Source organism: Schistocerca piceifrons, chromosome 6 (genome assembly GCF_021461385.2).
Source record: "Schistocerca piceifrons isolate TAMUIC-IGC-003096 chromosome 6, iqSchPice1.1, whole genome shotgun sequence".
NCBI classification, from domain to species: Eukaryota; Metazoa; Arthropoda; class Insecta; order Orthoptera; family Acrididae; genus Schistocerca; species Schistocerca piceifrons.
Genome location: NC_060143.1, coordinates 96,897,450 through 97,007,756, shown reverse-complemented (window position 1 = coordinate 97,007,756; position 110,307 = coordinate 96,897,450). Strand labels below are relative to the sequence as shown.

Below are 110,307 nucleotides of genomic sequence, written 5' to 3'. Positions count from 1 at the left end.
GCAACTGGGATGGAAAATTATGGAATGAATAATGTTCAATGCGAGGTATGTTTGCAAGGTCAGTGGGCTAGATAGCCATTTAAATTGAGTCAGAGCAGATCTACCGAAGTCTTGCAACTCATGCATTCAGATCTCTGTGGACCTATGGAGAATGAATCCTCGGATTCCAAAACCATTAAGAGGAAAGTGGGATGCAAAATCTCAAAAATATATTTTTGTTGGCTACTGTGAGGATTCAAAAGGCTACAGATTTTATAATCCTGTGAATAAGAAGATAATAAGTAGTAGAGATGTAGTATTTTTGGAGGATAATAGACCTAAAATAAAGGAAAGTAGTCATAATGATACAGTAATGCAACCAAGCATAATGTGTGATAATGCTGAAACAGAGATGGAAACTGAAACAGAGGAAGAGGAAGATGAGGATAAGGAGGATGTGCTACCCGAGAATCAAATTGAGGAAGAAGATTCAAGTCAGTTTAAGGCAGTGTTCATGTATAGCAAAACCAAAAGAATATCCAGATTATGAAATTATGCTGCCCAAACAATCAACAATGAACCAATCACAACTGATGCAGCTTTAGCAAGTTCAAATGCTCAAGATTGGAAAAAGGCTATTGAAAAGGAGCTGCAATCTTTTGTGGATAATGATACATATGAATGGGTTGACATGCCTGAAAATAAAAAGCCACTAAGAACAAGATGGGTGTTTAGTATTAAAAATCCTGAGAGTGCAATACCAAAATTCAAAGCTAGATTTGTAGTTAAAGGATATTCCCAGAAAGAAGGAGTAGATTACAATGAAACTTTCTGACCAGTGGTAAAGTATTCATCATTAAGACTTATTAATTCATCAAATGGATGTGAAAACAGCCTACCTGAATGGAAGACTGGAAAAGGAAATATATGTGATTCCATCTGATGAAGGTAAGTGACCTTATCAAGGGAAAAGGAGAATTTGGGGCATGAAGAAAGGCATATTTGGATTAAAGCAAAGTGGCCATTGCTGCAATAAATGTTTGCATAAAAGTTTGATAAAACTAGACATGTTACAGTCAAAGGCAGATCCCAGTATATATCTATAAAGAAGCAATGAAGAAATTGCAATCATGGCCATATGGGTAGATGATTTTTTTATTTTAACCAATAGTGAAAGCCAGATGGACTTTTTTAAAGAACAGTTACGGTCAGAATTTAATATGCATGATTTAGGGGAAATTAATCAATACTTAGGCATGAAGATTCTAAAAAGTGCCAACAGAGAAGAATTATCGATTGATCAATCTCTGTACACAAGGAAGATCAGTATGGAAAATTGCAAACCTATTTCTACTCCTATGGAAAACAATGCAAAACTGCTAATAACTGATGGTGACAAAAATGTAAGGAAAGTGTACCCTATTTGGAAGCTGTAGGAAGTCTACTGTACTTAGCACAGACTTCCAGACCAGACACTGCATTTGCCACAAATGCAGTAAGCAAGTTTTGCAGTGAACCGAGAGAAAAGCACTGGATAGCAGTCAAGAGAATATTCAGATATCTAAATGGAACTGCTGATTATAAATTAAAATATTCTACAACTGGAAATGTAAATTTGGAAGGATACAGGATGCAGACTGAGGAAATGAGTTGGAAAGCACACACTCCATCACTGGAAGCTGTTTTAGACTAATGGGAGGATTGATATCATGGTCTTGTAAGAGACAAAGAACTGTTGCTTTGAGTACTGTAGAAGCTGAATATATGACCTTGTCCTCCAATATCCAAGAAGCTCTTTGGATCCATACACTGATGAGTGAAATAGAATCTCCTCCAACATTAAAGCCAACTGCGGTATTTTGTGACAATATGGGAGCTATTAAACTTGCAAAAAATAATGTCACCAGTGTAAGATCCAAACATATTGACATAAGGCAACACTTTATAAGACATCATGTGGAATGGGGTAATATAATCCTCAGTTATCTATGCACAGAAGAAATGTTATCTGATCTCCTAACCAAGCCTCTCAGTAAGGGAAAATTTCAGTAGCTGGTGAAACATTATGGTTTAACTTGGGATGTATAGTGCTGAGTATCTGAAAAATATTTGTTCAACGAGGAGTGTTGGGGATATGTGAACAAACATTTTCCAGCGTGCATAGGGCGCACAAGATATGATGTGCAGAGTGCATTAGACTCTGTGGAATATACATGTTCTGTGTTTGTTGATGGGGCAACGTAATATAATTTGGTAGTCAAATGTATTAATATGTGTTGTGCAAATAAAGCATACGTTTATTTTGCCCCTTAAATAGTTGTTACCTGTCATTTAGCTGCATTAATCTGCATAAACTACAATAGGTATCCGTGTTTATACGCGCACTGGACGAGACGTTAGGTAGGGAATTGTTAAGGAATTTAATAATATATGTGGATGATATCCTTATAATCTTTGCTACATGGGAAGAATATTGTATAACCTTAAGGAAGACCCTGAAAGAATTTGAAGAAAAAGGTATTACGGTAAAATTGTCTAAATCGCATCTTGCAAGGCAAAAGCTTAAGTTTTTAGGGCATATCGTAGGCGTGCAGGGAATTAGACCAGATCCCTAATGTATAAAGGCTATTAAGGAATGTCCATCCCCTAGAAACATAAGATTTATTGGAATGGCCGGGTATTATAGACGATATATACGAAGTCAAGAGCTGAACGACCCAAGACTTCTGCATTTATTACAGAAGGGAATACTATGGAGTTGGGACCAAGAGGCAAATAGTGCATCTGAAAACGTAAAATGGGCACTGGCAGAATCACCAATATTACACTATCCAGTTATGGGTGAACCATTTAAGATTTCTACATACGCTTCCGACTATAGTATAGCAGCGGTGCTTTATCAAGGAGAGTGGGAACTAGAAAGCACAAGTCATAGATCTACAGCTTTTGTTAGCTGGAGTTTCAGCAAACATGAGTTAAACTATACAGCAACGGAAAAAGAACTATTGGCCGTAGTATGGAGTATACAAAAATTCCAAACACTAGTACGGGGGTCCGAAATATATGTATATACGGATCACCAAGCTCTATCCTTTTTAATGAATAGTCGATTATTACACAGAAGATTAATGCGGTGGATGTTGTTCCTACAGGAATACAACATTAAAATCCAGTATATAAAGGGTTCTGAGAATATTGTACCTGGCACTTTGTCTAGGTTACCTGTAGGTATGAAATAATTAAAGCTAATGGAAGGACCCGGCAATTAATTTTTTGACATTAGAATATCCACATAACAGGGTACAAGATATGGTTCGGAAGCTAACTGAAAATATCCAGCACGATACCTACTTTACAGAAATATATGCTATGTATAACAAAAATTCCTTACCTTTTAATCAAACTGGGAAATGGAAGATCGTAGGGTATAGTTTATTTTGGAGAAACCATATAACATCACAATGTTGGTGTTTATGCATCCCAAAGTTGATGGAGGATGAGCTTGTGTGGTATGTTCATACGGGATATGGACACTTTGGAATAAAGAAATCTATAGCTCATATGTATAAGTTTTATTATTTTAAGAAGCTAGGACATAATATAGCAGCTTTAATTAGGACTTGTGAAATCTGTCATAAGGTGAAAGAGAGTAACACTCGTGTTAAGTATAAAATGTATCCAATCACTCCTAAAGCATTATACAATCTAACAGCAGCAGATTTCTTTGGACCAGTTCCAAAAGGAAAAGGAGTGGCTTACATTTTTGTCGTCGTAGAGTGTTGGTCGAAGTATGTTAAGTTGTACCCTATTAAGAAAGTGAATACACCAACTGTGATTCACTGTATGCAACAATATTTTCTAGAGGTAGGAAAACCAATGCGGTTTCTCTCCGACAATGGTCCTCAGTTTATTAGTAACGAGTTTAAAGAATTTCTAGTTTGGGAAAATATTCATCAAATATTAATCTCCAACTATAATCAATCTCCTAACCCGTGTGAAAGGGTTATGAAAGAAATTGGGAAATTATGCTGCAACTATTGCCATAAAAAACATACATTGTGGGCCACAAAAGTTAGAGACTTTGAGCTGATTTTAAATGAATTATCACATTTATCAATGGGATTAACACCTATAGAGGTAATAGGTAAACCCTTTGTGGAGAACCCCTTATGAAATGCTTCACTTGGCCAGCACAACCTGCTGTTGATCACCTACATACTCAAACGATAGTTTCTTAGAACCTGGTTGACAAGGCACAACAACAAGTACGTAGGCATAATGAAAAATCAATCGAACTTCAATGCAAGGTAGATGACCTGGTGCTAGTAAAGCAACATCTTTTGAGCTCGGCACAAAAGAACGAAACACATAAATTTTTCCAGAAATATGAGGGACCTTACTGAGTATAGACAATAATACATCACAAAACTGTATTTTTGGTGGATCTGTCAATGGGATCAGAGAACGGAAAATACAATGTTAAAGACATAAAGTTGTATATCTCCCAGGGACATTAACATTCTGTGTTAACAGCCAGAGTGACGACTGTCGGATCCCTTGTTGTTTTCGGTGTTTCTTCTGTACTATTTTTCCTGCACCAAATTCCCTCCAAATCTTAAACTATTCTGTAAATCTTAAACTATCCTATAATTTCAGTATGTAGGAAGCCAGATATGACTACAAGATTGAGACCAATTTAAGAGAATCACGGATGAACAGTGATCTCTAGACATGAAGTGAAACAAACAGAATGTAATATTAGTGGGAAGTATAATATGATGGTACTATTTAAACCGAGTGATGTCAAGACGACATAAACAGAATACAGGATTTTACGTGTGTATAAAAGTGCCCCCCATGAACCATGGACCTTGCCGTTGGTCGGGAGGCTTGCGTGCCTCAGCGATACAGATAGCCGTGTCGTAGGTGCAACCACAACGGAGGGGTATCTGTTGAGAGGCCAGACAAACGTGTGGTTCCTGAAGAGGGGCAGCAGCCTTTTCAGTAGTTGCAAGGGCAACAGTCTGGATGATTGACTGATCTGGCCTTGTAACAATAACCAAAACGGCCTGGCTGTTCTGGTACTGCGAACGGCTGAAAGCAAGGGGAAACTACGGCCGTAATTTTTCCCGAGGGCGTGCAGCTTTACTGTATGATTAAATGATGATGGCATCCTCTTGGGTAAAATATTCCGGAAGTAAAATAGTCCCCCATTCGGATCTCCGGGTGGGGACTACTCAAGAGGATGTCGTTATCAGAAAGAAAACTGGTGTTCTACGGATCGGAGTATTGGAGGGCAGTGTGGAGGGTAAAAATCGTAGATGGAGACCAAGAGATGAATACACTAAGCAGATTCAGAAGGATGTAGGTTGCAGTAGATACTGGGAGATGAAGAAGCTTGCACAGGATAGAGTAGCATGGAGAACTGCATCAAACCAGTCTTAGGACTGAAGACCATAACAACAACAAATTGAATGACTAAACAACTATGTTATTGTAGTATATACTTTTCTATTTTTTATAGAACATTTTATACCTTTTATGAGATGGAATGTACATGGTGTTTATACATGAATATCAGGGTTTTAACGCTTTATAATAGTTATTATATTAAACTTACAGTTACAAATGATATGTCAAATGAAAGAGCAACTCAAACAGTTTTACCAAGAACCTTATAAATGTTCAATGTGAGCACCATTTGTCACATGGCACACATCAAGTCTACAGCCAAGTTCTTCCCAAACGTCGATAAGTGTGTCTTCAGTGATTGTAGCAACATCTGCTTCAATCCAGTTTCTTAATTCAGGGAGGTCTGCTGGTAGCAGAGGTACGTACACACGACCCTTGATGAAGCCCCAAGGAAAAAATCGCATGGCGTTAGGCCAGGTGAACGTGGAGGCCATGCAAAGCGAGCTCTGTCATTGGGCCCCTTGCGGCGTATCCAGCGCTTGGGTACAGTGAAGTTCAACCACTGCCTAGTGGATTGCGGTGGAAACATTGCTCGCTGCACATGTGCACTGGTGCCAAACACAACTGTTTGAGTTGCTCTTTCATTTTACATATCATTTATAACTGTTAAGTTTAATGTAATAAATATTATAAAGCGTTAAAATTCCGATATTCATTTATAAACACTCTGTATAAGGGAGGATTTACATTAGTTTTGGAAGGGGTGGGTAGTGTAAGTACAATCATGACTAACACTAAACACACACCACACCTTTCATACAATCCTCATAAACAAGTGTGACTGGTTCTTCACCATTTGGCGTTCCATAGGGGTTGCTAAGATTTTTGTTCGGATACTTAAAAGGTCAAGGTGAGAATGTCCGTTCTGTAGGAGACATTTAACTTCACACTTCCTCCGGCTTCTCACTCAAGTACCAGCGAAGTAGGGATCCTGGGGAAGGGTGGGATGGGTTTCCTGTATTTGGGGACATCTTCTTTCTCTTCTTTGATCTTAGCATCCATTTCTACTCTTTCCTTTCATACTTCTCATCTGAGTACCTACCTATCTTTCCCTCTTTCCATATTCATTTACATCTATCGCAGAAGTCTCTCTCTTTTTCCGTGGTTACAAAGAACCTACAACTTATTTCACATAAGTAGGCCAAAGAATCAGGCTGCACAAACACACATAGATATACACGCAAAGAGAAACTTACACACAAACATGAAAATTATGGATTAGAAAACTGAAGCGATGTCCAAACCGCCGAGGTGTGTACGGGAATAAAGACATATGTACATCAGAGTAGATGCATATATAACATTGTTGATATGTGACAGTTCTGCATTGTTATTCTTTTTCTTTTTTTTCATATATATTTACATGCATATAAAGACAGGACAATAACAACCAATGCACGTGCCTACAGAAGCAGGAGCAGGAGAAATAGGGCAATAAGTATAAAACAGGGATAAGTTAATTGGAGTAAGTCGTGCTAGTCTTTTGAGAAAAGGCATATTATCTACTGGGAGTTGGTAAATACAGGTAGACACAGCATCTACTATGTGTAGGCAAGATATCTGTTTATATAATAGGAGTGAGGAGTGAAAGAGGACTTTAGGGTCTTAGATGGACTTTTGGAAAGTGGAGTTGAGTGTAAAGTAGATTTGTAATTTTGCCAGAGAATATTTAAGAATAGGATACATAAGGATGTATGCTAGGGCAATGAACCAGGAGGCCTACTCAAGAAGGATACGGAGGGTGCACTTGACATTTATTGGATGAAAAAAGGACGGATAAGCAGACCTATGAAAGGCTCACCTATACTGCGCGGACAGGGGCACCATAAGGGGGACTGACTTGTACCATAGAAGGATAGGAATAAGAAAGGGGCGTACCTACCAAAACAGAAGGAGAAAAGGTACTCCTAGGATCAACCCACATAAGATATATGTACTGTTCCTAAAGGGAAAAAGGGCAGTATCATGACAAAAGTAACACGTTTAATGGGATGAGCCTGGTAGGTTTCAATTCTATGCAGCACTAGCATTTTTACGTTTTAGATTTATAAGTGTCAGAAGAAGGGAACACTTATTTTACCCAGAGTTCCTCCAGATTATAATAAGTAATGAATAAGTACATACTTAGGAAAAGTAGTACGGGAAATAAGAACAAAGCAGTAGAGTATTCATGAGATATGTACACCTGGAATTTATGATTGGAAAAAGGCAGAAAACAAAAATTTAGTACACATAAAAAAGGGGAATAAGTAATGAGAATAGGCATATTCATTGTTATTGATAGAAAAGATATATTGTTGAAAGACGAAGCGTTATCCTGTGTGGCCTTACTGTACATGATAATTATGTATAAAATATCGCGTGTTCGAGCTAAGGGGGGGGATATATAGTGCCGCGAGAATTTCAGTGTAAGTTCTAGAGACACCACTCTGCTTTCCACCGTCTCGAACACACAATATTTTAAGTACGAGGGTGAGAGAGTGAAGATGTGTCTACCTCGCCGCCGGTTTCTGCGTGTGTAGGATGGACCTGTATTGGGAGAATACTGCAATAGTGACGGGTTGATCGGCGCGAACAAGTGTTTGCTGCTCGCACCATAGACGCTGTATGTCCAGTACAAGAAGCAAGCACGCTTTATTCCTTGATGGTGTAACGACCGTATTTATTGTGAACAAATGAATTATGTATTGAACTAAAGACACTTACATTTGATTTTCTGGTGTTGGACTTGCTAGAAGCAAGAACTGGTTTTATAGTGGTTATTAAATCAGACATATTGTAATTGTATCTGTTAGTATCTAATGGTCCAAGGCAGTGTTGACTTGCAAGAGTTGAACGATTATGTGGAAGTTTTTTTATTGTGGAGATGAAAATATAACAGGGTTGAACAAAAAGTATCCTGAGAGTGCTGAATCATATCAAGAGTAGAAAAGAAGTCTACTTTGAAATTCCTTTAACTAGCTATAGTCATGGGGGAAGAAGAGTTTGTGAAGATTGACACAGCCGTCTGACCTGAGAAAAAGATCAGCTGCACACAATACATAAGTCAGCTGCGAGAGATGTGTGAGTCTTGCACCCCAGTACCAGACTGTCTCATGCCATAAGAAACCGTTAGAAGCTTCATCCATTGAAGCAATAATAATAAGTAAGTCAAAAATGAATTCTGTTTGTCTTCTTTTAACTGGAAAAAAGATGCACAGTGAATGAAACATAGGGATAAGATGTAACAGAAGAAAAATCTCAAAGCAACACAGAGAACATGTCATGAGTCAGACAAGTGATAGGCCATTACCACACTACACAATAGTTTGAAAAGCATGGAAGAGCATGATATGGACAGATTTTATAGCAAGCCCAAAATTTTTTCAGAGTTACAACAATCTTTATGAAGTAGTACAGTTTATTAACAGAAGTCACAGGTTGTGTGTTGCTGTTTAATATATATTATTCTACATTTACATCTGTATTCTACAAACCATCTTTAAGTGCATGGCAGAGGGTACACTGCATTCTGTCAGTTCTTGAGCTTTCTTCCCAATCCTTTCACATATGGAACATAGGGCAAATGATTATTTGAACACCTCTGAACATGTTATAATTATTCTAATCTTATCCTCACGATCCCTATGAGAGTGATACAGAGAGGATTACAGTATATTCTTAGAATCATTATTTAAAGCTTCTTGAAACTTTGTTAGTAGACTTTCTCAGGATAATTTAAGTATATTTTGAAGCATCTGCCCATTCAGTTTCTTCAGTATCTCTCTGACACACTATCACAGATCAAACAAACCTGTGACCATTTGTGTTGCTCTTCTCTGTATATGTTCAATATCCTCTGTTAGTTCTATTTGGTATGGTTCCCACACACTTGAGCAATATTCTAGAATTGGTCATATGAGTGATTAGTTATCAATCTCCTTTGTAGACTACTTGCACTTGCCCAGTATTCTACCAATAAACCGAAGTCTACCATCTGCTTTACCAACAACTAAACCTAAGTGATCATTCAATTTCACAACCCTACAAAGTGTTACACTCAGGTATTTGCATGAGTTGGCTGATACCAACAGTGATTTATTAATATTATAATCATAGGGTACTACTTTTTTTGTGAATTGCACAATTTTATATTTTTGAACATTTAAAACAAGTTGAAAATCTTTGTATCACTTTGAAATTGTATCAAGATCTGGTCGAACCTTCGTGCAGATTCTTTTTAGAAAATAAGCTTAAATGTCGTATTGAGTCAAATACTTTTCGGAAATCAAGGAGTACTGCATCTGTCTGCCGGCCCTGATATAAAGCTTTCAGTACGTCATGTGAGAAAAGTGCAAGCTGGATTTCACACAATTGATGATTTTAGAATCCGTGCTGGTTGGCATCAAGATACCTTATTATGTTTGAGTTCAGAATAAGTTCTAAGGTTCTACAACAAATTGGCGTCTAGGATATCGGATGGCAGTTTCTTGGACCACTTCTACTACCCCTCTTGTATATACAGGTGTGATCTATGCTTTTTTCCAAGAACTGGGCTTCGTTTTTTGCTCAAGGGTTGTACGATAGATTATTGTTACAAGCGGGGATAACTAAGATAAAAATTCAGAATAGAGTGTGACAGGGACTCCATCAGGCCCTGGAACTTTGTTCAATTTTAACAATTTCAGCTGTTTCTCAACAACACTGACACTAATACTTACTTCACTCATCTTTTCTGTGGTTGTTGTTGTGGTCTTCAGTCACAAGGATTAAGGTACAAGGATTAAATTATTCCATACAAATCATTTTAAGTGGCAGACTGGGAGCACACTAAACAAATTATTTTTGAGCAAAGTAAAGCAATGCTTTCAATGAAATGATCAGTTGTTTACAATTTGAACTAATGCTACTTGTTGTTTCAAGGCAACAAGATTTCCTGGAAATTACGTATCTGACTGAGAAAAATAATCTGAAACATTGTTTGAAACATTTAAGGCAACCTTATTCATTTCTCTGGAATATTTTGTTAGCCTCAATGCATTTTTTCTGAGGAATGTTAGGGCTATTTCTTACTGTAAACCAAATTTCCCGAACAAATGAGAGGGAAGGAAAATCAAGGTGAACTGTATCCCACGTGTATTAGTGCAATTATGCTTTGCACAGTAGCGTGTATATTATTTAGTTCAAAGAACAATAACAGGTATTCCTGAATGGAGCAATAAGTAACATATTGGAAAGGCAACCACTCAACTATAGTGGGTCAGTGCATGAAGCACAGAAATACATAACAGAAAACTGCATTCAGACTAGTTTTCAAGCACTAGTTCTTTTTCCATCAAAAATACACAGACACCCAAGCATGCATTTCTGTGGCCACGGCAAGACTCAGAAGATGAAAAGTTCAGTATCACAAGAAAAATGAACTTCAAAACAAACTGACAAAGGGGAATTACCATTCTCATTGGGTAGGGTTAATGTGTTAAGAAATATAAAATCCTATTGCATAGAACGGAGTGTGTTACACCAAGAAAGAAGCATCAGGTAAAGTTTATTTCACTGCTTATTGAGGTGGTCTACATGATTACAAAATAACAATTTCTGCACAACATATAATTCATTAGCAGATAAGATCTTGTCCACTCTCAAAATACTGCTTGTGGTGAGAAACTAATCCACAGTGTAGTATGAAGTTCGGGTTTGATTGGAAGATGACTATCCTGGTTGTAAGTATGTACCGTCCTGTAAATGTAATTATGAATTAAAGGTTGTAATATACTTATCTATAATGTACCATGAGGTCTACGTTTGTGCTATATGTAACACTTTTCTTTTCTAGTACAGGTATCCAACTATAAGATTAACTCAGAAATGCTGTATTACATAACTAACAAATAATCGATGAATATTTTTATACGTGTCATTCGTCCATCAGCTACGAAAAACGTAAAATTGCGAGGGGGCGAAGTCTATATAACTCTTACCCATTTGTGCATTGACTTATAATGATGCACTACATTACAGGTCGTAAACTGTATTACATCAATATTGACTGATGACCTCAGATGTTAATTCTCATAGTGCTCCGAGCCATTTGAACCATTACATTAATATTTATGTAATGACTTTAAACATGACGTCACACTATTAGTACCTCTTAAAACATGTAGAAGAGAGAGTTGAATGTCTGTCCTACCGATACTATTTCGTAGAAAATAGTAGAAAGGATAACGTCGAAAATAGCAATATAGCGTTATTAGCTACTGGTGAAACGATAAGTCACGTACATAACAATGCCACAATACAAGATATGAAGGGAAAAGTATAGAGCATTGGGGAATAGCAAACAGGCATATGTACATTTCCCCCCGTTGCTTTGTTGGGAACATTTCACGATAGTCAACAAGAACGTCCACGGTGATAGACTGTTAAACATATGGCACAAATGCCTTCCTCTTCAAAAATATAAGGCTTGCATTGTCACTCCTTTAAGCACACACACCCACACATTTGTTTATTTACAAGTGACCAACTAGTTGTGGATCAAAGATATTAATGTACTTGCTATCAGAGAATTTATGCATCACACAACTTCATGTGTAGTATCTGTATTGTTATAGCACATCGAAAAGTGATTGTGGAAGATGTCAAGAATGTGACCAACGAAGTGTTGTTAATGTTATGAGCTTGGTAGAAAGAATGATAACTAAGTTTGGTGCTAGTTGTGCCTATGGTCTAGGTGTGCTGTATCTTTTCAATATAATTGTCGTTGGGGATACCCAGTTGCTTATTAATGTAAAAAATCAGGTGAGTGTGTCTAAAAATACGCACCAAAATAGTAACGTTAAAATATGTCGCTATGGAAAAAATGTCAGATGAAACGAGGTAGGTTTATGTGATGAAACAACTTGTTAGATTTATGTAAAGTTTTGTTTGGTATCGTTACCGGTCAGATTTTTCTCCTCGACATAAGCCTAAGTAAATGTCAAGATTGTTGTCTGCTCTGTGTGTGTAGATTGAGAACAGCCGTATTGAAAACGCATTCTAAATAACCCCCCCCCCCCTTTTTTTTTTTTTTTTTTTTTTTACAGAGATGTAATATCTCGTAAACTTTTCGCCTTGCAAGAATTTGATCATGTGCAAATTTAAGTGAAATATTTTTGTATACAGTAGTTACGAGCTGGCTTCCCAGAGTTTAATTGGGTAGACTGCCTCGTGCATGAGGAGTACATGTAGTGTAATCTGTTAATTAAAAGCGCACGTGGATGACACACTTAGGAATGTCCCATCTGTACAGTGTGCACAGAAAGATTTCTGGGATTCGTAAATGCCAGAAATTCCCCTGAAACGGATGAATTTTTATCTACGAATACTAATAATCTAAGTTTACTGTGTCAACTGAACTGCATTCGTATTCTGGCCTTCTGTGTGACTGTTACAGAAAATTGCCCAAAAATCTTACAATCCTTGTATAAGAGTTTTTTTAAAAAATGTTTTCACTTATTTGTAATTATTAACTGTTGGACCTATAGCTTTATTTTGGGTTACTGGACTTTAACAAGTACATGTGTATTATTGTAGCTGCCAGACACAAAGTAAAGCATGGGTATCTGATGGATTAACGGAGGTGTTCGATACTCTTCATCTCACAAACTGTCACCTTTTGACCTAAACAGACCTCAGGCTATGCTACAGATCAATCTGTCTCTACAGTTAAGATTTCGTGTAAACATTTGTATCGTGCTTAAAACAGTGTTAGCAGGTGAGAACTACATTATGTGAAGATTTGGATTGGTAGCAGCCTAGCACAAAATGTCCATTTAAGTTTCTCATTATCTTTAAGTTGTAAAAACGGTTTTAAAATTCCTAATTATTTCTTTTTTAGGGTGGTGACGTTTTGCAGGAAACAATTTCAGCAAATGTATCAGAAGACATAGTAATATTAGAATTCCAGCGCTCTGATGGAACACTTGTGACACAGCTTGTTGACTTCAGGAATGTGAGTCTGATACTCTTCTTGTGAAAACTAAATGAAAATAATTATTAGTTGTCATAAATTTCATGCTTCTCAAAATTTTCATGTAATAGTGCCCAATAATAAAAACAAAATTGAGAGTACATGTTTGTTCAACAGGATGTACAAGTACTGAAGGCACTTGTATTGGGTGAAGAAGAACGTGGCCAAAGTCAGTATCAGGTTATGTGCTTTGTCAGACATTTTCACAAGGGAGACTTTATATCAGCAGATGCAATGGCTAAGCTTCGCCAGGTTTGTTGAAATTATTTTAAGCTGTTTTATTGTTATTGTAGAAATTTATTACTGGTATTTCTAACATTTCATGGGCTTCTCTTAAATACAGACTCACTGATTATTTTATTTATGACTTTTTTTTAATGATGTCATGCTAAAGTATAATAGCTTCCGAGACTGTTCTATGGACTGAGAGAAGAGGCCACCACTTTCATTTAGACCAAGCTCATTCATCAATCTGCTAGTGTGAGCTGACTTACTCTCACGTCTCATCAGTGAGCAATTGGCAGGCTTTCATAGGGCAATGGTGGGGAAACGTGAGGGGGGGTATTGAAACAAGGCAGCTGGGTGCAAGAAACAGTTGCCAACGAGTCTATTCTATGGTTTCTAATGTTAATTTTACAGAGGGATCACTGTACAGTGGCTTATTAATGCCTTTCAAGGCAATTTTTTTTTACTGAAGCATTGATGAAAAATGACAATCAAATGAAACTTCAATTTCTTTTGAGTCTTTGTCTGTGGATCATTTCTTATAATGATATTTGACAGGTGATGTTTACATAAAGCTTACATATATGTAGCAAAAATACAGTGATAAATATATCAATTTATGTATGATTGCATTTGTAGTCTGACTGTTACATGTATTTGTTAGTTACAAAAATACAGTAAATACACACACATTTTATAGAATTTTCACAAAAAGTCATTAAAAGTACGGTATGAAAGGCACCAATGATAATGTAGTTCATTTTTCTGTAAGTCCTTGGTATTCACTCAGCACTGCCAAGAAAAACAGAAAAAGCAGAGGACATCAGCATTGGTGTTTTGACATGAAATATTATTTTGTACATCTAACATACCTGAAGTGATTGTATACACCATTTTACATTTGTTGCAGTTTTCCTTTGCAGTGTATTCTGACACACTATTTAATTTTTTATTTCAAGATGTTCCATAGCATTGTAAGGGCAAATGTTGCTCAGATGTCTTTATAATTTTCTTATTAAAAGAGACATTCTTTTCTATCATATTCATACATTGCGGTAAACTGTTGTACAGTATGCGTCCAGCAGTTACAGGTTCTTCGTCTATTAATTTTAGCCTACTTCTTTCTATATGACGGTAATTTTTTCTTCTTGTGTTAGGTTCATGATATTCTCCATTTAGCAACACAGTGCAGTTAGTTTTTAAGTAGATAATTGCATCATAATGCTCTCTTTTGTAATCTTAGTACCCTTCGTGTGTTCACATTTGCAGCATTTCCCCAGCACAGGATGTCACATGAGTGGTGCGAATGGATTAGTGCATGGTACATTGTTTGTAGTGTGTGTCTTGTTTACGGACTTTGACATTTTTCTCATCAGGAATATATGCTTGAACGTATTTTGCTGCAAATGTCATGGAGCAAACAAACAACATGGGGCAGCTAAGTAAGAAACATGATTTTTCGTTCTTAAGATGACGCAGTCTTATCATGAACGTCATTTTTGGATGAAGATTAAATTGAAATCAACTTATATTTCACCACTATTTGATTCACACATGAAACTTGAAAACACTGGATATCAATGAATTCTAATAATTTTGCTTTACATTAAAGTATCAGCTTTGCACTAAAGTAACAATGTCTGATACCATTTTCTAAGCACTACTAGTTTGAAGACAGGTTTTGAAGTTGCAGTCTGGGTGTACTTACGTGGTATATGTTGTTCTCTTCACTGGAAAGAAGTTGCTCCCACAAATGTGTGGTTACAAACATCGATTAAACGTAGCAGCAAATTTGTTGAAGTTATTGAAATTTATGTTGTTGTCGTAATGCTGCCTTTCATTTATTTAAGAGCTATTCTCCACTGTGCGATTAAGTCTGTCCCTTGAATCTAATGGTTTGGTGAACGTGACATACTGTCACTCCCAGTTTTAAGTGAATGCTTGTGCTCACCTCCTGAACAGGCTATTGTGATATCATTTTTAATTACCCCCCCCCCCCCAACACACACACACACACACACACACACACACACACACACACACACACACACACACACACACCTCCTTTCTTAAGAGCTTTCCATAGTTGATTATCCTCCAAAGCTGAATGTATGTAACGTGAGCTTGTAATTAACAGAATGCATTTGGTGTAAGCTTTGAAATGGAAAAAGCTTCCTTGTGTCTTGCCATTGTATCATTCTTAGATTAAGAGCCTTGAAGAGGGTCGGGTCATTACCTACATATTTTACAAATAAGTGATACCAGCACTTGCCATGTGGTGCATTGGGAATGTAACGGGTTGTGTTAACAACTGATTGTAAGTACCGATTGAAGGAGCAGCAGACAGTTTTTCATAGGAATAAATTGAAATTCATTGTACCAAAACCCAATGTAAATACGAACAACGAATGTATCATGTATTAAAAAAATTAGCAACATATTCATCGTAAATTACAGATAATTTTGTGGCCCATGATGTACAACCAAAACCAGTACTTGAACTGTTTGCTTAATGTAGGCAGTGTTTTTGTCACTACATCATGTTAGTTGGCTTTACCATCAGACAAGCAAAGTAACATCTTTCAAACTAACCTGGCCCTAGGCCAGTGCTAAACATCGGTCTGTCACCACAATTTTCATTCTGAAAACTAGCTTCTTGCCATGTTGGCTTCACCAACTTTTACGAAACTATCACTTTCCAACTTAGGATAGACCTTTGGCTGCACTACAGATCAGTCTTATTTTATTTGTATCTACATCCATATTCTGCAACTTTTTATTTACTTCTACATGTGTGCTGGATAAACCAGTGTGAAGAGTATGGCGAACGATGCATTCTATTGTATCAGTTATTTAAGTTTTTTCCCTGTTCCATCCATGTATGGAGCATGATAAGAAGGAGTGTTTAAATGTGTTCATCCTTGCTCTAATTAATCTAATGTTGTCTCATGATTCCTAGGGAGCAGTAAATAAGGGGATTGTAGAAGATTCCTGGAGTCATCATTTAAAAATGTGTCTTGAAAATTTGTAAGTAGGGTTTCTTGCAATAGTGTACATCTAACTTTGAGTCTGCCAGTTCAGTTCTTTCATCATCTCTGTGATTCTCTCCCATGGGTCAAACAAACCTGTGACCATTCATGTTGCCCTTCTGTGTATACATTCAATATCCCCCGTTACACCTATTTGGTCACATGAGCGATTTTTAAGCAATCTCTCTTGTAGACTGATATCACTTCCCCAGTATTCTGCCAATAAACTGAAGTCTACCTCCTGCTTTACCCACGACTGAACCTATGTGATCATTCTATTTCGTATCCCTACAGTGGTCTATCCCAGGTATTTGTATGAGTTGGCCAATTCCAACAGTGACTCATTGATATGATAGTCATAGGATACTACTTTTTTGTTTTGTTTTGTGAACTGCAAAATTTTACATTTCTGAACTTTTAGAGCAATTTGGCAATCTCTGCACCACTTTGAAATCCTATAAGATCTGACTGGATATTTACATAGTTTCTCTCAGATAGTCATACATTTTAGATAACTGCATCATCTGCAAAAGGCAGTGAAGCTTATTCACCCCGGTACCTTGTATGTGTGAGAGTTGATAGGGAATATTTCATGACAATGAAGCCTCAATTTTTTGTTGAGCATTTAGAGGAAAAGTTTGGGGAGGTGGAGGGCTTGTCCAAAATGAGGTCTGGGTCAGTCTTGATAAAACAGCATCCTCTGCCCACTCACAGGCTTTACTCGCTTGTAACAAGTTGGGGTATGTTTGTTACAATCATGCCACATAAGAGCTTAAATATGGTCCAGTCTGACAACAAGCTGCGCGTGAGGTGTCCATTTTGTGCGGCGTGTCCATCGGGGTCCGAGGGATAGTCAGGTGGCCACCGGTGCCTTCATCTAGGCCTTCGAGGGTGACACCTTACCCGAGAAGGTCTAGGTGATAGTCTACCATTGTAATGTAAAGCTCTATATCCCTCCCCCGATGCAGTGCTTTTAGTGTTGAAAGTTTGGCTGTATGTCTTCCCGCTGTTCTTCCAGCGTCGTATGTTGAGCTTATGGATGTCCATTACATCCCAATACTCCGTGTGCCCCACCTCCAACCCGTGTCAACTGCAGAGAGCATCATTCACCTTGCTTGCCAGATGGCAGGAATTTACAGAAAGACAGGAAAATCATGGAAGACAAGACCCTGGATCGACTGACCTACACTGAGGCTAAGAGAAAATATGAGTGCCTACTTCCTGTGGCTATGACCACCTCGTCCCTGCCACTACGAGAACAGTTGTATCCCCATCAGTTCTGTGAATTCTAGTCGGCTGTCAGATCCAGAAGGCTACACCTGCCCCAAAAATGGGGGGGGGGGGGGGGCACCAGTCACCACCTCAGAGCCAGAGCAGCGTACGTCTTCTTCGGCTCCTCTCGCGAGGAAGGGATCCCTTGGGATCACTCCCTTCCCAGGTTTTTGCTAGTGGGAAAGATGATGCACGTCAGTGGCTGAAGTGCCCAAAAGCAGCTGGTCGTAGGGCTTCACGATCCTCCTCAGTCCCGGAGACTGAATCAGTGAAGTCCTCCCAGCCAGAGAAACCCAAGGAGGAGTGAGAAGGGATATTACAGGAACCATAGCAACTATAATCAAGTGTCAGGTGGAGTTTGCGTCTGTGTCCTAAACTTGGTCTGTAGGACAATTGTGCCCCTTCAAACCCCCTCTGGAAGCTGTGGCTGTCAGAATAAGGACGACACAGGAAATAACTGTCTGCAATGCATATCATCCTCCAGGTGGTGCAGTACCTCTGAATGTATTAGCTGCACTGGTTGATCAACTCCCTAACCCTTCCCTATTTTTGGGAGATTTTAACGCCCATATCCCCTTGTGGGGTGGCACCGTGCTTACTGGCTGAGGCAGAGATGTCGAAACTTCACTGTCTCAGTTCGACCTCTGCCTCTTAAATCCTGGGGCCGCCACACATTTCATTGTGGCTCATGGTAGTTACTCAGCCATTGATTTATTCACCTGCAGCCCAGGACTTCTCCCATCTATCCACTGGAGAGCACTTGCCAACCAGTGTGGTACTGACCACTTCCGCATCTTCCTGTCACTGCCCCGGCCTCAGACCCACAGACGCTTGCCCAGATGGGCTTTAAACAAGGCAGACTGGGAAACTTTCACCTCTGTGGTCACCATTGACTCTCCCCTACATGGTAACATTGATGTGATGGTTGAGCAGGTGACTACAACAATTGTTAATGTGACAGAAAATGCGATTCCTCCTTATATAGCGTGCCGCTGGAAAAGGTGATCTCTTGGTGGTCGCCGAAAGTCGCTGAGGTAATTAAGAAGCGTCGGCGAGCTTTAGAGCGACATAAGCAACTCCCTTCCCCGGACCACCTCATAGCCCCTAAGCGGCTCTGTGACTGCGTTTGCCAGCTTATCAAAAGACGGAAGCAGGAGTGTTGTGAGAGATACGTCTGGACCATTGGATGCCATACGTCACCTTCCCAAGTCTGGACGAAGGTAAGACGTCTTTCTGGATACCAGACCCCAACAGGTGTCCCTGGCATTAACATCAATTGCATGTTGTCTACCCATGCAAACGTGATTACTGAGCTCTGTGCTTGAGCCTCTGCATCGGAAAACTAACTCTCGGCATTTCGCACCCTCAAATGGCGGATGATAGGGAAAGTTCTCTTGTTCGCTACATGCCACAGTGAATCCTATAATGCCCCATTTACAGAATGGTAGCTCCTCAGTGCCCTTGCACATTGCCCTGACACAGCTCCTGGACCAGATTGGATCCATGGTCAGATGATTAAACATCTCTCGTCTGACTACAAACGACATCTACTTGTCATCTTCGACTGGGTCTGGTGCGATGCCATCTTTCCATCGCAATGGCAGGAGAGCACCATCATTCCAGTGCTTAACCCCAGTCAACACCTGCTTGATGTGGATAGCTATTGGCTCATCTGCCTCACCGATGTTCTTTGTAAGCTGCTGGAATGTATGGTGTGTTGGCAGCTGGGTTTGGTCCTGGAATCACATGGCCTACTGTCTCCATGTCAGGGCGGCTTTTGCCAATGTCACTCTACCACTGATAATCTTGTCCCTCGAACCTGCCATGCGAACTGCCTTTTCCAGACGCCAGACCCTGGTTGCCGTCTTTTTTGATTTACAAAAAGCATATGACACTACCTGGCGACATTATAGCCTTGCCACATTATATGAGTGGGGTCTCTGAGGCCCACTCCCGATTTTTATCCAAAATTTCCTGTCGCTCCGTACTTTCTGTATTGAAGTTGATGCCTCCCATAGTTCGCCCCATATCCAGGAGAATGAGATCCCGCAGGGCTCCATATTGAGTGTATCTCTAGTTTTAGTGGCCATTAATGGTCTAGCAGCAGCTGTAAGGCAGTCTGTCTCACCGTCTCTGTATACAGATGACTTCTGCATTTTGTACTGCTCCACCAGTACTGGTGTTGCTGACTGGCGCCTCCAGGGAGCCATCCACAAGGTGCAGTCATGGGCTGTAGCCCACAATTTCCCGTTTTCGGCTGCAAAGTCATGTGTTATGCACTTGTGTCGGTGTCGTACCATTCATCCAGAACCAGAACTTTACCTTAATGACGATCGACTCACTGTAGTGGAGACGTATCGATTCTTAGGACTAGTTTTTGATGCCCGATTGACTTGGCTTCCTCACCTCCGTGAGCTTAAGCGGAAGTGCTGTCTGCTCCTCAATGCCCTCCGCTGCCCAAGCAACACCAACTGGGGTGCAGATCGCTCTGCACTGCTGCAGCTCTACAGAGCCATTGTTCAATCCCACCTTGACTATGGGAGTCCGGTTAATGGTTCGGCGGTACCCTCAGCATTGCGTTTACTCGACCCAGTGCTCCCCCTTCGAGTCCGGGGTAAAAATAGGCCCGAGGTATTCCTGCCTGTCGTAAGAGGCGACTAAAAGGAGTCCCTCCCCTTCAAGGGGGTAGTTCGCACCTGCGTCCGGAGACGGACGGTACAACTACCATTTGTGGTCATCTTTTTTTTGTATTCTGATTTCTTCCTTCCTTTGTTTGTTTCCTTTCTTGGTCCTTCTCCCTCTCTCACTGTCTTCCTAACTTTTTACCTTGCCTTCTTCTCCTTGCCTTCTTCCCCTTGCCTTCTTCCCCTTGCCTTCTTCCCCTTGCCTTCTTCCCCTTGCCTTCTTCCCCTTGCCTTCTTCCCCTTGCCTTCTTCCCCTTGCCTTCTTCCCCTTGCCTTCTTCCCCTTGCCTTCTTCCCCTTGCCTTCTTCCCCTTGCCTTCTTCCCCTTGCCTTCTTCCCCTTGCCTTCTTCCCCTTGCCTTCTTCCCCTTGCCTTCTTCCCCTTGCCTTCTTCCCCTTGCCTTCTTCCCCTTGACTTCTTCCCCTTGACTTCTTCCCCTTGACTTCTTCCCCTTGACTTCTTCCCCTTGACTTCTTCCCCTTGACTTCTTCCCCTTGACTTCTTCCCCTTGACTTCTTCCCCTTGACTTCTTCCCCTTGACTTCTTCCCCTTGACTTCTTCCCCTTGACTTCTTCCCCTTGACTTCTTCCCCTTGACTTCTTCCCCTTGACTTCTTCCCCTTGACTTCTTCCCCTTGACTTCTTCCCCTTGACTTCTTCCCCTTGACTTCTTCCCCTTGCCTTCTTCCCCTTGCCTTTTTGCCCACCCTATGGTCTCTGCCTCGGCGTTTGACAGTCTGTCCTTTCTCTCCCTCTCTCCCTTTTTTTTCCTATTCTTCTTTCCTCCCTGTGCTTGCCTGCAGGCCGACCCATGTGTTCGCACGCGTAGCCGGTGACGGGGTAAAGCATAATTCCCTGCCCTGGTTAGACAAGTAGGGCCTGTGCGTACCCCCTGGTAAAGGCCAGGCCCGGGGAGGAGTGATTGCCCGAGCTGACACCTTCCGCCCGTTTCTCGGGAGGTGTGACCTGAGGTGTCAACATTCACCTAAGGCAGGAGTGCCCTCTGGGAGGGTCCCCACAGGGAAGGAGCGTGCCATCGGAGACGCTGGCAATCATGGGGGATTCATCCACAATGGATTTCTCTTCTTCTTCGCTCTCGACCTCTGCCCAAAAACGGAAACTTGACCAGCCACCAGTGACAAAAGTACTACTGCCTACCCAAAGTTCCTCGTAGTTTCTAGATCTGAGGATGGAAAGGATTTTTCATGTCAACCCTTTCATTATTCAGAAGCGCGTAACGCTACCTTGTTGTTGGAAACTGAGAGCGCCTTTCAGGCACAAAAACTCCTTCGGGCCACACTTCTGTACACGTTCCATGTCCGGGTGGAGGCTCACCGCACTTTGAATTCGTCGCATGGTGTGGTATCTACTAGATCTCTCTACAGATTGACTGATGAGGAGATTCAGTCTTTCCTCGCTGAGCAGGGCATGACAGCTGTCCATAGGGCCATGAAAAAGTTCGACAATGACCTTCTACCTACCCAGACAACTTTTATTGACCTTTGATAGTGTTCAGCTGCCGTCATGCATCAAAGCGGGCTGTGAGGTTATTTCTGTTTGCCGCTATGTCCTGACACGTACGCATTGCTACCAGTGTCAGCATTTTAACCACACCCGCCAGTCTTGTAATGCGGCTAAATGCGTCACTTGTGGCAGGGTCGCCCATGAGGGTGACTGTCCACCTCCATCTCCTCGTTGCGTGAACTGTCAGGGTGACCATGTAGCGTCCTCTCGCGACTGTCCCATCTACAAGGATGAACGCTGTATATAGGAAATTCGAGTCAAAGAGAAAGTGTCCACCTCGGCTGCTTGCAAGCTTTTTGCTAGTAGGAAGCCCACGCTGCTCCCAGCAGGGAAATACAGTACCGTCCTCCCCTCTCCTCGGCCTACCAGGGAGGTATCGACGCAGACATGCGATCTGACCTTTAGCGCTACATTCGGCCAGTGCTAAGATCGCCCGGTCAATGCCTCCTCTTCCTCCCGTCATCCCTAAGACACAAGCACCTTGTTCAGCTTCTGCCAAGACTAAGACCCAGAAGTCAGGTGCACGGGCCTTCATGAAGGAACCGTCCTGTGCAGACTTCTTATGTACCCCTAACTCACAGCCATCGGCCAGTACTTTGACTAAACGACCTTCCAAGAAGGCTCATAGGAAGAAAAGTTCCCCTTCTGCACCGCGGCGCGTTTCTTCTCCTGCGCCACCCAGCGGTTGCCGCCCCAGGCCGTCATCCATTTCGCCTGGCCGCACCGCTGGTGGCCGAACGTCTGGCCGTTCACCTTCAGGGGAAGCTGCCCCTCCAGACCATCTTAACATGGTGACCGACGAACCTATTGAAAAAATGGACGATGACACTCTGCCTATTGATAGCGGCAGCAGTGCTCGCTCGAAGCCAGGCCCTCAGCGGCCTTTGAGGTGACCCCTTCTCGCTTCTCCTTTTTCTTTTTCTTCTCACGATGGCACTTCTTCATTGGAATATTCGTGGCATTCACTCCAACCGAGTGGACTTAGAGTTGCTGCTACACTTGCATTGTCCACTCGTAGTAGCTCTCCAGGAAACAAAGCTACGCCAATGCGATCGTATTGACTTGGCACACTATACCTCTGTGCGTTTTGACCGACCCCCTGTGGCAGGTATTCTGGCTCATGGAGGGGTTATGTTGCTGGTTCAGGATGATATCTACTACGATCCCATCACGTTGCACACTGATCTGCGGGAAGTTGCCATCCAAATTACTCTCCCCACTTTCATATTTTCCATTTGTACTGTTTACACTCTGTCGTCGTCTGCAGTTACTAGGGCAGACATGATGCAAATTATTGCTCAGCTACCTGTACCATTTTTGTCGACTGGAGACTTCAATGCCAACCATCCCCTTTGGGGCTCTCCAGCATCCTGCCCGAGAAGTTCCCTGTTCGCAGACCTTTTCAACCACCTCAGTCTTGTCTGCCTCAATACTGGCACCCCTACTTTTCTTACGGAGACAACTCCCACCTATTCCCATTTAGACCTCTATATATGTACTACCCAACTGGCACGTCGGTTTGAGCGGTACACTCTTTCTGATACATATTCGAGCGACCACTTCCCTTGTGTTATCCATCTCCTGCATCATACCCCATCTCCCTGCTCAACTTGTTGGAACATCTCCAAAGGAGACTGGGGGCTCTTCTCTTCCAGGGCGACATTTCAGGATCAAAACTTCGCAAGCTGCGATAGTCAGGTCACACGCCTCACGGAAGTCATTCTCACTGCTGCTCAATATTCCATCCCTCATACTACTTCTTCTCCACGTCGCGTACCGGTCCCCTGGTGGACCGCAACATGTAGAGATGCTATACATGCTCGTCGACGTGCTTTACGCACCTTTAAACACCACCCTATAATGGCAAATTGTATTAATTATAAACGATTACATGCACAGTGTTGTTGTGTTATTAAATAAAGCCAGCTGGGCTGCTTTCACAAGCTCCTTCAACAGTTTTACTCCTTCTTCTGTTGTCATGGGGTAGCCTGCGCCAGCTATGTGGCACTAAGGTCCACTCGCCAGTTTCTGGCTTGACTGTCGCAAATGACATCCTTGTGGCCCCTGAGGATACCTCCAATGCCTTCGGCTGATTTTTCGCAGAGGTTTCGAGCTCCGCTCATTACCACCCTGCCTTCCTCCCCCGAAAACAGGCAGAGGAGGCAAGGCCACCTAACTTCCGCTCCTCTAATCATGAAAGTTATAATGCCTCATTCACCATGCGGGAACTCGAAAGTGCACTTGCCCGGTCACGGTCCTCCGCTCTGGGGCCTGATTCTATTCATATTCAGATGCTGAAGAACCTTTCTCCTGCAGGTAAAGGTTTTCTTCTTCGTACTTATAATCGCATCTGGATTGAGGGTCATGTTCCCACATGCTGGTGCTAATCTATTGTCCCGATTCCTAAGCCGGGGAAGGACAAGCACTTGCCTTCCAGTTATCAACCCATTTCCCTTACCAGCTGTGTCTGTGAGGTAATGGAACGAATGGTTAACTCTGGTTTGGCTGCTCGAATCTCGACACCTACTTACCAATGTAAAATGTGGATTTCATAGATGCCACTCTGCTGTTGACCATATAGTTACCTTGTTGACCTTCATTATGAATAACTTCTTGCGGTAGTGCCAGACAGTGGCTGTGTTCTTTGATTTGGAGAAGGCTTGAGACACCTGTTGGAGGGTGGGCATTCTCCGCACCATGCATACATGGGGCCTTCGCGGTCGCCTCCCTCTTTTTATTCGTACATTTTTAATGGATCGAAAGTTCAGGGTATGTGTGGGTTCTGTCCTGTCAGACACCTTTCGTCAGGAGAATGGGGTGCCACAGGGCTCAGTTTTGAGCGTCGCTCTCTTCGCCATAGTGATCAATCCAATAATGGATTGCCTCCCAACTGATGTATCAGGCTCCCTTTTTGTGGACGATTTTACCATCTACTGCAGCATGCAGCGTACATGTTTCCTGGAGCGCTGTCTTCAGCATTGTTTTGACCGTCTTTACTCCTGGAGTGTCGCCAATGGCTTCAGTTTTTCTGCCGAGAAGACGGTCTGTATTATCTTCTGGCGCTACAAAGAGTTTCTCCCACAGTCCTTACTTCTCGGTCCCGTTGCTCTCCCATTCGTGGAGACAACAAAATTTTCAGTTCTTACATTTGACAGGAAACTTAGCTGGTCTCCACATGTGTGATATTTGGCTGCCTGTTGTACCCGTTCCCTAAATGTCCTCTGTGTTCTCAGCGATACGTCGTGGGAAGCGGATCCAACCGTTTCATTTTGCCTATATCGGTTGATTGTCCGCTCCAGGCTGGATTATGGGAGCTTTTTATACTCCTCTGCACGGCCGTCCATCTTACGCCACCTCGACTCTAGACAACATTGGGGCTTACATCTTGCGATCAGAGCATTCTATACTAGACCCGTCGAGAGTCTTCATGCTGAAGCCGGTGAATTGCCACTAACCTACGGGCACGATATACTGCTTTGTCGGTATGCCTGTCGGCTACTGTCAATGCCCGACCACCCTTCTTATTGTTCCTTTTTTGACAACTCTCTCGACCGTCAATACGAGTTGTATGTATTTGCCCTGCTACCTCCTGGAGTTCGCTTTCGTCGCCTCCTTCAGCAACTTGATTTTCCTCTCCCTGCAACCTTTAGAGTGGGCGAGAGCCAAACGCCACCTTGGCTCCAGGCTCAGGTTCGCATTCACCTTGACCTCAGCTCGCTCCCAAAGGGGGTTACCCCAGCTTCGGTATATCGCTCGCGGTTTGTCGATCTTCGTTCGAAGTTCAGTAATACGATCTTCATTTATACAGATGGCTATAAGACCAATGACGGTGTCGGGTGTCCTTTTATTGTCAGAGCACACAGTTTCAAATACCAGCTCCATGGCCATTGTTCGGTCTTCACAGCTGAACTATTTGCCCTCTATCAGGCTGTTCTTTACATCTGCCGCCACCAACTTTCTGCTTATGTCATCTGCTCTGATTCCCTGAGCGCCACCCAGAGCCTCAGTGATCCTTATCCAGTTCACCCTTTTGCGCACCGGATCCAACGCTCTCTTCAGCAGCTGGCGGACGACGGTTCTCCGGTTACCTTTATGTGGGTTCCTGGCCATGTCGGTATCTGTGGGAACGAAGCTGCAGATGCCGCGGCCAAGGCTGCGGTCCTCCAGCCTCAGACAGCTTCTTGTTGTGTGCCTTCATCTGATTTTAGCAGGGTCATTTGTCTGCGCATTTTATCGCTGTGGCATGCCGATTGGTCTACACTTACTGAAAACAAGCTTCGGGCCTTCAAACCTCTCCCCACGGCTTGGACGACCTCTTCATGCCCTTCTTGGGGGAGGAGGTCGCTTTGGCCCAGTTACGGATTGGACACTGCCGGTTCAGCCACTGCCATCTGCTGATGGCTGTGCGGGCGCCGTTCTGCCCATGTGGGCACTTGCAGACAGTACGCCACATTTTAACGTCCTGTCCGAATTTTAATACACTGTGCATTGATCTTGGCCTGCCATGTACTCTGGATGATATTGTAGCGGATGACCCAGGAGCAGCTGCTCGTGTTCTTTGTTTTATCCACTTAACAAACCTGTCTAAGGACATTTGCTTATGCTGTTTTCTTTCACTCCCTTGCGTGTTAATGTGCCTTTTATAGTGTTGTCCATTTTAGTTGCTGTTTTAACATTGTACCTCGCAGTGCATTCATAATTTAGTCTGGGTGCTAATGACCACTGTAGTTGTGCACCCTAAAACCACAAAAAAAAAAAAAATCAACCCTCGACCCAGTGCACCACTGTGGCTTTCGTCTAGCGACAGGAGCTTTTAGGATGAGTCCAGTGACCAGTGTCCTGGTGGAGGCCGGAGTCCCTCCATCGCAGGTTAGGTGTGCGCAATTGCTCTCCAGTTACATTGCACATGTTCGTAGTTCTCCTGCGCATCCGAATTACCATCTCCTTTTCCCACCCATGGCGGTTCATCTCCCACATCAGCAGCTCAGTTCGGGGCTTAGCAATTGCAGTTCGTGTGTGATCCCTACTCTCCGAACTGGAGCCCTTGCCTTTACCACCTATACTTGAGCTTCATTCACGAACACCTCCATGGGGTACACCTAAGCCGCAGCTTCAACTGGACCTTTCATATGGCACTAAGGACTCAGTTAACGCAGCGACTCTGCTTTCGCTTCCTCTCGATTCTCAACGTGTACTGGGGCCGTGAAGTGATTTACACCAATGCCTCGATGTCTGATGGTCACGTTGGTTTTGCCTGTGTTCATGGGGGACATATAGAAGAGCACTCCTTGCCAGATGGCTGCAGTGTTTTCATTGCATAGCTGGCGGCCATATCTCATGCTCTTGAGCACATCTGCTCACGCCCAGGCGAGTCCTTTCTCCTGTGTACTGACTTCTTGAGCAGCCTACCAGCTGTCAACCAGTGCTACCCTCATCATCCTTTGGTCTGTGCCCTGGAACGGTCCAGTCATTCAGTGGTGGTTGTCTGGACCCCAGGTCACGTCTGAATCCCAGGTAATGAACTTGCCGACAGGCTGGCCAAACAGGCTACGCAGAAACTGCTTATGGAGATCGGCTTCTATGAAACTGACCTGCGTTCAGTATTACGCCACAAGGTTTTGCAGCTTTGGGATACAGAATGGCATAACTTCAGTATGCACAACAAGCTGTGTGTCATTAAGGAAACTACAAATGTGTGGAAGACCTCCTTGTGCGCCTCTCGCATGGACTCTGTGGTTCTCTGTCGGCTCCACATTGGCCATACGTGGCTGACGCATGGTAACCTCCTCCGTTGCGAGGACCCAACTGGGTGTCACTGTGGCTTACAAATGATAATCGTCCATCTCTTGCTGGACTGCCCACTTTTAGCCGCTCTGCAGCAGACTTAACTTTCCCGGCACCCTGCTTTCGGTGTTGGGCGACAAAGCCTCAACAGCAGCTTTAGTTTTACGTTTTATTTGTGAGGGTGAGTTTTATCATTTGCTTTAAGTTTTAGCATGTGTACTTTGTCCCTGTGTGTCCTCCACCCCTATTGCTTTCAGGGAGGGGCTTTTAATGTGTTGCAGAGTGGCTGGCTTTTCCTTTTTATCCTCATGGTTAGCCAGCCATGGCAACCTGCTTTCTTGTTTTAACCTCTTGTGCCTGTTTCTTATGTATTTGTGGTTTTCTTGTCCCCTTTTGTCCATTTAATTGTTTGTTGCCCTTCAGTCGTTGTTGTGGTTTTTCTCTTTCATTCCATTTTATGTTGTCTCATTGTCGTATTCTCACCCTTGTGGCATTGTTTCCTTTGGAACAAGGGACTGATGACTTTGTAGTTTGGTCCCTTCCCCCCTCTTTTAAACAAACCAACTAAAGCTGCGGGAAGGTAGACTACCCTGTAAAAGCAAAAGGCTCACTGTGGTTAAAACGTACACTGTTTACTGTATAGGAGTTTCCACTGAGTAGAGTCCATTACCTATGAAGGTGTAGAAAAAATTCGCTATTAAGACACAGTGCGAGATAGTCAGCCAAGACTGTCACAAAATGATCATGATCCGTGGTGGACAGTGCCCTGCCTGGCTATAAACAAAGGTTTTCAAACAGTTCAGCATCCAACACTGCAGATTGTTAATTTTGCTGAGTCCAGATGGCATGCCATTGTTGTAATGCCTAAAATTTGTATCTGAAGTAGAGTTCATTCAAAGGATTCTCCAGCTAAACACTAATCCTGCAATGTACCCTTAATGCTGCCACCTGCACCTTGAGGTATGGTTTGGCCACCCCTCACATATAAATCTAGGAGTATTCTGCAGTGTCTCTACACTTTGCGAGTAGATGAGTACAACCCTCATCAGAGGGGGACAGTTTTTCAACATTGCCTCCCATCTGGAAACTTGAGAGCTGTTTATGATGATTCACTGCCACATTTCTGTCTAAAACTTACTATATTTACTATTATGGAAGGGATAGATAGCTACCCATTGTAAAGATGACTCGTTCAGTTGCAGGCAGGCACAATGGAAAGACTGTTGCACATTAAGCTTTTGGTGAAAGCCTTCATCAGAAAAGAAAGCACACTTGCATTCATACAAGCAAGAACACCTCTCACACACACACACACATGACCACTATCTCTAGCTGCTCAGGCCAGACTCAGACTGTAATGAAATGTGTCAAATGAGAACAACAATCTGTAGTGGAGCAGAGAAGCGGGAGGGATAGCAGGGTATTGGTGGGAGAAAGGGAGACAGTACTGCCTGGCGGAGCATGTGGGGACTAGAGGTGGCAGATGAGGCTACATGGTGCAGTGTTGTGAGGCTCTGGGGAGGGAGTGAAGGACAAAAAGGTAGTGGAAAGGAGAGGAGTAGCATTGAAATCAATCATGTTGTGTTCAGCTGCATGTTGTGCAACAGGGTGTTCCAGTCCTGTCACAGGCTTATCCTACCCCATCAGAGGCTGGGCCACCTGTGAAAGCAACCTGGTGGAGTACTAGCCCTGATGCAGTCATTGCTTAGCTTTTTATATTAGTATGACTACCAACCAGCTATCCACCAGGACGAGTGTCTACTGCCAAACTGTGGCGAAGAGCAAAGTAGATCATGCTGTGGCACAACTTGCAGGTGAACGTAACATGATCGATTTCAACAGCTGCTTAACAACCCAACCCAGGTCAGCTGGATCCTCTTCTTCGCCACCAGCTTTTCTGAACTGCGAAATTGGGAGTTACAATAACAATACATTCACCGCTCCCGAAATCATCCCAGCCTCAATTTATGGTAACAAACAGTCCCCACAACCTCCTGTCAACAGCCCACTGTCCCATCACCTCTTCCAAACTCATATCCCTCACCCCCAATGTGCACTGCTCTCTTCCCTTTCCCAGCTCCTCTCTCTTCTGTTCTTCTTTTTCCACTTCTCTCCCTCCCCCAAAGCCTTCTTACATGGCACCAGGTAGCCTTGTCTGCCACCTCTAGCCTTTGAAAGCTCTGCCCAGCATCATTGTTTCCTCTTCCTACACCCTTGCCCTGCTGTCCCTCACCCTTCCCTGCCCCACTACAGTTGTTTCTCCCAGTTTATCTGGCCTGAGCAACCAGAGATAGCAGTCGTGTGTGTGAGGTGTGCTTGCTTGTGTAAAAGCACGCGTGTTTTTCTTTTCTAATGAAGGCTTCTGCTAAAAGCTAAATGTGTAACTGTCTTTTCATGGTGTCTGTCTCCAACTCAAGTCATCTTTATGGTGAGTAACGATCTCTCCTTTCCGTAATTGTTGATATTACAACCTGCACTTCCCATTGCTTGACTTATTATATTTAGCAAGGAGAGAAATCTAATGATAGTAATATAACCTGAATTTTCATATGTGAGTTTGTTTCTGAATAGGTATGTGAGTAGAGTCATCTGCATCACTTTTGTCATTAGCAGAAAGTAATTTAGAGTATCTGCTTTTCAACAGATTAAATACAAACTTTAATTTCCAGAAGGGTGTGACATTATGATGTTAGTATAAGAAATGTATTGTATTAACGAGATGACACATGTTTAGCCTTGTTTCACAAACTTTATTATTGCTGTACAACCTATATGTTCTGGGTTACAAGTGAATTTCCTAGTACATAATTGAGCTTATAACCTGAAACTTATGTCATACTGTAATAATAAAGTTTGTGAAACAATGCTAAAAAGTGTTTTGTTTAGTTAATACAGTATACAGTATTTCATCAAGAAGCCACAGTAGAATCAATTAAAATAAGAAATGTAATTGTATACTTTCTCTGAACTTTCTATGAGGATAATTGAAAACTAAATACCTAATTCACTTTATTTCATATTCACTTAAGAACCATATTTTGTGAAGAGCTGTGTTAGGCATTGAACAACACCGCAGGGAATTTTTACTGTCTAAAATCATAATCTTCAGTTTGATACTATCAACATAAACAAACAAAATGCAATCAGGACTTACCTGAACAATTTATCCTTAACCCAACACTCTGGTACATGCCATAAAGTGGCTTTTTGAGTGTAGATGTTGTAGAACCCTCAGTGTCAGCTAGGATTGACTTTGGGTGTGATGAGAGCTTACTGGTGTGCTGAGTGAAAAAAGAGATTTTCAAGCTATGGTAATGCATTGAGCAATGGGCATTTTCGTACCTTGTCATGTCATGGTGACAATATGGTAATGAGATTTCATATATGTTCCAACACACACACACACACACACACACACACACACACACACACACACACACAAGGAAATTCTACCTTCACTACAGTTGTCAGTTCACAACATAGTGGCTCTGCAAAAATTTGTATTTCATTTTACACAAACAAAATCCAAAAAGAAGTAAATAATAAATTATTCTTAACATTCCCACACTGCTGAAGTAAGAAATTATTTTTTCAGTCTTTAAGTCTAGGCAAAGGAGAGTACCAATGATGTAAGTTTGAGCACATATGATAACTAATCCTGTAAGAATTCTTGGAGATAATTTGTAATTAATGCGTAAAATTTAAATGCATTTCACAGACACTTAGTGGTAGAATAAGATAGGGAAATATGAACTATTTGCAGTAAACAGTAGGTGTATATGAAGTTTGACAGCAGCCAGTAATGGATCAACGTCTCTTACCGAAATGCTTGCTAGTCTTGAACAGCAGTAATTACACCACAATTTGTGTTAACTCTGGGCAAATCAGTGATCACAAGAGTGAAAAAATTTAGGTACCAAATGTCCAAAGGCTTTTAAAATCTGCACACGCATTGATGAACACACACAGTAGGGACGTTTCAGTCAGAAAAGTCATATTTATTGACCAATAATGAAACAAAAGTATGTCTCACTAGGTCGGAGGTTGTGTGCTGGACTGTGTATCCAAAGGCCCAGGGCTCAATTGCAAGTTAGTCAGTGAATTTTTGCACCTTGTTTCATTTATCACTTACGATTTCTCTAGTGATGTTTGTTAATATGAAGAATACAGGATCACACTGTTGTTTGGAGTCCACATAAAGCTATAGATCATGTCTAGATTGTTAAGTCTCTTTAAAGTTATAAGGAACACAATGTTATACCACCTGCAAAAGGACTGTTTTAGTAAATCACTGTTGCGTTCGAACCGACCTTTGGATTGATGACGGCAGCACTTAAGCAGACAATGCAGATGTTCAGAAATTCCTATTGCAAATTTCTAGGACTTGTAAAGGGGAGTGAGTACATAATACTTTGAATAGGATCCCATGTCTGGAAACATAGCATTTCCGTTCTACAACAGTTTCAATTCGGATGTGTAACGTGTCCACGTTTGCTGAAGGACATAGAAAAGTCTCTGCATTGCCTGTTCTCATATGTGACAGGGTAGATAGGATGGTGTGCGATGTCAGATGGTCACCTGATATTGTAATGCATCGGCACTATTTTAAACAAATGTGTTTAAGTGATTAATGGATGTGTCATTATGTTTCCTTTCGAATTGTTACCTAATAATTGTACTGGATCATGCCAAATCCAATTCCTCAAGCAGAAGTGGATCAGTTAAACATCTGAATTGAAACCATTGTAGAATGGAAACTGTATGTTTCTAGATGTTGGTTCCTTTTCAGAGTATTATGTACTCACTCCCCTCTACAAGTCCTACTGTTAAAGGTCTGTAATGGTAATTTCCCCCTGCACTCTTTTGATGCTCCCTACATCAATAGTTTCCCCAGTGTTGAATAATGATGGCGCCGGCCGGGGTGGCCGAGCGGTTCTAGAGGCTTCAGTCTGGAACCACGCGACCGCTACGGTCATAGGTTTGAATCCTGCCTCGGGCATGGATGTGTGTGATGTCCTTAGGTTAGTTCGGTTTAAGTAGTTCTAAGTTCTAGGGGACTGATGACCCATAGTGCTCAGAGCCATTTTTGAATAATGATGGCTTTAAAACATAATCTACACAAGAAACTGCCAAGATTCTTGGCCTACACTCTGTAATATGTATGTGTTTACCATGCTCTGCCAATTTGATATTGACGCCACAATCACCTAGTTTGTGTCCGAAGGGAAATTGGCAGCACCATTTGATGTACAAGCCCTGGTGGTTATGTGTTGTCAGCTGCTGAGCTGTGTGTCCTCTGTGCTATTGATTGCAAAGATAGTTTTGACAATATGTTTTGAAACCATATTGCCTGTAAAGTCACTTTCTGTTTACTTATACAGTTTCTTTTAATTTACTGCATGGATATCTTAGCTATTTTGATATTTTTCACCTGCAGAGATGTTTCTTGAGAATGTATGTGGACTTTCTTCCACTTTTTTCCTCCTCCTTTATACAGCATAAAACTTTCAGTAAAAAATACTGTGTATGTAAGATATGTGATTAATGTCTGCAGTTGAAGTGAGATTGTGTCAAAAGCTGATTAGCGGTGTTTCCAAATGTGTCCATTTTAATTTAGACCAACACTGAATCTCTTTCAGTTGATCCACGTTTAGTGTTATACATCATAGTGAATTCTTCAGTTGGATTTGTTTTCTGAAGTGAAGTCAAATTTTATCTTCAGTCACTGATATTTTTACAATCTGCTCTAACTATGTAGGACATTTGTGTGCTAAGAATTTAGTTTCACGAAATATATTCAACAATTTTACATTTATATCACAAAGGTGAAGTTGAAAGAATGACATGTAAAATACTCTGTGGAGATAAGAGTCTGTGATAACCTTTTCAACTGAGATAGCAGTTTCCAACTTAGCACCACATGGAGCACTCTGATGCAAAACTGGTGAAGGCAGCAGATGGAATATGCGGCCCCCACCAGGATGTGACACACAACCCAGCCAGCACACAGAGACCCCAAACACCGCCGGCCATGACTGTCCCCACCATGGGGGATGATACCTGTTCTGGAGTTGTGCGATTGGTGCTGCAAGCACAGATGAGGCAGAGGATCTTGTGGCCCATGGCTATAAAGACCTGGACAGGACATGAACCTGACACTTTGCCTGAAGGTGACAAGTAGGAAACTTGTTGAAACGTTGCCACAGATTGACATCTTAACTCAGCTGATAACCCGAGAAGACTTCATTGAGATTCACTGAGAAATTGTAGATTCGCATAAAATATTCTATGTGCAGTGTTCCCTCTACCTCCTCCTCCAACCCCCTCTGTCTGGTATCCCATTGTTCTATTACTAATCATGAAAACTTTCTTAAGAAACAATTTCAGCATATTTTTGTAATTGTTATTTGTGGTAAGACAGTGGCAAAGGTGGAAATCCGACCACCTCTTTCCCTTGACTCCAGTGAGTGCTTCAGTGTTAATGCAAGTTTACTTGTAAAATAGTCCTTAATGTTTCTTACGTAGTGCAGCAAAAACATTAAGGCGGCTATTCTGGTATTATTTTTGGGAAGTTGCTCTTTATGCTAGCTCGTCAAAGGATAACTCTGAAACTTACCATGTTTTCTTTCTTTCTTGTGTGGCAGTTGACAACTCAACACTTCTGCTTTTCAGTGAGTAATCTGCTGTAATGCTACAGCATTTTCATTCTTAAGAGCTTTCCCCAAACTTTCATTAGTCATGTATACAATAGTAGTTTCTCGCGATTCAAAAGTTTCTTATGGGAAGGGCATTATCAGTCATAGCTCCAGTCCATAACTTTGTTTTTAAAAAAACTTGTTAAATGGCTTGCTCACATCAACCACAGTTTTCTGTTTCCTATGTCCATATACTTACAATATTCTTAATTTGCAGAAGAATCCAGGCACTGTAAGGACACCAGAAGAAGACAGGGGACGCGAGAATTTCACAATGGATTTGATTGTTGATGTGAACAAGAGTGGTGCCATATCACATCATATTGCAGCTATGTGTGGAGAAGCATCTGATGCTACATATACCAGAGAACAAGATTTGCAACTATGGGCAGCACGTCCAGGTCAGTATACATATCAAGCTTTGTTACTAACTGCTTTTTCAGGATGTGCGTGCATTATAAAAAATTTAAAAGGGTGATATAAAATGGAGGGACATCGGGGAAATTGAGGCATGCTTCTAGGTTCGTTACCACTTGGTTTGAGCAATGCGTATAGCTTTTGGAATATAGATTTGGATGTAGATGTAGATTGTCTTCTGTACGTTTCAGTTCCGTACAAGATTACCCTTGAAATACCTTCAGAAAAAGGCTTCACACAAAATTTGTAATAAAATTTCTCTTTCAGAAATGCTTTTCTTGCTATTTCTTGTATGAATTTTGTATCCTCTCTACTTGACCAGTGTCAGTTATTTTTTCTCACAAATAGCAAAACTAATGTTCTACTTTTAGTGTCTCGCTTTCTAATCTGTTTCTGTCAACATCACCTTACTAATTTAATTACACTCCATTACCTACATTCAGTTACCCCTATTTTACTTTTGTTTGTTTATTTTATAACATCTTTTCAAGACACTGTCCATTCCATTCAACTGCTCTTCCAAGTCCTTTGCTGTCTCTGACAGAATTGCAATGCTTTTAGCAAACTGAAAAGTTTTATTATTTTTTCTCTCTATAAATCGTGACTAACAGTGGGATAGGCTACAACCTTGTCTCACCACTGTAAGGAATCTCATTTCTGTTCCTTGTATTTGTTTTCCTTGTCTTTTATTCAGTACCTGTGATCTGCTTCCATGTAATAGGGTTGACAATTAAAGTTCTAATCATTGTTCCATAAATTCTTCCAAATATCTTCAACTTAGTCTGCGTATCTAAGATATTTTAAATCTTTTTTTATATAAAACATGTTCCAAAATCTTTTAGTGGATTGACATATCTGATATAGGCCCAGGATGCAAAATTTCAGTTCTGAAGTCACTAGCCAGTCTAACAACTTTGGTCGCCACACCCCCTTTATCAGAATATGAAAAAATAATCCCCCCTCCATCTCTCTTTATGGAGTTTGTTTGACAGACAAACTGTTCGAACAGCATCATATTGTTTGATAGAATACTAAGGTTCAACATAATCATAGCAAACATTAATACAGACCAGTACTATAGCCTAGTGGTCTAACACTTCATTTTTGTGTATCATTGTCTTTCTGCAGAGAAGTTTCACTTATCAATGGCAGCTCTTGAGTCACACAGACAGAGAAGGGCCATTTACAGATACCAGCAGCAAATTCTCAAGTGTATCTGTTGTCAGCCAAGCCCTGTATTCAGTTTTTAGTCTGTTGTGACAGCTGAAACCTTGCTCACATGAAACTGTGCTCACAAGTAGAACAGCATAAAATCTGAGAATCTGAAGCAGATTGGGGAATCATGCAGAAAAATTTGATTGTAAATCATCTAAGAGTGTGATTCAACATCAGTGAGGGAAACAAAAGTTTGTATTCTGCCCACACTCGTAGCAGAACATCCACTTCCTCATCAAAGAGAATTTGAGTCAAAAACATGAACACCTTTTTTATTTCTTCATTTCAATATTAAAGAAGTTTGTCGTGATGAGGCTAGTGTAAGGTTTCAAAAACACACAGAGAGGCAATAACCATCTGATGAGTCAGATTGCAACCTTTGTGTGGTGTACTCCTTTGCATTTTTTATAAAGTTACTTGTTGCAGTCTGGTATTCTTGCTCCCAAGTCTGAATGATTGTCAGCTGAACATAATTAATTTTTCCTGAAATTTTTCACCTTGTCCAAAAACCTTTGTTCACTTGGCCCAACGGTAGAGTGGAAGTCCTCCAAAACTGATATGCAGTGTTCAGTTTTCATTTTCAGGTACGAAATAAGCAGTTCCTTATATTGTAGTGCCAGACTTAATGGTCTGTTTCCAGTAGAAGGACAAGAGAAGGTAGAGAAGCATAACAAATTTAAATTTCTTTGTACTTTTCAGCTTTAGCGGTGTCATTCTCATTTCAGTGGGCTACCTGTTCAAGGTTGGTCACATATTGTTTCTGTGGTTGCAAGAGAGCTTAAACGGTACTCTCTCTCTCTCTTTGCTTGCTAGCCACCTGATAGTGTGAATATCACTCAGTTCACAAATTTCTCCTCCTAGAACTTGTACTGTTTTGTCGATCTGTGATAGAATTTGAAAATAGTTCTAACAACCAAGTCAGATGTTTTGAGATGTTCATATGTCCTATGGGGACCTAACACAGCAAGCGGTGTGCGAGTTAATAATGCTTATCAGTTTTGGGAAAAGAGCTTTCATTTGCACAGCTAATCATGATTTGTTTCTAATCTTATTTGCAGCACCATCAGTACCTAAACATATTACATTTTTCTCTGTATTCACTTGGGCCTATGATCTTATCTAAATAATCTGTTAAAGCTATGAAATAACCAGTGGAACTGGAGTCTGGTAGCTCTGTTACACCTAAAATGTCCTCCTTGATGTAGCCGCCTTTTGCATTGAGGTACTAGGTCTACAACTTTGCTTCTGCCGTTTTTTCTCGAAGGTCGTGGCTTTATTGTGAAAAACTTACCAAAAAAAATTATGATTCGTAGTATTGCCCATCGCTGGCCACTACATTCTCCCATCTTACAGATAGCATATGAATCCTGTGGCGGAAGAACAGGGCGTCTTTAGTGGGGATTCATGAATCGATTCAATTTTGCACTTGTTCATATGATCGGAAGTGCTGGTCAGCCAGACTGTATGACACTGATCGAAAAAGGTGGTAGTCAGAGAGAGCAACGTATGGAGGATATGGTGGGAGGAATAGGACTTCTCGTTTCAATGTTTCCATGTATATTTTGACAGGTTTTGCGACATGGGGGTTTTGCAACCTGCTGCAAAATTACCTTTATGTGTCTATTGCTGTATTGTGGCTGTTTGTGTTTCAGTGCTGGGCTCAAACGCATCTATTGCTTTCGATAATGATGTCCTATGACTGTCTTTGTCTGTTCCAGTAGCTACGAAAACGTTGTCTTCCACCGCCCTGCCGATCTTAGACATCAAAATCACCATTCTTAAGGTGTGGAAAACATTCTCTGCACGTTCTTCCGCTGATAATTCCCTCACCATTGGTCTTCCCCAACATTTTAAGAGCCACAGCCGCAGATTTCTTCATGTTAAAGCATAAAATTAAAACTTCTCGCAAATGGCAAGAAATCGGTACATAAGTTGACGTACTTAATTGAGAACAACATATTGTCACAGATCGACTAATATTTTTAAGGCATTATGTTTGCAGATGCCTAAGCTTATTGTATTACACCTATGATCAACCACCCGAACCCTACTTGCTGCTACTGCTGTCTATTGCAAAACGGCGGAAGCAAAGTTGTAGACCTAATATCTTACATGCACATTTGCATGAACAATTGCAGATTGATCATTGGAACCCTGAATTAGAAGACTGGTGTATTTACAGTTTTCCAATTTGTGTATGAGTACATGCTTCAGTGTGTCCACTATAAAATGAATGAATTCTCTGCACAGTTTTTCATTGCCGTTCTGTGCTGTCACAGTCACTATTTTCCTGCGAAATGCAGAAGGTGCACAAAGTCTTTAAATGGCTTCTCATGCTCAGCAATGTAATATACTACATTAAACAAATATGTAAGGTGAGAAAACATTTGGCTGTAAGTTTTTTAATGCTTCTGGCCATTGATGTTTCTGTGGATTGTTTCTCTGCCGTTACACATCCAACATTTTCTCAGTGCAATTTACTCTGAGTATGTAGAACAAAGGACTTTTTGTTAAAAAAGGGCACAGAAAACTTATTTTACCCACTTCTGGTCGATGTCCCTAGCTTGCATCTGTTCACAGAATTTACAAAATGTTGTGTCATTAAGCAGTAGCCACTCAAAATGGCTTAACTAGTGTCTATTAAATTTCCTTTTGGTTGGGAGTTGTGGTGTGACACTATCATCTTTCCTTTTAGGAGAATAGGAAGATGATATAAGTTGAACACTGTTACTACTGGCTGATTATGTCTCAGAAACTGTAATTTGTTTTTGCTGCTCATGAGGAACATTCACATTGTGTTTCCCACTTAAGTCACCAGCTGCACATGTTTCAGTGGATGTATTATGCTTAAAAAACACTGTATGTTTGGTTGTCTCTTTCCCATCATGATAACTAATCCGTCACAAAATTAGAAATAATGTATGTGTAGTTACAATAGTGTTGGAAAAGATAGATTGCTACTTACCGTAAAGAAGATAAATTAGCCGCGCAGAGTGGCTGTGCAGTTTGAGGCGCCATGTCATGGATTGCATGGCCCCTCCTGCCGGAGGTTCGAGCCCTCCATCGGACATGGGTACGTGTGTGTTGTTCTTAGCATAAGTTAGTTTAAGTAGTGCGTAAGTCTAGAGACTGATGAAAGTCTATAGACCGATGACCTCAGTAGTTTGGTCCCTTAGGAATTCACACATTTTGAAGACATATTAAGCTGCAGACAAACACAATTAAGACACTTACATAGAGGTTGTGGCTACGGCCTTCATCAGCAAAACAAACACACACCATTCATATGCAGAAGCCAGCACACCTCACGCACACGTGACCACCACCTCCAGCATCTCGGGCTGGAATGTTATGTCACAATATAGGTAACCATAAAACGTGAATACCAGAGATAGCAAAGCACTATCATACCATACCATACATTACCGCTTTTTTTAACCAGGACTTTCTTCTTGCTGGCAACACTTGGTATGGCGTATACACACTGCTGTAGTAAGTGAGGTGTGCACGAGTTTATGTTGTCTGTACAATTCTGAACCTCGGCGTAGTGTGTTTAGAAAATAAAATAAAATTTACATGCAAGCCTGGATTTCCAGTTGCCAGTTTTTTATTGCCAATGGCGAGCTGATGATGAATTTTGCACTCTCTATAGGCCTAGATTTATGGTCTAGAGGTAGCACCTTTTATCAGTAATCAAAAGGCCTCGGTCACAGGTTTGAACCCAGCCACTGTTTAAATTTTGAATAAAAATCAGGAGCAATGGTGGCTGCTGACTGCCAGGATAAGAAGTCACCCCCATTCTGCCAACAGCCTTATCAAAGAGGACAGAGGAGCAGACAGAGGTTCGGGACACTCTCTGGGCTTTGTGGTGGGAAACTTCCCTGAAAGGCTGAAGAATCAGTAGTGATCAATGGCGTGAGGATGCAGAAGGTAATGGAAACTAGTGCATTAAAGACACATAGTGTGTACCCACAGGACTTGTGGCCTGTAGCTGAAGAAGTGTCATGATCTCTCCATTGGCAAATGATCCCTGAATCGTCCCCTATTCAGATCTCTGTGAGGGGACTGCCAAGGGAGAGGTGACTATGAGAAAAAAATGAATTAAGCAGCAAAATGAAAATGTCCTATGAGTCACTGTGTGGAATGTCAGATGTTGGAATGTCGTAAGGCTCAATCTAGATTAGTGGGTGTCAGTGAAGTGGAAGGAAGACAAGGATTTAGGGTCAGACGAGCGTAGGGTAATATCAACAGCAGCAGAGAATTGTACTATGGGAGTAGGATTTGTTATCAATGGGAGGGTGGGGCAGAGAGTGTGTTACTGTGAACAGTTCAGTAGCTAGTTCAGTAGAAGAGGAATAGACATCTTTAAAAAGGGCAATCACAGAAGCTTGAAAGGAAAATGTAGGTACAAGGAAGGTAACTGCAAAGAAACCATGGATAGCAGAAGAAATACTTCAACTGGTAGCAGAAGAAATTCAGCTGATAGACGAAAGAATGAAGTGCAAAAGTATTTGGGGATATTTAGAAATACAGAGATACAAGTCACTTAGGAATGAAATAAATATGAAGTACTGGGAAGCTAAGGCGAGAGTTCTGTATGAAGAAATCAGAAAAGAAATTATTGTTGGAAGAAATGATTCAGCACGTAAAGTTAGAACAGTGAAATTAAACATGAGAGTGGGAAAATTAAGAATGCAATGGGAATTCCATTGTTAATTGCAGAGGAGAGAGCAAATATGTGGAAAGAGTACATTGAGGGCCACTATGAGGGAGAGGACATGTCAGATGATGTGATAGAAGAAGAAACAGGAGGCAATATGTAAGAGATAGGGGATACAGTATTAGAATCAGAATTTAGAAGAGCCCCGGAAGGCTTAAAATCAAATAAGGTTGAAGGGATAGATAACATTCCATTGGAATTTCTCAAATCATTGAGGGAAATGGCAACAAAACAATTGTTCATGTTGGTTTGAAGAATGACACACACCAATGATACACCATCAGACTTTTGGAAAAACATCATCCATACAATTCCCAAGGCTGCAAGAGCTGACAAGTACGAGAATTATATAACAGTCAGCTTAACAGCTCATGCATTCAAGTTGCTGACAATAATAACAGACAGAAGAGTGGAATAGAAAATTGAGAATCTCTTATGACAATGTTTGGCTTTAGGAAAGTTAAGGACACCAGAGAGAGAGAGAGAGAGAGAGAGAGAGAGAGAGAGAGAGAGAGAGAGAGAGATGGATGCAGCGTGGAAAAAGCATTTGTCAATGTCAAATGGTGCAAGATGTTAAAAATCCTGAGGAAGGTAGGGGTCAGCTATAGAGAAAGATTAGTATTATGCTATATGTACAAGAACCAAGAGGAACACGAAGAGTGTAAGAACAAAATCAAAGTGCACAGATTGTGCTGGCTGTGTGGGATGCACACAAAGGTTTTTTAGATGAGGGTCTCTCCATCCAGTCCAGATAATGATAGCTGTAGGAAACGCAGAAGTGTCAATGTAGTATCAAAAGAAATGCCTCCCACAGGTGAGAGTATTCAAATCCTAATGGCACCTGCTAAAGCATTTGCAACAAAGTGCCAGAATTTGAAGCGCTCCTGAAAAGCAATGAAGCTCACATAATACTAGGTACAGAAAGCTGGTTGAAAACTGAAATTGATAATAGTGAGATTTTTTGGTTAAATTTAAGTGTGTATCAGAAGGCCAGGCAAATGGGAAGTGGGGGTGGTGTGTTTGTTGCAGTAGACAAGAAACTCAAATCCACCAAAATAGAGATTGAAGCTGCATGTGAGATTGTTTGGGCAAGACTCAGTATTGGGTGGGCATAAAACGGTAATTGATCCTTCTGTCACCCATCAGACTCATCTCCTGATGTACGACTCGAGCCAAACTACTGTAGCTGTATCGTCATTCATTCGACCTACATTGTGTCTCATATTACAATGGACCAACTTTGTTTTGATTTGGAGGTGCGGCCTAAAACTTTTCTCTCCCTTGAATTTAGAGTCTCAAATCTCAGGTGCAGCTTAGATTCGGGAAAATTTTTTTCCTCGATTTCGAGTCTCATTTTTCAGGTGCGGCTTAGATTCGAGTGCGGCTTAGGTTCGAGTAAATACGGTATTTAGAAAGATCTGTTCAAATATACTGTATGTTTTAAATTGTTCACTACATTAATTTGGCCATGTCTGAGCAGAATCCTCAAACAATCTTTTTACCAGTTTAATTTTGCTTTTGTCACTCACACCATCAATAAAACAATCCTTGCATGGTGCCAGAAAATCTACAGCATGGTACTTGCTTTCCCCTGAAAAAGTCTTACCACTGGGTACTTGTACCATAGGCCACCCCATACTTCTATTAGCCCCACATAATTCTACATTACTTAATCTACTGTTAACTTTGTCAATTTCTACATTACTCTTTACTGTAACAGCAGCAACATTTTCAATTTACTTACATAGGTCGCTAGCTGTCTCTAATAATAAAGTTCTGGTTTTATCACAACTAGTCACAATCTTCTGATCCACATCAATCAGAGCTTGCCTTGTCTCATCATTCCTTTTGTCACACAACTGCCTGCCTGAATCAGTTCTACCACTTAATTCAATGGCAACTGCATCAGTCATTCAACTTTCCTTCTATCTCCTCAAATTTTTCTGATAAATCCCGCAATTGATCATTTAATTCTCTAATTCTTGCCCCTAAAGAACTTTCCATATCCCCCATATCGGTTTTTAATTCAGTTCTTAATTCCCCCATTTGGCCCTTTAATGATCTAAGCAAGCCACTACATTACCTTCTGCTTCTTTTACCTGTCCATGTGGGCTCTGAGGCTCATTCCCACTCCCTGTAGCTCAACATCACAAGCCGATTTCTTTATCACCATCTCGCTAAATTCTACTCCATAGCTAAACTGGTTGTGAGAGAGAGAACTGAGAAATTAATGCACCTGCTGCCAACTCTTAGCTTTGTTGAGACTGCTGCTACGTAACGACTGCTGCTTGATGCTGCAGGCTGCCATGCGGTGTGGTGTGGAATGGCTTGCAATTTGGCAGCAGAAGCGTCTCCAGCTCCGGAGTGCATCGCCAAAGTCAGTGGGTCAATGTTTGGCGGCCAGCGGCGCTTCAACTCCCGCTTTGGTGATCGGCGTCGGACTCGGCCTACTGCTCGGTGATCGGCAACATCAGTCTTCTTCACTTTCAAATGCAATCCTGCACTGCCTACAGAGCCTGTTCAGTTAAGACAATCCCAGGTGAAAAACCCCCTATTACAACAGTTCTGGGCACTGCACACCCTGGACTGAATAATTAGCCCCTATGTACTATGGCACGAAAATATATGTATTTATTACACTCAACACTCGGCTTAATTGAGCGGCCCAGAGATGTGGCTGGTCTCAATGTTTGGTTATGTTTTTTGTCATAGGGTGCCAGCTCACACCTGTCGTAAACTCAATCTTCTAGCTGAAATAAAAATATAAAAAAAACCATGCAGGCAGGTATTGCGGTGAAATTTAAAAAAAAATATTGAGTCCCTGACGTTGATTTATAATTTGAACAAGTAGTTTATTTTTCTTCACTATATTGACTAAACACACAAAATGCAGTCTGAGGGGCTTCGATATAAGGGCGGCCGTTAATATTGATGCTACACTTCACTATAAAATTCATATGTCGCGGTAATGGCACTTGAAAGTCTGTTCACATTTCACAAAATACACTGTTGTCTGCTGTCCTAAACCACTATATTGTGCTCAGCTTGATCATTTTCGAATGTCGCTACATACATACTTTTCCCTGAACATCACTACCAACCCACTACTACCCCAGATGGGCGGCACGTCCGGCTCTTAGCGTCACTCAAACTTGACTCCCCAAAGATGGCCACCCTGTGCACCCTCGAAATGACTGCCTAACTCAAAACAATGTTTGACAAAAAAAAAATACGAATATTCTAAGGCTAAGCACACATGATACACTGAAAAATACGGAAAATTTCCTGGCAATAACAATTTAAAGTCCAATTTTCTGTATCTGCCACCATTTTTTTTACAAATAATGTTCTTGTGAGCTAAGTTTGCTTTTCCCGGATTTTATTATACTACACATAAATAAACAAATAAAAATACATACTTACTCACCTACCTCCTTAAACTTTAGAATGCTGCCAGTAGTTTCAGCTCTTTAAATTTATTACCAAAAACACAGTTTCTCTCAGTCGAATCCCATATTCCGGCCTCTCATTCAAAAATGGTACAGATTCTGCTAAATTGGCTATGATTGCTTGATGCAGCTCTACTAGGTGCATCTGTAGACACTTTGTTTATATTAATCGGCCAAAACATTGCCAAGGTATTAGCTTTTGAACTTTCATAAATTTACAATTTTTAAACTATTATATATTTTTGTGGTGTGTCTAGATAATTTAGCTTTACATATTTTTCTGCCCATGAGTGTCAACTCGCACCTCAGTGTCACTCTTGTTTTTATCAATTTTTGTCTGGAATGTAAATTCCTCCAAGCGCACAAACACGGCCATTCACGCCCCTGCCTAGCTCCCACTCAGGTTTTTCCAAGACCGCGTAAATGCTAGCCGCTCACCACGGCCCTGTAGCAACCGCGCCAGCCCCTTGCTCTGTTGTGGGAAACTGCCGCTCTAATCTCCCCCCACAGCTTGTACGCTCACATACCTCCTAGAGTCTGCTTTCAGCACTTGGTATGGCGCCTTAACTTCACACTACCTGTAACTTTCCCTGTGGGTGTGAACCCTTCACCTCCTTGGCTTTGTGAAACAGCCCATGTTAACCTTAGCCTTCATTCATTTCCTAAGGACACTACTCCAGCCTCAATCTGTTGCTTTCAGTTTTACAACCTTCGCATGGAACATCGCAATAGTACCTTTTGTATACACTGATGGCTCTCGGACTGACTGTGGGGTCAGGTGTGCCTTCATCATTGGCATCAGTTTCTTTCATTATCGGTTTGGAACACAGACTTTTCAATTGTGTCCTCTGCTTAGGCTCACTCACCGCCCTTCAAAGTCTATGTGCGCTGTACACCGCCCATCCCTTAGTGCAGTGGGTCAGGAAAATTGTCATTTTCTCACTCTTGTTGGAGTCACTGTGATGATTATGTGGTTCCTGGTCATGTCGATCTGCCAGGAAACGAGCCTGCTGATGCTACTGCCAAGGCTGCAGTCCTCGTACCTTATCCTGCTAGTTCCTATATTCCCTCCGATGATCTCTGTGTTTCTGTCTGTCAGGAGTTGGTGTCCCTTTGGCATCGCCAATGGTCCTCCCTTCGCAGGTAAGCCTTTCACAGCTGCTTGGACGATCTCCTCTCAGCCTTCCTGCCGGGAAGAGGTCATTTTAACTAGGCTGCATATTGGGCACTGCCTTTTTAGCATTGATAAGTAGCGCTACCCCACCACTTTGTACACATTGCACCCAAGTTTTAACTGTCCACCACTTCCTGACGGAATGCCCATTTTTTCTAACCGTTTGCATTCCTGCTTGGGTTCGCTGTTTCAGCCATTTTAGCAAATGACGCGCAGGCTGTCAACCACATTTTATTGTTTTATCCGCCAAAGAAATATGGCGAAGACCTTTTAATTTTTAGTTTTGGGCCTCTTTTGCTGCAAGGTGTCATTTTTAGCCCTTTCTCCACATTCTCTTAAGGGGAGTTGGAATGCCCTATCCCGACAATGTTAAATTTAGTGACATGGCTTCCCTGTATTTCAGGAACCACTGTAGCCATTGACATGAAACTTTTACAGGACATTGAACTTTATGTTCTGAGTCTACTGAACAACAACAATTGCATTTCAGCCACTGCTTTCGGAAATACAATTTTTTTAACTACATGGTTAAAATTTTTGTACACTATTTTTGTATGGTGTTCTAAATAATTCTAATTATACATAACATTATGTTCTTCTTTTTGTTCAGTAGACTCAGGATATGTATGTTATTACTCCCTGAAAATTTGAATACTCTACTCAAAGTGGTTTCTGATATTTAGGGAAAAATGCAGCAGAAAATGTGAATTTTCAGGAACAGCTTCTAAAGTTTCAGAAGACTGTAACTCACTTAATGTATGCTTAATTTTTCGGATTTAGTCACTCAGAAGCACCCTGCACTGTACTATATATTATCCTCTTGATCATTTGCCAATTTTTTTTCTTCTTTGTGGACTCCTGAGTGACCAACTGTGCTGCATACCCTGCTTTATCAGTGCGAATCTTGTCCATCCATTCAAGTTATCTGATGCAGTTTGCTCCAGGATTAATTCCCATATAATGTAGCACTTTCTCCCTAACAGTGTTGCAATAGCAGCATCACTGGTCCCTCACTTTAGTGTCTTCATTCCAACAAAAATATTTTTTGGTAAGACTGTCCATATAAGATTATTGAACAACTCATTGGGATTTTGGGTCTGACCATACAGACACTTCTTCAGCAATTCAGGATTTGCCAGGTCTCTGTAAATAGGTTTTATGATATTGATGACTGCTGCTGGGATGGAATGTTTTTGGCTGTTTGGCTGTATGAACTGTTTGAGTACCCAGCATTGCGGTAATTGCACCATGAATCAGGTCCAGGAGGGCAAAGGTGGTGTACTGGTTTTTTAATCAGTTGACAGTCTGTAGAAGAAGGTAGCCCATACTGCCTGAGTCATTTTCAACGAAACCTCAGTATTATTTCTAATGGCCATCCCGTGATACTGCTGTAGTTCATCAGTCATTTTGTCCGTCAGCCTGCTTCTTATGGTTTTACCATCAGAAAGTTCCTTGTCTCTCAAACTTTGTTTCAACTTCCTCAACCTGGTGCCCATCCTCTTCTAGACATGACCAACACAAACACGTAATTTAACCTTTATAACACAGCAATCCACAGCCTTCTATATAAAAAATTACCAATTTTATTAGGTCTCCAAGTAACGCATGTAAAAATTTTAACATTTTCAACCGGTGTAGATTATATTTTAAAAAAATAATATATATACTCAGAAAATTGCAGATTTTATAATGAGAGAAAAATCCGAAAATGTGAAATTTTTTTCTGTTCTAACTCCCCTTAAGTCAATTGGGACTGACGTATAGTCGTTTTTTAACTCCTCACTGTCTTCATGTTCTATAGTTTTGACTTGGGCACGTATGACCCCAGTTTTTTTTGTGCCCTAAAGCAAAACAAAACTCAAACTGCATGCATAGAGGTATTCAATGATTTTTCCCCTGCTCCATACATGAATGGAACTTGAAGATACCCTAAGAACTGGTACAATGGGCTGCACAATCTACCATGCACTTCGTGGTGGTTTGCAGATTATAGATGTAGATGCAAGTGTAAATTAAAAAGGGTGTAAGACAAGGATGTAGTGTTTTGCCCCTGTTGTTCAATCTATATGTTGAAAAAGCAGTGATGGAAATAAAGGAAAGATTCAAGAGTGGGATTAAAAGTCAAGGTAAAAGGATACCAAGGTTAAGATTCACTGATGACATTGCAATCTTCAGTGAAAGTGAAGAATAATTACAGACTCTTATGAGTGAAATGAACATTCTAATGAGTTCAGAATAAGGATCGAGAGTAAACGGAAGAAAGACAAAAGTAATGAGAAATAACAGAAATGAGAACAGCAAGACACTTATCACAATTGGTGATCATGAAGTTAAGGAAGTCTGCTACCGAGACAGACGAAGCAAGGATGACAGAAAAAGCAGAGTAGCTCTGGCAGAAAGCACATTCTGGTCAAGAGAAGTCTACTGGTATCAAACATAGGTCTTAATTTCTGTGAATGTACGTTTGGAGCACTGCATTGTATAGCAGTAAGACATGGACTGTAGGAAAACCAGAACAGAAGAGAATAGAAGCACTCGATAAGTGGTGCTATAGAAGAATGTTGGAATTTAGATGTACTAATAACATAAGGAATGACGGCGTTCCCCACAGAATCGGCAGGGAAAGGAATATTTGGGAAACACTGCCAAGTAGAAGGCACACAATGAAAGGACATCTGTTAAGACATAAGGGAATAACTTCCATGGAACTAAAGTGAGCTGTAGAGGATGAATATTGTAGAGGAAGACAGAAATTTGGATGCTTCCAACAAAAAATGAGGACCTAGGGTGTAAGTGCTGCTCTAAGATGAAAATGTTGGCAAAGGAGAGGAATTCTTGGTGAGCAGTGTCAAACCAGTCATAAGACTTGTTGTGACTTGGCAAGACAGCCAAGCCACTAGGAGGTGAAGCCGAAAGGCAAGCGTTTAAGCTCACGCAGACTGGCGTGAGGACTGGAACAGTTAAAGGATTTGAGTCTAGCAAATAAAGTACCTAGCTGTTGGAATACTTAACTTTAATCCATAATTGGTGAACATCGGTCTGACGGTACATGCATCACAAGATAAATAGCAAATGATAATGGCGCCTTGCTAGGTCGTAGCAAATGACATAGCTGAAGGCTATGCTAACTATTGTCTCGGCAAATGAGAGCGCAATTTGTCGGTGAACCATCGCTAGCAAAGTCTGCTGTACAACTGAGGCGAGTCCTAGGAAGTCTCTCTAGACCTGCCGTGTGGCGGCGCTCGGTCTGCAATCACTGATAGTGGCGACACGCGGGTCCGACGTATACTAACGGACCGCGGCCGTTTTAAAGGCTACCACCTAGCAAGTGTGGTGTCTGGCGGTGACACCACAAGACTGATTTACAAAAAGAAAAAAAGTTGTGTGCATCTCTTCAATCACCCTTCTTGAAAATGGAATGCATTTTTCCAGTTACCTGCAATGATTTGTTACTCCAGCATCCTGTGAAATAGTGCTGGTAGAAGATGAGCAAATTATTTCGCATATAATATATTCATATATGTATCTCATATTTGTATATCTAATCCAAGATGTAGTAAAAACATCTGAATATCAGAGGGTAGAATTAGCGATTAGGAAGATGATTTGTGTTTCTCATTACAGACAAAGTCCATGCTTGATTAATTTTGACCACAGGAGAACGTCGAGAGCCCAACTGCCAACTAATAATATGCTAAACATGATCCATTGGCGATAAGTCTTGCTATTGTAAGTTTGGAGATAGAAATTTATCTGCTGGTCTGTGGTGGTGGCTTTGGAATTCCATATAAATATCTTGTAATTGTCAATTGAGTATCTTTAAATTTTGGTGTTGTATGTGAGGTGTACTTGACCATTATGAATCTCGGTTGAAATACACAACTAACTGTGACCCACCACTTTTACTGAACTCTCCTCTATGCATTTTGGAGTATTGGACCTCCTTCTTTATGTGGATTTATTTAAATTAGACAGTGATTATTTGTATATACAGTTTTTTCTGGACAGTTTGAGGCAAAAGTAGACAAACTATTTTGCTACCTGGTTCCAAAATGTTAGTTATATGGGTGCTTTCATTACACATGTAACCAGTAATGTGAATGACACACACACACACACACACACACACACACACACACACACACACACACACATATATATATCCATCCACACATATACAGACACAAGCAGACATATTTAAAGACCTTTTTTTCCCCCTAAGGTAAGTCTTTCCGCTCCCGGGATTGGAATGACTCCTTACCCTCTGCCTTAAAACCCACTTCCTTTCGTCTTTCCCTCTCCTTCCCTCTTTCCTGATGAGGCAACAGTTTGTTGCGAAAGCTTGAATTTTGTGTGTATGTTTGTGTTTGTTTGTGTGTCTATCGACGTGCCAACGTTTTCGTTTGGTAAGTCACATCATCTTTGTTTTTAGATATATTTTTCCCATGTAGAATGTTTCCTTCTATTAATTCATATTATTATTTATAAAATTATACTAAAATAATATTTTTAAATTTACATCTGTAAGCAGGAGATAGATACTGTCGTGACTGCTACTCTTGTAGTTGCTGTGAAGCTCTCGCCGCTGATAAAATCCAAGCTCTATTATAAGTTTCTCGTGTTGAATGCAGCAGGGATATTTTTTTGTGATGACTGACTCTCTGATGAGTCTTGTTAGCAAAGGACATTTCCCCGAATGTTTCTTCTTCAGAAATGACTCCCAATTTTGATTGACCAGTACGTCATGAGAAGGCTTAGGTTTACATCAAGCTTCAATTGTGATCTGCACCCAATCCATTGGAACTTCTGCTAATGCTTATATTGTTACAGTCCCATGTTATTAGCACTCTATGAAAAAGTGTCTTGTAATAGGGTAAAATTTCCTTGAATTGTCTCCAAAAGTTTCATCACTCACACGATATTTAAGATACTTTGATACAGTGTAATTCTTGTTCTGGCCTGAACATGGACCACAAAAACTGCAAGATGTTTGACTTTCATGTGCAATAATTCTGTCGAAAAAATATAGATAGGAAACTGTTTTATTGGTCCCTTTTCTTCTAATATCTTCAGTTTAAGTGTAGAGCACTGAAGTTGCATTTGAAACCTCAGGATTTTGAAAGAGTAAACAGACAACTGTCTTGTGTAATAGATGTCATTAGTACATATGTTTAGTAAGCGTACATTTTTATGGTAGTACGTGCAGATTGCTTTGCGTACTTTCTGGTCAATAGTGATCTTATTGATTTCTTTCAAAACTTGTTTTTTCCTGTCAGTTAAATTTTCAGATAACATTGCATTCAGCACTTTCATCTCGGCAGTGTACTTATCGCAGGTTGAGCGTGTGTCATTCCTTGGATACGCAAAAGCTATATTGAATTTGGTGTTAAATACCATTCTATGCATTTCATATGAAACACCAAAATATGTTTATTTTTCCTGGAACATTCTGTGCATTTTTTTTTCCATCAAAAAAATCCTCTGGGAGATACAACTTCTTGATCTTGTCATTGTTGTCATGACTTGCTCTGCTCTTAAATGAATGAAATGTGATCATAAACTGCCATTCCTACTGCTTCCTTAATTTTCTATGGCCTTATGAAACATACTTCTCTCTTCCAGCACGAGCAGACTTGTTCAGCTTCAAAAATTTCCAAACTGTGATTAATCACCACCTTGTTATTCCATGGTACTGCCATGAAGGCTTTTCTGCATATAAGAATTTCATGTACGATGTCGTCACATTTCACTCTCACTCTGTAGTTGAAATTACACCCTCAAAGCTAAACTTCATCTTCATTCTTACTAGATAGCATTCTGTCAAGCGGAAGTATTGTAATGAATCATGTCGGATACAGTGAATGTTCATACCAGCCTACCATATTACTAAATTTTCATAAAATATTTTATCTTTCTTCAGTACTTACTACTGCAAAGCACTTTAACTTACAGTTGCAGTCTTTTCCTAGTTCGTGTGACTGAATCCTTAATTTCTTCAAGACTGTACTCATTTACCCTTTTACATGCCATTTCCTAACACTGTGAGAGAGAGGTGTTGTGAGAATGTCTGCTTGTGTCTGTATATGTGTGGATGGATATGTGTGTGTGTGAGTGTATACCCGTCCTTTTTTCCCCCTAGGGTAAGTCTTTCCGCTCCCGGGATTGGAATGACTCCTTACCCTCTCCCTTAAAAACCATTTCCTTTCGTCTTTCCCTCTCCTTCCCTCTTTCCTGATGAGGCAACAGTTTGTTGCGAAAGCTTGAATTTTGTGTGTATGTTTGTGTTTGTTTGTGTGTCTGTCGACCTGCCAGCACCTTCATTTGGTAAGTCACACTAAAAGTAGTCAGTTAGTTTTGGTATGTGGGCAGCAAAATATCCAACAATGGTGGCAGTGGAGAGGATATAAAATGCAGCCTGGCAGTAACAAGAAAAGCGTTTTTTTTTTTTTTTTTAAAGAGAAATTTGTTAACTTGAACTATAAATTTAAATATTAACAAGTTTTTCTCTGAAGGAAGGCATTTGTATGGAGTGTGTCCTTGTACAGAAGTGAAACCTGGACTGTGGATAGTTAAGGCAAAAAGAGAATAGTAGCTTTTGAAATGTGGTGCTACAAAAGAATGACGAAGCGCAATTAGATTATATCGGTAAATCAAATGAGTTGGTACTGAATCAAACTGAAGGGTTTACTTTGTATAAAATGCCCTACAGCATCAAGGACTTATTCATCTAGTAATGGAAGACAGTGCATTTGTGGGAGGGGGGAGGGGGGGGGGTAGGAGTGTAGAAGGGTAGACTAAGGCTGGACTGTGGTAAGCAGCTTCAAATAGATAAAGGTTACAGAGATTATGATGCATGTTGAGTGTAGACTAGGATGGAGAGCTGCACCAAACCAGTCTACAGACTAAAGACCATATCATCTACATTCTACTCTCTTCCTGCACACCATGGTTACTTGCTATGAACTAAGAAGTGCAAAGAATATACAATACTACCAAAACTGGTGAATTCTTCATAATCTATTTACTTACATATTTGTTTTTATATTGAAAATGTGTTAATGTGAGGGTGTGTGCGTACACCATGCCATTATGCTTAAAATAATAACGAGTATGAGGGTTTTGATATGATGATGATCATCACCATAATCATGTGGGTATCTTGTGTGGACAGTATGTCTCCATCTGCTCCTATCATTATACATTTCCTTTCTTTTTACAGCTTTCAGTGTTGCTCCTTTCTGAAGGTCATCATTTATTTCACCTAACCACTTTTTCTGGAAAGTCCAAGAAGTGTGCCTCTGCAAAGTGTAATTTCCAAGTATGTCTAGCGGATCTAGTCTTGGGCACCACGTGCATGTGCCCAAACCATTTCATCTGTGCAATTCGTAGTCTTTCCTCCATAGTGCAGGTCACATGCATGCCATTTCTAATGCACATTTTTTTCTAATTTGGTCTCTTCTTTTGTGTAACAGAATATAAAAAGTTCACTTCACATGCCTGTAGTTTGTCGAAGTCTTTTTGATAACATACAGTTTGTCGAACCACTGTATGTCATGGTAAGCAGATGATATTATTTAAACATTGTTTAGCTTTTATGGGAACTACTTTATTTCACAGTAGATTTCATACTAGGTAGAACAACTTGGACTTTTGACACTCTGTTTTGGATTTTTAACGTAAACACCCCCCCCCCCCCCCCTCCCCCCGCCCGCAGTTTGATGCCACATGTCCAAGGTAACTAAAGCTTTCTACACATTCAATTCTTTCTCCATCAAGTTGGAGGTGCATTGTCTGGATGTTTGTGCGGCTTTATAGCTAAAGTTTTCTTCTTGCTTGCAGTTAACTTGTGCTTATTAAACTTATTAGTCCTGCAGTCTAATTTCCTCTGAATCTGTTGTGCTCTCTCTCTCTCTCTCTCTCTCTCTCTCTCTCTCTCTCTCACCAGGTGGCAACGTTATCTGCAAAAACTGTGTTACATCTCCATGTTGTACAGCTTTAATAATTAAATCCATGAGTGCAATTAAAAGTAATGGAGGTAGTGCACTATCTTGTTGTACTCCTCTCTTTGTTTGGAACTGTTCTTATCTACAATATCCTAGATATATAGTGCTTTCGCTGATTTAAAAGGGCTGTTGAATCTTTTGAACTAGAGAACCTGGAACTCCAGTTAATGCAAACAGTTCCTTATTCTGCACCTTGGAACACTGTTATAGGCTTTTCCTGTTTCTAAAAACACTACCATCAGATATTTCCCTTTTGACTAGTACTTTACTGCTTGTTGTCTAATGGCTAAAACTAGATCACTTGTTTCCCTGTTACTCTGAAACCTTGTTGTCCTCCTCCATCTGAATCTTCAATGTTTGCATGAAATACTTTGCAACACTCCTGGAGGCTGGGTGAAACAATGCTACAGTGATGTGCATGATGCCATTCCGTGACAGAAATTATGAAGTAGATCAGGAATAAATTGTAGACTTTTATCTAAGAGAAGGATAGTTGGAGCAATGTTGATAGTGAGGATTTATTCTAACTGTGGCAATCAAGGATGAGTTGTGCTTGCACACTATGTACAGAAAGTGAGAGAGCATGTCTGTTACCGCAACCTCATAGTGCGGACAAGCAGAATTTTCACATTCAAAACAGTACTTAAAAGACAAACATTTAAGCTCTGGCAGGCAGGTGTTCACGACATTCAGAACATCTAAAATGTGGACCAACTGTATGAGATTTTGTTCACAGTATGGTAAAAATTTTATTCATATTTCAGAAAATTCAAGAGATTTAGGATATTATAGGTACTACAATTCTTGGGGACAAGAACAAGATTTTTGGGTTAGTAGGTGGAAGACAAGTGAAACTGTTGTGGACTGGCAAGACAGCCAATCCACTGTGACGGGTAGCCGAAGGGCACGCGTTTAAGCTCACGCAGGCTGGCGTGAGGTCTAGAACAGTTAAAGGATTTGAGTCTGGCAAATAAAGTACGTAGCTGTTGGAATACTTAACTTTAATCCATAATTGGTGAACATCGGTCTGACGGTACATGCATCACAAGATAAATAGCTAATGATAATGGCGTCTTGCTAGGTCATAGCAAATGACGTAGCTGAAGGCTATGCTAACTATCGTCTCGGCAAATGAGAGCGTAATTTGTCAGTGAACCATCGCTAGCAAAGTCGGCTGTACAACTGGGGCGAGTGCTAGGATGTCTCTCTAGACCTGCCGTGTGGCGGCGCTCGGTCTGCAATCACTGATAGTGGCGACACGCGGGTCCGTCGTATACTACCGGACCGCGGCCGATTTAAAGGCTACCACCTAGCAAGTGTGGTGTCTGGTGGTGACACCACAGAAACATGTACAGCAATGTCAATCATCTGTCATACTTTGAAATGAAGCAGCAGCTAACGATGAAAGTTCTTCCAGTCTTGCTCATCTGAAAGAAGGGTGGAAAAAGCAGTATTTGTTGCAGCAGTTCATCCCTCTGCTGCATAAACTAATCCAAGAGCTGCTGTATTGTTGTTAATCCAAAGCCATTTGCTGCTACATGTTACCTCTCCACTGAAATGATAATTTTTCTGCTTCTCCCGCCACTCTCCAGCAGTCTTTATGCTAGTGTCGATCATGCGGCCTGCTCTCATGATCTAGTTGACATTCCCCGAGAAGGACTGAAAGCTGAGTGGTCCTGGGAAGGCATTGTGGATGTGCAAGACATTATGAAAAGGGCGAATGGCAATCTTGTCAAGTCAGACTGTGATATTCTTACATTTAGCAGCACCAAGCTTCCAGAGCAGGTCAAGGCAGGTTTCCTTCACCTAAGTGTACAGCCTTATTTCCCAAGTCCGCAGCTCGTGGTCTAGTGGCTAGCGTTGCTGTCTCTGGGTTTGACTCCCTGCCGGGTTGGGGATTTTCTTTACCTGGGGACTGGGTGTTTGTGTTGTCCTCATCATTTCATGATCATTCGTGAAAGTGGGGAGACTGGACAGTGAAAAGATTGGGAATTTGTATGGGTGCTGATAACAATGCAGTTGAGTGTCCCACAAACCGAATATTGTCATCGTCATCATTATTTCCCAAACCTGATGCTCGTTTTAATTTGCCCAGTAGCAAATGTGGTAATGTCACCCACGATGGAGTATGTTGTTCCTCTCCTCTGAATTGTGCCAACTGCTCTGGGGATCACCCTGTCTGGAGTAGGGACTGCAGTGTCTTCCTTGAAAAACAGAAAATTTGGGAGATTAAAAGACATGGTGAAGTGTAAAAGATACAAAAGGTCATGCAGCCACCCATGTTCGCTGCCTCCTTTGCTTCCGTTCTCAAACAGCCAGTCCAGAAATTTAATGTTGTTAAACAAATGAAGATTGCTTGTCAGCACTAGTGGTTGTGTTTGTCAGTGTACTTTTGCTGCTGCAGTTAATTTGAAGCCTGCTCCTCCCCGTAGAACTTTGGACTAGGCCGTGGTTGCTGACATTGTGGAACTTCCTGCCCCTCCACAGGTCATGTCTAGTCCATTTTCCAGCACTGCCACTATCACTTCCACAGTTGTTGCTCTGAAGCCGCCTTGGACAAGAAAACTGCAGTAAACCGTCCAACAATGTTGATGTCATCCTGTCTGGTGCCTCTCTCGAATGTTCTTCAGAGGTGATGGACCATGTTGTCGGACTGGGGCAATCATCTCGCCCCAAGAGGAAGCTTCCACCCATTGTGGATTCCCCACCCTCGCTGAAAGATGGGATGAAAGTGCTACCCACATCATAGCTGGCTCCCATCCTATAGTGATGTATTAATGGGTTCAATGTAGAGGAAATGAAACACCTTGCACACCTGTGCTTGTGTTTGCAGGAAACACATTTTAAAACACCTGATGCCTCTGCACTATGCGTCTATACGCTCTATTGTGAGGATGACCGGACTGGAGAAAGGGCCAAGGGACAGGTTGCTGTGTTTGTTGGTAATGCACACCACTCCTCAGCTCTTCCTCTGGCTACTGGCCTGCAAGCAGTTGCCGCTGAAATTCATTTGTCTCAGAGGATCACTGTTTGCTCCTCATATCTTCCTCTGCAAGGTGCAGTAGCCTCCAAGGCTCTCATAGATCTTGTGAAACAACTCTCCGACCATTTCTCTTGCTAGGAAACTTCAATGCTCATCTTGTTTTGTGGAGCTCAACCTCTGCTTGCCCTCAGGGTTGGGTTTCAGAGCCTCAGGATTCTCATGAGCTGTGCATCCTCAACATAGGTACTCCCAATTTCTGTGCTGATATGTGTCATACTCAGCCATTGTCCTCTCTTGCTTCTCTCCAGACCTCACAGACTTTGTTCAGTTGGAAGTCATTGATGACCTTCATTCCAGTGATCACTCCTCAGTCATTCCAGTGACCACTCCCCAGTCTGCTTTCATATACTGGATGGAGCATTACTTGCACAGAAGCCACCAAAATGGATGGTCAGCAAGGCTAACTGGACACTCTTCAGCCTGCTGGCTGTGTTTGAACATTGCAGCAGTGTCTGGGAATGGGTAGATCACACGAGGCAGCTTGCAGGGTATAGACATAGTTGTTTTTCGGTGCAGTGACTTAGATAAAAACCGTTATTTAGTAATTGTTCTGAAAGAATATTGCATTAAAGCATCACTAGGTAACTATCAAAAGAATTACAGTACATTGATAAGTTTCAGATTTTGCTAGTACTTTGAATGATAAATTAAATTACAGATTTAAATGGCTCTCTGTGCCAGTGCTTACATTCTAATTCTGTGATACATACATGTGTGTTACAATTTACAGACCAGTTACAGTATCTCCTCTGTTGCAGGTGCATCACTGTCAGCACTGCTTGCCTCTGTCTCTAGGTCACCACCTGACGGGGGATCACAGGCTGGACCTGTTCCCCGCTGCCTCGAAACTGCGGACCCTTGGCATGCTTGCACTTGTAATCTGGAGCTTTGTGTTGGGTGGTACCCTTGTGGTCTGAAGTATTGCAAGGGCAAGGATAGGGCAGCAGCCCTGCCTGGAGGTGGATATCGCTGTGGCATTAAGACTTGTCGAAAGTGCAGTCTTCTCTCTTATTATGTGCGACACAAACAGCTCTGCCTCTGGGATGAATGACCCAGGCCTGTTGCTGGCTGGGCCGGCACCTAGGTGAGAATGCTTGCTGATTGTCTGTAATTTTTCCAGTGTAAGTAGATATCTCTACATGATGATGTGTTGTTCGCATGGTACGTACTGCTGGTGGCAGACTAGAATACTATGGGCCAATTGTGTAAACCCCAGTGACTGGAGACCGATTTTGAGCTTTGTTAAGAAAATGAAACCAGTTCACGAATTCACTATGCTGTATAATAATAAATTTTAATCAGTTGAACGTTCAGTGTTGGTCTACAGGGTGCGGCAAGAACAACACTCCTGTTAGGGAAGCTGAGATAAATGAAACCGAATAAGATAGGACATTTTTATTATCTAAGAACACACATAATGCCATTTAAGAATATGGTGTATGAACTTGTTTTAAACAATAAGTCACTCGAATGGCTGCCTCTATTGTTGATCCATTGGTTGAGCCTTTCTCAGAAGTTGCTCGTTACTCTGCGAGTCGGTGTGATTCCTTCGTCTTGAGTTATCATTTCCTTGATGGCTTCTAAAGTTTGAGGGTGATGTTGTTACACTTTGGACTTGAGATAGCTCCACAGAAAAAAGTCTGGTGAAAGTTATGGCCACCCAGTATCACCATGCAAAGTAGTGACATGTCCAGAAAACATTTCCCTCACCAATGCCAGTGATTGAAGTGCTGTGTGAGCTGTTGCGCCATTTTATTGGAACCACACACGCTCAGGGTCATTAAACAGTTCGCCTAGTTTTCACTGTAGGAAGTTACGGAGCATGGCACAGTACCGATTGCTGTTTACAGTAACACTCACAATTTTCTTTGAAGAAAAAAAAATGTACCAATAACTCCAGAATTGAAAACAGCACACCAAACTGCTACTTTGGGACTATGGAGTTCTTTTAGGTTGTTTTCAGACCAGTACCTGAAATTTTGTTTATTTACTGCACTTGACAAATGAAAATGAGCCTCTCCTGAAAAAATTACAATTTCTTCTCGGTGACAGCTATGAAGCAAGCCTTCACACATTGTTCTACTGGCATAGTCGATATCAATTCAGGCAGGCTAGGAAAAAATCTTACCTTCATAGTCTCGGATGTTATTGAATTTAGCATATGTTAAAATGAAGGACCAAGTAAGGAACATGTATTTTTTTGTTTTCTCCAAAAAAAATTCTGCTCCAAGATACAGCCCTCCAAAGATGACACTGTGTGTACCATTTTGAAAATGCGAATTTTGGAAAAAATTTTAACATGATGTATCTCTGGAACAGTTCTAGATTTTTGTTGTTTTTTTATTTTAAAGATAATTGCTTTATGATTACAAAGAAATCCTCCATTTGGACTTATTTGTCAAAGTTCTTTTACTATAGCATTGTGAACTTTTTTTTATAATTTACAGAATTTTTTATATATTGGCCTGCTTGTGTCTGTATATGTGTGGATGGATATGTGTGTGTGTGCGAGTGTATACCCATCCTTTTTTCCCCCTAAGGTAAGTCTTTCCGCTCCCGGGATTGGAATGACTCCTTACCCTCTCCCTTAAAACCCTCTTCCTTTCGTCTTTCCCTCTCCTTCCCTCTTTCCTGATGAGGCAACAGTTTGTTGCGAAAGCTTGAATTTTGTGTTTATGTATGTGTCTGTCTGTGTTTCTATCGACCTACCAGCGCTTTCGTATGGTAAGTTACATCATCTTCGTTTTTTTTTAATATATATATATATATATATATATATAGTTCTACAGTCCATGAAAAGGAGAGCTTCCACTTTTAGGTTGAAAAGGTTTTATAAACATAAAGATGAGTAAGAGACTCACTTTTCAAGCATTTTAAATGGTTCCAAAATGTACATGAAAAGTGAAAAGACTTAAAGGTTTCAATTTATGCAACTTCTGTTCTCTCTGTTTGTTACTGAAATTAGCCAGTCATTGAACTAAAAATGCGTCCCACTGCTTCAGTATCTTTCTTTGATACAGAGTGATGCCTTCGTGTTGAACCTAGGAACTGGAGCACTTACAATCTTCAAAACATTGTGAACAGGAAGTGAGCACTGATGGCATTGTTGCTATCATTCAGCTGGAAACCTATATCCAGCAGCTGGTCCATGTGGTATCATAAAGTTCACTACAATTTATTTCGTTTAACTCGTAACTGGTGTCTATAATCTCTACAATCCACCAGTCACAGTTGTACACATATGCCACAAACATCCCCCTTCTAAGGTTGTGAATCTGAATATTATCCTACTGTTTCTAAGGTGTTGGCCGAACAAACGAAATTTCTTCTTTCTTGCTGTTTAAAGTGCATGCAATATGAGTTCGCCCACCACTTAGAGTCCAAAAATGTATCTTCTGAATTCCTTTCACAGGAGTAGTTTGTTTGGACCATTCTTCTTTTTTTCTGCTCGTGGAATTCTTCAATTTCCCCTTTGGACAAAAGAATGAGGCCTATGGATGTGTAAGATTTCACGATTCTCATAAAATCCTCGGCATTCTGAGTCGCAGCTGTATTTGGTCTGGAAAGATTGTTTTGTAGTATGGTGCTTCAGGAGGCCTCCTACACCATCACGAGGCCCCTTCCATGACCACTGTATATCCAGTCAGTTGGCACAAGCGACTTACTCAATTCAAACAACTGGCAACGATTATTAAAATGACTGGGAGCATCATCAGAACTAATGATTATCTTATCTGCCCCTGTTTGCAGCCAAATTTTGTGCATTGCTAGCAAAGCATGTGTTGAGTCATGTCCTGTTTCATCACTTCTAACTGTAACACTTATGGTATTGTTTTGAAAATATGTCACTCCTGTAAAAATTGAAACCTGGTCATTACTCCAATAATATCCTAGTACTTCTTGTGGGAGAATAACAGATCAGTTCTCAGCAAAATCACAGTGAAGTAGTAAACATAGTTCTTCAGCCTGTACACACGCTTCCACTTCTGCAATGTGCTGTTGCAATTTCTTCAGATGCTGGTGCGTTACTGCTTTCACTGACCATTTACCAAGTTCATCAATGAAACTGTCAAAGGCAACAGTTTTCTTAATTAGTTTATTTTCCTCCCACGTCGCATATGTAATTTCTGCGGAGTTATCTAAGTCTTCTAGGCCAAGTGTCTGTAAAGACATCTTTCCAGGGCAGTCACCTCATTCTTGAAACAAACAAGTTTCTCCCTTTACATCACAGACTTCATACTCCCAGCCAAGGTGTCATATGTCACGTGCTCCAGTAAGTTCTTCAAAGTTACTATACAAAGTTCAAAATTCGTGCAGTACACACACAAACCGACATCTCTAGATGAGTGTGGAACTACCCACTTAGGTCGTAGTACATAAAATTTTGATCTTCCAATATGTGAAGTTGTATAGTTGCTCTTATAAATTGCAAAAGTTTCTTTAATACTGCAAGTCATGTACCTCTTCACTTTCACAACTTTTTGACCTTCAACTGTTATAGTGTTCTTTTTTTCTTTCCTCTCTCTCTCTCTCTCTCTCTCTCTCTCTCTCTCTCTCTCTCTCTCTCTCTAGCAAGAACAGTTCCTTTTATCTTCCAGATAAAATGAGTGCACTATTTAAACTTGAGCTGCTTCTATAGGATTAGCATAATAGGATCTGTTCTTCCAAAGACTCCTTTTACAGACCTCACATTTCTTGATTTGTCTACCATGTACTTTGATACTGATGGAATATGGTTCAAAATTGTTTTCTTTGAAAATGTCTGTGGAATAACAGTTAAAACTTGCACCTTTTCACTGTAGGATGCACAATATTCAACAGCTGAATTGATATTTGTGAAAAATTCCTGGCAAGAGGTGCAAAGGTGCTTTGGTTCATTTTCTTCCGAAGATGGAATTTCTGCTTTGAAGAGAGTGGCCAGCTTTGCTGTCGTGTATTCATCCATAGCTTTAGTAATTTCTCTTCACTTCCATGATGCATAGAGCTTATGGTTCGGCTTCATTGACCACAGTTTCTTAACAGGACTAACACCTGCCTCAGTAGTTGACTGATTCAGGGTATTTAATTCTTCCTCTATTGATGCAAAATCTGAATCATCTGCACCATGGGGGGCTTCAACCTTGTTTAGACACTGTAATTGTTGTTATTCTGTCAAAACATTTATAACACAAAAAGTAGTTACTGGAAACATCTTCACTTTGAAACAAAGTCTTCAAATGAGAACCCTTATTCCCAACCTGAACAATGTTTGTTTATTTGTTTATCTTATACATCACTCTTTTATTGGTACGCAAATAGTCAGTATGCTTCTCTCCTGTGGCCCCAGTCAGAAGACATTTCAAACAGTCCTTTTCACAAAACATACTGCAGCTGTGTCAACCGGCAAATTCCTCATGAAAACACAGAATTCACTGGATGGTCTCAGGTTTCTTAGAAGCCTCTTCAGTAAAAAATTAGCATTGAACAACTACAATACAGAAACCTGCAATGAGCAACTGTGACAAAGAATCTGACAAGAAACTACAACAAAGTGTAAGAAATACCTGCAACAATGAAAATCAAGAGAAATAATTGTAACAAAGAAAGTGTTAAGAAATAACTGCAACAAAGACAATAGAAATAAACATTATAACAAAGAAATTACTAAGAAACTACTTCAGTGAAGATATACATTACCCTTGAAAGTAAAAAAAGGGTTTTTAAAATAAAACCTGTACAAAAAGTGGAAGCTCTCCTTTACAGAGAACGTAGCACGACATGGTACTAATCAACAGAAAAAAAATCTTAACTTTTCTGGATTGGCATTTTTGAAAAAAAAATCTCTAAACTCAAAAGGCAACAGTAAAATAACTTTGACAGATATGTCCTAACGGAGGATACCATTGCAATCATAAAGCAGTTATCTTTCAAATAAAAAAACTCTAACAAAATATCTAGAACTGTTAGAGATGCAGCAATTGAAAAATTTTCCGAAATACGCTTCTTCAAAATGGTGTTCGCAATGTCATCTCTGGAGGCCTGTATCTCGGGGTAGGAATTCTTTTGGAGAAAATAAAAAAAAGTGCATGTTTCTTACTTCTGAATTTTAACATGTGCTAAATTCAATAACATCCGAGACTGTGAAGGTAATCCCCCTGCCTGAAGTGATACGGATTGTGCCTACTGTCTTTGTAATCTCTTCCACTTCTTTCTTGGTCCTACACAATCTTGTAGGGATGCATTTTCAAATCTCAATGCGAGATTCTTCTCACACTTTAATCTGATAATAATAAGGCTAACACATGCTTTCTTGTGGAACATAGAGGAGATTGTTAAACTGAACCTCTCACTGCAGCAACATTTTCTGGGCCCATAGCTGTCCATCATTGACCTTGGGGCTTATGTTTCAAAGCAGAACCTCTCTCACAAAAATTTGAAACTCACAAATAAATGTTTTTGTTGTCAGGAGCTGGGTCCCAACAACTGAGCGTGAAACGAATGCAGAATGCACATTGAGTAGTTATTGGCGATACACTATTTTGAGTAAACTGCTCAACAACAAAAGTGTGATGTTCACCTGAGCAAGCCATGCTGTACACTGAAACCAGCACGTACGTATGCAGTTATTCAAGGACACCCCCATCACCACCACTGTACTCTATTGCTGCATACTGCCTATCAAATTGGAAATGCTTTCCGCCATGTCCTGTATATTACAATGAAATACTCTTTTTTTCTATGCAGCTAAAATCAGCTATTGACACGATTATTGCACTTTGACCACAGTTATTAATCATTCATCATAAATACACAGTATTTATTATCAAATATGTCTTTTTGTAAAGATGGAGAAAAATAAACAGAAAAAAATGCTCAAAAGTAGAAAATGATTTATTACTGGAAGTCGTATTGGGTCAATATAAAGACACAACAGAAGGGGAAAAAAAACTGAAAGTTACTCTGGTTAACAAACGCGTATAAAGAAGTAGTCATTGACTTCAGTTCACAGAACATAGGGACAAATCTCAGTGAAAAACTTTGAAACTATGTTATGACAGTATAAAGGAAACGACCATGAAAGCATCCACACATGACAAGATATAATTTTAATACACACTCTACAATTATTACAGCTCATCTTTTGTAATTATGTGTGCTGTGTGAACTTGAGTAAAAATAGTACCAGAACTATTCAAATTTGAAAAATTGCAGGTGGTAATTTCGCCTGGCCTACTTTTATGGGAAGTGGACAGAAGCTTACTACTATTTATGTTCATCAATGTGCATGCAGTGTAAGTCTGTATTCAATAGTTAAAAATTTACACTGAGGTAATATAAGTCATGGGATAAGTCCTAATATCATGTGGGACCTCCTTTTGCCCAGCAAAGTGCAGCAACTTTATGTGCCATGTACTCAACAAGTCGTTGGAAGTCTCTACAGAAATATTGAGCCATGCTGCCTCTACAGCCATCCATGATTGCAAAAGTGTTGTCAGTGCATAATTTTGTGCCGAACTGACCTCTGGATTATGATCTACAAATGTTCAATGAAATTCATGATGGGCGATCTGTGTGGCCAAATCATTCTCTCGAATTGTCCAGAATGTTCTTCAAATCAGAAAAATTGTTGCTCACTGACATGGCACATTGTCATCTATAAAAATTCCATCATTGTATGGAAACACTAAGTCCATGTGTATTTGCAAACTGTCTCCATCTTGCTGAACATAACCATTTCCAGTCCATGATCAGTTCAGCTGGGCCAGAAGACCTGGTCCATTCCATGTAAATACAGCCTACACCATTATAGAGCTACCACAAGCTTGCACAGTGCCTTGTGGATACATAGGAACCTTACTAACTAAAATCGGGACTCATCTGACCAAGGCATAGTTTTCCAGTTATCTACTATCCAACTGATATGAGCCCAGGAGAGGCACTGTAGGCACTGTCATGCTGTTAGCAGAGGCGCTCACATTGGTCTTTCACTGCATAGCCCATTAATGCCAGACTTTGCTACAATGTACAAATGGATAAGTTTGCCATACATCACACATTGATTTCTGTGTTTATTTCATGCAATCTGTTAGAACGGACAACTCTATGCAAATGCTGCTGCTTTCACTTATTAAAACCGTCTGCCACAGTGTTGTCCATGGTAAGAGGTAGTACCTGAACTTTGGTGTTCTTGGCACACTTTTGGTACTGTGAATCTCAGAATAATAAATTCCCAAACAATTTCCAAAAAGGAATGCCCCATGCGTCTGGCACCAACTACCATTCCGTGTGCAAAGTATGTTAATTCCCATCGTGCAGCCATAATCACAGTGCACACCTTTCACATGAATCACCTGTGTACTAATGACAGCTTCGTTGGTGCACTGCCCATTCCTTGTGTACACGATACTACTGTCATTTGTGTATGTGCATATCACTATCCCATGACCTTTGTCACCTCAGTGTATTAGAAATTGTGTAGTTACTGCTACTAGAACCTAGAGAATTCTGTAAGAAGTGTTCAGTCATTGTTGGACATGTCAAGCCCCATATCCTCAACCTTTCATTGCAAATATTTTGAATTTCCCATTCTTACTCTTCTGCCAAGTGTCTGTGAAACAGTCACTAAAATGCATAACACACAAACCAGGAGTACAAGCCTAGGAAAATGGTGGTACATGATCTGCCAGCCAACAGAAGTTGATTAGTTATCGATTCTCTGGAATGCAGAATTTTATACACTCTGGCCCAGTTGTATAAAGAAGCTGAACTTCAGTTAGCCCAGAAAATAAACTTGGCTCGACCTGACCTTTCAAATTTATGTTGTATAAAAGTTAAGCTCAGATTATGTCATCATGAACTGAGATTATCTTTTTACTGGCAAAATTTCACGGATCAAGTCAAGTTCAGCTGCAATCATCAGTCCACAACCAAGTGACATTACAAAATGATCTTCCTTTTTTGCACAAATAAAAGTTGAAAAGAATTAAGAAAGGAATTGTTACTAACACAGTAAATAGTAAGTAAATATGTGAATAGGCCACTCCCACATTGCTGAAGCTTGAAAATATGAGGAAATTATCAGCTATGTAAGTAATAAACTCAGATAGTAATTGATCTCATCCAAATTGTTGGAGGTGACTAGTTTATGTTATTGGTTCAGAGGCATTTTATATACACCTGGCGGAACAGTAAGAAACAGAAATTCAAAATATTTGCTGTGAACATTTAAGTATGTTTAGTTTGGCAGGAGCCAAGAATGGTTTAACACCTCACACAAAAATGCTCTTAAGGCTCAAATAGTAGTAACCACACAATTTGTATTTAATTTTTAAGTACTGATCATGAGCTTAAACAGCAAAGATTGATGCATGTGCATTGATGAACAGTAATAGTATTAAGCATAGTAAGTCATTTAGCAAAGTAATATTTATCAGCCAGTGACAGAATGAATACTTTCTTTGGTGGCTCAGTGGTTGCGTCCAGGTGCTCTTGGGTTCGACCCCAAATCAGTTCTCGAAATTACTTTTTTCTCCACTTGGCAGTACTCTCACGTTTTTGGCAGTGTTTATTAATGTGCAAAATGCTGAGATGTTTAAGTTTCATAGTCAGAGTAAAACCAGATGGTGCAACAGTTATTATAGTTGCAGCATTTGTCGTGCATAATATAGATGTCAGTTCATATGACAAGGAGTCTGAAAGGATGACACCGTATTTGTTAGAAGAAGAATCTACGAAGAAATATCATTACCAACAGAAAAGAAAACTGTTGGGGTGCGGGATCTCTCTGGTGGAGATAAATGGGCAGGATGAGTCACAAGGCACTGGAAGTCAGTTGAATCCTTTATTTCTCCACAGTTCGAAATAGTAGACTTGTTCCCATGTCTGGTGGGTGTGAGATAGTGGATATTGGACCCACAGATCACTGACACGACGGTGACGTGGCCTTGCAGTATGTGCATTCTTGTGCGATTGGCAGACTCGACCCCGACACGGAGCACAAGATCCGTGTACGAATGAACCCCAGTCCTGCGTCTAGCTGGTGGCCCGGTTGCTCAGAGGCCATTGAGGGCCTCAGTTCAACACTCAGCCCGTCTGTCCTGCAGTTGGACCACAAACAGATCATCCTGTTGGGATGAGAGCTAAGCAATGGGGGGGCTTCATGGCAGAAGCTACACTGTGGTGGCCACCGACTCGGTGACCAGAAGGCCAGTATTCCTATGTGCCAGAGTAGGTTTGTTGTTGGGTAGCCACCGCATATGCAATTTATACCGTGTACCGAAGCATCCCTTGTTGCAGTAACCTCGTTAGTCATTGACTGGACAGGCGTGCTGCAGCATCGCAGGTGGACGTCGTGGCCTAATGCTGCACCAGCATGTTGTGTCAAGTAGTATGCTTTTGGCGATGAGGCCGTGCCTCTGGCTCACTCCATTACACTCTCCATTTCTTAGAAGAATTCAGCCCTCAGAATTATTTTCTTTAGTTGAACCTGAAACTAATTGACTAATTTGATTTTTCGTAGTTAATTTTGGACACATTTTATTGAGTCTTTGGCTCACACTATTTATAGGATTCATTCACAACTCGTCAACAGGTAAGCTATCTCATCACAGACATTAACACTATTGGTATAGGCTGGCAGGTGGAAGATCATTAGGAGCGAGATCTGTACAATTTGATGACTGAGATGGTAGACAGTGTTTATTAGTAACAAAATTGAGAGATGGCTGACATGGAAGTTCCCTTTATATTGAGTTGGTGCTGATGCTTTTTATGTTACTGCCTTGTATGCCCAAATAGTTGCTCCATCAAAACCCAGCCATTCTGGGCGGCTAACATTTGACCCAGGGAGATGAGGATTGTTGAATCCAGGGTAGCAGTTTTGTGGGCCAGGTTTTCTCTAGGAAGAATTTCGAAAGGGTGTTAAGATAGATAAAGTAATGAATAGCTGATATTTAAGGACCAAAGAGACCTGTACAATGGCTTATCTGTGTGCAACAGGTTAAGCTCACAGGACCCCATGAGTCAGCTTTGTAGGTCTTGGTCCAACACTGTAGCAACTCCAAGGCAGAAAGTAATGCATGGCACTTTCTGTTGGGTGCTACTAGTTGTGTGTCATGCACCTCCTATCATACAAACTACTTCAGAGCCATGTATCTTACTGGGTAGGCGTGAATGACAGAGCTGTCGAACTAAATGTGATGGGAAATGCATTACGTACATGTACTCTTAGCATAGTAACAATTGTTTAGTTGTTTTTATTATAGCTTTTTGCAAAATCTGGATTATGTTCATTGACAAATACAATATTGCACTCTTTCACCACTATGGCTACCTGTGGCACCACAACCTTCCTTCAGCCCTATTCACTGATACTTACCCTTCTGTAGACCAAGTACCACTGTAAGACCACCACCTGCATTATTCCAACAAACAGTACTATGTGCTCTTCGGTGCTCCTTTCTCAAAATCAGTCCAGATGCTCTCTCATACTCCTTTGTTCGTACAAATAAATCTACTCTCACACTGCCCTAATGGTAACCCACTCAGTGTTAAAGTATACACCAGATACAGTACTATCACAATTGCTATGGCAGGTACACATTTCACAAAATTATCAGCATATCACACTAGACAATATCAATGTTTCCTACTAGACCAAATAAAAAGCACAGAGTTTTTACTATCATCACATTGCATACAGTAAAGGGCGACATCGTGACCTAAGGCATATGGATTAGCTGGAGTAACGGTAGCATAATTTGTTCACGTTGGTGGGTCTTAAATGGGTGGACTCGTCCCATACAAACAGTGATAAATGTTGGGAGTTGTAACATTACATTGGTTGGAGATGTAGCTTTGACCAGATCATAATTCCTCTGGTATCTCATAATGAATGTTTTTTTTTTTTTTTTTTTTTTCCCAAAAGGAACATATGGATTAGACAGCATTATGTATTGCCCGACATGCTATTTGGGCTGCATGGGCTTCTCTTGTACCATGCCTTCTTTCCATTCTAGGGCTTCTGTATTTACTGTCTATGATACTTAATCTTTTAGCAAAATTACTTACAGCTGGCATCTTCTCCTCACAGGATAGTGGACACATTTCGAAAGGAGAAGCATCTTTTGCTTATAACCAATGTTATATAGTGATAATCATGTATTTGATGGGCCTTTGTGTCACAGGCTGCTCTCTCTTCTCTCTCCCCCCCCCCCCTCCCCCCTCCCACTCTCTCTCTCTCTCCCCCCCTCCCCCCTCCCTCCCTCTCTCCCCCCTCCCCCCTCCCTCTCTCTCTCTCTCTCTCTCTCTCTCCCGCCCCCCCCCCCGCCCCCTCCCTCCCCCCCCTCCCCACCCCACCACCCACCCTTACCACTCCTCACACACCTACCTTCTACATACTTCCTAAAATCCATAAACTCAGCCACCTAGGGCACGCTAGTATGGCTGGTTACTGTGCTCCCAGTGAGAGAATCTCAGCTCTCATAGACCAAAATAGTTAGCCTATTACCTGCAGCCTACCGTCCCATACCAAAGACACCAGCGATTTCCTCCACCAACTCTCCACAATTCCTGTTTCCTTTACTACAATGTGCCATGCTCGTCACTACTGATGCCACACCCTTTTCCAAAGCTCGACAGATTCCAAATCTACAACCTCTTTCCTGGTCACCATGACCAACTATATCCTCATCCACAATTACTTCACCCCTGAACACATCACCTACAAACAAATCCATGGTACAACAATGGGCACCCGAATAGCATTACGAGGTGTGACAATAAAGTAATGAGACTGATTTTGTTTGCAAGATGTGGCAACCCTGCAGGCTTGTGTAGGCACAACATCTTTGACCTTGGTCTATAAGCTGCTTCTAGTCCAAGCGGCACATTGATACAACTGCACAGTCGTAAGTTGTGCTGCAATAATTTAAAACGTGTTTGTGTCTCTCATCACGGAAATGGAACCGTATAATATTGCACAACGGTACGCCATTTCTTTTTGCGTTAAATTGGGTGAAAGTGCGACGATAACTTACAGTAAGCTTCAGAATGCTTTTTGGAGAGGAGGTTATGTCAAGAGCTCAGGTTTTTTGTTGGCATAAAATGTTTAGTGAAGGCAGAACAAATATTGAAGACCGCAACCTCACAGACGGATGTCAACTTGGCCAGGGTGCGTGAACTCGTACGATCTGATTGAAGATTCTCTGTGAAAATTATTGCAGAAGAACTGAACATCAATCAAGAAACGGTTCATCTAATAATAACTGAAGATCTTGGTATGAGAAAGATTTGTGCAAAAATGGCCCCAAAAAATCTCACACCACAACAACAAGAAACACGGAAAAATTTGGCAGCCAATCCATTAGAGCAAACGGAAATCAATCCAGAATTGTTGAGCTGTGTTATCACTATTGCTGAAAGTTGGTTTTTTTAGTACAAACCAGAGACAAAATGCCAATGTTCGCAATGGTGCTCAAAGGGATCGCCCAGACCAAAAAAAGCTCGCATGTCAAAGTTAAAAGTGAAATTTATGCTTGTGTGCTTCTTTGATTCCAAGGGAATTGTTCATAAAGAGTGGGTGCCTCCTGGACAAACAGTTAACCAATATTACTACAAAGAAATTTTACAGAGACTTGGTAAAAGAGTTCTTAGTGTCCGTGCCAACATTGCTGATAATTGGATTCTGCATCACGATAATGCGTCATCCCATACTGCTCTGTCGGTACAGCAATTTTTAACCTCAAAACAAATTTCGGCACTACCACAGCCTCCTAATTCACCAGATATCACTCCGTGCGGCTTTTTCCTATTTCCAAGAGTGAAAACAGCAGTCAAGGGACTCCATTTTCAAGCATCACAAGATGTCCAAAAAGCTGTGACAGGGGTCTTGGAGGATATTACAGAAGATGAGTTCCAGAAATGTTACCATCAATGGCAGAAGTGCTGGAAAAAGTGTGTGCAATCAGAAGGTAACTACTTTGAAGGAGACAACACTAAACCTGACTAAAACAGTAAGCAACATTTTTTTCACATCACTCTCATTACTTTGTCGCACCTTGTATACTATGCCAACCTATTCGTGGGCCGTCTAGAGGAATCCTTCTTAACACATCCCAAAGCCGTCACCTGGCTCAGAGTCACTGATGACATATTCGTGATCTTTGTTGAAGGTGAGGGCACCCTGGCCATAGTCTGTGGTATCACCTATTGATATCACCCCACTGGTGTTAAACGGTTGGTAACAGAATGACAAGTTTCCATCTGATGTCTATAGCAGTTGCCCGGAATCTGGTGGACCCAGTGTTGTGTCCCCCACCTCCAGCAACTCTGGACTACGAGCGTCCTCTGCCACCACAGTACAGGATGGCCAGTGGCAGCCCTCTTGCACTTGCTGCCTCTACGCTACAACCCCTTTGTTCATGCTTATGACAACATGTGAAGAGCACAAGGCAAAAATGATGATAGTCACTTTTTTGTAACTTTTCAGGATGACGAATTTTCTGCTTTAGTCTCTCGTATATCATAAACGTTCACCATATAATTATCACAACAACATTTTTATTGTTCTGTATCTATTTGTTTAGGTAATAAATGTAATACAATAAACACATTTTCAATTTTAAGGTGCTTTATTAATTAAGAACTTAAATAGGTACACAAAAAACATGGTTTGTAACCTGCAAACAGATTCTGTTTACTGTTCATTTTATAAGATTTATAACATTCTAGATTTTTACACATTAGGCCCATATAGATCTTATTTTAATACTGTTACTTACAACTTCTGTTTTGTCAATGAGGAAGTTCTTCAAAGTACTTTTGAGCAGATGGACTGCAAAACTGCTTCAGGTGCTGCAGGTCTTGGTACTTTCAAGGTTTTAGTTTAATCAGATCTGGAAATAAGCAAACTTTTTGGCTAAAACAAGGGAACCTGCAGGTGGTTTTTGTCATAAAATAGTAACCTACCTACGTACATAGCGTATTACGAATTTAACTAATAACCTAACTAAATATCTGTTGCAATAATGGGAAAAATATTTCATGTACTGATAAGTTTTCATTACTTTCAAGGTTACACTATTGTTATGAGGTATTATTCTATAACTCATTATAGGTCTATAGATTATTGATATGTGAAAACAATGGTAAAGTGTTGAGTCATTTTCTCTTACCTTCACACGGAATTGGTGGTAAAGAGGACGTATTATCACCAGGGTCTTCTGTCTCTCTTGAAAGCTTGTTAAGTTGGTGCTGTGTTAGGATCGGTGACATAAGAAAGTACCCAGTGTAAGATGGTCTGTGTTCAACTAAACTACAATGGTCTTTTGAAAATTTTATTTCACGAATTGGTCGTGTAGCAAATGGGCATTTCTTGTGATAGTGATTTTCCAAAAAAGCAGTCCATTTTCTAAATAGGTTTTGGTCAGCTTCAATCACAGTGGAAGGCGAAGGCTTCACTCTGGCATTCTTTATTTCATTTACCTAATGTTCTGGTATCTCTGCGGGAAATTTGCCGTTCATCAGGGCCATATCTCTATCGCATTCTAGGTAAGAGTGGCCGCGAATAGGGAAAATGATTGGTATGCAGTCTAGTTTTCTTAGGATTTGTACCACATAATGACAGAAGCGAAACATGGTGTAGTTCTTGTTCTTGACACTACAAGAATCGCAAAATATGTGCAAGTTTTTGACATTGGACTGTAACATGGTGAAGATATAATAATGCAACGTCGATACTACTTCGTCTGCACCTTTACCACCTCCTGTTTCTGGGTAAGCAAAAAAAGTTGCATTTCCTGTAGATAGGTTGTGGACGTTGAACAAATACAATGACAATTGACAGCAGTAGTAAATGTCATTTGTGGTCAAATTAGGTAAGCTTAAATTTTTTTGAAAATCAATGGTAAGTGCCTCAGTATCCTCCCTTTTCCTTGAAATTTACCTACGTTTTTCTCTTTGTGTCATAAAACATGTTAGCTTTCCTCAAGTGTAACTACACATTGTTTTGTCTTAATGCTGCTTAAAATATTTGTTTTTTCCTTGTCATCATTAGTATGTTCCAGCCTGAAGTTTAGAGCTTTCATTTCTGCTTGGTACCTGTCACGTGCGCGGCAGGTGTCGCTTCTGGGATATCTGAAAGCTATGTTAAACTTAGATACGAATATCTATCTATAATATTTATAGGACACAATCTTACCACTAGGCCTACCTGTCTTGTACAATGTGTACATTGTCTTCAAATTTAAAGTGGTTGGCAAGTATGTTTTTTTAGTTTTATCAAAACTATAATGTGTACGGCCCGTAAACGATGCAATGTGAACAATGACACTTCGCTTAACTTCTTCTGAGGTCCTACAATGTTTGTGGTCATACTTTCCTCTCTTGTGTGTTGGGGGTTCACTTGTTTCTTTCAGACTCGTTTGAATAGTTTGAACCCTTCTCCCAGTTACACGAAAAATAGACAAAAATGCTTTATAACACACAGGGGTGTCAATAAAATTATCACCATGCTTTATAGTTACTTTGTAGGTGTAGCTCGTATCATTAAAATGTGATTCATTTTCAGGCTTTCTTGGTCTGCGATTTTTGACGTCACAAACGTTGATAAGCCCAGCCAAGTATGTGGACTGAGCATCATTAGATTCTAAACTATTAAAATCAGAAATTAATCTCTTTCTTTCACCTTCACAAACTCTGTCAAAACACTGTAGTCTTTTACATCTGCAATTGGGCCCAGTTTCATGAGTACATACTTTAAGTTTTTTCATCACATCTCTTACCCTTCCGTGGGATTTTCTCTTCTTTGTACTAGGTTTACTGACATTTTCACAATCTTCATCCTCACTTGACTCACTTATTTTCACAGAAACTACTACCAAGAACACAAGCTATAAACTTTGCCAACTTTCTAACCACAAACACAAAGTAAACAAAAGAAAGAAGACAGCACGTTGAACTCCTGATCAAGCAGGTTTTGCCAACCTTATGAAATGACTCTCATCATATGTGCCGTGAACACAGATGACATTCATCGGTTTTACCGTGCACAACAAAAATGAAATGGCAAATAACTTATTAACTGCCAGCATTTTTGCTGTCTACACCCCCACTACAAATTCGGCCGTATTTGAGCTACAAATCCCTGTCCTAACCTGTAAATGGAAAAAAATTGACTATCATCATTTTTGCCTTTTGCTCTTCATGTGTAATCCTAGTTGCTATTTTATTCGCAGGAGTTATTCTTGTTTCATCATTTATAATGAGTCTTTGTATGTTTGGAGAAATTCAAGTTAACTAAATCTTCTGTTTGTTGTATTAACTTGTTCGATGATCATTTCTGCTTCTGTCCAGCTTTCCTACAATGACAGTTGCCACACCTGTCCTCGCTTTTATGTATGAAGTCGTACACAACACTTTCCTCCAGAACCTGAACCTCTTCTCTCCATTTGCTTCACCTGGTCCTTCTCTACCCAACAAGCCACCTTCCTCGATGTTGACTCCCACCTCAAAGATGACCACACGAAACAGATCTCCTGTGCCTTACCTCTCCAGTCACCTACCACTCCCAAAGTCCCACTGTCTGGCCACAGAGGAGCGTTCCTCTCGTGACTCGGTACCACCCGGCACTGGAACAACTTCTCATTGAGCCTTTCCACCCCTCCTGCAGTGGTATTCCGCCACCCACCAAACCTACACAATATCCTCATCCATCCATCCCCCCCCCCCCCCCCCCCTCCTGCTTCTAACCTCTTGTCTCATGGCTCGTATTCCTGTAGAAACATAGGTGCAAGTCCTGTCCCATACCCTTTTTTTTATATATATATATATATATATATATATATATATATGAGAAGGATAGTTGCTACTCCCCACGTAGCGGAGATATTGAGTCGCAGGTAGGCACAACAAAAAGACTGCCACAAATAAGCTTTCACCCAACAATGCTTTTGTCAACACACACACACACACACACACACACACACACACACACACACACACACACACACAAACTTACTTTCTCCTTATATATAATTGTAAACAAAAATTGTATACACAACTATGTGCTGTTTTGTTTTCTTCCACACGGGCAGTTTTCACAGAAAACAGGAAATTTTAATTTATAGCTAACCTTCTTGTGATTAGAATACCACTATGGAATCTAAATCAACTGTAATTCTACCCATTTGCAGATTAAATCTATGTGAAATATTGTTATTAAAGCTACTATCCTCACAGATCCAGGAGCAGGAAAGGTCTCTTACCTCGTGTACCAATAATCCCAACCGATTTACCCTTTCATTTTAAGCTACTTCAATTCCCAATCCAGGTTTCATTGGCAGTAACAAGGCTCAATCAAAGTCAAAGAGGGGGGAGAAAAGGAGATAAGGAGATGGACAGAGGTTGAGGGGAATAAATCGGCGTGGAGCGGGTGAAGGAGGAGGTGGAGAGAGAGAGGGGGGGGGGGGGTGTAGACAGAAAGAAGGGGGAAAAGAAGATTAGAACATATATACAATTCTCATACATTTAGTGATTGCAAAGCATTCCTGGGTTTGTTAGTGACTTAATGTTTTCGCCGTAGTTCAGCCTGTTCTGTCCTCCCATTCGCTTGCTGACGTGATGCACTCTTCTGCAGCTTCCAAATCTGTAAAAGTTGACACAGTTGTTTTGTCGGCTTGGACGTGAAATTAGTACTGTGAACAGTTCTCTCTGTATCCAGTGTCCCAAACTTCAGAACCCAGTAGTTAACCATTGCCTGAGGTACAGTGTCCACTTGCAGATTCGACATGGCAGTCATAGATAAACAGCATGAAAAATAAGAAGTTACAGTCAGAACTACAGATTCCACACAGATGTGTCTGCAAATGGTCCATGAATATCAATGCAGCAAGAATATCCGTACCAATAATTTGTTGGCCTCTGGTAATCTTTGCAATGAAATTCACTGATGATTAAGCTCTGCCCTTTGCACACAGGGTACTCATTTTCTTCATGTATTGCTCCATGTCCTGCTTGCATGTTTCCAACCAATAATGTTTTGCAGTGTGTCGTTCAGTAGTTCTGCAACCTCTGTGCCCTGCTGAGATGGAGTCATGGGCCTGCCTTGACACTTCATCACGGAAACTCGCCAGCATGACTTTGATCATCTGCACTTTTTTTGCGTATGTGACACTCCCATCATTATCATAAAACAGAGCTCGAGTTGTGAACACACTCGCCACTCATCTGCAGAAACGCTGACACGCCCCACTGGGCATACCTTACAATTCAGTTATGTGCATTACCATGCATTTTCCTGGAGTGGTATATTACTTCAAAACCAAACTCACTAGCCGTAATGTCAGTTGGGTCAAATGGTTCGACAGATCTATAAGACCCATCAGCCATTTTAATGCTGTGTGGTCCATTATAACTTAGAAGCATGTACCATAAAAGTAACAACGAAAGTATGGGATATCATAAATCGGGCTAAGCGTTACGTTTTGTGTGTTGGAATACTTTTGTGCTTTACTTAGTTGCCTGGAAATGCAGGTTATCATGTGCCCTGCTCCGTCTATTTCCTGTCTTTAACACACGCCTTAAGTTGTGGATGCTGGACTTGTAAGATAATATTGTTTTTCATAATCTGGGAAAGAAACGATGGGTCCACAGGCTCACAGATCTTTTAATCACAGAAAGGCGTCTTTGGAATACAGAGTCTATTGAATTTGGATTCCCTTCTTTATCAGATATGTAAGAGATCTTGCTACTTCCACAAACTTAGGCACAAATTCCTGTAATAATTAGTCAAACCTGAAAAGGACTGTCGCTCTTTTTCTGTAGTAAGAATAGGAAATTACCAAACAGTTCGCCTGAACCAAGGGTTTACTTGTACATCATCCTGGCTGATAACACAGCCCAAAATAATGAACTTCCTTCAATATGAAATGATGCTTTCCCAAGCTATCAGTTGTGCTTCACACAATTTACTTAAGAAATCCTGTAAAATGTACCACATGCTCTTAGAAAATGCTAGATAAGATTTCAGAGTGGTGCAAAGATTGGCAGACTTGCTTTAAATGTTCAGAAATGTAAAATTTTGGACTTCACAAAATGAAAAAAAGTAGTATCCTTTGATTATAATATCAATAAGTCACCATTGGAATCCGCCAACTCATACCATATACTTTAGAGAGATATGAAATGGAATGATCACATAGGATCAGTTGCAGGTAGAGCAGCTGGTAGACTTCGGTTTATTTGTAGAATGCTGGAGAATTGTGATCAGTTTACAAAAGAGATTGTTTACAAATCACTTGTGTACGAAATAGGACTAATGGGATATTGAACATATACAAAGGGGGGCTGCGTGAATGCCCACAGGTTTGATTGTTCCATGGGAGGTACTGAAGGAACTGAAATGGAAGACTCTTGAAGACAGATGTAAACTATCTTGAGAAAGTCTATTAACGAAGTTTCAAGAACTGATTTTAAATGACAGCTGTAGGACTATACTACAATCCCCTACATATTACTGGCACAGGGATTGTTAGGATAAGATTAGAATACTGCATGTACAGAGACATTCAGTCAGTAATTCTTCCTACACTCCATATATGAATGGAATGAGAAGAAGCCATAATAAGTGGTACAATGGGGAGTACCTAACAATGGTTTGCAGAGTGTAATTGTAGGCAAAGAGCTCCATTTGGCTGTATTTGCAACACGAATTCAGATTTTGGCCACCTTGTGTCTCAGATTACAACAGTTCTCACACAATTTTGTGGAAAGTTTGAACACCCATCTTTAACACATGCTATGTCACTGAATTCATTCATCTTTTTGAGTTTTCAGATGACACTAAGGTATACCATTCCATATTAAAAAAATAAATAAAAATTTCCTTCAATATTGCTATTGATACCATAGTTAAGAATATCAGCCATGTAACAACAGTTGCCAAATATCTAGTTCAGTATGTTGACAATTCACAAAAATAAAATGGGTTTTATGTGATTCATTGGTTATATATGTGTCAACAAGTTACTGGAATCCACAATGTCAGTAGGATGATCAGCAATTCGAATTGTGTATTTCTTGTGCTGGCATCTCCACCAGAAGTGGTGTAGTGATGAGAAGTACTGCACATTTGTCATCTACTAAATGAGATATAAACACTAGAGTAGTGAAAAGCGTGATTTTTGGGGGATGCACCAACATGTAGCTGACATCACTGCAGCAATCATTTCACTTTCAAGTGAAGAAAGCACTTAAAACATTCATCAGATCACATTGTCAGATATGCAGGAAATGATTAGCATTTCCTTCAAAGTTGGTTTATGACCAGGGATTGTTCATTACATTGTGATTTAGATTTTGACATGTATCTGGCTTTTTTGTATGCTGTCTGATTGCAGAAGCAAGTGCATGCAAATGACTGTCAAAATCCATTGAAACATAGATTTTTGGCTATGACAATATGATAGGCACTGGAATAGATATCAAGAAAATCTTCAGGGGTGCTACCATTCTGCACAAGCAAAAACTGGGAGAGGGGAAAGGCATGATTTTAGAACTCTATTTTCATAATGCATTTATTGTCAGCCAATTTTTCATTCTATTGAGCTGTACTGTAACTGAGAGCATTTATGAATGCCGTCCACCGCCCAAGAGTCGTTGACAGCAGAACTTTCAGAAAAACAAGAAGGAATCACATGGGTTTTACCACCTAACAATGCCCCTGCACTCCAGTCATTATCGCTTAAAAATTATCTCACTAAGAAAGATAAATTGTAACTGCACAGGAACTTACCCAACCTTGTACATCTCTTCCTGTGACAAAATAATTTGGATGTTGACATAAATTTGTGGACACAGAAGCAAAGTTCTTTAAAGGAAGTAAAAGTAAAAAGTTGTAAAAACAATCAGTGTTTTACCAGTAACTTATTTTGGGAACTATGACTCTGTTATTTCATTATTTCCTTTATCTAAAAAGTACAATCTTCATAGAAGTTGACAGCATAAATGATTTTGTGTCTGTTGTTTTCTTAAATTTGCATTTTGCATTCCTGTCCTACAATCCCTTGTTTGTTGCGTAGGGGAGGGTGTTTCATACAAGAGAAGATTGTTTCCTGTTGTGTGGGATATGACAGTGACATAACACAAAATTAAGTTAATAGTTCATAAATTCACTAGTAAGTCTTTGTACACTCTGTAATGATACTGACTAATAATGACAGTAATAATGTTCTAATTATATTTTATTAGATGACTTTCAGTGTACACACCCCCCCCCCCCCCTCGCCACTTACGCAATCTATGTAGAGACTAATTCCACCGATTTTCTTTCAAACACTTCAGAGAGCAATAAACAAGTGATAGAGTTTCTTCTAAACAGCCTATATAACTGAATTTCTCTCCTCAAGAACTGCTAGTCTGTAGGGGAAAGAGAAGAAAAAATATTTACCACGATTGTTCAGCTTATGAAGGAAAAATGCCTGTAACCTGATACCGAATAAGGTTATGAAAATGCATTGTTCACTTTGTAATGAGCCTCTTGTACTTGTTCACTTAAGTGGAAGCAAATTTCAGGTATTTTTAACATGCCAAAAGATGTTTCACCTGTAAGAGTTAAATGGGAAATCCAATCTACAAAAGCAGTTAGATGTATTTGATCTATTTGGCAGCATAATATAGATTGTTTGTTTGTTTCTGGTCTTCACACATCTGCAGTACTTATCTTTTTTTTTTCTTTTCTATTTACAGCACACATGTGGAATGCAGTATTTCTCTCCATATGAGGAAGGTGTGCCACTCTTCGCACACATTGTCTTCAGAAGTGTTGCTGCTTATGTTCTGTGAGCTATGATCACTTGGAATTTACCATATGGCAAGCTATAGTCATATGTGAATGTGGGGTTCCAAGTGGTAATAATTTTTTACTATAGCAATACCACATCAGTCCTATGTTTTGCACTGGTGACGTCTAACAAAATACAAGATGTAAATGTGTGGTGTGTCTGCAAAGAGTCTTATACTGTTTTGTTAAACAGAAATATATAATAGCTGTGTGCTAGCATATTCTTTCAAGATAGGGGAAATTCAGATATGAGGCGGCATTGTACGGTGACCACGAAGCACTGCGGTTAACATGCAGTGATAGTGCTGATTCTTGGTAAATTGCATAAAGCATGCAGTGATTAGCTAAACCAAGAAAGTTTATAAGAAACTGCATTAAAATTGTTTCCTCTTGCTTCCATTGTCTGTTAACAAACATGTACATAGTATTGAATATAAACTGCTACTTTTATACACTTTTTGTACAATGATAAATAGAAAGATTTTGTAATTTAAAATTAATAAACTTTTGTGCCTAGAATTTGTAATAATTTTGTTCTTGCAAAGGGAAAATCCAGTTTGGAAAAATTTTAAATTATGAGACAACATTATTTGCCATGACTTAGCTTCAGAATGTGAAATATTTAGTACTGCCAACAGTCACATATTCCTAGCTTTTGGAATTAGTCTTTTGTTTCTCAGGGAGGAGAGAGGAATAGGCTGGACAAGTTTTAAAAGGAAGGGGCAGGTCATTCAGACCTTAGGATGAGAGGGCCCACCTGACGAGGAGAGGAGGAGGGTGGGAGAGAGGCAAAGATTAAGTGGAAGACCTCTTACTCTTATCTGACACCTCACTTCTTACACACACACTCCACCGAATGGAGCCAAGCTGTAGCAACGTCAACCATATCAAACTGTATCAGTGATGAGACCAGCAGGCAACCCATATATAAGCCTGTCTTGCCTAAGAAGCAGTCGTAGGAGCTTGTCTATTGGGGCATTTCCAGCACGAAGAGCTGAGCCTCAGGGTGGGGTGCTGCCATGCTACCGTCTTGCCAATTGTCTATATCTGCATATGAGAGCCGGCTATGTGTAACTGTGCCTTCTGGTACATGCACATCTTTCAGTAATTCTCTCTGTGCCACTGCCTTGCTGTTCTGATATGCAGCTGCTGTGCTCTTCCAGCACAGCAATGTGCGAACCCATCACTGCACGTCTAGCCAACGTTATCTGGCATTCTGGCTAAATCTGCAGCCAGCTGGGCCGCTACAGTGTTAGAAATGCCATCATATGTCAAGTCCGGAACATATGCTGATATCGTCAGTAGTAGCATTTGTAGCTTTACGGCAAGTAACATAGAGCATGTGTTGATGCATTGTATTGTCTTGGCCCTTAGCTACAGTGTAAATAATTGTATTAAGAATGCAGGCAGGTGCTGCAGCAGGGCGGGGTAGTACCCGGGGCATAGTCCAGCATTTGCGCAGTGAAGTAGTACTGCTGTGTATGCATAGTTTAGCTTTCCAAAATGAGCTACTGGAGCCGAGAGAGAGAGAGAGAGAGAGAGAGAGAGAGAGAGAGAGAGAGAACGGGATGTTCTGGCAAGATGTGCTTCGTAAGTCTTAACTCTGGAATGTGGTAGCATCATCCTGGATAGCCCATTTCTAGAAAGATTGGAAAGACGCTACAGTATTTTTCAGTAATCCAGAAAAAGCAGCAGCTGCCTCAGCTTTGGGAAAACAGATTGAGGAACAGCTTTAAGAATAACTTTCCATAAATTGGTAGGCAAGGCACATGTCAGATACCATGAGAAATTGACGTAGACACCATTGAAATATAACAGAATGACTAGTTGGAATACAAGAATACAAGTTGGTATTACAGGTAACAGTTGAATAGTATCACACAGAAGAGCAATGGTAACCTAGAGAAGTTTGTGGGTCACATAAGAAGCATAAATGCTAAGACCTACAAGCTCACGAATGATGGAAGTGCAAAAGACGCCATTATGTACGAAGCAGAGCAACATGCTCTGCATCTCTGAGTGGGCTACCGACATGTGGCTCACCTGAACTAAGGTCTGAATGACAGAGCACAATACAAAACGTTGTATTGACCACCATACTTTGACAGAAATTAATAATGTTATGTGGCCAAGGAAGAGGTGGGTTGTTTTCCACACTGTAATGACATGCTACTGATGTGGGCAAACAGGATTGATGAAGAGGTAACGTAACATTCCTGTTGCAATAGGTGTGGGAAATAAGGTCATACCAAACAAGAATGTGCAGGATAGCATTTACGTGGACAGAGTGAAAGTGGTTGTAGACATAAGGTCATTAGATGGGAACAGGCACTCAGAATACTGACCAGCTATTCTTGTGAGTACAACCATCATGGAACAGTGCAAAGAGGAACTCTATGTGACAGGTGAACTAAAGGGCAGTGAGTGCAAATTTTTATTGAATACAGGATCATAGGTATCCATAGCCAACAGTGGGTTTCTATGGTCTGGGACTATGAGGCTGCCACAGTGTGATAAATGTGGAGTGGGTGGTAGTAAAACGAGTGTGCTGGGCTCCATATTGGTAGACAGCTTCCAGATGTGGGTGGAAGAACGTCTTCGTCTGTGTAGTGTCTATGAAGTCATTCTTGGAATAGATTTCCTAGTATCACATTAAGCCATAGTTGACTAAAAGCTGTGTTTCATTTCATTGGACAGACAACAGTTTCATCCAGGTGCCACAACCAAGATGAACACACTGCTGCAAGACGAGCAGTTTCCAAAGGCCTTGGGAAGCTAGGTAAACCCTATGTATGATCTGTCAAGTTCAATTCTCCTGATAAGATTCCACAGGGAATGGTGTTGGCACTGAACTGCCAGGAAATTCACATGCAGTAGAGCCCCTGCCAGAGAATGAGGAACTGGGCAGGACAAAATTCTGTGGCCTAGAAGGAAATTCAGGCTTTGTTGTCATTGACAGTTTTGGTGAGAAGGAAGTAAGGCTATCATGTGGAATCCTATTAGCCAGTTTGGAAGTACGAGGGCTAAAATTGAAAAGTTCATAACTCAAAGGAGAAATTGCACTTGAATCATGTTTCTTATTGTCACTGAAGTCTTATATCTGTCTTGTGTGTAAGCACAGAAATTTGTTTCTTAGAGCATTGTTGAGTGTCTAGAAGCTGTAGTTGCATGTTGCTTGGAGAAAAGTTACAACAGAAGAAATGATGAATACAGTATGCAGTACTTTGATGAGGACTTTGAGTGAAAATCTTGGAGACAGCCAAGACCATAAACATCTCAAGTGTGCAGGTAAATGATATTTTAAGTGATATTTTGCATAAACATTTGGGTATGAGGAAAGTGTCAGTGTGATGGATGTCACAAAATACTCTCTGCTGAAAATAAGTGGCATCATGAGAATTCACAGTAGTTTTTGCTGCATTATGTGATGCCTTATAAAATGTGGCCTGATTGACATCAAACTGAGACAAAGTAACAATCCAGGTAGTGGTGTTCCTCCAGCAAAAAGCCTCCAAAGAAAGGGGAAACCAATTCGTTAGTGAGAAAAGTCAAAGCAATTGTCTTTCAGGATTCCTAAAATGTGATATTTACAGGCTACTTGGCGAAGTGTAAAACAATCACACACTCATTATACTGTGTTACTGTATCAATTTCACAGGAAATTAAAAAGGAATGATTTCATATGGTCAAGAAAAAGTTTCTCTGTAACCAGGACAATGTGCCTGCCCACAGAACTGTCATTGCTATTGTCATGGCAAAACTTACGGAATAGCACTAAGAACTGTTACCTCACTGAGACTCTCCTTCAGATTTGGCTTTGAGCAATGTCTTTCTTTTTGTAAATTTGGAATACTGGCTTAACAAGAATAAATTCATGTCCAGTGAAGACATTCTGTCAGAAACAAACTCATATTTTGCAGACCTTGAAAAATCGTAATTTTTATAGGGATTAAAATTGGAGAAATGTGGGGCAAGGTGTATTGATCTGGAGACAGACTTATGTTGAGAAATAAAGTTAGGTTTTAGGTAAATGTAACTGAATCAGATTTGTCAATCCCCCTCATAGCAGAAGGAAATGGACTAGAGGGTGAGGTAGACGCGCTAAACCTGCCTCCAGGGAAACCCGCCCATTACATCACATTAAGGGGAAAAAAATTGTGCTCGTACAGGAAAATGAAATATTTGTGTTAAGCTGTTAAATATGGAAGGTCCATTATGTGCTACAGCCAGTATGTAATGCCAGGGACTGACTAGGAATGCACACTGTCTGTTGGAAGCTGTATCAGGTTCTATACCATGTAAGAGGAGGAGAGAATCCGTCCACAGTTCTGTGACATTATTGCAGGGGAAAGCATGAGCCCAAGGGTCTTACAAAGAGCGCTGCTGTCTAAAAACTGTGCAGACAGGGCCAGAGCTTATGAGTTCCGTTGTGATCATCACCACTTAAATCAGCACACAATAGCTGACTGCTCGCTTTGCCTATCACCCCAGAAACTCAAAGGGTTTGAAGACTGGTGTATCTGGACGATATAATTTACTTTGCCATGGGCATTAAGGAATATATATAAGCTATTTGAGAAATATACTGGAATGACTAAAAACAGGGTTGCCACGAGTTCCAGAAATCAGGGAATTTCAAACACATCAGGAAATACCAGGGAAATTTGAAAACACTGGAAAAATCTCATTTTTGTCACAATAGATGAAATGCTTTGTTTACTGAGGTGTACTGCATCGTCACTAGCTGGGTGCAGCTGAGCATGTGCGCCGCTTCCCTACTCCCTCATTCCTACTGCTTCTCCCCTTCCTACCACTCTCCTCAGCTTGCAGTCAGTGCTGCCACCACTTCTTGCAGCTAGCCTAGCAGCTGCCAACAAGAGACAGGGAGGCATGAGGACTGGTGTGTTTGGTTCTGATTCTCAGAGAATGTAGTAGATGCACCGCATAGAGACAACAGTCATGTGTGCATGAGTTGTGCCTGAATGATTGTGCGCATGTGTTTGTGCTCTCATTTTCTGACAAAGACCATGGCCAGAAATTTAGTTGTGAGTATGATTGTCTTTTCTATTTGCCTGTCTCCAGCTCAGTGGTCATCTTTACGATGCTACCTATCCTCATCAGTATTGGTTCTCAGAGTATTCGTGCAAGTTATCTGTTACATGGATTGATCACTGCAGTCTCATTTCATCAACTGGTGTTTGTGACATGTAAATAACTGACCACACCAGTGGACTTCCATGACAAGCCAGAACTGCAGGCCATTTCTATGGGTATCTCTAATTGATTGGGGCTGCCAGTCTGAAGCCCATAATTTCCCACTAATGTGCAGGCTCTGCCCATCGGATCGAATCTCACTGATCTGCCTACAGGGTGGTGTAATGCGGCGGATTTTTGTGGTTTTTCCATGGACTCAGGATTGTGGTGCTCCTCGGCAGGCCACAGGCCATGGATTTCAGGAATTGCAACTGTCTCACTGCAAGTACGTTGTATAGTGCGACATTTTATAGACATTTTATTTATTCTAGTACATTTTGGCATTTTGAAAGTAGTTTATATGTTAGAAAGTATGGTTGATAAGAGGAAGAAAATAGTGGCAGTCACTGGCAATTTGTACACTATGTACTCATATATTGTGTGAAAGAAAAACTACACAATACCTGTAAAATAATAGACACGACACAATGGGTAATAACAAACGTAGTAGAACCAACATTTTATTGGCAGCCACCTATAGTGTTGGTTTACACCACTCTTCCCTGCCTTATACACTTCTTTCACAAGGCCTACGTTTTTGTGAGGCTATTTCTGAAATCAGTGAAGATATTTTAAATCTGTCTTGTGATTCCAATGAAATACGTATTTTTGTCACCGAATTTGTTTTGTTTTATTGAAATAAGGTAACATCTGTGATCTTAATGAAACATATATAACATTTGACTTGCTTTCTCCATCTAAAAACAGTTCATTGCAAAAGATGTTATTGTTAGTACTTAAGACTTTTGCTCATATGTTTAGAAATGCGCAAGTCCTTAAATATTTTTTTTTCCCCAACTCATGTCTTTACTTACCCTTGAGATCTCAAAATTTGTCTCCCTCAAGGGGCCAAAAGCTCTTTGGTGGGTGGGTGTGTGGCGCGCATGTGTCCCTGAACCATTGCAGTCTTTATTCATTTCAGGGCTGCTTTCCCTTCCCTTTTGTTCTCCTTCCCTGTCCTTCTTCCATTCCCTTCCCTGCCCTCCTCCCTTTTCCTTTGCCCCTGCCATCCGTTCTCTTGGTGTTCTTTATCTCAGTCTGGCTATTCTCATGACATTGCTTCGTCTTGCTGTTTTGGTTGGTTGCTTTTCTTCCTCCTTTTTGGCTTTTCTTTTTTGGTCCCCCTCAGACGTTTGACCTCCATCTCTAAATTTGAAATCTTACAGCGAATCAGATGGGGAAGAACACCCTCCCTAGCATCTTTGGCGTGGATTCCTCCCCCTCCCCCTTTTCCCCCTTCCCCTCCCTCCCTGACAAATCCCTTTCACCACCTTGCTAGGTCACAAACTCAGTAGCCAGTCTACATGGTGGGGCTGTTACATATCCATCTGGCTGAGCCCCCTGATACCACATGGATAACACTGGTAGTACCTGTGCTGTGAATGCCTTGTGCAAGCCTAAGAGTGGTTGCCCATCTTTCTGTGGCATCGGAGCTTCTGGCAATGACCGTCCTGCCAGGTGGCCATTGCTGTGGCTGGGTGGCACCCGCTAGGTGAGCCCCTGTTCGAAGTGGGTGGGCCGTGGCGGACATTTGGCACATTAAATGTGTTAAACTCTCTAGCTGCTCTACTGTGGCCATGTCTCTTCCTTAGCATGTTTCTGTCTCAGTTCCTGTTTCTGCCTTTCCAGCCTTAATCTCCTTGGATATACCCTGGGAGGGGGGCCAGACGTGTCGGCTTGGGACGAGACCATTTCCACGGTTCCTGGTCAGTACCAGGACCGACAGGGAGACGTTAGCTGCCACCAAACCCCCTTTTCTTTGCGGAACATATTGAGGACAAGCTTGCTGAAGTTGAGTCAGTAAGCAAGATGAGCTCTGGTTCTCTCCTTATAAAGACAACTTCTGCCAGTCGGCCAGCCTCTCTCTGTATCTGCGACCATTTAAGAGAGAACACTGTGACTATTGCTCCTCACAAGTCACTCAATATGACACAGGATGTAATTTTCCATAGGGACCTGTGACGTTTACCTCCTTTTTTCTTTCGTTGATGGTCCTCGGGGTCGACGTACTGTGTTGTAATGCTGGCTGAAAAATGGGAGTGGAAGTTCAACACTGACTACAGTAAATGATGTAGCCAACAGGTGCACAGTTGTGTTTCACATTTCTTTACTTTTACTGTTCACAACCCCCCAATTTATACAGTTAATATGGGCAATTAACTATAGGCAAATTTTGATAAGCCTGATTAATAGGTTGCAGGCAAACATCAGCATACTGCTGCAATACTTTACTGTTGAATATCTATGAGCAGTAAAAACCTAACCACACAGTTCTTCCAGAATAATACGGTACATATTGAATAGACACTGTCATTGTTTTAAAATACCGCCTGTTTTCGTTACACTTATTTCGCGGTTAAGTTGATGCATTTTTTTTTTTTTTTTTTTTTTTTTTTTTTTTTTTTTTTTTTTTTTTTTTTTTAACAGTTTCTTCTACGACAAGGGTTAGATCGTATTATTTGTTTAATTCATGAAATTAACAGATATAGTTATACAAACAATACTTTTGACAAAACTGGTAATTGCTTCGGAATTAATTAAGGCTTGGCTCTGCTAACATGTTTTCGAGTTGAGCCAAATAAATACTTAAAGAATGCCAGTGTTTTGTCCACAAAATGTTTAAAATTAGTACAGAATTTATATTTGTTTATAAGTCAACAATAGAATTCATCACAGAACAGTTACTGATTTCATCCTATAATGAAAGATATTAACTAGGCACAGTCAAAATAAATCAGGAAATAATTACATATGCAAAACTAAGCACAAAATTAGATCTGGTGCTATATTCTTTAAAACTGAGGGCTAACCTTTCTCTTTTATGAAACTGCAGATTATACTCATGTATGTTAATGGTAATTAGTTAAAATGAATTTAAGGAGTCAGATGACAAAACAAGTTAGGAAGTAAAAAGAACCCAGCTTGCTTCGTCACAGACCCTCTCCTCGAGTTCGATGATGAACTTATGGCTAATCTGGAACGACATGGTGTTCATTTCATCCAGCATGTCCAGAAAGGCCCTAAGGAGCATCTTGTAGACACTGGCTCTTTCATCATGGTATTTGAGGGGGATACTGGCCTGAGAAGGAGAGGGTAATGGTGTACAGACTTGATTTGAAACCGTACATTCCACCTCCCATGTGTTGCTTCAATTGCCTCAAGTTTGGCCACATGTCCTTGCGATGTGATGCCACTCTCATCTGTGGTGACTGTGGCCTCCCTCTTCATGTTGGGAGCCCTTGCACTTCACCGCCTAACTGTGTAAACTGCTCTGGTCTCCATTCTCCCCACTCATCAGTGTGTCCGGTGCACATGTAGGAAAAAATAATTCAGGAAATAAAGGTCCTTGACCGTCTCAGCTAATTTGAAGCCCAGAAGAAATTTGACAGACTTCACCCTGTAAATCTATCCTCTAACTGTGCCTCAGCTACACCTTGCCCTCCTCACCCCTCCACCTTACCCCATCTCGCCCCCTTTGTTTCCTCGCCCTTGGTGGCTCCTGTCCCTTCCCCTACAGAAACCGCTCCTCCTCCTCCTCGACCAGGGGAAAAGTCCTCCTCTCTGGCTCTTGCTACGGATGGGGCTCCATCTCGGAACACCCTTCCCTGGCATTCTCAGGACAGGAGACTTGCACCCTCGGGCTGGAGGAGAGAGACCCATGCTCCGAGGCCCCCAAAGCCACTCACTCTTTGTCCGATCCTGACATCACTGCCATCTGTTCCATTTCTGATAATGTCGCTCCCTCCCTCCCTCCCTCCCTCCCTCCCTCCAAGGGAGAAGAAGCAGCAGCGCAAGTCAAAAGACGAGGCTTCCCGGAGGGCTTCACCCCTCCATCTCATCCCGAATCTGACCCAGTTTTTATAGATGTCACCTCATCCTCATTTGTGAAGACCACCAACCAAGTGACTTGACCTTCCCTCAGATTCTTTGTCTCACCTGGACTCTCATCTGGACTGTGCACATAATAATCCTGTAGAATTGCAATGGATATTATCGCCACCTCCCGGAAATACACCACCTTATTTCCTCCCACTCTTCATTCTGTCTTGCTCTTCAAGAAACTCACTTTCGTGATGACCACTATCTAAAGTTTCATGTCATTGAGCGTTCTGTCAGAACTGTGCCGGCGCCAGGATGGTGTCTGGATGGGCTGCACTTTGGTTCACACCGATGTCATTAGCGACTGGATGCCCCTTCATATCAACCAGGAAGCGGTAGCAGTTAAGAGTGCAGATGACTGTGGCAATCACCTTTTGCAATGTCTATCTCCTTCCAGGTAGGCCACATCCTTATGTTGAACTGTCTACCTTATTACAGCATTATTACCACCCCCGTTTCTCCTCCTTGGGGACTTCAATGCACACCACCCCCTCTAGGGGAGTGCCACTTCATTCGGCAGGGGTCTTCTATTTGATCAACTTACTACAGACTTTGATTTGTGTCTGCCCAATGGTGGTTCTCCTACCCACTTCAGTCCACTCATGGAACCTTTACTGCTCTCGATCTCAATCTCCTCCCCTGCTCTCGTGGCTTGCCAGTATTGGTCACGCCAAGATGATCTCCAGGACAGTGACTGCCATGCAGACAAGCTTCCACATTTGGCATTCCCCAGGGCCAATTGATCTATACAAGCATCTGCTGTGCACTTCGACACCTCTCTCTCAAACTCATTGATGCGGTGTGCAGAGTATTTCTGACTCTATTTTTCATGCTGCTGGCACTGCTGTCCCCCTATCCACAGGTCCACCTCATCATCGACCAGTAGCATGGTGGACCAAGGACATAGCAGTCACTGTCCAGGACTACTGACGGGTGCTGCAATGATTTAAACGACACCCTTCACAGACCAACCTCCTCACTTATAAGCGTCTCTGTGCTAAGGCTCGTTACCGTATTAAGCAGAGGAAAAGGAATGCTGGGAGTACTATGTTTCCTCCCCGGGGGTGTATGGCTCTTCATCGCAGGTTTGGTCCAAGCTCTGTAGCCTTCTATGGCACCAGTGACATACAAATGTCCAGGGTCTTATCCTCCAAGGTGCTCACTCTACTGATCCATTTGTCCTTGCAGAAAAACACAGAGCTGAACACACACACCATCTGTTTTAACACTCACCCAGCTGAACCCTTCAAAAATAGGAATTCATGCAGGCACTTACCTCTCCACATGAGGTGGCCCCAGGCCGAGATTCTATCCAGAGCCAGATGATTCAACACTTGGACATTACACAGACGCAATATCTACTCAGATTCTTCAATCACATTTGGCTCATGGGGTGTCTTCCTCTCACAGTGGCGAGACAGTATAGTTATCCTCATTCTTAAGCCTGGGAAGAACCTATCGTCTCTCAGCAGCTACTGCCCAATTATCCTGACAAACATACTTTGTAAACTGCTTTAGAGGATAGTCAGCTACCGATTTTTTGGGTACTCAAATCTCGGGGCCTTTTGTCCCCCTATCAGTGTGCTTTCTGTGAAGGACTATCTCCAACTGACCATTTACTCAGATTCGAAACTGCAATCTGACTGGCTTGTGACCATCTTCTTTGAACTACACAGGGCATATGACATGGCTTGGTGCCATCGCATTTTAGTTACCCTCCATGACTGGTGCTTTCGCGGCTCCCTCCTGATTTTTATTTGTGCTTTTTTACCCCACCAGCTCTTCTGGGTTCGACTTCACTCAGAACCCCTCGGGTTCAGGAGAACGGTATCGTACAGAGTTCTGTATTAAGTGTCGCACTCTACCTCATAGCCATCAATGGGTTTGTAACCTCTGTTGGCCCTCAGGTTACCCCAGTGATGTATGTTGACGATTATTGCATCTGGTGCAGCTCCCACTCGATAGCGTCTGCTGAGTGCCGGATCCAAGGGGCCATGAGATGGACCTCTGCGTGGGCTGTCTCCCATGGCTTCCAGCATTTTGGTCATCAGTTCATAGTACACCCAGATCCAGAACTTTATTTAGGCAACCAGCTCCTAGATGTTAAGCTGATGTGGCTGCTCCATATTCTCCACTGGAAGACTACATGCATGTGGAAGCCTAATACTCTCCTCCTCCTGGCCTACACATCTTGGGGTGCAGAGCATACTACTCTTCTCCATCTTTACAGTGCTTTGGTCTTGTCCAGGCTAGATTATGGAAGTCAGATTTATGGCTCAGCGACTCCTTCCACTCTGAACATACTTGATCCTGTTCACCATTGTGGGGTGTGCCTGGCTATTGGTGCCTTTTGCACTAGTCCCATTAACAGTCTCCTCACAGAAGTGGGGATTCCCCCTCTACAATTACGATGAAGCCAACTCCTAGTTTCTTACACATTCGCCATTCGCCCTGACCATCCTGTATAACTTGCCCTCTTTGCAAGTGAGGGACATCTTCCTCCTGATCACTACCCACGGGTGGGATTGCCTCTGTCAGGATCTCAATCTCCATTCACATAAATGCACCCCTTGTATTTCGTCTCACACCCCCTCTTGGATGGTGCCTAGATAGCAGATTAGGACCGACCTATTCCAGAGTCCTAAGGTCTCTGTTGCATCGGCGTCTTGTACATTCCATCCTTGCACAGTTCTAGCGTAGTACCACCTTCTACACTGAAGGTTATAAGACAATAGTTAAAGCGAGATACACTTTCACTTCTCCTACTGGATTAGAACACCATTTATTGCTGGAATCATATAGAGTGTTCACAGGAGAGCTGCTAGCCGTTACCAGGGCCCTCCATTTTGTTATTCAGGCCTCCCTCCACAGTGATTTAATATGTACCGACTCATTAAGCAGCCTACTACTCTCGTCATCTTTTGATCTGTGCTGTTCATGACCTCCTCTCCTTCCTTGGCCATGCCACTTGCCCACTTGTCTTTCTCGGAGTCCCATGTCATGTGGGTATCCCAGGGAATGAATGGGCCGACGTTTGGCTAGGTAAGCTGATACTCACACTCCATTCCCTACTGTGACTCCAGCTGCGGATACGCAGGTCTATGTCAAATCTCCCTTTGCTCGAAAGTGGAATGACATCTGGTGCGCTAATGCTCTCAATAATACACTGCACACAATCAAGGAGACTGCTGCGCTTTGGTGCTCTTCATTCGGCTCCTCTCAGAAGGGGTCCACTGCTTTATGCCCTCTACACATTAGTCATACCAGGCTCACCCATTGTGTCCTCCTGTGTAACAAACCACCACCACAGTATGGTTGTGGAGAGCCAGACTGGTGATATCCCACATACTGGTAGATTGTCCCCTTCGTGCTAAGAATAGTTTTCCTTAATTTTAATTTTAGGAGCCAATTCATGGATGGTTGAACTGGTCCTCAGTTTCCTCTGTGAAAGTGGTTATTTCCAGATATAAGGTTTTGCTTTACTCTTGGAGCAGAGGCACGGTGGTTGTGGTTGGGGCCTCTCTTCACGAATTGTCAGTCTTGGACCCATGACTACTCCCTCATGGAAAGATCATTCTTTTTTTCCAGTTTTTAGATTTGGTCTAACCTTTACCACCTTTTACTGTGTGTGTTTTAACTACCTTGTTTTATAGTTTGACTCCTCTGACTGGATCTGTCCACTTCTTCTGTGAGTAACTTTTAATCGCGGGACTTATGATCTCACCCTTTGGCTCCATGAACCCTCTTAATTAATCAATCAATTAGTCTCAAAATTTGTCAAGAAAGAATGCTAAAACTGTGTGGAAATCAGGAAATTTCACTTGGGGAAATGTGTGGCAACCATGATTTAATATATTGTGCACGAATAGACTAAGAAACCCAGAAAATCAAAAGAGACCTACTGTGGAAAGACTGCACACAACAGATTGTATGATATGAAGGTGGCAGGCCGAGTTCCATTGGAAGAGTGTTAAGGAGATGTATTTAACCCACTAACTAAGTTCCATGCAAAACACCAATTTTTACGATTGTTGGATTTTGCTCTTCAATCTGTGACCCTTATCAGTTTTGTTTAACAGATGAGATAGATAAGATTCAATGAAGACCGTATAACTCGGCACGGTTGTGGGGGAGAACTGTACAGATATGCTCAACAAACTCCACTGGCAGACAAAGAAACATTGTGCATCAAAGAGTGTTTCTTATTGAAATTTCGAGAGTATATGGCCAGGGAAGAGTTGGACAACAAATTACTTCCTTCAATAACCAGCTAGTGTAATGACCACAGCGAGAAAATCCAAGAAATTAGAGCTAATATCGAGGTTTGCTGACAGTCATTTTTCCCACGTGAGAATGGAAGTGGGAAGGAGGGGAAAAGATAGTGGTACCAAAGTACCCTCTGCCATGCAGTGTGAAGTGTCTTGCGGAGAATAGCTGCAGATGAAACACACAGAGAAATTACAGAATATGTAAAACGAGTAACTGTCCAGGTGTACGTACACGGAGAATTACACAATGGATTAACTAAAAGCGAATAACTTCTAGACCTTGCAGAGCTACCTGAAGTAGATGTTCCTCGGTGCAGGATGCGGAACAGAGCTGTCAGCAGAGAAAGCGGTCCATGGTTTGCCCTTCTCTGCAGACGTGGTTGGTAGTGACAACTGCAAGTCCCAGGGTTCGGGGATCTGTGTCTTTAACTTCCGACACGAGAGCGTAGGGGACAGAGAGAACACCATGTCCATTTCTTGTTGTGACAAGGAGGGAGATTATTAAATGGTTGAGGCCAATGAGGATCATTTGGTAACTATGCTTTTAACATTTCTATTCTTGTTTTGTTGTCGTTTGTAAGAAGTTGCTGAAGCTTTGCCTGGATCTCAGTAATGTAGTGGATGGCTAGGCTTGGTGAATAGGTATAGTCTTTCCTCACTGGCAGTAACCTCAAGATGGATATCTGAGTTAGTAATACCTTTTATTTGACATACCGTGGCAAGTGGTGCAGGCCACACATCTCATTCAGTCACTTTGGCATGGCGAGATGTGCCAGAGAGTGCATATACAGTGTGTTTCCGTAAGAGCGTGCAAAAATGTAACAGGGCATGTAGAATGCTCTGCTGAACAGTTTGAGTCAGGGAACCTGGGGTTGGAGAAGCCAGCATAAGGAGATACGGAAGCAAACTTGTCTACCGCTTTGTCTAGAATTTCTGTTTTGCAGCTTATTTACAACTTACATGTAAACAAGTTTACACCCACTGTGCCGTTTATTTACATGTACATTCTTTATTTCCTGCAAGGAAATAAGGACGACGAGCCTGATTACTAGGAAGTCATCATGCAGGTTTTGTTTAGTTTACTTGTCTATCAGGTGGCTCTGTTGTATCATATTTACATTGTCCCATGACACAACATGCTATGAATCAACAGAAGACCCATTCATCACTGAGTGCTATTCAGAGACGTACAGCACAATATGATGGAGCAGTACTGGTACAGTATTTCCTGGTCATTGGAGGTCCTATTCCATGGGCTGTGAGGTCACCTGACCTGAATCCCCTTGATTATTTCCTATACAGATATCTAAACTCACTCGTATATGAGATCCAGTGGATACGGAGATGGAATTAGTTGTCAGAATTGTGGCTACCTGTGATGATTCTAAATTGCGTCAGAATCTTGTTCACCGATGTTATCTGTGCATTGAGGTTGATAGACGTCAATTTCAGCACATTTTGTAAAATATAGTACAAATGGTACGTTCATTGTGTCATTGATGGTATTTGCAGTTAACTAATGCATATAAAAAAGTAGACAGTAATAAGATTTTATTCCTATTATCTCCTTAAGCTGACTTCTCTGAGTCCAGGTTCCCTACTTGATACTGTTCAGTGGAGCATCCTCTATATCCTGTTAAATTTTTGCATGCTCTTACAGAAACACCCTGTATATTGTACCACTGAGAAGCAAACCAATAATGCCATTGCTCTCGAAGTTAGTAACTGAGAGCTCCTTGTACTGTCGATTATCTTCCTTAGGATGTTATTTCTGATTTCCACTTTCAACCCTCTGTTATGGCAATGCTTCCTGTTCTTAAAGAATCGATCAGCTGTAACACCTGATTACTTTTGGATAGGCTATTGTGCTCCATCTGGTTCTACTCCTTACCATGAGAAACTGAGCATACAATGAGCCTGCCTGTGTTTAAGATGGGAACACACAGTTAGGTTTTAACTGGGTGTGAACCAAGATGATTGTTATTATAATAGTCTCATATTCTTCGAAATATCAATGAGCATGAGCTCATAATTCATCCTCATGTGCCCTGGGTAATGGTATTGTCCCTGGGTCATCCTTACAGCCTAGTGGCATTATTGTATCTGCAACCTTACAATCTCCTTTCTCAGTGCCAAAGATCGCTATAATGTCTATAAACACCGAGCACTCATCAGCAAAAATGGAAGAGTACTGTGTTATGCGACTCTGATAAGAATTAGTGTATTGACAGGGAACAAAACATAGCCATGCTCAGTGCCGTGGGTGGAGTGCTGGGAATGGAGCGTAGACCACTGCCAAACAACCCTGCAGAAGGTGCTGCTTCCTTACTGCCACTTCTGTGTGCCCCAGTCAATTTCTGCAGTTCATGCCACTGCTACGTGACAACAAATGGACCGTGGTCACTGATCCTGTTCTAGACATCTCTGTGGTGACACAGAAAAGCAGCGACTTCTGAAAAGCTAGCACCAAACAGCTGCATTTAAACCTCCAGCCCAGACGTGTAGGTGACGAGGCACGCAGCATGTGGATTACAGCGGTTTGTTTACCTGCAACTGCCTCCAGTCTACGCAGCAACTGTGTTACACAACACTGACAAAAGTTGTCACCCGTGCCCAACCCTGAGACAATGAAGTTGTAGCAGTTGGGTTGTAGATATTTAAATGTGTTTTTGGGTTTCTGTGTTTTATTTCTAGGAGAGTCCTATTATGGAGGAATATGCTGTTTGAAGCAGGTATTTTAGTTTTCTCCTTGCAGTTGGGTGTTTGTGTAAAATGTAACCTTAAGGTTACTTCAACTAATATATTAGAGAACTGTAGTTTTGTGTGTTCATTCTTTTATAGTTATTTAGTTTTCAAGTATCGGCTTTGTGTTATTGCTCTTTGCTAAACAGGGCGTGAGGACGGCGGTTATGTGTCACCGAAACTAGTTGTGTGATAGAATAAAGACATTCTCAAGATACAGCTGTGATGGTACTTTTTCTCGTACTGGCAAAATACACTTTGCAATGCCAGACCTAAAGATGATCGGCAATGCAGGTTGAAACCAGCTGCCGGTAAAGAAAAAGTTCTGATGCAGACTGTATCTGTTTATTATAACAAAAGGGTCACTGTTCCTAAGACTTGGCGTCATTTACAAGGCACATGTTCTGTGTCAGTTGTTGCCACAATTTCTTGTGATACAGCCTCCTACTTTGGACCATAACTACGTTGCCACCACCATTGCCTTCACCAGGCCATGATCAGTGGTTGACTGCCCAGGGCCTCTGCAGACAGCATTCTGCCGTCGCCCCTGATAGACTGTTCTCAGACGAGCCTGATGCCATCTCACAGCCGGGGTGTGGACAGACAGTCCATTAGCTCTGTGTTGTGTCGCCGGTGTGCGCTGCCGCTTGACGCAGCCTTGCTACCGCCCATCCACGATTCATCTTCATGGGCGGCCCTGCCTACTGCCACATTACCAGAACCCCGTGCCACGACACGAGAGGGCACCGCTGTTTGCTGCAGCCATAACAGTTCAGAGCTGGGACACCATCGTGTTCAATTGACACCCGATGTACCAGCTATGCCAAATCACTGTGCCGCCATTCTGTGTATTGTGTGTGTGCCACACGACATGTGTCTGCTTCACCTGCAACACTGACTGGGAATACGAGGAGCATTCAACTAGTAACGCAACACATTTTTTTTCCTCCGCCAATTTTGGTTGAAAATATGTGGAATTTGTCGTGGGACATCATGCAATATTCGCGCTTCAGCCTCTACAGTTTCGTGCAATACTGGTAGATGGCAGTGCTATATGTAGCTTTCAAAATAGCATCTGCAAACAGAGTGATATCACTGAGTTTCTTTTAGCAGAAAACCACAGCATCGCAGATATTCATAGACGCCTGTCGTTAATGTTGGTCAGTAAGTCCTTTATGCAGCACAAAAGATAAACAATGTTTACAGCTTGTATACAAGAAACTAACTCCATAAGAAAGATACACGGATTACACTCTCACTGTTTATGACCGATGTGTTGACTGCTGAGGTCACTACAATTTTATTTATTTACTATTATAAACAGTCTTGATCACGATTTATTTATCAAGGTGACCGGTTTCGAGATTCTCCAACAGAAAGAGGTTCCTACTCAATGGTCTGAAGATGACCACAGTAGTGGTCGAAACCGGTCACCTTGATAAATAAATCGTGATCAAGACTGTTTTTAATAGTAAATATTTATAAGACATTGATCACTGCTGTTCCCATAATGCATTCAAAAGTAACAATTTTATTTGCTTGTAAATGTCAATTATATGTTCCATACAAGATACCTTTTACGTACATCTTTTGTAATTGGCCAGAGTTGTATAGCTCTACAAGCAATAGATGTGTTGTTTGAAAACATTGGAGTGTGACAATGAACAAAGAAAAAACACATCGTCTGATATATAGCCTCAGAAAAGTCAGATGTCAAGATCATTAAGGCTGTCAAACTACTGCATTTCATGATTTGTAGCAAACTATCAGTGAATGAGCAAATAATGTATGTGTGCTCCAAGCTCTCCCACATACTGCACCTTCTGAGGAGACTAAATGGTGTATTAACTGGCCATTATAACAGTGTACTATACACTATTAATAGCCACATTACTAATGGCCTGCTATAGTGGGGGGACACTCCAGGTTGCAGGGATGTGCTACTCACTAAAGAAAGCCGGTTTGGGTTTCTTGCTGCTCTTTCTACCAAACAAGCAATATTCTGTTTTAACAATCAAGTTTTGTAAGCCATTAACAAAATAATTGTCACTAGTAGGTATTTTTTGTGATCTCTTGGAAGCCTTAGATTGTGTAAACTGTCAAATTCTTTAGAAAAAGACAGAGCATTAAGGTTTAGCAGGTGGCTCTAGTTATACCTGAAGGATTAAAAGCAGATTTCAGTGTTGAATGGCTTATCTCGGAGAACATGCTTCATCTGAGTGGGGTACCATAAGTTGTGGTGTGCCACAAGGCCCTGTTTTAGATCTGATGCTCTTAATGACCTCCCACTTGTTCCTATACAAAGAGTAAATTTACGTTTTTCGAAGATGATACCACAATTTACATTAACAAATTGTCAGAAAATAGTCTCGAAAAAACTGTGAACAAAGTTTTCACTGAAATGTTAAACTGGTTTTCTTCAGATTGTCTACATATACAGGGTGGAGCAGAGGAAACGCATGTTTTTTGAACCGCTAGTACGTGGCGACGAGAGGGGGTATTGACCTTGAATGAATGTTGGCAGACTGTCCATACAATGCAGTTTCAGTTGCTACGGCGCGTTGGAGCGTAGAGCATCATGTGTTCGTTATCGAGCAGTACTTTAGAAATAGTGATTCCATAGTCACAGTGCCACGTCTTTTCCGTCAAAATTTTAGAATTGGACGTCAAGGTGCAGTGCCAGATTGAAATACTGTATTCTGATGGGTTGCAGCGTTTAGAAGTACTGGATCTGTGACGAAAAAGAAACAATCTGGTCTTCTCCGTTCAGTTCGTACTCTGGAAAATGTAGACGGAGTGAGAAAGGCGGTTCTTGCTAGTACAAAACAATCAGCTAGACAACAGGCTGTAGCGCTGGGTATGTCACATTGTTCGCTTCACCGCATCTTACATGATGATATTAAGTTTCACTCATACAAGATAATGATCGTCCAGCAGCTTAGTGAAGGGGATTTTGTGCAGTGCAGAGAGTTTTGTCATGTACTGGACGGAATGTTTACGGAAGATGCAGATGCTATAGTCTTCATGAGCGATAAAGCACATTTTCATGTAGACAGTTACATCAATGTTCAAAATTGGCGGTATTGGGTGCCGGAGAACCCACATGAATTACACCAAAGACCTCTCCACAGTTTAAAAGTTACAGTGTGGTGTTGCATTTCAAAGATGGGGATTGCTGGACCCTATTTTTTTTAAGAGGAAGGAACTGCAGTTACTGTGACATCAGCGTGCTACGTTAAAATGCTAAATAACTTTCTTTGTCCAGAATTTGAAAGGCGTCAAGAGAACATGTGAGAAATATGGTTTCAGCAGGACGGTGCCACAGCTCACACAGCTACGTGAACAAGTCTCCCACAATCAATGACCTGAAGAATTCCATTTGTCAGGAAATTGAAGCCTTGCTGAATGAAATGTTGGAGAGGGCCATGCATAACTTTCAGGAGAGGATCCAAATTTGTATCCAGAAAGAAGGACGTTGTCTCCAAGACATTATTTTTTGAACCTAATTAAAGTATGTATATTTCAAAACAGCATTTAAAAAATCTATCACTTAATACTTGTTTTTATTATATTTATCAAACTGTGACCCAGTCATTCAATAGTGAAAAACATGCATTTCCTCTGCTCCACCCTGTACATTTACGTATATTCTCCACAAACCACCATATGGTGCATGGCAGATGTTACCATATACTGCCAATAGTCATTTCCTCTCACATTCCACTCACACAGAGTTATGGAAAAAACAGTTTAAAAGCCTCCATATGAAACCTAATTATCACATCTTATCTTCATAGTCCTTATGTGGAATATACACTGGCAGCAGTTGAATCATTGTGCAGTCAGCCTCAAACAGTCAGCCAAAAACAGTTCTGTAAATTTGCACAACATTGCCTTGCAGAAAGGGCATCATCTTCCCTCCAGGGGTTGTCACTTGAGTTCATGAAGCATCTCCGTAATACTTCCGGATGCTGATCGAATCTACCAGTAACAAATCTAGCATCCTGCCTCTGAATTACTTAAATGTCTTTCTTCAATCTGACTTGGTGGGGATCCCAAACACTCAAACTGTACTCAAGAATGGGTCACACTAGTGTTCTGTACACTGTCTCCTTTATGGATAAGCTACACTTTCCCAAAATTCTCCCAGTAGACTGCAATTGAGCATTCACTTTCCCTACAATCAACTTGATTTGTTCTTTCCATATCATACCACTTTGCAACCTTATGACTATATATTTAATTGAAGTGACTGTGTCGAGTTGCACACTATGAGTGCTGTATCCAAACATTACAGGACTGTTTTTACCTACTCATCTGTATTTTTGTATGTTTAGAGCAAGCTGCCATTCATCACACCAAGTAAAAATTTTGTCTGTCATCTTGTATATTCATTACTACAATCACTCAACAGTGACACCTTCCTCTACATCACAGCATCATCGGCAAACAACTGTAAATTACTGCTCACTGTCCTGTCTCTCACTCAATACAGACAATACGCATTATATGAAGTTCCATACACCACAAAGAAACCTTGAAGAAATTGACATAAAAAGTGTAGAAATCAATCAGGGAGTTGAGGCTACAGAGTTCCTCGGTGCTTATATAGACAGCAAATGTAATTAGTCAACATGCTTCATCTGCTTCCTACTTAGGCTACTTTCATTCATAAAAGTCACATGCAGTTATATTCTTGGGGAACCAATTTCTCGCAAAAAGTTCTTAGTGCAAAAAAAATTAGAATAATGAGTGGTGTCTATCTTAGGCATCCTTTTTTGAAGGATGGGATCCTTATCACTGCCTCACAGTATTTTTTGTCCCCCCTTGTTGACATTTGTTTGTAATAACTTTCCTCTCTATAAAGACAACAGCAAATATCATGACCACAACACAAGACTCAAAAACTGTCTGCCCACTGAACTGTCTTAATTTGGTTCAAAAAGGAATTTATTACTCTTTCATTAAAATGTTTAATATCTCATCACATATTAAATGTCTCCATAAACAATTGCCCACATACAAAGAAACTCTCAAAGAGTACCTAAGAGAGAAATCTTTTTATACAGTTGATGCATTTCTGAGACAAAATGAACATCACTGTTAAATGTACAATTATTTTAGAATTAGATTTATTAATTTTGCATCAGGATATTTAATCTAAACATAATTGTGAGGCACTATTTCAAAGTCACTGTAAACTACAAACTCTGTGTCATATTTTTCATCTTTATCCTCATTGCTGACATTACAATTGTTTTGGAACTAGTTTCAATTAAATTTATGTCAAAAATTCTGTTTTAAACATGATTGGATTGCTCCACTCAAAAACAGTGCAACCTACAGTGTCTGTATCATATTTTTCATCTTTATTATTTTCTTAGGCATGTGTTAAGTTCAAACTGTTATCACTCTTATATTATTTTGAACAATACCATAGAGAAGCAAAAATTTGGTTTTTGTATTCATGTACTATTGTAATATTTAGTTTAACTTTGCTCCCTTAACGTATTACTCACCCTTCCACAGCGAAACACAGTTTTGCATCAATTCAGTATATGTTCTGTAATTGATATTTTATTTATGTCAAATTGTTATTGTCATGTAATTTATATTTGAACTCTGTTCAATTTGATACATTCCATATCCTTGTGATTCACTTGCTACCTGGATCTAAGGAATGTGAAATAAATAGAACATCAAATAATGCTACAAAAAAATCTGTCGGCTGTCGGGATCATCACTTCAATCAAAAGACTGTAGTTGTGCAAGCCCGTATTCACCTGGTTTAGGAATTATGACAAATTTCAGCCTGTATGCCTGTCAGTATTTTAAAAAAATAAAAAAATAGGGATCTTTCAGTTTGAGGTAAGAAACACACAATTATGATAACAACAACAAGAGGAACGTTGAAATACCATGCTGTCGACTGTCTGGGACACAAGATAGTTTTCCAATGGTTGCTCTAAGTATGTACACTGCCTTGAGAAGTACAATGTCTGTCACCAGGACTATTAAAAAGAAAATTTGCACAGGACTAGAAATAGCACCCATTATACTGTAATGGAGAATTTTTCAGCAGTGACCGAAGTCAGTGGACAAAATAATATTGATTTCATTTTATATTCCTTATTGTGAACAGTTTTCTTTATATGTTATATGGAAAACTGTTAATAACTCGTATGTATATATGTAATTCTGGTGCAATCCGTCCAGTCATGATTGGAAAACAACACAGATCTATAGTTGGAGTCACGAACGATGGCGGTAGAATTTAGGCTTGTTCTTGCTACCTACGTCACGCGTTCTCCGACAGCCAATGAGGACTCAGTAGTGTTCTGGGTGCTCTACTGGAATGCTGTAGCTAATATGAGCAATGAGCACTAAGTGTGATAGCAGCGAGTTATTTAGTGAAATTCTGTTCCTTTGTTGCAAGTTGTCACCACTGACAGTGGTGGTAAAAAGAAATTCTGCATAAGGAAGATAGAGAGATAATTTGCTGGATATAAGCTTTCATCAGGCACAAAGCACACGCATGCATGTACCACATAAGATCTGCAACAATGCAATCCCTGTCCATGCTTTGACATGCGCAAACCGTCATTGTTCATGGATCGGACTATAGTAATGTAGTGTACAATGTGTACTATGTACCCTTATACTCTTGTATTTTGTACACTAAGTATTTGCTGACAAAATCGATGCAATGAATATTGTCTCTATTTGAATATACTACTACTACTACTACTACTACTGCTACTACCACTATCACCACCACCACCGTAAAATAGCCACCTGCATTTAGGTTCTTGTAATTGTAGCCATTTATCATGAAATAAACATGTTTAGTGCCTGAGATGTAACTATATCACCTGATGTATAACTGCGGATCCATGGAGATGACCTCTCATAGAAAAAGCAGAAGCTGGAAAATATGTACTGTTCAGTGGGTATTTACCTTCTGTCTAGTAGTGTATGTGGTATATAGTGTGACTACTGAATATATAGTTTTCCTTGCCATCTTGTGAAGTTTTTGAGGTGTGAAGAAAGTGCAAAGATTTTCTCCTTGTTGAATCAGGACAGTACCATCAGATATTTGATGAATGTAGATAAAAAATACACATGTTCAGAGTGCAGATAAGTTATGGTTATAACAAGTACCTGAGGAAACACAGACCACACACGCTTCCAGGAAAGTTAACTGCTACTGCTCCTCAATTAACCAGAAAACTGTTTTTATCTCTAACATGTGTTAAACATAAAATTATTCACTGAATGATTCAAAGTGTAATTATAAATTACTGTTAGAAAATAGTAGCTTAGTTTTTAACATAAGTGATATCACCTTCTTGAAAAAGGTTATAGTCTGTAGGGGTATGTACATGAGATAGAATATAACTAATAATGTTAGTCGTATAGAAAGAAGATATGTTTAGTAATATGGAGAGTATTTTTACTGTTCAGTAATTTCTGTGTTTTCTTTTGTTAATGTTGTTATAGTACATTCATGTGCAATGTTCTTTCTTATCTGATTACTGGCTGTGTTGGAGTTTCTTTAATTACAACATTATGACAAGAGGAGATGTTGAGTCACAGACAGGCACAGCAAAAAGACTGTTGTTCATTTTAGCTTTAGCTCAAATGGCGTTATCCTGAAGTAGAATACACATTCGCACAAGCACAACCCTCTCACACATGGGCACTGTCTCACTGGGGACTGAGTTGTAACTGTGCCTGATGGGAGCAGCAATCAGGTGATGGAGATAAGGAGGCAACATGGGGTGGGGAGGGCAATAGCAAGGCAGTGTGGGGAAGCATGTAGTGCTGCTCGTGGAAGCATGCAGGAACATGGTCGGGAAAGGGTAGGGCTGTTAAGAGCATTCAGGAGGTTCGAGGAGGTGAGTGGGGCGGAAAAGTAGAGTAGTAGAGAAGGTGAAAAGGACTAATGGGTGTGTTGATGAATAGAAGGCAGTGTCGTGTTGGAGTGACAGCAGGGAAGGGAATAGATAAGTGGAGGAAGGAACTAGCACAGGTCGAAGCCAGAGGGGTTAAATGAATGTAGGATATATTGCAGAGTGAGTTCCCACCCACACAAGTTAGAAAAACTGATGTTGGTAGGAAGGATACAGATGCTGCAGGCTGTGAAGTAGTCATTGTAATGAGGGACTTTTTGGTGGGTGGCATATTCAGCAGCTGGGTAGTCCAGCTGTCTCTTGGCCACAGTTTGTCCTTGGCACGCATGCAGGCAGATATCTTGTTAGTTGTCATGCCCAAATACAAAGCAGCACAGTGGTTGCAGCTTAGTTTGTAGGTCATATGACTGCTTTCGTAGGTAGCCCTGCCTTTGATGGGACAGGAGTTGCCTCTGACCAGACTGGAGTAGATAGTTATGGGAGGATATATGGGGCAGGTCTTGGCTCTAGGTCTATTGCAGGGATACGAACCACGAGGCAGAGGTCTGGGGACAGAGGTGTCGTAGGGTTCGACAAGGGTATTTTGCAGATTTGATGGGCAGCAGAATACCACTGTGGGAGGGGTAGGAGGATAGTGGGTAGAATATTCATCATTTCAGGTCACAATGAGAGGTAGTTGAAATCCTAGCAGAGAATGTGGTGTATATGTGGGAGGTGGCAGATGACTGTAGAGACAAGGCACAGAAGATCTGTTTCTGTACAAAGTTGGGTGTGCGAAGGCCTCAATGAGACCCTTGGTGTATTTGGAGGAGGACTGCTTGCCACTGCAGGTGCGACGATCGTGTGTGACTAGGCTGTATGGAAGGGACTTCTTGGTGTAGAATGGATGTCAGCTGTCAAATGAAGGTATTGCTGGTGGTTTGTAGGTTTACTATGGAAGGAGTTATTGATGTAGCCATTCTTGAGGTGGATGTCAACATCGAGAAGGTTGCTTGTTGGGCTGAGGAGGACCAGGTAAACTGAATGGGACAAAGGTGTTGAGATTTTATAGGAATGTGGATGGGGTATTCTCAACCTGGACCAGGTGAGGAGTTTGGGATTCTGGGTGGTTAGGAAGGATTCCTGTAGATGACCCATGAATACATTAGCACAGGATGGTGTCTTGTAGGTGCCTATTGCATTACCATGGATTTATTTGTAGTTGATGCAATCAAAGATAAAGTAACTGTGGGTGAGATTATAGTTCATCAAGGTGACCAGGAAAAACATTGTGGCTTTGGAGCCAATTGGGCATTGGGAAACGTAGTGCTCAATAGCAGCAAGGCCATGGGCATTGGGGATTTTAGTGTAGCGAGCGGTGCCATCAACAGTGATGATCAGGGCACTGTATGGTAAAGAAATAGGAACTGTGGAGAATCAGCTAGTAGTAATGGTTGGGTCTTTTATATAGGAGGGTAAGTTACATATAGTAGGCTAAAGTTGTTGTTCCATGAGGGCAGAGATTCTCTCAGTGGGTACAGTAACCAGCCACAATGGGGCATTCTGCGAGGTTGGGTATATGGTCTTTAGGAGGCATGTACAAGGTAGGCAAGCAAGCATTGGTAGGAGTGAGGAGAGAGAGAGAGAGAGAGAGAGAGAGAGAGAGAGAGAGAGAGAGAGAGAGAGAGACCCTGGTAAGAGGTTCTGGGATGGGGAGGAAGTGATGGAATGTATTCGAAGATTCGACAAGTTACGTGAAAGACAGTGACATTCACCTGAAGATGGCCAGAAGACTCTGCGCCGAAATATCGTGGCAGGACGTTACTGATATCCGGCAGTTCTCACGTGTTTTTATGGAACAAGGTTCTGGGATATGCCAAAGGATTTGAGGAGGGACTGAAAATCTTGCTGGATTTCTTGAATGGGGCACTGTGGCAGGGATTGTAGGTAGACAAAACCTCAGTGGTGGAGCTTTGTCAGCAGGTAAGATTATGAGACTCGGATCATATTTTAAGTGGTGGATTACAGTTCTTTATGTCGGTGTAAGGGTTGAGTACAATTGGTAGGGTTGGTAGTGAGAAAGTGTTTCCACAGTAGGGAGTGGGAAAAAGACAGAATGTCTTTAACAAGTCCAGCATGGTTGAATTTGGGACTGGTGCAAATGGTAAGGCTTTTGGAAAGGACTGATACTTCTGTGGGACTAAGGCTTTTCAAGAAAAGGCTCATGGATGTGTCTTGTGTCTGTTTAGGTTTTGGATTCTATATGATGGTGGGAAGGAGCTTCTGAGGGCACGGTAAATGTAGTAAATCTCTGAGGCAGGGTTTGTCAGCTGTGAGGGGATATGGTGGAAGAATATTTCCTGCATTGCTGCAGATGGGAGTTGCAATGATCCATGCTGGAGGATAAAAATTGTGTAAAAATAAATTCCTAAAGCCCATAGACCCAGCCACCCAGGATGCCCCATTGTGGCTGGTTACTGTGTCCTCAATGAATCTCAGCTCTTTTGAATCAACACCTTCAGCCAATTATCCGAAAATCTACCCTCTTATACAAAGACACCAACAATTTCCTGTATCATCTCTACACAGTTCCTGTTCCTTTACTACATGGCACCCTGCTTGTCACTGTTGATGCCATCTCTCTCTATACAAACACTCCCAATGCCCATGGTCTTGTCACTATTGAATACTACTTTTTCCAACAGTCAACTGACTCCAAACCCACAACCTCCTTCCTAGTCACCATGACCTACTGTATCCTCACCCACAATTACTTTTCCTTCAAAGGCATTGCCTACAAACCATCCATGGCACAGCATTGGGTACCCGTGTTGCACCATTCTGTGCTAACCTATTCGTGCGCATCTAGAGGAATCCTAACTAACCACCCAGAATCCCAAACACTACATCTGGTTCACATTCATTGATGACACCTTCGTGATCTGAACTGAGGGTGAGGACATCCTATCTACATTCCTCCAGAACCTCAACACCTTCTCCCCCATTCGCTTCACCTTATCCTCCTCAAGCCAACATCCACAGTGTTGACCTCTGTAGATATCAAACATACTAACCATCAGCAATACCTCCAGTTCAATAGCAGCTACCCATTCTACACCAAGAAGCCCTTCCATGTAGCCTAGTCGCCTGTGGTCATAGGATCTGCAGTGACGCGCAGTCCCTCTCCAGATCTACAGAAGGTCTCACTGAGGCCTTCACATACTGAAATTACCCATCCAGTGTCGTGGAGGCACAGATCTCCCATAGCTTTCCTCTCCAGTCAGCCATCACCTCCCAAAGTCCCACTGTCTGGCCAGAGAGGAGCATTCCCCTCGTGATTCAGTACCACTTGGGACTGGTAGCAATTGAATTACATTCTCCCCCAGGGTTTTGACTACCTCTTGTCATGCCCTGAAATGAGAAATGTCCTACCCACTAGCCTTCCCACTACTCCCACAGCGGTATTCTGCTACCCACCGAAACTACAAAATATTCTTATCCATCCCTACACTGCTGCCAACCCATTGCCTCACGTCTCATATCCCTGTAATAGACCTAGATGCAAGACCTGTCCCATACATCCTTCCACCACCACCACCACCACCACCACCACCACCACATCCTATTTGAGTCTGGTCACAGGCAACTCCTATCGCATCAAAGGCAGGTCTACCTGCGAAAGCAGGCATGTGACCTAAAACTAAGCCACAACCAATGTGCTGCTTTCTACATGGACATGATGACTAACAAGCTATGTCTGCAGGAATAGCCACAGACAAACTGAGGCCAACAGACAGCTGGACCACACAGTTGCTGAACATGCTGTCCAACACAATGTGCTTCACTTCAGTGACTGCTTCACAGCCTGTGCCACTTGGATCCTTGCTAACACCACCAGCTTTTCTTAATTGTGCAGGTGGGAACTCTTCCTTCAATATATCTTACATTCCTATATCCTCCTCAGCCTCAACCTTCAAAAGTCCCTTTCTTCACTTATCTATTCTGTTCCCTACTGCCACTCCAGCACAATGCAGCCTTCTATTTGATGAACACACGCACTAGTCCTTTTCCCCTTCTCTCATTCTCTCCTTTTCTGCTTCCCTCTCTTCCCTCCTTCTCCCCACATACCACCGGACTGCCCATAACAGGCTTACCCTGACCCCATAACATTGCTACACACTCTCGGAAATAGCACTACACATCCCCATCCCACCCTGCTAACGTCCAACCCCCCCCCCCCCCCATTGCATGCCTCTCACAAAATATTAGAAAATTGGTATTACCACTGGATTTGGTCAGAGGTTATATAACAATACAGAGGAATAGTATGAAATTAGTTGTGGCCCTCTTAACAAACCACTTACTCTTAGTTTCTGGTAGAGTACAGTTGTCTTAATACAAGGTATTTGTAATCTTTTGAGTAATAAGAATATTTACGTATTAAAATATAACATTGTGTACCACATTCTTATTGCTTTCCTCCTAGTTCAGAAAATAAATCCATTTAAAGAAGGGGTGCTCTTTAACAAGACTTCAGACTAATTGCAGAGACATAGTACATGGCTTATTACACCTTATCTGGAACAGCAGTTACAACTACAACTACACCTACATCTACACTTGCAAACTGCTGTGAGGTGCATGCCGGAGGGTACGTACCATTGTACCAGTTATTAGAATTTCTTCCTGTTCCACTGAAATATGTAGTGTGGGAAGAATAATTGTTTGAATGCCTCTGTGCATGCAGTAATTATTCTGATCTTATCCTCATGATCCCTATGTGGGTGATACATAGGGGATTGTGGTATATCCCTAGAGTAATTATTTAAACCCCATTCCTGAACCTTTGTTAACAGACTTTCTTGGGATACTTTACATCTGCCTTCGAAAGTCTGCCAGTTCAGTTTCCTTTAGTATCTTTGTGGCACTCTCCCACAGATTAAACAAACCTGTGACCATTCATGCTGCCCCTTTGTGTATATGTTCAGTATACCCTCTTAGTCCTGCCTGGTGTGGGTCCCACATATTTGAGCAATATTCGATACTGATTGCACTTCCCCATTATTTTAGCAATAAACCGAAGTCTATCACCCGCTTTACCCACTACTGAATTTATGTGATAATTCCATTTCATATTCCTACAAAGTGCTTCACCCGGGTATTTGTACAAGTTGGCCAATTCGAAACAGTAACTCATTGACATTATAGTCTAAGTTTCATTTTGTGAAGTGCAAAATTTTACATTTCTGAACATTTAGAGCAAGTTGCCAATCTCTGCCCCATGTTGAAATCTTTTCAAGATCTGACTGAGCCTTTATGCAGCTTCTCTTATATAATAATAATAATAATAATAATAATAATGATGATGATGATGATGTCTCATACTCAGAGGAGCGTAGGGAATGATGCGAGATACTTGTACTGCCGACTAGTCAAGGTCCTAGCGGATGGAGATGAATGATGATGATGATGAAGACAACACAGCAACACCTAGTCATCTCGAGGCAGGGAAAATCCCTGACACCACCGGGAATCGAACCTGGGACCCCATGCGCAGGAAGTGAGAATGCTACCGCAAGACCGTATATTACTCGTCAAAAAACCTGATTGTACTATGAATATTGTCAGCAAGGTCATTAATATACAACACGAATGGCTAGGGACCCAACACACTTCCCTGGGGCACACCTAAAGTTACTACTATATCTGATGATGACTTTCCATCTACCAAAAAGTTCCCAGTACAGTCAAAAATTACACTTGATACCCTGTATGATCATACTTCTGTCAATAAGCATAGGTATGGTACTGAGTGAAATGCTTTTCAGAAATCAAGAAATGCTGCATCTACTTGACTACCTTGTTCTAAAGCTTTCAGTATGTCATGTGAGAAAAGTGCAAGTTGGGTTTCATATGGTTGTGTTTTAGGAATCAGTGTTGGTTGGCATGGACAAGGTTATTCTGTTCAAAATACCTATTTATGTTGGGGCTTAGAATATGTTATAATATTCTACAACAAATCTATGTCAAGGATATTGGATGCTATTGGATCACTTCTACTACCCTTCTTGTAGACGGGTGTGACCTATGCTTTTTTTCTGACTACTGGGCATAGTTTTTTGTCCGTGGTATCTATGATAGATTATAGTCAGAAGAAAGGCTAACTCAGCTGCAAATTCAGTGTTGAATCTGATAATGATTTCATAGAGCCCCAGAGCTTTGTTCAATTTTGTTGAATGCATGAGGATGGGATGAGGGTTAAATTGAGGCAATTCTCCTGGGTTTCCCTTAGTAAAGGAACATTTGAAAATGGAGTTAAGCCTTTCAGCTTTTGCTTTCCTGCCCCAATTTCAGGGCTGGACATTAACTTTAGTGCCACAAAGAGCCTTTACATATGACCGGAATTTCTTTGAATTTAGTGAAATGTCATTTGACAATATTGTGCTACAATAGTCATTGAAGGCATCACACATTGTCCTCTTGACACCCAAATGTTTCATTCAGCATCTCTCTATGTATAGCCCTACACTTTGTTCTACACCATTGTGCAGTATTCTCTGTTTCCTTAGAAGTTTCTTTACAGCAACTGTATATCACTGTAGTGTTGCCTTTATCCTCGGGGTTCTGCCGTGAAAAATATAAAATAGAAAAACTGATTGTGTTTTAAATTTTGGTGGTTTCAGTTACGGATAAGGCGGACTTCGTATTATTGATTGAGATCGTGCTGTAATTTGACCGTGCATGGCAGGCCGAGTCGGCAACACTACAAAAAGCGACTGTA

General features: G+C 41.2%; 1 protein-coding gene across 2 annotated transcripts; it reads left to right on the top strand.

Annotated features, from left to right (window-relative positions):
• Window positions 1–12,020: 12,020 nt before the first annotated feature.
• Window positions 12,021–80,011, top strand: LOC124802608 (out at first protein). 2 transcript variants are annotated; one of them, XR_007017131.1, is made up of 7 exons: window positions 12,021–12,234; window positions 13,313–13,426; window positions 13,562–13,696; window positions 34,873–35,056; window positions 57,435–57,760; window positions 63,122–63,266; window positions 79,399–80,011. XR_007017131.1 is itself a non-coding variant. In XM_047263491.1 (6 exons), the coding sequence occupies exons 1-5, from the start codon at window positions 12,109–12,111 to the stop codon at window positions 57,725–57,727; spliced, it is 852 nt and encodes a 283-aa protein (XP_047119447.1). In that variant the 5' UTR covers window positions 12,022–12,108; the 3' UTR covers window positions 57,728–57,760; window positions 79,399–80,011. The 2 variants fall into 2 exon arrangements, 1 of the variants encoding a protein (XP_047119447.1); XM_047263491.1 differs by lacking the exon at window positions 63,122–63,266 and having other exon boundaries at window positions 12,022–12,234.
• Window positions 80,012–110,307: the final 30,296 nt, after the last annotated feature.

What these genes read in the sequence shown, in the direction of transcription:
- LOC124802608 (XM_047263491.1), top strand. Translation starts at nt 12,109, where the DNA reads ATGAGCTTGGTAGAAAGAATGATAACTAAGTTTGGTGCTAGTTGTGCC. An exon ending in CAATGGCTAAGCTTCGCCAG is followed by an intron (nt 13,697 to 34,872) that starts GTTTGTTGAAAT and finishes CTTAATTTGCAG; the next exon opens with AAGAATCCAGGCACTGTAAG. An exon ending in ACTATGGGCAGCACGTCCAG is followed by an intron (nt 35,057 to 57,434) that starts GTCAGTATACAT and finishes CCTCTGTTGCAG; the next exon opens with GTGCATCACTGTCAGCACTG.